Below are 121,896 nucleotides of genomic sequence, written 5' to 3'. Positions count from 1 at the left end.
AATTAAGATAATTGTTAACTTTTCATTGTATACATGTTATTTAAAAAAAAAAGGTTAATATCAGTATATTAAAAAGCAGATCCAAAGAGTGTTGTATTTGACCTCTGGAGTGGCACAAGGAAACATGGATGCGTTTAGGAGAGAGAATTGCAGTAACAGGCTGTTTTGCTACATAAATCTGTGTTAAACTTGAATATGTGCAGTGTACTTCAGAAAGATCCATCAGTAGTTTGTCTTTGCCATAACTGGAGTTGGATGGTTGTCTTTGAAGTAGAAGTTTGCTCTGCACGAATTCATCCCAGTCACCTTTTAGGAGAGAGTAGTTGTTGCTCTAATTTTCTGCCAAGATTTGACAGTAGCATTTATCTTGGAGAAATAGGGAACAGACCCTTTCTCCTTTTGTGAAGAAAACCAGCAAATGTTGAAGAATTGTGCTTTTGAGAAAAGCTTTGGCCGAGTCATAGAGATAGATGGTGGCCTCGGGTGTGGTGGCAGCTGTGTGACCGCAGCAGCACAGTCCCTGCGGAGCGCAATGCAAAGGGCAGCCCGTGTGCGTGGCCACCTCGTGCATCGCCAGGGGTGCGATGTGCCGCAGTGCTTGCCCTGCCAGTCATGGGGAGTCTTACGCACAGATTTTTAGCATCACCAACTCCCCCTACAATGTGTTGACTCTTTCCTTCCTCGCAGCTCCGCCGTCTCATTACAGGACGTGCCAATTCAAGCCCTAATGTACTGAGTTACTCTGTCCTGCCATCTCCAGCTCCTGTTCCTGGACTTTGTGCTGCCCGTCATCCTTCCACTGGTGTGGTTCAAGTATGCTTTACTGCAGCAACTAGTTTATCCCTGTCAAATATCAGTGCACAGGCCTTTTAAGCTTAAGGGTGTTGGAGATACAGATATCAAAATAATTGTGAGGTGGGATTTAAGAGATGCTCAGCACTTCTGACTCATTTTGCTTTTAGGTTGTATTGGTGAATGTTGAGCACTGTGGAAAAACGCTATACTGAGAGACATGAAAATGGATTTAGGTGGGCAATTTTAATGTTAAAAATACCTTCAGGATTTGGCATGAATGCCTTCCATAGTGGGTGTCTGGTTCCCTGGGTACTTCTCAGAAGTAGAGCACCTTTTAATCAGGAAAGATCTCGAAATGCTTAATTAGTACTACATAAATCATCTGTCTGACCCTTTCACACGGAAGCTGCTGTCATAACAGGACTGCAGCACAACACAGGAAAGAACAACTGGAATTGATGGTGCTGATGAGAAAATGGATTTTAAAAGCCCTAGCCAGCGATCAGATAGAGTAAGTATGATTTTTTTTCACCATTCTTCTTAGGCTTGCATGTTTAAATTTTACTAGGACTGCTGCAAAGCATGTTCTCCTGTAAACTAAAATGTAAACTACAGGTAGTTCTTGCAATCATGGATAGTCTCCTCCATGTACTTAAAGTAAGAAAAAAACATTCTGCAAAGTTGTGTTAGATGAAATATGTGCCAGAAAGTGAGCTGATCCTACTGCAAACCTCGGTCTGGTCCTGAAGAGCTGGCAAGAGCAGATGTTCCACCTACATTGTCTTTTCAATTTTTAGGCTGAAAGAAATCATTTATGTCAAAAATTGCCAGACAACTCTGAACATAGTATTCTTTGCATCTTTCTGTAGGATGTGAGAGTTATCCCACAAGCAGGTAATCATGATACACAGAGAGAGCATTTGCCTGACAGGGGAATCACCTAGAGCACTTTTGCTTTACTGTCGCATCATAGATCCTTCAGTTGTATCTGATGCTGTTGGGAGTGGATGTAGGACTCTGGAAGTTCTTTCTGTGACGTTTGCCACTGCTGTGTCTGAACACAATAAATGGAGCTTCACAGTCCTGCTTGAGTAAGATCAGCCTCTTACCTGTTACTGCAGATTAGCAAAAGGAGAGAAGCTGTGATATACCTAAGGCCTTAGGAGTTGTGTGGGTAAAAACAGGATTGGACACAAGCCTGTGTTTTAGCAGAATGGCCACACTTTGTCTGAACTGATGTTTGTTTGGAGTTTTGGGTGGCTGAGTACCAAGGTAGGGGACCATTAGCCTTGACTTTCAGTGTCAGCATGCTTCAGCCTGCCCTGGCTTGAAGCCATTTAGAGACATTCCTGGTGCACTCTGCGTAATTTCAGCCTGATGGAAATGGCTGTAAGGCAGTCCCACCTCTGCTGATCTTCAGGATTCCCCTGTCTGCAGCTTCTTGTGGCTGGTTTGAAAGTGACTTATGTTTCCCATTAAAGGGTAACAGCATCAATTGAGGTAATTAAGTAGGGTGGCATGGAGCTAGCGGCGTGCAGGAAGTTTTCTGACTGAAAACAGTGCAGCTCAAAGGTTCTCCCTGCAAAGTTGCCTGCTTGCTGTCCTCATTTGTCTGGAAAAGGATCCAGTAATTCTGCTTCCGATTTCCTTTACTCATTCTAAATGCCTGTTTACTTGCATATGTAGGAAGTTCTGTTGCTCCAGACAAGCATGACAGCTGTGCAGTAACTGTGGACTGAGATCAGGGCAACTTCGTCATGGTTTCATTAGGTCTATCAACTTCAATCAGTGCTCAGTACCAGACCGTATGCAGGGGAGGAGACAACAGTTAAGCTGGGCAAGGAGGGAACCCAGTGTCTACCGAGAGAGAATACATGTTTTGACTATTTCTACAGTCATAAGAAAAAGAAAATATCAGTTCAATTTCTAAGTCACATCTGTTGGATTTTTCACCTAAATTTTAATTGGTGGGGGACTGGAAAAAGGTAAAAAGCTGGACCATTTGACCAGCAAAGGTGTGAAGAACTTGGGATATACAGTCTCACATGAGGTTATCCATGTGTGACTATGAGATGTGGTTACTGTTGCACCCTGTGCTTTTACAGATGAAGCTTAGCTCGTTTGCCCCCCACCCCCATTCTGTACACCAGTGGGAATCCATAAAACTAAAAGCCAAAGCTTGGGACTGACTAAAAAGTGCCTCTTAGAGATATCCACCTGCCCAGTGTGAACATCTCATGCTCATAGAGTAGATAAGCACATAGTCCTTTGGAAAGACAGCTGAGGTTTTCAGGCCAAAGGCGCTGTCTTCCCTTCTGTGTGTCCGTGTAGCCAAACACTCAAGAAAAACACCATTTCTCACCTGGCTGTTGGAAAACTTAGAGGTCCTTCTTCTGTGAAACTTTTCTTTGGAAGGGAGGGCCAGGTCTCAGCTGTGCGCTGGGTGCAGTTAGTGCTGGATGCCTTCAGCCGAAGACTGATGGGAACAATAGCCCCTTTGCCACCCTTCATGCAAACAGGCAGGGCAAAAGGTTTGAAGCAGAAAGGACCGTAAAATGAGATCCAGGAATCCAGCAAGGCCGCAGCAAAGGAGCAGATCGCTAACTCGGAGCATGTGTCTTTGCCCCATGAGTAAGTTACGAACTGAAAAGCAAGAGAAAGTGGAAGATCCTTTCACAAATAATAAACACTTGTTTGTCTCAGATTAAATGCAACACCTTTACATGTGGGCTCCAGCTGGCCGTAAATAGATGCACCTTGCATGGCTGTTACCTTCCATGCCAATGAGAAGATTATTGTACGTCCATCTGCTTAAAGGTTAATAATCTGCTTTTAAAAAGAGGAAGAAAAAAGGCAAATCTGTTTAGTTTACAGGAAGAAAAAATTGTTTTTCATTAAAACTGCCCGAACTTTGCCCTGCCTCAGAGTCATATTCTCCAGCAGAGAAGTAACACGTTAACCTAGGTGCTGTAGCCGCACCTCCTAGAGAAATTTTTCCATGTGTTTTAAACAACTCCTGTAATGCCAGTAGGAAAGTGCAGCTTCAAGAAAAGAATGTATGATTCTAATCTGGGTCCTGCCCCTCTCTAGAGTTTATAGAGAAATGTTTTCGCTCTTTGGCAATGTTCAGGCCAGGAGCAATTTCTGACGTAAACCTGTACAAGTAGGATGTTACTGAAACTGGCTTATAGGCTCTCAACAGCCTGAGCTTTGCCAACATCTGGAGAATCTGGCTTTGAGTGCTTGGGGAGGGAAGGAATTTTTCTCCTACAAGTGAGGGGAATGGATAAGCTTGCAACAGCACCTGCATTATCCATTTCTTTGTGAGATGGAAAACAGCCATGCTCCATCTGAACTGAGCTGATGCTCCCAGCCAACTGATGGAAAGGCCAGAGGGGCTCTGCAGGTCTCGATGGGTTGTTGACAGCTGCTGGACACCTTCTCAGCTCTGCCTAAACACAAAAGCCACTTTCTGGTTCACCCAGCGTCTGTTACTGGTGCCGGTGGTTCTGTGGAGTCTGAGGGAAAGGCGGTCTCAGCTGAGTTATTGATGGGGTGGAAGCAGCAGAAAGGGCCCTCCCAGAAGACAGTTTTCCCCACATTGGGATGGGGCAAGAGATGTGCTCTGGGAACGTGTGGGGCTGAGACAAGCCCTTGCCTCTGTGCACGGAGAAGCAAAGCCCTGAGGCCTTGGTCTGCCCTGCAGCCCAGGAGGGTGCGTGAGGCTTGAAGGCCTCTGCCAGAGCAGAGCTGGGAGGGGAGGGAGCGTGACTGGACCAGCAGAACATGGGAGAAGGAGCGCTTTCAAGGGGAAGGTCCCCCCCATGGCCAGCCCTGGGTGTCTTCTCTTCGGACTTCAGGAGACCTCGTGCCACAATGCCTGGAGCATGGCTGTGCTGTGTAAAAGCGGTGGTGCTGTAGCATGGGGAACCAGCTGGCTGAGGCTCCCCAGCTCCTCAGCGTCTTGTTGCCAACTCACTTCTCCCTGTGTCAGCCATAATGGATTGTCTGCTGCCATGCTATGGACTGCTTGGGAAGGGCTGAGAAGCCCACAGGAGCCCTGCAAGGCTGCTATGCTGCCAGAAACAGCATCTCCTGAGCCCTAAGACCATCCTCCTCTTCCCTGTGGCCCGGCGAGCAGTGGTGCTCTCCGAGGCAGAGAGGCCCAGTTAGCCCGGAGCTGGCTGGCAGGACGTTCCCGTGCCCGGCTGCTGGCTGTGAACCATCTCTTTGTAGGGGGAGAGGCAGTGGGCCTGTGAGCTGCCACCTGTTGTTAATCTACCCCCGGCTAATCCATCCTGCGCTGTGTCAGCAGTTCAAAAGGGCACTGTTAGTATTTTTTGCCAACTTCAATTAACCTGAGATTTTGGAGGCCCCTCTGATCACATTTCATCTGTCATGAGTCAGGAACAAACCAGCCAGATTGCAGTTGAGAGGAGAGAAGAGAAAGAGTTTATTGCAAACCAACAACAACAGTGGTTGTGCCTCCTCGGCTGGGAAGCAGGGTCCTTCCCAGCGATGCTGCTCCTGTCGAAAACCGCAAACATAAAAACCGGTGCCCAGAAATGCCAGTCCCTACCACCTCCCCCCCCAAAAAACCAAACCAAAACAAAAAAGCTGCAAGTGCAATAACTTACTTTAAAACAAACAAAAAAGATAAAAAGAACCAAGCTGCAAGACTCTTTGCTCTTTTTTTAATATTCCACTGTAATGAACTGGTAATACATGGCTGCATAGGCAATAACATTGCATGGCACAAACCTCACATGGCAACATTTTAAATGATTTTTTTGTTCTTTTTTTCCTGAACCTTTAAAAAACTTTTTTTTTAATATGTTCTACCCCAGGCCATTAAGCTAAAGAAAAAAAAGTTTGCGTTTATACAAGGTTACAATATTTTACAACAAAAAACAACATAATATTGATTGAGGTTTGTTTTCTGTCTTTCTCCCAGTCTCTTTCAAACACTGCACACCTAAACCGATATATTATACATTGAAAACTGTCCTTCAAAATCAGTAGTATAAAAGTCCTAGCTCTACCTACCTACCTAGCTATGTGGGGGGACTGGGGAACCGTGTTACCAGCAAAGAGTTGGGGGGTGCAAGGCTGCTCTGTTGCCTGCTCCCAGCTCCCTTCAGGAAGCTGCAAAGGGCTGAATGACTTTCCATCCTATTCCGCCCCCTTCCTATTTGGGTTTAATTTCTCCTTTTTGCTTTTTGCTGTGTCAGTCAGAGCAGCAAAATAAACACAGGGCTCTGCCTCTGCTTGATTATTTTTTAAACCTTTTCCAGGAAACCACCTTTTTGTCTTTGTTTGGAGAGTGTTTTACAGCATGCTGCCTGGCCTGGGTGTACTCCGCGAAACCTGGAAATGTACCTCCCTGCCCTGAAACACCCCCTCTGACAGTGAAACCTACGCAGGCAGCACGGCGGGACCCCCGGCCTGCGTGGGCTCTGCACCCCCGCGGCTGGTGGGGCAGGTGAAGCCACACGTGCTGCAGCTCTGCGACCTCACGTGTGACGCGCTGTCCCTACACATGCCTTCCCCTACACCCTGCCCACGCTCACAGCTCCGGCCAGGTGTGCTCTGGCAGGGATGCGCGCTCTGGCAGGGATGCGCGCTCTGGCAGGGATGCGCGCTCTGGCAGGGAGTCATGCTTGCTCACATGCTGCCATGAGCTCTAGATGAGAGGGACGCTGGTTCTCCTTCACCTTGCTGTCTTGTTTGTCTTTCTCTGGGCTCCACCGAGGTAGGTGCTATGGCCGTGAGACCTGAACTGAGCAGCATGTTCATGAGGAGGCAGCTGGAGCCTGGCTGGCAAACCTGTGAGGAGCGCGGGGGTGGCAGTGCTGGTGGTGGGTAACATCCCAGAGGGGTAACCTGGCCCCCATCTTGCTTCTCTCCATGAGCTTCTTCAGGCACAGCAACCCTTAGAGTCTGGACACCTCAGAGCCCAGCAAACCCCAAGGCTTGTTCACCACTGCTTTGCAGTAGCTACCAAAGCACTAACTACTGCTTGTAGGCAAGAAGTGCCTCCGAGTACTCAGCAGCGAGTGGCACCCAACCACCCACAAGCCAGCGCCAGGAACCTGTGCTGCTCTCACCATTTGCCTCCTCCTAGTCTCAAAGCTCTGGGACATCTCTGTGGTGTTTCTAACCATGGGCAACGTAAGGCAGCCCTCTCATAGGGTACCTGCTTCACAGCCAGGGCCGGGACTGCTCGGGAGGAGTGTTTTGCTACCTTTGTAAGGCCGGAGAGGGCAGCCGAGAGAGCCCAGCTGGTTGGGTGCTGCACCCACAGAATATGCCACTGTGGGCATGTGAGAGCATGGCAGGTGTCTGGGCAGCCGGGCCTGGTGACATATTTTGGCAGTAGCTGGGGATGAAGCTTGCAGCTTCGAACGCAAGTCCAAGCCAGGGAATCATAACTCAATGTATGGACAGGGGTAACGTACTAAATAAAAAATAAATAGAGAAGAAAGTCATAAATAGAGTTGAAAGGTATTAATAATAATAATAATTAAAAAAGGCATCATTGTGGTAACTTGAGATTGCAAAGAACAGCACTGACCCTGTGACCCTTAAGAAATGCAGTAGCCGCAGGTTGGCTAGATTAAGATACGTATATATATAAAAGTATATATATATATTTACACAGTTTTTCTTGTTAATTTAACAGCTAGTTTTAAAAACTTTTAAATTAATTAAAAAATATGTGTAAATATAGATGCACGTGTCTTAAAAACTGCCTGAATGGCTGCCTTCAGAGGCTTTTGAGGGGAATGCCTTGTGGCATCACCCGCAGGTCGGGGTGCGAGGGGCTGTGCTGGTGTGGCAGCAGCGCCTGGCGAAGCGAGGCAGAGCCCGGCAATGGGAGGCAGAGCCTGGCAATGGGAGACAGAGCCCGGCAAAGCGAGGCAGAGCCCGGCAAAGCGAGGCAGAGCCCGGCAATGGGAGGCAGAGCCCGGCAAAGCGAGGCAGAGCCCGGCAAAGCGAGGCAGAGCCCGGCAAAGCGAGGCAGAGCCCGGCAATGGGAGGCAGAGCCCGGCAATGGGAGGCAGAGCCTGGCAATGGGAGGCAGAGCCCGGCAATGGGAGGCAGAGCCCGGCAATGGGAGGCAGAGCCCGGCAACGGGAGGCAGAGCCCGGCAACGGGAGGCAGAGCCCGGTGAGCAGCGGGAAGGAAGCCCAGCAGCAGGGAACCCCGAGGAACAACATCCTCCCTCACCTTGTGATGCTTTCAGGCAGACTCAGGGCCGGGCATGCACGGTGGTGTTTAAAATAGGTTGAGTGAGTCCAACATGTGCTTTGCACATGGATTTTAGGGTGAGGGAAAGCGGACGCCAAGCCTCTGTGAATGCTGAGTCTGCTGCCAGGAGCCTCTCCTCTCTCTCTAACAAGACAAGGGATACAGCACTTAATCCTCTGGGCTGTTAAACAGCTCAGGTGAAATCCTGGCCCCATGGAGGTCCATGAGGAAAAGCTACCCTTTAACTTCAGTAGGGAATGCAGCTAACCTCTTGAATGGCTACGGCCCTCCTGCCTTTGATACCTGCAGGCCACACGGGACCCATCCCCACGTGCCTGCCCCCTCCCCAGCTCTGCCTGGTGCTATAATAATTTGCCATGTCAGTAACGTTACTGGGCTGTTTGGACAGTGGCCCTTCACAGGATTGCCTGCTGACCGTGGGACATCATGCTCCGCAGTGTACCTGGGAAGATGTTCTCGGCAACATGTTCAGCTGCCTGAACAAAATCTGCTGGAGAAACTGCCTCCTGCCACTGGTGCCTGGGTGGCCCAAGACCCTCAGTGGTTTCTGGGTGCCCGGTGCGGGTGATGGACACCTCTAACTGGCCAGCGTGATCCTATCTGGGTCAGTGATCAGCATCACTTTCAGCACCTAAGCAATCATGCCCGATTGCTCGGCTGAATGATTAGGCTGGGACTTAAGTCCTGGCTGCTTATGATGGGAGAGGCCCTGGTCATAGCCACGTTGTGGTTAAAAAATGTGTGCTAGTTCCCTGTGGCTACCAAGGAAGGCATCTCTTCACATTTCTGAGGACAGAAAGCAGACAGTACTACTGGTCTTTTCTTATTCCAGTAAATATATATTACATTTGATCTAGCAATGGTGTATCATCTATGTCAGGAGTGTCAGGGTATAGGAGTAGTTACATTTATACAGTCCTAAAATTACATTTGGCCCTTTGAAGGCAACTGTGAGGCTGATGTGGACCCCAGTGAAAATGAGTTTGACACTCCTGATCTATGTAGTGTATGGCAGTCTAGGCACTATAGAAATACTTGTATACCGTGTTAGCCTGAAACCTGACATTTGGTTATAGCTTATTTGGAGCCTTTTCAAAGACCATTAAAAATTCCTCGGCCTTGAGCTACAAGATCCCCTAACACTGAGCATGAGGAGGGAGGGCAGGGTGACATACAAATTTTTCTGGGAGTAAAATCCTGTAGTTCCCTTGTGAAACTCAGAGGTGGCTGTCCCTGCTCAAGTGGAACCTGACGTGTGGTTGATAGTGCTCAGATGACCTTTGGTTTCTCCCTGGTGATAATTCAGTAGGGTGAAAGGATGTTCCAAAGCTTAGAAAACATTTAGCCTTGTGAAGGAGTTCTTACTAAGCAGCACTGTGCAGGTAAGAGCACTGGAAGGGAAAACCGGAGGACGCATATTAGTTCAGACAAACCAGGCAAGTTCTAGTGTCTCCTGCTTCCTCTGCAAGGTGAAGAGGATCTGAGGTGGCTGAAGATGAGGAAGCATCAGCTCATCCAGCCGTGGGTCCCTTCTCAGCCTGCTCCCTGCACTGTCCCCTGCACAGAGATGCCCCCAGCAGCTGCATGCAGTGGGGCTCTGGTCAAGGGCTGCAGGGAGGGCCTGTCATTGCACATATCTGACTCCGGGAGGTGTATGAGCAGTTCGATGGCCTCACGTAACCACGGCTGTGTGTGCTACCACTTGACCTGTTTCTCAGAGCGGTCCCTTTGGGGACCTGTGGATTCACACAGCAGCTGTAGTCCCCTCCCATAGCTGCTGTCTCTACACTGAGGATAGTAGTTCCTGACACAGTGAAAGCCAGAGGAAACATTTTGCTGCCTCACTTTGCACATGAGCCTCAATATTGACCATGACCATGGCAAAGCAAATGTCGGGTGCTCCTGGGGCAGCCAGCCATGCTGAGAAGCTATCATGTGCTGGGGTGCACCTCCAGCCTGGTGACCAAAGAGCTGGCAAAGACTCCCAGCGTTGTGTCACCGTGACATGTTGGGAAGAGAGGCATCCCCTTCACAGGCCTCTATGGCTCTGTGCTTCGTCTCAGGCTGCAAGATGGAGGCAAAGCAGGGTAAAAGGAGATGGGATAATGTTGCCTTCTTTCTATCCACAGGTATCTTCCCAGCCCTGTTCCCTGTTCAGCTGTGGGAAGTTGTGGCTCCTGACAGGAGGACAGGAGCAGCCTGAGAAGTGCCTCTTTGCTGGTGCCAGAGTCCCCATCCAGTCCCCTGCCCGGGGCAGAACAGATCTGAGCAACACTGTCGACAAAATAGGAGGGGAAGTTTTGTGTGTGTGTGTGTGTATGGGGTGTGATGGGATGGGGAAAGCTACTGAAATGCCAGTGGGCTCTTGCTCTTTGGAAAGGCAAATCTGGTGTCAGAGAAAGGAGCAGGGAGAAAAAATGCCCAGGTTACTAGGGAGGTGGCGGTAAGAGGGGACACATCCCAACCCAGATCTCACTGGAAGAGGTGCTGCTCCACAGCCTCCCTCTCCCCACCTGAATCCCAGGAAGCCAGGAGCTGCCATTTTCATGCTGGAAACACTTCACTTACATTAGCATATGTATTTTATATACCTAGGGTAGCTAAAAGTGCTGCATTCAAATCCTCAAGGAGGCAACTGCTGTCTGGAGTCCAAGCGGATGGATTTATTCGGCTGTCCCCGTGTGCTCTCTTCATGTCTTGCGGGCGCTGGGCTGCAGCCCTGTCATGTTGCCCAAGAGATTGCGGCGCTGTGCTCCTTTGCTTTCATCCTCAGGGCAGCGATGCTGGAGGTCTTGCGGTCCGGCTCGCTGTTCAGCTCGTAGCCATTGAGGCCAGGGCTCATCCCAGCCGTGCCGAAGAGGCCGCCCATGTGAGTCTGTCCCACGTGGCCGCCGGGGCCGGAGACGCCGAGGAACTCGGAAACGCCACCGGCTGCGTGGGGGTGACCATGGGGGGACATGCAGGAGGGCACTGTCTCGCAGGGGACGACGCAGGCAGGCACAGGGGAGGCAGCACCATTGTTGCCGATCCAGGAGGGGTTCTGGATCTGGGGATGGGAAAAGAAGTGTCAGGGCTGCCCTGTGTGGGATGCAGCCAGAGGCAGGCTGGAGCGAAGGGAGCGTGTCTGGCCCCAGCCCCTGCCAGCACCCGCAGGGCAGCCCTGCAAGCCAGGGGCAGCTGGTGCCCCGTGGGGTGCGGTACCCTGGTCCCCGCCAGCAGCAGCATCAGCAGCCCCCCCGAGCCAGCGGGTTCCCTTCAAAATCTGTATGCCAGCCCTAGTAGGGGAAGGAGTGCTGGAGACTGACAGGGGAGCAGGGCTGTGACCCTGCTCTGTCTTCTTGTTTCTCTATTTGTTCATTCCCCTTCTCTCAGCTTTGCTTTTTTTTTTTTTTTCCCTCTGTTGGCACTTTCTGGAGCTCTCAGCACTGGAAACCTGGTGTCATCCACAGTGTTTCTGTGGGACTACCCATTAGAGAAGGATCAGGCAGAAAGAGATGCTGTGAGACCACCAATCCATCCTCCTGCTCCAGCTCCTGGTGGCTTTGGCCAGGCAAGAGACTTCTTGCGGCGGGGCAATGTTCCTGTTGGAGCTGAGCTGCCCACAGCTCCCAGCACGGACAGGTTCCCTGCCCCTCTCCCCAGCGGTGCTCGTTGCCCGTTGAGGAGTAAGGAAGCATCGCCCTCCCTGCTGCAGAGCAGAGCCCTGCAGGGCCACCTCATGCTGGGCTCTGGGCTCCTGCAGTGTCAATCATTAAATGATATTGCAGAAGAAGAGAGGGGGGCTCAGTATTTGGCAACAGAGGTAGGTGTGCTGCAGCGGGGGGATAGGCATGCAGGATGAAAGCAGGGAGAGCAAAGGCTTTTCATCCCACCAGCCTGCTGCACCACTCACTCTTGAGCCTCTCTGATCTCTTAGCTCCTGCAAATGCTTTTCATTTTTTTTATCTCTGGGGCTGGGAGAGAAAGGCCGTATGGAGGGAGGGAGCAGGATAAGTTACAAAAGGCAAGAGAAGGGAGTGCTGAAAAGGCTGCTGAGAGTGCCCTCTGCTTGAAAAGCTGCTTTGGCATCTCTCAGCTGTTTCATAAGGGCTTCTTGTTCATTTCGGGGGGGGATGCCAAGCAGGAGGTCAAACACTCTTGGCTTGGCTGCGGGGGAGCTTTGGTGCGGCCCTGGCTGGGGAGGTAGTTGACAGCCAGGGCACTGTGTGGGGAGGACTCCCAGCAGAGCTGTGAGGACAAGTCAGGTTCAGAGCATCATGCCTTCAAAACTGCACCCTCGAGCAAATTCTGGGTGGCAGGAAGAGGAATCAGCAGGATAGAGAGAGAGCTTTGTGGCAGCACAGCCTAGCCCTTGAGCTAATGAACACCCATCCACCCTGGCAGCATCTGAAGGCAGTGTTGTGAAAATGGGGCTGGCCCACTGCTTAGGAGGCTACTGTGGTGACAGGTTTCCCAGGGCAGGAGGTTAAGGAGGCAGGGAGCTGCATCACCTGCCTCCAGGGCCAAGACAGCAACAATCTTGACAGTCCTCAGGAGCAGCCCCAGATACCCTACCAGGGCTGCTCCCATCCTTCCTTTGGAGCACAAACCCGTGAGACCATTGGGAAGCATCCGCAGATGTCACTGAGTGCACTGTGGGTACCACAGCCCATCACTGGGAGATGGCTGTGGGATATAGCCAGGAGAAAAATGCTTTTGTCCAGCTGCCTAAAGAAGGGGCATGGAAGCCTAGGCATGGCAACAGGAAGGCTTCCTGGGAACTGCTGTTTTTAGGGCCTCAAATAGCCTTCAGGAACTTTTCCAAATCAATGGGAAGTTAGTGGGCAGCAGCACACGCGATGGGAGAAGGACACTGTAATAGAATGTGCTGAGCAGGGTGACCTGTGCCCAAAGGGTGGCTGCACTATGTCCCACAGGGCTGGGCTTGGTGCCTGCTTTAGAGATGGCTGCACTGGGCCAGGGCATGAGGGACCTGGGCAGGACATCCAGCTAAATAATTCCTGGTCCTTCAGGATTTGGTAATATAATGCCAGCTCCAGCACTCTCACAGTCCTGCCTGAAGGCAGGTGGATGAACCTGAGAAGCGAAGCATCAGATTGAGGGGACTGGGAGCAGAGGTGGTGTCTCCAGCAGGCATAGGGACAGACGGACCAGAGTGGGGGATTGCACTCACCTGGGCGTAGTTCTCAGCACGGGTGAGCAGGGGCAGCTCGTAGGCGGTGGAGAAGTGGGTCCGGACCTGCTGCATCTGGCCAAAACGCTCCCGCTTGCGCCATTTTGCTCGCCGGTTCTGAAACCACACCTGGGGGAGAGGGTGACAGGGGCTGTGAAAAGGGGAGGCGGTGGTGGCTGGGAGCCCGCCAGCCCGCTGCAGTCAGGGTTTTGCCGGGCGGGTGGCTGTGCGTGGCTCCCTGCGCAAGCCCCTGTGGGAGCAGCAGTCCCGCCCCACATCCTCAGCATGGCCAGGGCCAGCTTGCACTCCCAGACTGGGAGCACCCTGGGCAAAAGGTGATGCCCAGCTTCTGGTGTCCTGCCTGTCCAGGGACAGTCACCGCTCTTGCCTTCTGTGGCCTGGTTTGCCCTGGGATAACCGATCTTGCTCACATCCCTAAATCAGTGTTACCCAGGTACTGCCCACAGCTCTCCAGTCTCAGCTGAAAAGTGCAAATACACCCGAGTGTGCTGCTGCCAGACCGAAACCAGCGGTGCTGGGGCTTTCCCCAGGCCCGATCCTGGCCGTGATGGTGTCATTGGCTGAGAGCTTGCACTTCTTACTCAACTCTCAGTCTTATTTTTCTTAACTGTTAAAAAAAATAAAATGTGTAACACCCCTTCCTTTCTTAGCTGCAGGAAAGGGCAAGTGCCCTTTACAGAGTTACGTGTCCTTTGCTTTACTGAGTTTTCTTTGCAGGGTTTGCAGATCTCTGCATCACAGTGCTGCTCAGATGCCTTCAAGGCAGAGGAAAGACCGAAACACTGTTTCTGCCCTTATTTTTACTGGCTTGACATCAGTGTGGATTATTGCACTGTTGTCAGCACCATTGCTCCTGATTTGCATCAGCATAAGAGAGATCAGAGCCTGGCCCAGTGTCTTCAAAGCCTCATGAAACTAGTGAGTCAGGGAAACACATCAATCAAGAGCCGCTTTGAAGGCACTGAGAGATGCAGGCGATCACCAGGGGCTGGGTTGTGCAGGTCACGCCAGTGCATGAAAGCAGCAGTCCAAGAGCCGCTCGGTTCTGCTTCAAGTTTTGCACGGTGACTTGCGGAGGGGGAGGCCCTGCTAGGGAGCAGCTTGGCCCTGCCTGCGCCCAGCCGCGGGGCCCCTCCGCTGCTTCCCAGGCAGCTGAGGAAAGCAGACACCGGTTTCGGTTTCACCAGCTCACGTATTCAGCGAGCTGGGCTTTTTGGCACAGGGGAGGGCAGCAGGCTGGCTTTTTGGGGGGGCAGGAGAGTGGTGGCATTTGCAGCCTGTGTCAGCGCACCTAGAAGCTGCCACAGAGACAAACCTGAGGGTCTGTAGCTTTTGGTCTGAGCTGACCTTCTTACTTGTGCAGGAAGACTTGTTTCAAGCTCTCCTGCCTCAGTTTCCCCCTCCCCACTGCACAGGCAGCCTCATGCTGGTGTCTCGCAGCTCTCCACCATGGCCAGCCCCATGGTACAAGCAGGCAGCTGAGCGTCTGGCCAGGCGCTGGGGTCTGCGTGGTGTGAGGAGCGGATGGCGCAGCTCCTGGGCAATTCCTCCCCGTGTGAGCTGTGGATGGTGTAGGGTACAGTACCCTGCACCACTGTCACGGCAGTGACACTGGCATCAGCCATCCACAAGCCAGCCAGACTAACCATACCCAAAGTAGCAGCCTGATATTAACACCCCCACCCCGAATCAAAAACTCTATGAGGATTTTCAGCGGGTGCAGAAAGCACCAGCAGAAAGGTCCTAATGTTATCCCAGCTGAGCACATACTGCACATGAAGAGCATCCTACTGGAGCAGGTTTGATGCCCGAGGCATCTGTCTGCTTTTTTTTCTACCTCTTCTTGGCACAGCCGCTCCAGCCCAGCTGCAGGCCAGTCCTAGGGCTGGCCCAGATCATGCTGCTTTGATCTGCAGATTCAAAGTTAGCGGTGGTGACCCAGTTCCTTCTTGGCGGAGGAGGCCCCGCTGTGCACAGAGGGGTAGAGAGCAGGTAGGGAGCAGAGCACTGGCTGTGCACAAGGCTGAGACAAACATATGCCAGGCATATGCGGCCATTCCCTTGCCTGGCCAAGGCACTGGCTGGCCAGGCCAGCCCCACACCTGTGCTGTCATGTGGGGGAGCCTTCCTGCGCATCCCTCCCAGGGCACTCACCCGGGAGCGGGGTGGCCGAGCACAGGCTCCCATGGCACTGCCCGGCTCTGCGGTGTGACCTCTGAAACCGCCAGTGCGCGGTTTGTGCGCTCGGCTTCCCTCGGCCTGCTGGAGCTGCCGGCAGGTTTGCTGAGACCAGCTGAGGTGGAGCAGGATCTCCAGCATGGGCTTTTCCTCTGCTGCTCCTCATTTACACATTGAACTGGTGCTGGCAGAGCAAAAAGGTGTAAGCTGGCAGTTCCCAAATGGCAATCCCCACTGGTGGGCTGGGAAGCTGTGGGAAACCATCGCATTAGGTTGAAGAGTGTCTTCACTCCAAGTGCTGGTACTGGGGGCACTGGAGATGGTCCAAGGGCTGGCAGGGAGCCACTGCTCCAAAACACTTGCAACAAGGTTTGGACCACTTTTTAAAGTTCTCCTTTCTCCGCTGGTCCAAGTGCCTTTAGGCTGCTTAGTATCTTGCAATGGGGCTTCTCCAGGCCTCCACAGTGCTCCAGGGAAAACAGGGCAGGCAGGGCAATGTATAGATGAAAATGTCAGGAAAAAGCAACTAAACCTAAGTATTTCCTGGCTTCCTCAATCTTAGAACACACCTGCTTTTAAACAGCAAATCTAAAATCAAACCAAAGTCCGTTTTCCTTTCATTATCTGTCACCTTTAGTCAAGAGAAACTGCTACGGGATGGGAATGTGGCAGGGGAGGTTGCAGCAGTCAGTGCAGAGTGTCCTCTGGGGTCAGGACAGGGTACTTCATGCAAGGATAAGCAGTCATCATGGGCTGCATCCCAGTGTTACCGATCAGAGTGGGAGTGTAGGGTAATGTCATATATCTGACTCCTGCAGACAATGCTTTGATAAGCCCTGATGTACCAAATCAGCCCTATAAAAATCTACAGAACAGAAAATGTTTCACGTCTTCATAAACGTTCAGCCATATGCTGGTACCTAAATCCATATGCATACACAGCTGATGTGCTGCAAGGGATGGAGAGGCTGAGAACGACCTGAGATTAAGAAAGCAGGAGGCTCCTTGTCACTGTCTTGCTGTCACCACCCTGGCACCCAGCTGGTGCTGCCCCTGCCACCAAGCTCCACATGCTCTGCACAGGGCATGGGTGGCTGGGCTGAGCCAGGACCTCACCCAAGCCCCTCTGGCTATGGCTGGATGGCTGAGGACTGCATCGTGGCATTTGTCCTTCCTCCAACTTAAAGAAAAAGGCATTTTCCTCTCTCTCCTACCTGCCCCAGTGCAGCGATGAGGATGAGGCTGGCCTCTGCACATGTGACAGTGTGACAGTGTGCTGGTAGCAGCCACAGGGTCGGGACCAGCCTGGCACCCCATGCCCTGTGCTCAAGCACCCCTCTCTGCATCACTGCCCGGCAGCAGGCGGGAGCTGCCCACCACATTCAAGCCTCACATGCTCATGCTCTCCCCTGGCAGCATCTGTTCTGCCTGTCCATGTCCCCTTGGCCCCGCTGCCCTCCTGCTTCTGCTCAGCCCCTGTCTGTGTATCTGTCTCCAGGACCCTCTTCTTCAGGCCAGGCCATCTCCTCTCTTTCCAGAGATGGCCACCAGCCCTTTGCTTTCCAGCCTGCATGAACAGAGCCAGAATTCATCCTTGAGCACTGAAACTGGACACCATTTTATCAGTGGCCTGGAATGGGAAATTGGAGCCTGGGATGAGAGAATTGAATAACTTGAGCTTGTTTTCATTTCATGTTTAATTTCCTGCAGGCTTAGCTCAGTCTTTCCGCTCCTTCCACCAGCCTCCCAGGGTTTTATGGGGGAAAAGGGATCAAGATATATTACTTCTTGCTTTGCTTGCTTTTTTTATCTTCTTTTTTTTCTAAGGCGGTGATTTTGCTACAGCAGAGTTTGACATTTCCCTGTCACTTTCAAGCCCCCGCTGCATCAGAGGGTCACCACCAAAAACATTTCATTAACAGTCCCAGCAATCGTAAGGCTGGCTCTGAGGGAGGCTGGCTGAGGGGTTATATTCCGTGGCTGCAAAGCCTCTTTCCAGCACCATCTCTTTGCTCTGCCACAAGGCGGGCCAGGAGACAGAGATACAGCCCAAGAGAGAAGAGCAGCTGGGGCTGGGCTAGCATGGGCTTGGGGATATGCATGTGTGTGTCTGCATGCAAGGGGAAGGAGCCATGTGTGAATATACATGTGTCTACCATGTTTCTCTAGTGCCACTGCCTCAGACATCTGCTGCAGCCCTGGACGGGCTAGAAGAACCTCAGGCAGTTGCTTGTACAGAGCAGGAGCTCCTTCTGGGGCTCTGCAGCCCAGACATGGAAGAGGAGGAGAAAGGAATGGGATGTGCATGCTGTGTAGGACCTACATGAAAACAGTGCCCACTGTGCATCCTTGTAGGTTTGTTTCTGAGCCCTAGAAGCCTCCTCCTGGTGGGGTGGCTCTGCCTCTGCGCAGGGCTTACGCACGGCTCCCACTTTGAAAAACAGGGACATGCAGTAGCTTAATAGCACATGGCAGCAAGGGGCCAGGTTGTCAGGGGCAGGCAGGGAAAATGTTGCATTGCATTGCAGGGGGAATTAGCTTTGACAGTGTTGGACACCAGCACTGACAGCTGGAAACCAAGGCATCGAGGAGAGGGGCTAGGCTGCGGGATGCCACCACTCCGCAGACAGCGTGGCCCACCCCAAGACCGCTGCTGGCATGAGCTCTTCTCCAGGCACCGAGACCTCCAGCAGCTATTTCACTAATGAAGCATGAGCTTGGGAAAGGGATGGAAAAAACTGAGCTGCCGCTTGCCTGTCTGGGCTCCACATCTGCTTCTGCCTGCAGTGTGGTGGCTGGTTGTGCTCCCAGGGAGCCAAACCTGGCCAGAGGGGATGACCTCCAGCCAAAAGCTGGCTTAGCCATGGGAAGGAGCATCACACCTCAAACCTGTGGGGCGCCTCGCCTTCCAGCTGCTTGGCTTTGCTTAGTTCAGCCTTGCAGGCAGCTGAAGCTGGTCTCCATGAAGTTATCCCAGGACATTTGCTATTCCTTAGAAGACCATACCTTCCTGGGAGAGGGACTGTTGAAGTCCCCTCAAAGCCCATGGGACTGCAGTAGGTGTGTGCCCAGACACCCCACAGCAGCCAAAGCCCCTGCCAGCTTGGTGGAGGGCATCTGAGTACATAGCAGCTTTCAGGAGGAAAGAAGTAAGGGTCTCATGGCTTATTTGTGATTTCCACCCTCTGCCTTGGCCCTGGTTGAGCCCTTGGTCCTTGCAGTCGGTGTTTGCTTCACCATCGGTCTCCTGGGCTGCTGTCCTGTGCCCCCTCTTTGGCTATAAGCTGATGTCTCTCAGTGCTGCAGTGCTAGCAGGAGGCGGCCCCAGCAGATCAGAGCTGCCCAGAGGGGTAGGAGGCCAAATCCAAGCCTAAACAAGATATAATACAACCCACAGCTGGAGACAAGTGCTAGGGTGATTCACTAAGGCCCCAGCCCCAAAAGCCTCCCTTGTGGGAAGCACAGCCCTGTCACATCAGAAGAAGAGCCCTATGCCACCCCAGGCTATGTCCCCATGTCCCCTGGGAACTCCCACTGCCATGACAAGGCTGAGCAGCTTGCTAGCCAGCAGCCCCAGTACCCTGGTAACCCACCGAAATACTTGGGACCTGGGGTACTCCTGAGCCAGCCCAGCCAGCACCCACAGCGCTCAGCACAAGCCTGCAGGTTCTGGCTCTCCAGTGACAGAGTCTGCATTCCTACCGATGGCAAAACAGCCCTTCATCACAAGGCGGTGGCTGAGTGACACCCCGCAGCCCAAGGGACAGGGTCCTTCCCAGCGAGGCTGGGGGAAATGAGTGAAGTGCAAGTGCTCACCCCTTGCACCCCAGGGTAAGCGCTCAAGTGGTCAGGCCACTTAGACAAGTCCTTCAGCTGCTCCATTACATGAGCCCTGTCATCGCCATCCCAAGTGAGAGGTGCGAGCTCGCAGTCACAAGAAGAGAGAGGCTATTCTCTCTGCCCATGGCAGTGGGCTGCTGGGGCGCTCATCTCAGGGCAGGGTGAAATGCCCCCTTCCTCTGCCAGATTTCCTCTTGACTGCCTGGGGAGGTACTTCTGCCCTCAACCACAGTGTTATCCAGTGGTAAAGTGGGGAAAAACCCTTGAGTTGGTGGGTCATATGTAATGAATTTGTGGATTGCATCTGCCTTGCCTGCCCCGGCTCTGCTCGCCAGCTCTGCAGCTGGCTGGGTCTTGTTAGCTGCACACCCTGGCTCAGAGGCGGGCAGCAGGAGCTCGCCACTCTCCAGCACCTCATTCTCATTCCTGAGCACAAGGAATTTCATGCACTGTGTGGGTCGGTAACCGGATGCTGTGCCTGGCCTCCCAGGAGACCCCATCAGCACTTGTGGTGTGTCCCTGGGAAATCAAAGGCTGCGTCCAGCGGCAGAAGTAAAGAGCTGATGTTTGTAGTGCTGCCTTCTTCTGCCCATCCCGCGGTGCTGAGCATGCTACGTGCAGGACCAACGGGAATCACGCTGCTTTCTACTGAAATGCAGCCGTGTCTGGCCTGAAAAGAAACAGCTGTGGGGAAGAAGAGCACAGCAGACCTGCAAACCAATTTAGGCAAGCAGACAAGAAAAAATCCAACAGCTAGTTAAAACTGGAAGTAAATGTACAGAGAAAAATGAGCTTATGCAGGGATGCTGGCCTGACTGCTTCAACTGTTTGCAGCAACTGCTTGTAAAGGTTAGAGCAGAGGGAAAGCTGGGCTGCTGGGACCTGGAAGTCTTCCTGGTACAAGAGGATCATCAAATGCCTCCACACACCAGCAATTCTCAATGTTAATGCAGGTTCTGGGGTGGTGAGCTGATAAATGCCTGCAGTAAAAGTCACAGGATTAGCATGAGAGCCTAAGCCTCAGCGGGACCTGTGATGGCCATCAAGGTGTGAGCTGCAGATATCTGCTCCAAGTGATGGTGCTCCTTTTTGCAAATGCTTCTGAGCTCTGCCAGGCCTTCAGTTTAACCCTGACTCAGAGGAAAGAGCAGCATTCAGAGAATCATTCACTCCTTGAACTTGAAGTTTGGCTTTGCTGGACCCCCAGGTTAGTTCAGGGGAGCTAGTTCATGGGAGCTGGCACCTGTGTGGGTGGAGGCAGTGTGGCTGTTTGACTCTCCTGCTCCTCTCAAGATGGTGGGAGCACCTTTTTCCTCCAGGTCACCAGTGTTCATGCAGTCTCAGCACCTGCTTAGCCAAGCACCCAGCAAGACCTGCCTCTCCTGTATTATCTCATGCTCTCTGGTACTGAATGTCCTGGTCACCTCTGCATCCTCATCTTGCCAGAAAGGGCCCATACTATGGGAAAGGTTGCTCCCACTCAGAATAATGAACCTGTCCCCTGCTGAGCCTCCTGAAGTAGTTTTTGTAATAACTTTGTCTAGGGTGACAGTGAGGCTTCCCTGCCTGCTGCCCTGCTAGCTAAGGGACAGGAGGCCTCTCTGTGAACACTGCAGCTCAGGACACCAGCCCAAATAAAGGAGTTGACACTAGTGTCAGACATGGACATACCTCCCCATTCTGTCCTGTCCCTCAGCGTGCTGGAGAGGTGAGCCAGCCTGCGGCACGGGCTCTGGGTCAAGCTCAGGTGCCCTCAGGTGCTGGTGGGGCTGCAAGTGACCTCAGGCACAGCAAGGGACAACAAATTTGCCCATGTTTGGCCCGTGTTTTCATTCCCCAGAGAGCAGAGGCTTGTTGCAGCTCGCCCACCACTCGCCCAGCCCCAGGCCATCCCCTGTTACCTGTACGCGAGCCTCAGTGAGGTCTGTCCTCATGGCTAGCTGCTCCCTGGCGTATACATCTGGGTAGTGGGTCTTCTGGAAGACCTTCTCCAACTCCTCCAGCTGGTAACTTGTGAAGGTGGTGCGGTTCCTCCGCTTTTTGCCCTTGTTGCTGTCTGAGTCGGCCTTGTCCATGGGGCTGGGGAGGTCTGTGCTGGCCCTGTCCTGGGGCACTTTGACCCCGGCTTCCTTCACGCTGAGGTAGCTGCTGTCCATTCCCGAAGGGTCAGAGCTTGACTGCAAGTCAGCTTCTCCCAAACTGCTCTCCTTACCTGTTCAGGTGGGAGGGCAGGGAGGAGAGAGGAGGGCAGGTTTGAGCAGGGTGGGGAGGGGGAGAGAGAAGGAAACAGATGTGAATCTTTTGACCAATTAATTGGTTCAACCAATTAAAGCTAGCCATGGCAGTTGGGCAGCAGCCCCTAAATGCAGGCACAGAGGCTGACACCACCCTGGGCAGAGGAGGGAGGAGAGGGCTACCCTGGCTGGGTACAGGAAAGCTGCTGGCCTTGGCCTCAGTGGGTGCTGGAGCTCAGCTTGGGGTGGCATGGGTGCCTGGCCAGTCTGTATGCAAGGGAGGAGGTGGCTTTTATGCCAGGGGGGCTGATTGCAGTCCATGGATGCCAACACAGCTGGGGAGGGGGAGGTTGGGATGAGCTCTACCAGCTCCTCCTGGTCTCCTTCCACGAGCCCAGCACACACACATGCACTCACCTCAGCAAGACCATCCTTTCCCCTCCCACCGCCCACAGTGGGACTGAACCCCATGGAGCACTACATCCCTCAGTCCTGGCCACAGGAGAGGTCCCTGAGGATGGAGGGACCCAAACCCAGGACTCAGAACGGTCCCCAGTCATCAGCCCGTCTGTGCTGAATAACACATGGTAGAAAACTAGAGGCACACAGCAGCCACGCATGGCTCACGGTGGGAATCTGTTTTCTGGTCGTGCATCCCCAGGCAGAGGTGGTGTGTCAGCAGAGGTGTTGCTGACTGACACCCCACAGTCGGCCCCGCAGCCTTCTGTGAAGACTTGCACTGCTTCCAGCAGAGGCTACGAATGGTCCTTAGTGCCACAGAAAAGGCTGGTGTGAGACACCTGTGCCCCAGCCTGTGTGCAGAGCACAGAGAAATGAGAGGAGTCTCACAGAAACATAGAATGTCCTGAGTTGGAAGGGACCCACAAGGATCATGGAGTCCAACTCCTGTCCCTGCACAGGACAACCCCACAGTCCACACCACGTGTCTGAGGGCATTGTCCAGTCTCTTCCTGAACACTGTCAGGCTCGGGGCCACGGCTGCCTCTCTGGGGAGCCTGTTCCAGTGCTCCGCCACCCTCTGGGTGAAGAACCTTTTCCTAATGTCCAGCCTGAACCTCCCCTGGCACATGTTCCTGACGTTCCCTCGGGTTCTGTCGTTGGTCACTGAAGAGAAGAGTTCGGTGCCTGCCCCTGCTCCTGCCCTTGTGAGGAAGCTGCAGACCGCAATGGGGTCTCCCCTTAGTCTCCTCTTCTTCAGGCTGAACAAACCAAGTGACTTTAGCCTTGACAGCTTGCCCTCCAAACACTTCACCAACTTTGTAGCCCTCTTATGAACACTCTCTAGTAACTTAATATCTTTTTTATCCTGTGGCACCCTGAACTGTGCACAGTGCTCCAGGTGAGGCCGCACCTCCCCCTCTACTCTGCCCTGGTGAGACCTCATCTGGAATATTGTGTCCAGTTCTGGGCCCCTCAGTTCCAGAAGGACAGGGAACTGCTGGAGAGAGTCCAGCGCAGGGCCACAAAGATGATTAAGGGAGTGGAGCATCTCCCTTATGAGGAAAGGCTGAGGGAGCTGGGTCTCTTTAGCTTGGAGAAGAGGAGACTGAGGGGTGACCTCATCAATGTTTATAAATATATAAAGGGTGGGTGGCACGAGGATGGAGCCAGGCTCTTCTCGGTGACAACCAATGACAGGACAAGGGGCAGTGGTTACAAACTGGAACACACGAGATTCCACTTAAATATGAGAAGAAACTTCTTCTCAATGAGGGTGACGGAACACTGGAACAGGCTGCCCAGGGAGGTTGTGGAGTCTCCTTCTCTGGAGACATTCAAAACCCACCTGGACACCTTCCTGTGTAACCTCACCTAGGTGTTCCTGCCATGGCAGGAGGATTGGACTAGATGATCTTTTGAGGTCCCTCCCAATCCCTAACGTTCTGTGATTCTGTGAATGCAGAGTAAAGTGGGAGAGTCTGACAGCAGCCTAGGAGGCTCTTTCTGCCTGAATGCCCTGAGCAATTAATAATTAATGAGGCCATGAAATACAAGAGCAGTACAGTGAATCAGGAGGTAGACAATTCAACCACTGCAGTGAGCTGATTCCTTTCTAAGGCTTAGCAGCTATGAGTGAAACCAGGCGTATGTGCCCTTAGATATGGGCAAAGGATGCTGTGATGGGGTGTCCTTTCCTGACCACCTCCTGCTTCCAGCAACAGTGGTGTTCCCTTCGTTAGCAAGACCACTGCCATGCCAGCAGGATCCTGCTGGGGACTCAGTGGCATGTAGCACCTGTGATAAGTGGCTGTAGCTCTCCTTTGCCTGCTGCTACTGCTCTGCACAGTGGGCTGTCCCAAGGCCAGAAAAAGAGGGATTTGTGTGAGTGCCTGACCCACCTGACATCTGCTGCATAGCCCAGTGTCACACCTGCACACATTTCTGGCTGGGATCTTTGGACAAGAAAACATGGTAGCCCTACTGCAGGGTTTAACCTTGAGCTGCTACACTTGGCTCCTAAAGGTCCGGAAAAGAAAGGGTGGAGCCATACTTCCTACCTGTGCTCTCATTACCAAATCACGATCATGCCAACTGGCTAATATTTTCATTTAAATTTCACATTAGGCTGTTTTTAGATGTTCTCGGTCCTGGATCAGTCTTTCTGGGAAACAGCTCCACCATCTATGTCTCCAGCATGAGATTTCCCTCAGCAGTGTTATATCCAGGTTCATTAATGTCAGCTCAGGCATCTTAGCCTGTGCCTTTGGAAATCACCATTTTTTCCAGCATTCATCCCTCATTACAACATCCTGCCACCTAATTAACTCTATATTCACAGTTTAGCTCTTCTGTGAACAACCCTATCACATTTTCACAGCAAAAAGCCCTCAAGCGGGCTTGTGAGAAAGTATACATATCCTTGCTCTTTTCTCAGTCTCGCAGCTGAAGACTGTGCTGAGGCGACTGGGATGAAAACAGGAGGATGAAATGTCACTGTCACTCTCGGGCACAAGGGCAAGGAAGGCCCAGGCTTACGCTTGGGAGGATCCCTATGAAAGGGATTTTAGAAAAAATTACCCAGTTAGTACAGAGGATTTGAGGGCAGGACTGGGAAGAAGGCACTAGATACACAGGAGCCATCTGCCATTGCCACCCTACTGTATTTTCAGATTTATTGCCTTCTTTAATATTGTTCCCTCGGGCTTTTGAGGACCTCCATGGAAAGCTCAGCAAAGCCTAATGGTGTAGGTCTCAGCTCTCTTTGCTTTGATCCTTAGGAATCTTTTGTCAAGATCTGTACTCCCTGGGTGCGGGGGCCACTGTCCGGGCCGGTGGCTGCTGTCCTGCCCGCTCTTTGCACCTGCACTCTCCGATGGGCTGAGCTGCTCTGACGCTCCTCAGCAGGTGGACAGGCCTGTCCAAAATGAGCTTGGACAATGCCCTGCCTCACAGCTGGGGTAAATCGTATGCTATGGCTATAATATTTATTATTTTCAAAACTAATAATACAACAGCTGCAGAAAGTCTGCAGCAACTAACTACCACCTATGGGAGTCAGTAGAAATAGAGTAATAAATAAAGAGAAATATTCCAGGAATTTTTCTTCCTTTCTATTTATTATTTATGATGTCAGGAAGCTCAGTACATTTTCCCCTGTGCCTTTGTGCTTGCTGCCTCCCTAACTCCCAGGTCCCCTGTGACTCGGGCAGAAGCAAATACAAGACCTGACGCCTCTCCTTGGGAACTCCTCTGCTGTTTCTTGTCTGCTTAAGCGGCTCAGCTAGCTGGGGAAGGGTCTGCACAAACGCGCACACATACACATGCAGAGAAAAGTTGTGGGTCTGATGTAATTTCGTTGACTGCATAGCTCAAACTGCAGCTGGGAGCTGGGCCCAGGGCTTTCAGCAGTGATAGTTATCTCCACCACAGGCTATCAGCCCTGAGGACCAAGCAACCGTCCCCGCTGCACACACGGCGGGTGTCCCCATGGCTGCCTGCCACTAGCCCAGAGCCCTCCTTGCCAGCTCAGCCACGCCGCTCTCGTGCTCCCACGCTGCAGCAGACACAGATTCCTTTACCTCCCGCCCCTGTGGCACGGGGGGGATGAGCTGTGTCCGTGAGAGGGGCAGCAGGAGTGGGATGGAGGGCAGGAGGCAGGGAGCACGGACCGCAGCGTGGAGAGGGAAGTGCATCCACCCTTGGCTGAGCGTCCGGAGGAGAAACTGTCATTCCCTAGGAACAGGCTCCCTGACCTCAAAACAGTCATGCTAACTGCTGAAGTGAAACAAATTGCATACATCTGCATATGGATATGCCCAGACTTCCTGTAACTGGAGAAGGCCTCAAAGTTTCAATGCGAAGTTTGGGGTGTCTGTTTCTAATCAAACCTAGAGAGACCTTGAGTTACATATTGTGAAGATCTCCATGACAAGGAGGTAATGTGAGTATCACTGCACTCTTACAAGCCCAACAGAACCACTTGGTGCCTCTTTCACCACTTACAACTCCGTCCTTGCCCTCATAGCAGTAGAAGGAGGGTATTTTCTGGTTTCTCATGCTGATAGCCTGCTCTCCCAGTGCCCTGGCTGCCTGCTAGGCCAATGGCACCTCTGAGACAGTCCCAGAGTCGCCCTGTATCAGTTGCCAATGGGCAGGGACAGGCTAGGACAGCTGGGCACGTGGGCCCAACCATCACACTGCTCTTTTTCAGGCAGGAGAGATGCCTGTATCCCCAGTTCACCTGGAGGGGAAACACCTTTCTCATCTCATCCTATCTGTCCTGGGAACTCCTCGCAGGAAGAAAGGGGTGCAGGACACAAGACCATGCTGCACGCATGGCCACATGGTGAGCCCCCGAGATGTCCAGGCAGCACACTGCTCTGCCTTGCTACAGGGAACAGGCATTTTCACCACACCATCACATTTGGATTCACAGCTCGTATACGTTTTGTTCCTGAAGTGTGCTATTTTGGGAGAGTGTGAAGTAAAATCTTCTCTGTCCACAATCTTAACTAGGAAATTTAATTCAGTGCAATGTCAGCTCAGTGCATCCACATGGCAAGGGAGAGGGGGATGTTTCCAACACCCAACTTCGGGCTCAGCTTGAAATTATAGCTTTCCTTTGCACAGCACATACATGACAACCCACAACTCCTTTGTGATAGACTCTTTCACATGATCTGTTTCCCTGAAAATAAGACCAGCCCAAAAATAAGCCCTAGCCTGATTTTTCAGGATTTTTGAGGATGTTCAAAATATAAGCCCTACTCCAACAACAAGCCCCAGTTATAGTTCATTAAAAAAGTCCATTCAAATAGTGTCCAGGCAGCTATACGTGTAAAAAAGTAATAAAATTTGGAGCAAAAATTAATGTAAGATCCTGTCTTATTTTCAGGGAAACAAGGTAGATCCTGTGATTGCAGCCCACGGCCTGAGGGACTGGAAGACAGCTACAGAGCCAGCAAAACCCAGGGTCGCAGCCAACATAGGGCTGCTACCCCCAGGCTCCAGGCAAAAACCCTGCAGTGTCTGGGCATTGCTGATGCGCAGCGTCTCGTCTGAGCCGTTGTGGTCTCAGTGAGGTCCCCCACACTATCCCAATCCCAGGGGCTCTGAGAGTAGCCCAGGACCCGCGGACACCCACTGGCACACAGCAGCTCACAGAGATGCCCGCTGGCAGACAACCCACGTCCAAAGTGCATTTCACAGGCCATGTGTGGCTGCACCAGGCAGCCTCTCTGCTCCCACACCAAGTGTCATAGGGGCTTTCTGCCCGCCCCCCCAGGTGTGGGCACAGGGGCTTTCTCCCTTGCCCATCTGCAGATCCCCATGGCCACCTGTGCTGGCCATTTCATGGTGCCTCTCCCTGCCTGCACAGCCGTGGTCTGACTTCTACTTTGCATAGCAACATTTTTTTTTTTTTTAAGCCAAAACCTCTAATGTAGATGTTTAAGAAAACTTTTTAAATGCAGTTCTGGCTCTTAATGTCGTTGTCTCAACTCTTTCTTAAATACCAGTCCTGAAATTTTGCCTAGATAAGGTTTGGGCAGTGTATTCTACACTTGTTACCAGGGAAGATTTGCACCACAGCCCAGCCAGCACATCTTCAGGACTTGGCCGGCTGTAGTAACCTTATGAAGTCCTTGTGATCTTGCCTTAACACATGCTGAAGCCATTTTACTTGTTCCCAAGTTGTCTGTTGAGCCTTCTGCCTCCTGTCTGTCATTGCAGCCTAGAAGTCAGCACAGGGCTATCACACAAAAAATATCCACATTTTGGGTTATATAGGATAAAATAGAGAGTCTGTATTTTTTGACACACAAAGGCCTGAATCTTTAGGTTTATTCCTGTTCAGGGAGTGAGCTCTCTTGCTGTCTGCAGACATAAAGAAGAGTTTAAAGACGGAGAGAAGATCCAGAATTTTGTGATTGAGTCTGGCATCACTGACTTTATTAGCAATGATCAGATACTTAATCATACCTTCACTCTTGGGCCCAACTGAAGTGTAAAATTGGGCAACATTCAACTCAGTTGCAGGTGGTAGAAGTCTACACAAAACACAAGCCGTTGGCATCATTCTGGAAGCTGCAGTTACCCTTGCTGCTAATAAGAAACTGGTTGGAGCATCTCCATTTCAACTCCAGATAAGGATAAACACGTGTCCTTTTGTCCAGCCTGCCAGCAGTTCCCTTGAGTTTGCATAAAACAGCCAGTTCCTGTATGAAAGCACATCTGTCCTTTTATCCAGCCAGGGTGCCCATTTGGTTCATCCTGCAGAACCTGAAGGAAAGCTGGAATATGCTCCAGGCATCTCCTCTGTTCACGGCATGGCACACACTGACTTCCAGGCGTGCTGAGACCACTGCGTGAATGTGCTCACCTGCACGGACACTGTCTGTCTCTGCTGAGCCTGACCAAAGCTGCTGGTGCTGCTGCTCTGCTGACTGCAGCCTCCTGAGGCTCTGCAGCGAAGGAGGGACATAGTGAAATCCACAGGCTAAAAAAAGCTGTGAAATACCTGGCCACCTTGGGAAGCCAATTACAGACAAAACAAATTCCTACAGAAAAGCCTATTCATAGAAGGATGAAAGGGGGAGAGGAGTGTTTATCTCTACTGTGCTCCTCCTGACCACACCTAAGGTCCCTCTCTTCAAGAAGAGTCTTATTTTTCTGAGCAGAGCACATAGCAGGAGCAAAACTAAGGCCTGGAGCAGAAAAATCTCAAAACCTCCTTCTGTTCCTGAAAGGCAGCCTGGGGACAAAGCCAAAGGTGCCACACAGCTCTGGCGGGTCCACAGGCTTTTGGTGGCCCTGCAGGCAGTGTGTAACGTAAGTCACCAGCTCTGTCTCCACTCGGCATGCCTCAGAGATGCTTCCCTGGGAGTTGAAACCACCTCAGCCCTGGTTGCACTTAGACCTTCTTGTGCCTGGTTGGTTATATTCCCCTCTAGTAAATCACCATGTGGATTTAGGAACAGACAGTTTGATAAACATTAACTCCAGTGCTCCTGAGAAGCTAATGTCACAGCAAGCCTTGGGAATGTGTGTGTATCCACATGTGTGTTATTTGTTTATGGAAGTCGCTGTTCCTCTTGCTTTTTTTCTGCACTAGCTTTTTTTTCTCCATGCAAACATCTGCTTTTGAGGGCACTTATTGCTTTGTTGTCTGATTAGCCGAATTCACACATCCTGTGGGTACTTGAGGAGAGCTCAGCACCATCTGTATAACTGCAACATGCGCTGCTTGCTCCTCTTTCATGTTATTTAAAGGACGCTAACAAAACTGACTTTCATATAAACAAATCAATTCTGAAAACTATGCATAGAAGCTGTGGCTAGAGCAAAAAGGCATAGTTTATGCCTCAAGTCCTTCTTCATGTGGCATGTTCATTTGAACAGCAGGAAAGAGCTGACTAGCAAATGTTGAAGGCACACAATACTTCTAGCAACCTTCTGTGATTACAACTCACTTTCTGGCTCCCAGAATGTGATATAGGAAAAAAGAAAGAGCAAGAAAATGTACTGCCGTTGCCTCCACAGGGACAAAATGCTCTGTTGGCTTCCTCACTACTAAACATGAAAGGAGATTGTTGTTTATGTCAAATATTCTGAGGCTGGGGATCTTGGCTCTCTCTGAGGAACCCATGAATTTCTTAGTGACCTGGCTCTCTTCTCTCTGACACCTGAAGGTCTTTGGTGCCTTGGGGAAGTGCTCTGCTGTGCCAGGATCAGCCACAAGATGGCTTTTTAAGTGACAGTGGAGGGATGTGACAGTCGCCTCTGTGCAGCTCAGTGACAGACAGACCCTCAGTAGATCCCACAGAGGCAGCCTCAGGCTTAGGGCTGAGGGTGGTCAGCTACAGGTTTTCACCACGCCAGGTTCTGTGCAAAGTCCTGCTTGAAAGTACAACAGTCAAGATTGACCAGTTACTGCATTTTAAAATGTCTCTTATTTCCTGCTGTAGGCATGTCACAAACAGCTGGGAAATAATTCGGAGTTTCTGCTCTGTCCTACTTGTGTCTCCACTTAAAACAATGCAAGTGAACCAAAAGCTACCTAGTACCTCTGAACTGATACATCACCAGTGTTTGTCTGCCAAGGAAGACGGATGAGGCAGGCAAAGATTGGAAAGGGCTTTCCGTTTCCCTTTAGCTCTGAATTTGATACCTTTTGGGTAAGTAGTCTACTCCTTCCAAGGCAATCTTGCATTTCCTTGCCATGGCCATAGTCACCTGAGTGTCTTGGCTTTTCTCAAGTCCCTCAGAGCCAGATGTGAGCACCCAACTGCTATGAAAGCCTGGCTCAATACTAAATAGGACAAAATATGGGAGCTCATAAAGAAAATAATCAGCATCACTAATATAGGACAAAGTATTTAATGGGATTATCTCAGTCATAGACTCATACCTGCACACAGACCAGGAGCTGTTTATTGAAAGCTAAGTCCAAAAGAGTCCACAGACCCTTGGGTAAATGAAAGGCAGAATACGTGGCTGTTTACTGAAGACTTTCATTCTCCACAGAGAAGCACTACAGGCATCATGGGGTTTTACTTGCACTGACCAAACGCAGGGCCTTTGTCCTGCTCCCATCTGAGCTCAGTGTCACTAACTGACCCTCAGCATCTGTGGCAGCATCTGCCCCATCGGCCTGTCTGCCTTATTTTAGGATCATCCAGTTCTCTCAGGATTGTGTTTCTTCTAGAAAATCTAGATATAGCACGGTTTTTCCCTCTCTGATTGGAAATTATGTCCAGCAGAGTTACATGAGGATAGTGTTTAAGGTAGCCAAGATTCAATCACCCCCAGCTCTGAGGCCTTATAAAGCCAGGCCTTGTACCTGCAGCAAGGAAAGGTAAGTGCTGGGGAGCTCTAGGACTGATGGCAGGCAGTGCCAGTGAAAACACTGAGGGTTGTTCAGATGCAAGTGACAGATAAGGGTGATGCAGAGCTTAGGGCTAAGCTCTCACTCTGAAACGAAGAGCATAAGCCTCCCCATCGGATGCAGATTTATGTATTCATCTTAACCTCACCCATGCCCTTTGGCCACCACAAAGATCTGAAAAGATCCCTTGCCTGAGCGCTGCAAGATAAAAGAGGGCTCTTCATTGCAAGTTGTCATCTCCTCCAGAGCTTTGCCCTGCAACCAGTCTCTTCCCCACAACATGCCCCAGACATTTCCCCTGCAATTCGGGTCCAAGGCCGGGCGCTGGGTGAGCAGGGCACCCGCTCTGTTGGGGCGAGAGGAAGGGAGGCACAAGGCATTAGTGCAACCTTCCACAGCCTTAATATGTGTTGCCTTCCATGTTAACCCCCCACCAGACGTCACATATGACAGCAGATATAAATCAGCCACTGAGTTAGAGGAGAACGGGGGATGCTCCTTCCAGCTGGTGGGCAGGACAGAGAAGCAAAACCACCTGAAGGGAGGTGAGCCTTGCTCTAATGTCTGGCTATGGCACAGTTTCCCTGCTGCCAGCTTGGAGAGTGATTCATGCCATCCTATGTGTCTGTGCCTGCCTGGACAGTGTTTATGCTGTCGGTTGGTCAGTCTCTCCGTCAGTCTGTCTCTCTCTGCATTCTTCTGTCTGTCTGCTTTGCAAAAGCGACCTCTCCACTGCAGAGGCAGCAATGCATTGCTGAAGTTCAGCTGCCTCCCAGAGGTGACTTCCAGTTGCCTGTTTTGTGCTGCTGGTAACAGGGCTGGAGCTGCAACCTGAAATAACTGGCAGGGCAGAGGGGCAGGAGGAGGGAGATTCGAGCCATTTTGTCACGAGCTGAGCAAGAGCTCAGTATGGAGTCCTGTTTCAAATTAGTGACAGACGAACTTCAAAAGGCTTGCAGGCACCGGCTGGGGAGGCGTTTGAGCAGGCTCTGCCTAGCTGAAGCAGCCAGCCTGCAGCCCTAATCCAGCAAAGCACTGCAGCATATGTGTGTCCCTGGACTACCCTTATGCTTAATATGAGGTGTTTTGTACTTCAGACGGGCGATCAGACAAGCCCCAATAAATCTGCCCAGTGCAGCTCCTGTGCTGCTTCTTGTGCTTCCTGATTTGGGCCCCCAGGTGACCCCACAGAGAAAAGCTGGGGACTCCAAGTCTGGATGAGATGCTGCAGCAGCCCCATTGATAAGCAAGTACAGAGCATCTCAGGGCAACTTGAGTGCTACCATTTGTGACAGGAATTTGGAAAGCAGTAGGGGAAAGGAAAGCTGAAGTAAAACCAGAAAACAACGAAAGTTGGCTGAACCTCACTGAACCACAGAAAAGGTTGATTTTAAACCTTGGGTCAAAGTTTGGGCCAGGTTCTTTCAGAAATTATTTCTACTGTTCTTCAGTTTTATACAGCTGGTTAATAAAGATAGGCTCAGGTGAGGGAAGAAAATCATTCAGCCATCCCGAAACCTGCTCGTTCTTAGAAGCACAGCTTAAACTTATTTCCATTCTGACTGCACATTGCAAAGCTCAAGGCCAGACAGGCCTGCGAATTGCTAGTGTTCCTACAAGCACGAGGCTTTTAGAAGTATTCCAGAAAGAAATCAGGTTTCTGGCTACCAAGCCCATCAATTCACAGTCACTGGGGCTGGGTGACAGGCTGGCATCAGCTTTCACTGGCAGAGAGAAAGACGGCAGCAAAATCACAAACTGAAGCAAGAAGTAGCACAACCAAACTGGGAATTTACCAACCAAGAATGAAGACAAAATAACTGACAGCAAACCTGACAATGGCAGGTTGTTTCTCCCAACATCTACACCCCTTTTCACTCCATTGCTCAGGTCACCTGCTGCAAAAAATCTCTGTGTTGTGGGGTCAGGTGCTGAGGATGGTGCTGCAGTCCGGTGGGGTTTTCCTGCTGAGGAGACACTGGTGGCCAGGGAGGGATGAAAGCCTGGAGTCTCAGTAGGGTCTGATGGCACTGGCCACTGCAACTAGCCAGGGGCTGTTGCCCTTGGTCCCCAAGAGCCCCCATGCAGTACAGGGGGGACATGGTGGCCTCGATATCTCACTGACCAGCAGAGCTGTTTCGAAGTATTGAGGTGCATTAGCTGCACGGCCTGGCCATGAACCAGTGTGTCTACACTGTAGCTGGGAAGAAAGGGCAAAGAAAGAAAAATCCATCTAAGACTGACCTGTCTGGAAACTCCAGCTGGCCCTTAGACAGTCTAAACAAATATTTTTTTTAATTACTCAGAATGCCTCAGTCTTATATGCATCCCCAAAGAGTGTCATAAAACATCTACAGAAAGGACTCAGTTAACCTCTGCTGCCCTGCATCAGAGGAGCATGTTTCAGCTCCAGTTAAACTGAAGGTTAATAAACTCTTGGCCTCCCTATGAGCCCTCCAGCCTCTGCAGCAGTCCGTCCTCCCTTGCCCTCGCCTGGTTCTGGGTCTATGTCCACTGCTAGCGTTTGCCATGAAGAGCAGCTGCCAAAGTGGGGAACCATCAGCACTGCTCCAGCCTCCGATAGGAGCCCACCATCAGTCACGGGTTCTACACTGTCATGCCCTGCTTTTCTTTCTGTTGGGACCGTGTGGAAGAGGGAAAGGATGTTCAAAACTATGCCCAATTTCTCCTCGGCCCTGAAATCTAACACCGAGCCTAGTGCACTTTTATCTCTGGAGGGTTAGCTCCACATCCTTCATATCACAGCAGAGAGAAGGTGCACGTTCCCTGTGGGAGCCAGGGTAATCTCTGTCTTTCGAATTATATCAACCACTGATGCAAGCTGCTGTGCTCAGGAAAATACTGGCAACCCCTACTTGCTTCATGGTTTAAGGGCAATGCTTTCTTCATCTAAAAAAATACATATGTGCAGTTCAATAATCTCCTTTTAATGAAGTTTTGCCAGCTTGTCAAGGAGTGAAAATGATACTACATGACTTGGCCAATTACTCTCATGCAACATTTGTGCAAGAGCTCAAGCACATGGTTCACAAAGGAAAGGGATGAAAATGATTTACAGAAGCAGCAAGGCAAAGGTTTATTGATAATAAGGCACTAAGAGGAAATGGGATGAATGTGCCTAATATTCCTCTAGTAAATGAGTAATGAATAGTATACACAGGCAGCAACTTACGTTTTTCATTTTGAGTTGTAAATAGCAAGATGCAGGGCAAATGACAGTTATTAAGAAAAAAAAAATCCATTAGGTAGTACTGAACAAAAAAAACATCCACAGAAGTGTGCTCTTGCTTGTGAAAGGTGAATCATGAATTGCTCAAAGGGTAAACTGCGCTTGTCAAGTAATTCAGAGCGCTACACACTCCGAAGCCTGAGAAGGGGGATTTCATTTCACTTGAGGGCTACTTCACCTTGTGAGACATTTAATTGTCACCAGGGGAAAAAAGGAAAGAAGTACGTTTGCATGAGTCAAGAGAATTTGACTGGCTTTCTTCTCCACCCCTTTGGTTCACTTCTCGCGCAGGCTGCCCATGGCCGGTGAGCCGCACTCCCGCAGTGCCCGCCCTGCGGGGGCTCTCCAGCCTCTCCGCCCTGACCACTGCCCAGCTGCAGCACTGAGTCCCTTTACAAAGCCACTCTAGGACCAAATTTTTCTGGGGACAGACTGGACCAGAGAGGACATTTGCCCCACATGCTGTCGCAGCTGCGGATTGTGCCAGGAGCAGTGTGGCTCCACAGGTGCTGACAGACTACAGCTGCCTCTGCTAGCTGGAGTGGCCCCTGGCTGCTCTGCACCACAATTACACTTGATGCAGGCACCAAATACGTCTATGGGACATAGGAGGATGAGCAGGGAGAGCACCATGCAAATGGCTTTTGTGCCTTCTCTCTTATTTATTTTCTAAAATATTTCTTGCTTCATGGGTCTTCGGGTCATATATATTGCATCTCTACCACCAGTGAAGAGTTCTCCATTTTCTTCTCATCATCCAGAGTGTGAAGGCAATCCTCACTTACTGCATCTCATCCACACCCTGCCCAGCAGTGTCCTCTGGGTTTCCTGCAGCATTCACCAAGCCATGGTGGAGGGTCACAGAGATGCCTGAGCCACAAGGAGCCCAGTGAGACAAGGCACTCCTGTTGCTCGTGTTTTATGGATGGCAAACCAAGACGGAAAGCCAACAAGCACAGAACAACTGCTCTGAGACGCTTAAGCCTGAGTTTTAAAAAGTACTCAGCAAGGTCTAATATTTTGGTGCCTTTGAGACAAAGGTCCTGTTGGCCTGAGTACGCTTCTCAGTTGCCCTAATTCCTTTGTGTCTTTACCATCCTGTCATAAGCTCCTGTTCATTCCAACACATGGCACTCTCCCCAGTCTTCAGACCATTCTGCCACTTCCAGATTTCTTATCCAAGCCTTCTGCTGCTTCCCCAGATATAGCTTTTCGTGTATCTGTAGTTACATCAAATAATGTGCTCCCATACTTTGCCTGTGTCCAAGGAAGCCTGGACCATCTACTGGAGTAAATGGCCACTACAAGAAGAGAGAGTTGAGCCTGGCTGGAAACATGCCCAGAACATGGGAAAACTGCAGTGTATTTAGGTGTGAAAATCAAAGCTGTCACTACTGAATGAGTGAGAACCACAGCTCCTTAAGCCTTGTTCTTGGACAATTTTTCAGAAGAAAGGCATGAAGCACATTTCCTACCCAAAGCCCAGCTCCACTGCAAGTCTGAAGGTTCTTGCTCCACAGCACACTACACCAGAACTTTTGAAAAAAAGATATTGTCATTTTTTCCTGACAAGAAGAAAACAAAAATGGTTAGTTTTAGCTACGTTCTTGGAAATAGCCCAGTTGATTCTGATGAACTTTAAAAAAAATAGTATTATAAACAGCCAGAGGCAAACAACTGCTGTGGGAGCATTTAGGCCAAATTTTTAAGTTTTGATTAAGTTAGAAGCAACTGGAGGCAGAATTTTGATCGGGAGTGTCAGACAGTAGACACAAACAACAGTGACTCTGTTAACACACTTCCTAACAGACAACAAAAAAATCATGAATCTCAAAAAGAGTTAAGCTCGTGGAGCACCACTAATTCTCAGCAGAACTGGATGATTACATGAAAGATGATGACCATGAAAATCAGCCTAAATTAAAAACTGTATCTACATCAGCTGAGCTCATGCCCACTTCTGTGTTTGTTTCCAGTTAACATTCCAGGATGGGATCATATTGACATGAGTGGCTGCAAATGTCAAGTAAACGTTAGCAAATACTTACAGAAATCATCTTTAGGAACTTGTGAAAAGGATTATTTGCCCCAGAAACCTACTTCTGCCAGTGATGCTCGGTCCAACCAGGTAACAGAAAAGACTCTTATCTTATGTGTCCACCATGTACCAACCTTCCACTCGCCAGCACAGATCACCTTTCTGCTGCCTACTTCTTGCACTGATTGACATACACACACAGTCTGCTAAACAAAGATTACTCACAAACATCATCCATCCAATCCCTGGAACCCAGACAAACCTCAAAAAAATCATACCTTGCTCACAGACAATATGCAAACGTAACACAAGGGGCATTCGTTCCTCCTGCCCCCTGTCTCCCAAAATGCTCATTAAGGCAGCCCTTGTTTGGGGAGGTTTCTGATCTACACATGAGCATCAACGTGCTGCCACAGGCCCCAGCTCAGAATGACTCTGCCTAAAGAAGACGCCATCCCCACACCAGTGCCACAACCAGAGCTTTGGTGTTTCAAAATAGCATTTTCTGTCAAAGGCAGGAAGCAATGGGAGGCCTTACCAGTATGAGGAAAGAGTGCCTTCAGGCAAGATGGCCGAGAGAGGAGAATAAAATACAGAACCATAAAACATGGGCTGTAACCAATTCATGTCAAAAGCACAGGTCTGAAAGATATGTATTGTTTCAGAGTTTCCTAGATGAGTGTAAGCAAGTTACCTTTTCACCCCACGCTGTCTTCCTCCACTCTCTAGAAATCAGCCTATCTGCAAGGGTCTGGAAAGAATGAAATTCAGGGAGAACAGATTCACGCTTCGGTTTCCAATGTCTGAGAACCCCTGGCACTAGTGAGGCCACTAGGCCTCCCAGGAGCTGGCCTCCGCTTCCCAAAGCCTCCCAGCTCTTGGGCTCAGAGCGCTTGCAAGAAAAGCTGCCGGGAGCTGCAGCGAGTTGCTTTCTCCTTCCTTCTGATCTCGGACTGGGCTTCCCCCTGTGCTGTCTTCTCAGATATACTATCTCACCGTACATTTGAGTCATGATTTTGCAGACTTCACGAGAGGCAAACATGCCTGTACAGGAATGTGTGATTTCTGCTGCAATTCATTTTTATAAACAGTCAGACATAAATAATGGGGCTCCAAACTACAAAACTCCCTCAGTGAACACAGTTACGAGGCTGTAGCTTCCAACAAACCATGGGTTTAGAGCCAGGGTTTTAGCACTAGAGGAAACTGTGGAAACTCTCCATCCTGAAGAAGGGGTCAAAGAACCACTATACTGTGCCTGTTGGTACTGAGAGGCTTGCCTGAAATTAAGGACTCTCTGAGTATTTGCAGCTCATGTCCCCTGTTTTCCAGACCAAAGATGCAGCTTCCCAAATCAGCTTAAATCACACTGTTCTTCCCCATTGACACCTCCTACAGCTGATGAAGCTGAGGCTTATAAGCAGGCATAGCACAACTGCTATACAGTCCAATATGTTTCAAACTGCAGTACCTACTGGACTAAATAACCCTCCCCTGTAAGTAACCCTTTTGTAAAATAACTCCCAGCCAAGAGAGATGAGGGATGTGTTTGTGTAGCTTTATCAAGAACATGATTTGACATAAATGGAGAAGAAAATCTATGTGCTCCATCTCCTGTCAGTAGATGGGCTGTGATGTTCAGATGCCACAGTAAGAGGCTCTACAGATCATCACCAGCTGGGGGTGGTTAGGAAGCCAAAGTGTTGTCTCTTTATTTAATGGGCCTTGTCCCCAGGAGAAAGCTCTGCCAGCGGGGGGCTGTAGAACAGAGCTGCCTGCCTGAGGAAGGGGTGGTCTGTCCTGATGTCTCTTTGTACAGGACAGGGTGAGGGGCGGGCAGGGACAGCCCTGCTGTGCTCACCCATGGTGCTATGCTGCTCTTGCTGCTGCGCCACGGGGTCCCCTGCTTACCCCTGTCCCCCCACTCTGGGCATACCAAGCCTGCTCTGGGGTGTGCTTCCAGGCACCTTCAGTGTTTTGGTGCCTTCGCCTGGTGGTTCCAGTGGCTTGCCCATGCTCACACCGTCACAACAGTACTTCTGGCACGGGGCTGAGTAAGAGGGAACCACTCCATTCACCACAGCCTATCACCCCTGCAAAACTACCCCCTGCTCGGACTCCTGCCAGCGCAGCCCAGACCCATGGACCCACTTCACCTCAGAGTGTGGAGAGGAAGTGTCAGAGCAACAAATTTAACTATTTACATATTTGTTTTGTGTTTTCATAGAGCCGGCTCAGACCGACTGCTTACACTGGGATGCTGCTGCTGCCCTGAGGGGGAGTTCCCACCATAGCTTTTGTTTTAATGAAACCCGTGGGCTAAACCAGGCCATTCCATGTTTTTGCCTGCTAGGGAAATAGTTTCTGTCAGACTCAACATCCCCATTAGCATTCTTGGCTTTTGGGGCCCACTCAGTTCCCCTCACAACTCCTGCTGGGCCAGGACCCACTAGCCCCTTACATGTTAATGCGCATATGTAGTCACTGCTATGCACCATGGTTTATCTGCTTTGGGCTCCTAATCTGTCCATCTCCATGGGATGTGGAATCAGTCAGGTTTCCACACGTGAGACTTCATCAGAGAACGTGCATGTTGCCTGAGGCAATACTCACATTTGTTTTTCTCTAGAAAAACCTGAGCCATTCCACTTTAAGAGTTTTGCAGAGTCCAGATAGGCCAGGCTGGTGCCACCAAATGGCTCAAATTTAGGAACTTCTTGTGAGTGTGCTATGTTTCCCAGATAATGTCTGAAGAGGAGACCTGGGGTCATGCTGCACTTTCCCTTTCTATTTCTCTGAAAGTCATTAAAATCAACAGAATAGACGAAGGGCTGGATTCGTCCTGGTTCTTTTGTTGCTCTCTTGTAAATTGTCCAACTGCTGATTCAGTTGCCCAGTCAGGTTTCTGGTGCTGTGCAAGACACACTAAGGTCTCTTAAATGCTGACATGGGGCAAGTGGGTACCAAGACATTGAGGGGCAGCACTGGGAGACCAGGCAGTGAAAATGGGGGCATCTAGGCCAGGCGTCATGCATCTGGCTCAGTGTCTCCTCTCAGCACCAGCCAAGCTTCCCTGCTCAACCATCTGTAGGATGCTGGGTACCTCCTATTGCATTTACTAGCATTTGACAAACCTACTAAAGTACTTTGGCATCAAAGCCTCTCTGCCTTTTTGCATGCTCTTTGTGTCTAGGTCCCCAAATATGGTGAAAAATTCATCCCTTAGAAGCTTGGTTGCAATTACAGCCTCTTGGTTCCTTTTTGGGTAAACTTCAGGTCATTTTCTAAAGAAATCCATAGCTACCAACAAATATTGTCTGGCAGATTCCATCTCAGGCAAAGGCCCAACAACATCAACAGCAACGAATCGCAGTAAGGTCCTCAAGAGACACTGCTCAGTAGGGTTTCTCCCCATCTTTGGGGACCTACTTTTGAACTACAACCCATGCAGGAAATGCATCGCATTCCCTGTAGTAATTTTCCATCATCTGTCTGCATTTTCCTCAAAACCAACTCTCTCTTGGCTTGACTAAGAATTTTGCAACCTCTAGATGTCCAATGGTTTTGACATCATAATGAAACCTCAGAACCTCCTTTTTGAGCGTTTCGAGTAGGATGAGCTCTCATGAATACTCATCACCTAATGTTTTATTTCCCTGTCTCCTATACAACATTTAATCTTCAAATTCCAAGCTTTCCCACTATGACCAGAGACCTTTTGCCTTGCTACTCTGAAGAAAGTCTATACTCCAAAGAAGACAGCGCTGCTAAAGGAGTTTTTTTTTTCAATCACACCTTGTTCTGATACCAGGAGGCTTTTTGAGGGACACTTTTAGCTCCCTGAGCTCTGCTTTTGCAAACCTGCGTCTACTGGATGCAGTAGGAGTGTTTTCATTCCTGCAGACTGTGAAAGAAAGGAGAAAAAAAAAGATGCAGTCTCAGTCTTTTCTTGATGTCCTGCTGAGGGAGGTGCCTGCCCCCTCCCCAAAAAAAGCATTTGAACAAGGCATTGGCAAAAGTAGCCTCTGGTGACTATGGTCTCATGCCAGTGCTGTCCCCACCCCACAGACACCCCCAGCTATGTTCAACAGAAACTGTTTCGACTCTGAAAATGCCCAGCCATTCTGCTCCAGCCACCGAGGTAGCTTTCTCTTCTCACAAGGAGCGTGGAGCTTTTGTCATCCTGGCAAGTCTGCAGCTGAGCCTCCCGCAGCAGAACCAGTGTCCCACAAGGCCAGGCAGGCTGCCAGCGCCGTGCTCCCTCCCCTCGCATGGGAGAAGTGCTGCCCCATGGCCCCTGGCTGAGCGTTCTGCCCAGGGTGCATGGTACATCTCTTTTCAACAGTTCACCTTGCTCTGGGTTCAATTTCAGATCAGCAGCCTTGAGCTTATGACAGCCTGTTTGTAAAACATTATCAGTTCCTGTTAAAGGGTTTACCATACACCAGATGTCCCCAGCTACAATGCGGGGACTGGGTGGCTGGCCATGCAATTCCTGCTTTGTTGGTCTCTCAGGCTAAGGCTGCCTTACACAGGTGATGGGAGATCCATGCTCCGCTCCGCTATGAACTTGTGCTAACACAAAAGCCATTTTCACCTCCAGATATCCACTGTGGAAACCAAAATGAACCCAGTAAGGCACATGACAGATATTATTCATTAATGGCAAGGTGTAAGCACCATTTGATTAACATATTGCACAGCAAAGCTCTTGCTGGCCATTTTTTTCTAACCAGAACAAAAGATGAGGTCTAAGAACTGGCTACGAGCTCAAAGAGACAGCTCAGGGGCCTGCTCGTGGAGGCAGGCACCACTGACAGATTGCCCAAACCTCTTTATTTCATATGAGCCATGTCTTTAAAGGAAAACACAACAGGTTGAAAGCCCTGGTGCTTACTGACCAGGTCCCAAACACGGTGAGGTACATTCTGAGAGTTAGTTCATCTCACACCTTGGCTATGCTGAGCATTTTCTGGATTCCAGTGGTCCAGTCTCCCACAGGCATTTGTCCCCAGGAAGGACACTTCCCCCAGTCCCTGCTTTCCCTCGTACCTGTGGGGTGTCTCCATATTGGATTGTTCCATCATCTCCCTCTCTGTCTAGTTTCCGTTAGCAGCTGCAGTACCTGAATGAGCATCTGCAATGCCTATAAACTACACAAGTGATAACCACTCTCTTGCTGCTTGGCTTCCCCCATAGCCCTCCCTCTGAAGTGGACCGCTGCCAAATGTAGGCAAATAGGTTGTTCAACCAAGAACTCCAATTTTTGCCACTAAGGCCAAGGAAAAGGGGATTTCCACTACAACCAGCCACAAAAGTACCCTTCTCAAAGGCAAACTAATTAAAGGATACAAGGGAAGAGCAGGGTTCTCTGAACACCAACTTATTATAATATGCAGCCCTGAGTACCACAAAGCCTTGCTACAGCCTCAATTCTAACTTAAAACCAGCATCACTCAGCTTAGGATGTGCAGCTTCAGGTCCCCCTGAGCCGAGATTGGGCCTTTCAGTAGATTTTTACGACTCTCTGTCCTGACTAGCCATATAGTCGTTAAAACCCTCTCTGTGGATGTTTCCCCTCCTCATCAGAGCTGCACTTAACTGAGCTGCTGCACTCGTGTTTGGTGTTGTAGCCAATCCCTCGTTGCTTTCTATGCTGCCTAAGTCCCTTTTTCAAATAGTTTGAAGTGGTATGAACTGGATGGAAATATCTTCTCTCTAGCACAGGACCTTATACCTCTATAAAGCAACCAGCTTCCCTCTCTTCCAGTAGCAGCTTTCCAACTTCTGTTCAAGGGCTGAAATGCAATATTTAAACTCTACCATAAATCCCACACCTTCATGGAGCATTTCTGGCCTCCTGCACAGTCTGCCTAAGTGTCTAGCAATTGGTCCATCAGCTATTTATCTTGGAAGTCCTCGCTGCCGTCTGGAGACATGTGGAACACAAGATGTCTGCAGGTTCTCTGCCAATTTAGGTGAGTCTCTTCTTCCTCTTGCCTTCTAGCATTTGGCTGTGTCCTGTCTAGCTCAGATGGATATCTGGCTCCAATCTGCTTACAAAGGTTCAGACCAAATCTTGATAAGCCAGGTTGTGTCTACAACACAGTACTTCTCAGCTCTCAGGTATGGGTCTTTGCCACAGCTGTGCTCCTGACTCCACTCCAGGATGAGGTCTGGGCATGCTCCATCCTGGGGAAAGCTGGAAAAGAACCATATGGTGCTCCAGAGGGTCTCACAGCCTCCTGAACCAGAGACCAGCACTGTGGTCCAGGCCACAGAGTGTACCCTTGCCTCAGCATTTGGCCTCAGGCTCTTTTCTGTGAACAAGCGCTGCAGAGCCAGGCTCCATACGGCTCATCTTTCCAGCTGGCCGTGTGGTGGGAATGGACATGCGTTAGCCTCCCATAGCATCCTTTCTCACGTGGCATCACTGGGACTGGAAAACCTGATGCTGTGGGGCTCCCTGTGCTTCCAGAGCACACACACTGGAAATGGCCAGTCCTACGGGTGACCCAAGCCCTGCCTGGCAGACCCAACAGCCTGAGACCAACTCCATGCTCAGCAGGCTGGTACCCTGGTGAGCCCCTGGCTCCCTTTTTGAAATGGGTTTCTGTTCTTTCAGAAACCTTGCTGTGGCTCAGGCTACTATTAAGTTTCAGGCTGAACAAAATTTTCCCATTTCCCCTGTTTTGTAAAATGTCTTCTGGCTTGTGTCATGTGTGCTCCCCAGCACCTCACAGAGTCAGGGTCTTGCAGCTGAGCTTTTAGATCTCTCTGGGCACTGTCCCAGCACGGAGTCATTCTCTGATTGTTTTTGCCCCTTTACTGGAAAATTCCTGATATTGCCCTCACTCCCTGTGCACAGTTTACAACTTTGGTTTGTTTTGGTTTGATTTCATTCTAGCGTGAATTCCTTTCACTTTGCACTGCTCCTGAATAGGTTAGATGTCTTCAAGCACCTTTGTTATCTGATCCCTCTTGCATCAAAAGAATGAACACAGTTTCCCATTTCCCTCTTTGGAAACTGCATCCTACCCGGGGACACCAGCATCACTGCTCCTGACTGAAGCAGTCAGCCAAAATCCTAAGTCCTGAGGAAGCAGCTTCCACTACAGGGAGGAACTGATGAGACCTGAGGTATTTCTTTTATGCAGCAGCATTTGCTCACAAAGATAGGAGTTATTTCAAGACAAGTTTCTTTTATTTCCCCCAGACAGAAGCCCATCCAAAATTTTTGTTCTGTCTCTTCCTTGGGTTCCTCATTTCCCATTGAAGGCAGTTCTCTGATGGTCCTTGACTTTCTTTTGACTCCTCTCCTTTAGTTTCATAGCATTTTCAGACTTTTACTGAATAAAGGCAGTTGCCATCTTCATCAGCCTCACAGCATTTTCACCCAGCCTTAATACACAGCATGTCTATCAGTGACTAAACCAGTTTACCTTCAGGCTCCATCACCAGCTAAAAACTCATGTGCCTTACAACTAATGAACACAGTTCCTGCTAATAAAGAATATATTTAGAAACAATACTGATTCAACCATCTGTTTCCAGCAAGCAGATTAACTGCAACAGGATAAACCCTTAAACGGCATCTTTACCAAAAAAAAAAAAAAAAAAAAAATCAGACGTAAACAGGCTGCTGAGTTAGGCGATGCGATGGTCTTTGGCCAGTGCAGATAAGGAGAGACCATAGCTCATGACATAACAGCTTGTCATGGCTAAATCCTGCCAAGACCTGAAGACAGCAGCTACTAAATGTTGAATCACAGCTATTCTCAACGGGGAGATAAAGAAATTGATGTAGGCCATAAAATCAGTTGCAGACTATCCTCTATAATAGTGCTGGGTCTGCCACTGCTCATCACCCTTCTAAGATATCTCCTTTTCCTCCTCCCCTGCCTCCTCTCATTCACCTCTCTTCCTTCCTCTCCCCATCCCTCTCCCCTATTCCTCACTGACCTGTCTCTCTTTGATCGAGAAACGGCCCTAGAAATATCATGGTGATCACAATTGCTCTTTCACATCATGTCTACTTACATAACAGTCAAAATATGAAGATGATGTGCAAGTATGAATGAAAATACAGCCAGGCAGAATCACCAATATGTGTAATAGCATTGATTCATCTAAACTTACACAGAAAATAAAGTGCAGGTCATTTGTGTAATATATGTAAGTAGCTTTCCTCCTTTACTTATGAACTTTCATTTACAAGTTGAGGCAGCTGAGAGACATGTAACTATAGTAAATTACTGTAACGCTTTATTCATATGGAATGTTCTCATCCGTCTCTTTAGTAAATTATTCTCAAGTCACAGGAGTCCTATATTAGCTGCATTACTGCTCAGGCTTCTCCTAATCCAGAATTATTTCTCTTTTCCTCTTGAAAATATATCTACATGAAGATATTAAGACATTTGCTTTACAAGCTGATTAACAATTGAGATGGGATTTTTTTTCCCCCAAATGTCTAGGAGGAATACCTCAGAAACATATGACTTTTGAGACAGAGATCTCTCAGCATTTTCTGAAAAGCAATGACCAATATAGGTTGGACAATATAGGCTGCCCACGCTGATGAGTTGCTTTTTAAAGATCAGACCATTAATGTGGATCGGCAGGTTAAGCCTATTTAATGCACTGAGAGACCTGAGCATATGATAACACACCAGTTGTTACAGCTTCTTGCACCGAATAAGGACCTGGCCATCAGGAAACCTATGTTCAGTCCCCTCCAAAATCAAAGACAGGAGCTCTACCCTGTGACCTACCCAGCTCTGGCCGTGGGCTGCTTTCTCCAGCCGCCCGAGACCATCCTTCTGCAGGAGTCACGGCCCTGGGAAGGTCACACTGATGCCACTGAGTGGCGACAGCTCCACCTTGCACAAACCACTGGCAGGTTTTGAGTCGCAGTTATTCCGACTGCAAAATGGGAAGAAAAGTCTCTTACTACCACAGGATGCGTCACACTTTTTACCTGAGCATTACTGCAGCTACCCAAACGCCCGGAACAGGATAATAAAGTGGCTTAAGGACACCCAGGAGCGGCAGTGGCTAAAGAGCTGGTAACTAGGGCGATCGAATGGATAGTGTTGTGGCTGGAGATGTCCTTTAGCAGCAGACCCTGGCTCCGAGCCTCCCAGACACCACCTCCCTCTTACAAGGGAAACTCATCATGGCTTTGAACGCAGGGCTTGGAAAAGAAATATATCTTCAAGATCTGAGGGATTGAAGTCTGCACATTAGCTCCCCTTAAACCCTGAGAGCATTTAACTTGGGAGGTTAGAAACCACAGCCAAAGAAATCTCTTTTGATTCACAACTTGTTTTGAGCAGTCACCCATAAAGCAAGCCAGTGAATCACTCCAGCCAGTTAGTCATGCAACCACACTGAATGTACACTCAAAAGGCAGCACAAAATAAACAGCCTGCAGCTCCAGATAACACACACATAGCTCATTTGCGCTATCTGGCATCAGCATATATTGTTAATAGGACTCCTACACCAAACCCTTAGGAAAAGACGCACTCAGTAAGCATCTCCAAATCTCTCGCCCCATCAGTATTTTTCTCGTCTGCTTCGCACTGTGTTGCTTTCAAAACAATTAAGACTAGTAAAAGTTTTAAGACTCTCTCTTTCCGCACCCTAGTAACGTCCTGCCGCGGGTACAAGCGTGCGCTGCAGAAGTGTAGGGCTAAAGCGGAGTTTACCCCAGTCAGCAGCGGACAAATCGAAAATAGACAGCTCTAGTGCGAAAAGAAATTTTCTTGCAAGGAGGGAGAGGCAGGAAGAGAGGGGAGGGAGGCTCCCAGTCCTTTGACACATGAGCGTTATAAACAGCTCGGGTCAGGAATCTTATAAAAGTCTCCAGCCAGATCTACCGTCCAAGTCAAGAGAAGCGCAAAACATCTTTGGAAGAAGCCGCGAATAAATCTTCCTGAGCAGCCGGGGTAAGGAGCGTGAGCCCTACCTTCGCGTCCTGCTCCCTGAGGAAATCCCGCAGGTTTCCGCGGAGGAGATCCCGCACCTCCGAGTGTCTGTTCAAACAGAGGCTTAACCAAACTCCTGGCGAGAGCTCCCTCCCCTCCCTGGGAGGGTGCCGGAGCCCTTGAATGGCAGATCTGGTGGCCCTATTGTGAAAAAGAGAGGGCGATTGCCAGGGCGGCGTCAGCAGCACACCGGGAGCCGCCGGCCGAGCTTCGCCGGGCAGCCGGCCCTGGAGCACCCGGGAAGGGGCCGGCCCCGCCGCCCCGCTTCCCTCCAGCTCGCCTCCCCGCCCCCGCTGGCTCCGCTCGCTGCCGCTTCGCCCCGATGCCCGGCAGAGACCCGTCCTCCTTTTCCCCCTCCCGCATCCTTCTCCCCTTTATACGTTCCTGTTGCCCCCCGCGGGGATCAGGGCAGCAGCATCTCCCCACTCCCTGCCCCCCCGCACCTCTCCCCACCGGGGTGCGGGGGGAGCCCACGCACACTCCGCCTGCCTCCCCGCCGGCGCTTTCATCCGCGGGGAAGGAGCCCAGGCAGAAGCCGAGAGCCCGGATCAAAGCTGAGGAGGGAGCAAAGCGTGGGGCAGGACCTGAGCGTCCGCCGCAGCCCGGGATCTTCCCCCAAAGCACTCTGCACCCGGCGGCCGGGCGAGGGGCAGCGGCCGCCTCCCCGGGCCGGTGGCGGAGCGTCTCCCGCGGAGATTCGCAGAGGGGCGGGCGGAGGCCTGGGGAGGCCGTGACATTCCAAGACCCCGGTGGGGAGGCACGGCATCGCCCGATGTGGAAGAGCCCTGCAAGAGTATCGGGGAGAGCACACGGCCTCAGGTGCCCCCTCCCGCCCCGGACTCGAGGCTGCGGCTGGAGCCAGGGGGAGTGGGGGGATGTCGCCGGTCCTCCCCGGCGCACGGCGAGCTTCGCAAAGCCCTTGAACATCGGCGGGGGCTCGGCGCGGCGCGGCGGGGAGCCCCGAGCGCTTGGCAGCCACCGGTCTCTCACGGGAGGCGGAGGGGGGACCGCCAGCGAGCTCGTTCCTGCCGTGCCTGCAGTTTACATTTCATTAGGGGGAGGAGGAGGAGGAGAAGTGCATTAAAAGTGTCAATTTAAAAAACCACGCAGCGAGTCTCTGATTCCTACGGCAGTTGCTTTCTGCACTTCTATTAATAACACACTTTAGGCGGCACTTTTTATTTGCTCACTAAATAAAAGAAACGATCGTTATTTGCATAACTCGGCAGTTAAAGAATTTCCTCTGTTAGAGAAAGCCCATTTCCTTTCTCCTGTCTCCTTTGAGCAAACATCCCCATCACATTCGCCTTATTCCCTAAAGGATTTTTTTTTCCAGTCCGTATTTCTAGACAGCAATATACGTATATATTTGTGTGTGTATATAGGTATATGCACACATATGTTTCAAGACATGTAACTTACTTCAGCTCCACGCAGTAGAAATAGCAAGTCAGATTACTACAGCACATAAATCATTCGAAAGTTTTTTCCCCTCCTAAGCCAAGATATATAACCTGTTCTGAGGGCTTTTATTTAAGATTCCGCCTTTAATTGCCGGTGCCGGTCTGCGGGATAATGCGTACTCCCCATTTGAGGGCAGGGAAAGCGGGGGAAGCCGTGCGAGGCCGCCGGCCCGTCGGGAGCGCAGGCAGGGGTGTGAGCGGCGGGGGAGAGGGGAGCCCCGCCGGACACCGTCCCAGGGCCATGCCGGCAGCCGCCGCTCCGAGGGGACCGCGGCGAGCCCGGCCAGGAGCCAGGGCCGCTCAGTGCCATCGGCCCTGCCAGCAGCCACTCTGGAAGCTCTTCAGCGACTGCCGCCCATGTCGTCCGTGTATTTACGGCCGCAGCTCTCCCTGGCCTATATTTATCCGTACAATGCAATGGAAGGGCTTAGATCTAGAAATAGAAACCGAGAGCAATAGATGGCAGGCACGGGCTTTTTATAACTCGAAACGACTTGTTTATTAAAGAATTAAAATAAAATAAAACAAATAGGGGGAGACACCGGCTCCCGCCGCCTCCGGGGTGCCTGCTGTGCACGCCGTGCCTCCTCCCGGCCCGGCCCCCCACACTGGCCGGCCGCTCCGTGCTGGGCTCCTCCGGGTGCTCTACAAGCGAGGAGGAGGAAAGTGGAGGCGAGAGCCGGGTGCGAGGAGGGCGTCTCCTGGGCAGTGCGGAGACCGGCCCGGGGGATGGGCCCGCAGCCCCTCCGGGCGCATCTCCGGGCGCGGGAGGAAGCCGGCCGCCTGGGCACTGCCCGTTTTTTCGGCCTCTGGTTTTCTTTTCCGTCTTTTTTTTTTTTTTTTTTTTGGAGTTGGGGGGAGGTGGTGTTGTTTTTTAAATTGAGCCCCAGCATCCCCCTCAGCCCCAGCAATCAGGAGCCTGGGGAACCACCAGCGCTCGCCGCCGCGCTCCTTCCCCGTCCGCACAACGCGCACGGCAGCACCAGCACCGGAGCGGCCGCGGGGGCTCGGCGGGCGGCGGAAAGCAGGGGGGCAGCCGCCTGCACTCTGGCTTCCCGGGCTAAAGCCTGCGCATTAGCTCCCGCGCTTGTGCCCGCTGCGAAAGAGAGCGGCTCTCTCTTCCCTCGCCCTCATCCGAGCCGAGGGTATTTACCCAGGCCCGGTGATTTCCCGATTCCGGCACCTTTTGGCGAGCGTGGGCGTTCCTGGGGCATAAGGCCTGTGCCCAAGGTTTTAGCCGCTTGGGAGAAGGCAGAGAGGCGCCTACGGCTGCTGCAGTCGGTCTGCGAAACCCCGATCTAGCTATCATTAGCGAGTCCCTTCAATCGTTAACCACAATTATGATTACTATTAATTATCCTCGCGAACCCATGTGTCTCTTACTACAGCCCATCGTCCCAAGCCACATCACACGGGTCTCGAAACGAGCGCGGGTCTGGGCCGGGTCGGGCCACCTGCCGCGGGGCTCCCACGGAAGTCAAGCCCAGAGCTCTGCTTAAACGTAAATCAGGGGGGACCCCAGCCGCTTTAAGCAGGGTGAGAAATTCGTGTGGCTCTACCGGGGGTTGCAATGTGTCATCTCACGCTAAGCCGGTGCACTGGGCTCTGCCACCTACAAAAACAAGAGATCCGGTTAGCACGGAGGGGGTGGCAGTGCAGGGCGACGGGATGGCACCAAGGGCTGCCCTGTGCTCCCGCTTCGTCCCGCGGCTGGCGGGAGCGGGTCCCTCCCAGCCGGGGCCGCCCGTCGTCGCGGGGCTCCCGGGCCCCACCGTGCCCTTTTTCCCCGTAGGCCTCCGCGGATGCGGATAGAGCCTTGGCGCCGGCGTGGGGTTGTCCGCCCACGGGGCTGGGGAAGAGAGGGAGCGGGGAAGAGGAGAAAACCCCAGCGTAGGCCGCGGCCAGAACAAACGCGAAAGTGGTCCCCGGCCACAGCCCTGCGCGCCGCACCGCAGCCCCGCGGGGCCAGAGGCGGGAGAAGGGCCGCGCCTGCCCGGAGCGGGCAGGAGCCGTGCGGCCGCGGCAAGAACAGAGCGCGGCCCGAGGGGGAGGCACGGGCCCGATCCCGGCCTGGCCCGGCGGAGAGGGAGCAGCGCGGCCGGGCGCAAGGTGGCCGGGCTCTGCCTGCGCTTCCCGGGCACGGCTGCCTGGCGAGGACTTCACCGGTGCTGGGGGGAGCAGGGCCCACGGACCTGGATCCGCGAAGGGGTGCGGGGTCCCCTTGGCTGTACGCAGCAGGTGATGGACGGCTCCTGAGCGCAGCCTAGCACGCCGAGGTTTGGGAGACGGGCAGGGGGAAGGCGCCTCTGCCTCCTTTTAAGTCTAGAAACGGGGAAAAGGAAGGTGTGGGGGGAGAAAGAGAAAGCGAAAAGGGCAAAGAGTACCCAAAACTACGGCGGGAGCCTGGTTTGCAGGAGGTGGGATCGCCGGCCCGACCTGGCCTTCTCCCGGCTCCCCGCAGTCATATCCCGTCTTAGGGACACCTCGGAGACCCCGACCCCACCTTGTCCTTGTCCCTGCCCGGCGGGGTTATGGTGGATCGGTGCACCGAAGATGGGGACACGGCCACCGCCCTTCAGCGGCGAGGCGCTGAATCCAGATCGGGGCAACCTCTTTGTGCCCAACACTAGGAAGGAGAGGAAGAGATTTCATTCCCACTTAACTTCTCCGGGGGAAACAAAAAAATTTGCTTCTTGTTGTTGCGGGGGGTTTTGTTTGTTTTGGTTTTTTTTTCCTGTCTTTTGGTTGGTTGTTTGTTTCCTAACCACCTCGATACAGCGCAAACCTCCCGAAGAAACCTTTTAAACCCACGCTCGGACGCGACATGAGAAGCGACCCTGTTCAAGGCTGTCCTGCCGAGTGCCAGCCAAGGGAATATCTTAATTGACGCTAATGACCCGCGGAGAGGATGTGAGCGGGTTATCTGCAGCCCGGCAGAAATCAATTAGGGGAGTGGCAATTAGAGGAGAAAGTGAGAGACAAGAAAGTGGGAGAGACCGTTACAGAAGATTTCGGTGAAAATTTCCAGAAATTCTCCCTTTGGAAGACGGTCCCCGCAGAGAGTATTTCGCGCAGCCCAGCGGTCTGCTCTTTTCTTTCTGTTTCTGTCCCCGTTTACGGCGGATTTCCCTGCACTGCCAAAGAGCTAGTGTTTTCCGGGAGCGCATCGAATCCGCTCAGAAATGACGATTAAAATCACGGCAAAGTAGGACAAGGGGGAAAAGCGGCTTCCCTCGAACACTGTGGGCTCCAGACCAGGCTGGGAATAGAGCTGCTTGGGGCGGGCGGCTGCCCCCGTCGCAGCGGGATGGGGCTGCCCGCGGGCGAGCTGCGCTCCGCCGCCGCGGCTGGCAGCGCTGCTCGGCGCGCCGGAGCCGGACAAGGTCTCCTTGACCCCGGGAGGACTTGTCCTGCCGGGCAGCAGTCCCCCCTCCCGCCCCCGGGAGGCCCTTTCCAGCCCCGGGCGTCTCTCTCTGGTTTCGCCTCCGGTGCTTCCACCGCCGCACGCCAAGGACTCACCGTAACAGGAGACCTGCAGAGCTCCGTTGTGGCCGCTGCTCTCCTGCAGCTTGAGGTTGCTCTCCGGGGGGGTTTTGCAGGGACCTCGCTGCATGTAGAGGTGCGGCGGCTGCTGCTGCTGCGGAGGGTATTTGTTAAAGGCGGCCGGAGCCCCGGCGGAGCCGGGTGCCTGCACGCTGCCATCCAGGGGCTGACATTCCTGCTGGCTGTAGCGGCTCCGGCACTTAGTGCTGCTGTCACCAAAGCCTTGTCCTTTGCTGGCCAGGAAAGTAGGGCTGAACTTGTCACTTGCTTGAAATGCCCTAAAAGGCGAGGAGCCTTCTGTGCCCTGGGAGGCTGCGTTGTAGTAGGAATCCATGGCAGCCGGATCACAATAAGAAACACAAGTATCAGCATTCATTCCTAAAATTAAAAGGCCCGAGTGTCCTTAATGCTCTTGGAGGGGCACCAGGAACCTCTTTTTCTCTCTCCCTCTCATACACACACACAGCTGGGCCGGGGAGCTCTAAGAGGATTCAGATGGTCTTGAAAGCTGACCAGATCTCCAAACCCCCTTAAGATCTCGCACAGTAAAAGGGGTCTTTTTCTTTCACTCCCTCCCTCTCTCTCTCTCTCTCTCTCTCTCACACACACACACACACACACACACACAGACACTTGCCCTCCGTCTCTCCCTCCAAACTATCTACACACTAAAGAGGCTCTTCTCTGCACTTCCCCCCCACACATAGGAGAGGGGGGAAAAAAAAAAAAAGAGAGAGAGAGACCTCTCCCCCAATTAATATGTAGATGATGACAGTGGAGGGGAGGGGGCCCAGGAAGGGGGGTGTGTGTACGTGCATGGGGTGTGTGGAAGCAGAGGGGGGTGGAGGTCATATCTTTTGCGTTAAAAATAAAAAAAAGCCAAAAGTTCTTATGATTAAAAAATAGAAAATCAAACAGATGACATGAACGCCACGAAGGGATGGATGTGGTATCCGCGCAGGCGGAAGCACCGGGAACGATTCAATGGTTGTGACATGACACGCTCGGTTGGTCCCGGCCCTCTCCGCTCCTCACTGCCCCCAGCTGCGGGGACCGCCGCCTCCGCGGCCCCCTCCTCTGTATTAAAGGCAATACAGATTTTCCCCGCAGCTATATGCCTTTAAGCCTTCCTCCCCGTTAACCCCTTCAGGGCCGGCGCTGCTGTGAGCCGCTCGCCTCCCCGGGCACGGCGGTGCCGCTCTCGCCCCGCACATCGCCGGGCGAGCTCTCCGCCGCGTCTCGGGGCACGTTTATGATCGTCATTATTTATTTACCTCTAAAAACGTGCTCTCTCCAGGTGTAAAACGACTGGATCAAAAGCGGAAAGGTAGCAGGGAGGGATTTTAACAGGGTCGCCAAGCACACAAAATTGGCCCCGGCTTCTGGGACTGCCAGAGGTGAACTTGCAAAGGGACAGAAGCTGGCAGGAGCCCTTTTTGGTTTGAAGGGTCAATTGCAACCCCAAAAGGGCTTAAAAATAAATCAATACTCACCTTCCGTCGTCCTCCCCTCCCGCCGTTCAACCTGATTCCCCTCCTCCCCCGGTTAACTCCTGCTACCCCTTACACTTATTCTTACCCTGCCTTCCTCCCATCCCCACATCTGGTTTCTATTGCTCGCTTACCTTGAAGTTTTCAGTAATAAAGATATTACGCAAACTACAACCACAGTCCTTCAGTCAAAAAAAAAAAAAAGGAAAAGAAAGAAAAAGAAAAGAAGAAAGGAAAGGAAAGGAAAGGAAAGGAAAGGAAAGGAAAGGAAAGGAGGAAGAAAATAAGGCCCTTAACCCCTTCGGGAGCTCGGGTCGCGGTGGAGCTGGCTGCAGACGGGGAGCGAGGACACCGGCGGCCGCTCTGGTCTCCAAGTGGGCTCCCTCCGGGGCCTGGCCCCTGTGTCCTCCCTTCTCTGCCCTGCTTCTTCCCCGCCGTGCAAAGAGAGGGGAGACTCGTGGCTTTCATCTGTGTATGTGTATCTGGGTGCGCGGGGAGAGCGGGATGCGGCTTAGCGGGGAGCAGGGCGGCAGGACCGTGCGGCGCCCGGGTCGACTGTTCGGGGGGGCCGTGGCTGCCGCCGCTCCCAGGGCCTTGCTCCAGGCGCAAAACCAGCACCGCCGTTTTCATTAGCTTCGATCTGACAAGAACAACCCCCTAACTCCTCGACCCCCAGATGCAGAGGGGATTTCTAGCGAGGTCGTCGTTAAAAACAGCAGAGACGGATTCATTTACTAGATTTTTAAACCATTTTCCGAATCTCCCTCAGAGCAGCGCTGGACTCGCTCAGCTTCCTGGTCCAAGAAAGCTTTCAGCGGATTTGCTTTCCTTATTCTCTTTATTACCTTGCTTAATTCTTTCCTCGTCGTTTTTCTCTCCCCTCCCAAACTCCCTCACCCCACCACAGGCCCCTTTCTCTCCATTCTCCACGATTTAACAAAAAGCAAGCCAACTCAATACATAACAGTATTTCTAAAAAACACTTCGGGGCGACCAGGGGAGTCGGGGCGCTGCTGGTACCCGGGATCCTGCATCCCCGGCTTCGCCGCAGCGGATTAACAGCTGTGCTCACGAAGGAGAATATTTGTGTATGCGAGAGTGTTAAATACGGGTTTTCTAGCCAGTTACGTCCCGAGCAATTATTTTGGCGAACGAAGAAGCAGCCTGAACGAAATGCTGTGAAGGCAGTCCTCGATGCTGCGGCGCTCTACTCGGCCTGGGAATTTCTGTTCGGCAAAGTTAAATACAGCAACCACAACAAAAGCTAACGGAAGACATTCTTGGGTCGGTCAGGAGATGATTTTTTTCAGTCTGTTTGGTTTTGTTTTGTTTAGAGAAGCGCTGCACTCCGGTTTGGCCGAGCCGAAGGAGCGCTGCCCGGGGTCTGCCTCGGTCGGAGCGCTCCGCCAGCCCCTCCTTACATTAAACTGTAACGAAAAGTCCATTAGTTCCCAAGCAGGACTAATCTGCAGCCCCGCGGAAAGGACCGCAATAAAACCCTCTCTCTAATGGCTAATTTGTGTCCCTGGGAGCGGGAGGTTAATTCGGGAATCGTTACCGGGGGAAAGGGTGCTTGCAAATACCTGGTGATCTGGCGGGGGAGAGGAGGAATAATCAGGAATCGCTTTTCTTGACAGTTTTCGTTTGGCTGGGTTGGGTTTTGCGTGTCGTCCTCTCAGCAAGTTTGACGGGGGATTCCCACAGCCCCTGATAGCTGGGAGCGGAGCCTTATGTACATAAAAGCAAACAGGGAGCCTGCAGCCGCTTTCCCCGTTAAATGAGGCGCTGGGGCTGCGTGCCGCGGCGCTGCCGGGGGGCCGTGTCCGTCCGACTGGTCCGGCAGTGGGGCTCTGCCCTCCCGCTCCCGCCGCACCTCCCCGGGGCGGCTGTCGGAGCGACGGGAGCTTCCCCGCCGGAGGGAGTGAGGAGCGGCACAGTAGGGGCAGAAAAGGGACACGCACCACTTGAAACCCGATGTCACCCGATGTTTTTCCTCCGAGTGACCGCAAATCTGCCCTGTCTCTGCCCCAAATGAGTCCGAAAGGGAAGGGCGAAAGAGCGGCCGAGAGGTCTGCGCTCCGCAGCAACCGGTTGCCAATTTCGTCTATGTGCTTTATATTCAGGTACAGTCACTGCTGGTTTTGAAAGGACACCCTCCCGAGGCTCCCTTCCCACACCAGGCTGTGGGGCTGGCGAGCCCAGGTGAGAGCTAACTGGTCCCGCGTTCGGGGGCGGCAGCACCCACCGAGCAAGTCACTGCTGGGGGAATTGCCTGGGCCTCCATCGGGCGATTCAGGTGTCCCCTCCCGGCGACACGCGCGGGAGAAAGGAGCAACCCAGGGCAGCCCTGCGTGGCTTGTTTTCGAGAAGCCGTTTCCTTTCCACTGGGGCAGGACCGGGCATCGCTCCCGGGTGAGGACCCGGTGCGACAGGCAGGCGATAGTGGGCGGATTCTACATGTCGATCTCTGCAAGAGAAAAAAATTATTCCCGTGCGATTTAAACACTCAGACTTGTGCCATGTCCAGGGAAAAGGCAGGCAGCCCGCTGGTCCCTGCGGCCCGGGCGCGACGAGCCCCGCTCTCGCAGGGGGTCGGGGGGAGGAGGTAGAAGTGCGCTTTCCCCGCCACCGCCGGGAGAAACCCGCCGTGTCTCCATTAAGCCTACACGGTCCTCTCGGGACTTCGGTCGCTGGGGGCCGGCCCGGAGTTGGTGCTGGAGGTTGCAAGTGGCGCGGCGGCGGGGTGGATGGACCGAGTTACGGCGGGGCTCCGGGGTGCCGGGCCCAGCACCCCAGGTCCTCCTCCCTCCGGGCGGTGGGAGAATAAATGCCGCGGTTCACGGAGTGGGCTCATTTTGCTGGGGAGTGGGCTGGAGAGAGACGGGAAACTTTCACACCGTTCCCTACCGTCTCTTTGGCAGAGCTCTTTTCTTGGGAACTGCCTCCAGTTTGTTTCCTCATTGGATTGGTTTGTGTTGTCACTTCAGAGCCGCGGGTTCCCTTCGTACCGGACCAAGATCTGAAGGTGACCTATGTCACCATCACTGCTTACGGGGAGAGAGGGGAAAAAGGTATTCGTGCTAATCTCCCCACATTTTTTCTCTCCTTTTTTTTTTTTTTTTTTTTTTTTTTTTTTTTTTGTCCCCAGCGGGACGGTGTTTGCATTTCGGGACGGGAGCTTGTACGTGCCGCCTTGCGCTCTGGTTCCCGCCGGGCACCGGGCTGGGGCATGAGCTGCCCCTAGGCGGGGGCTCTGATCTCTTGCCCTTGGCGCCTTGCCTCGGGGATAAACGTATATATACCTGCCCACGGCTTCTCCCGGCCCCGTTCTGCAGCCCGGCCCGCCCTGCCGCTTTGGGGACGGTTTGCTCCTTGTGGATCCATAGGTGTGCAGAGCCATGTGTGTCTATCTGTATGTTTTCACCAAAACTCGGCACCTGCTTGGTCCCTCGGGCGTCGGGTGCGGGACAAGCCGGCTCCGGGCTGCTCCTCCCCTTTCGAGAAGGAGCGGGCGAGGTGAGGGTCCCTGGGCACGGTCCCTGCGGGGCACCGGGGGCGGCGGCCGGAGGGGAACGGATCTGCCACGGCCTGCTCCGCTCGCACGGGCCCGGGCCGGCTCTCGCCTCCCGACGCCGGTCGGCTCAGCGGACCGCTCCGGGCCCGCACGGGCTCTGTTCGGGCCTTATAGACAAAGTGGGGTTTTTTAAAAATTAATTTTGATTTTAATGTTTGTTTTCTTTCCCAGGAAGTGGCGCGCTTGCCCTCGCTTCAAGCTGCAGGCGGAGGAAGCCGTTTATTCACCCGCTTTTGCACCCAGCCCCCGAGGCCGCTGCTGCTCGGGGAGGCAGCGGAGCCCGAGATCCCCGGAGCAGCCCGAACCTCTCGATCCCGTCCTCCCCCCACGGTCCCCAGAAAAAGCGAAAATCATTGCTTTTGGCATCGCGCTCACGGGGCCCCCGATGACGCCACTAAGTGAGAGCCAATGGGAAGGCGGAGCAGGGGCAGCCCAGGCGCCCCCCGCGCCCCGCTCCGCGCCCCGTCTCGGCGCGGCGCTCCCAGCCGCACGGGCCGGCCCAGGCGGGGGGACTCGGGCCGGCAGCTTCCTGCGGACCCCGGCCTGGGGTTAGGCGGTCGCGCTGGGCTGGGTGAAGCCCTGCCGCACACCTCGTCCCGCTTCCAAGTACCTCCGAACGTGATCTAGAGGAGCTGTCTATATTTAATATGCCGTGCCAGGACTGAAATTTTCAGTGGTTATCTGTAAATTTCTTCTTGCGGGGAAAAATCCACTTGCTATTAATTTTCTCGATACTTTCCGTTTGCCTGTGACCTTGCCAGACCTCGCTCTGAAGTCGGGGGCTATTTTTTGCTTTGATCAGAAGCCCCCGGCGCAGGGAACAAGGAGCGGCCCGCAGGCTCTCTGGAAAGCACGGCGGGCTAGCGGCCGGGGTTGCTCCGCCGCTCCTACCGGGGGCTCCGCGGGGGGTGCACGGTGGAGCCTGGGGGAGCCGAGGGACGCGGCTGACCGGGCGTCTCGGCGGCAGCGGGGCAGCCCTCTGGGAACTCTCCCGGCTGTCCCGGAGGATGTGCTGCGCAACCCGGGGGGAACCCACCGCCCCAAGGCCCAGCTCCGGGCTCTGCTCCCGGGGAAAGGACAAAAGCAGCCCCCGGCGTCGGTGACCTTTCGGGGCCGAGGACACGATGCGCCACGGGGGAGGCGTTTCCCCGTGGGGTGCTCCGTCCTGGGAATGTCCTCTTTGCCCTGCGCTCGAAACAAAGAGGCCTGGGAGGAGGGGGCTCCGAGCCGAAGGCATCCAGCGGCATTTGGTGCACCTGTCAGCGCGGCGAGAGCGGCTCCCCCTGACCTTTTCGAGCAGGGCAGAGCCGGGACAGCCCGCTGCGGCGGCGGCGGGGGGACGCGCTGGGGTAGGCGGGGAGGCCGAGAGAATGGGGGCTGTGAGGGAGCTAGCCCCAGCGCCCGTGCCTGGTGCTGAGAGCTGGCCCCGCCGCCCGGGCCCCGGGGACGCCTGTGCCCCAGCCCGCCGACCCACCTCCAGCATCCCTCCGTGAAAAGCAGCTGGTGCCTGCTGCCGAGAGCGGATGAAAAGCTCTCCCAGGGAAGCGTGGGTATTATTAATCACAAATGCGAGGCACTCAGGGCAAGGCGAGCCCTCGGGCCGCCGGGATGGAGAGGCCATCTCAACCCCGTCCCCATTACCACCCGGCCGCTGAATTTAGTTTGTTCCTCTCCTTGCCTTATGTTCTGAGAGACTTTTTCACCCCAGGTCGTTTGTGAAAAGTCCACCTTTCTCGTTGTAATCTCCAAGCAGCTCCCTAAAAACACCCCTAAACCAAACAAGAACAGATCTCCCCAAACAGGGGAACCACCGTTCCACTGCTAAGAATAATAACCGTTATGATTTTTTTTTTCTGATTATAATCGCGTCCCAATTACAAAAATCACAGCGACATATTAGGCGGTCAGTGCACCACGCACAAAATTATTTTCAGTGTGATTTGCGCCGAAAGCTACTGACCCACCATGGCTAAAGCGCTCGGGGCCACGGTTACAGCGTTCCTCGGAGCTCCTGGCCCCGGCGGGGAGCGCCAGCTCTGCGCTCCCGTGCGCGTCCCGGGGCCGCGGCAGTGGCTTTGCCCCCGTCCCGCTGCTCGGAGCACGGCTTTCCAGGGCAGTGACGCTGGACGAAACCCCCGCTTTCTTCAGCAGGTTCATTCGGCATTCGGGGAAGGGTACTGGAAAGGGAACTTTTTTTTTTTCCCTTTCTTTTTGGAGGGAGAGCTCAGGCAAGCCATGGAAAAGCCCTTTCCAGAAATGACCTGAAAAGGGAGCGGAGCGAGACAAGAACGATTTGCAGACAGCGTGCTCGGCTTCTTCGGACGGCTTTTTCTCTCGGGACGCTCCGCCCGGCCCTCGGGCTGCCCGGCTCCCCGACGGGCTTTCCAGCACTATCGGGTCTCGCAGCCGCTGCGGCGGGATCTCCGAGCAGATGCGATTCTTAGCAGGGGCTTAATGCCGCTCTTCGAGTCTCCGGGACCATAGCTGTGACCTTTTCTTTTCTGTTACTCGTTTGCTCGTTTATTTTTAAAAGCCTTCCAGGAACGCTGCTTTTCCTTATTTTAGTGGTGGTGGTTTTTTGTTTTTTTTTTTTTTTTTTTTTTTTTTTTTTTTTTTTTTTTGGTGAGCTCCCACAAAAAAATCTGATCAAGGCTGATTGAGTCAGTGCCATGCCTCATTAAGGGGGAATAGGTTCACAGGGTTCACAGATTCTCTCCACAGGATGGTCCGGGGTTGCTCCAAGAAGTTTTGCAAGTTGCGGTGGAGGCTGAAGGGCTGGGGATGCCACTTAATTATTGTAAAGCCTCACACTGAGAGAAGCCCCCTTGTTTTAAGGCAGGGAAGCTGAGTCTCAAACAAGTGATTGCCTGAACTCACACGAAGCCACAAAATCTGCTGTCTACTGGCAACTGGGAAAGAGCCCAGGAGCTCTGCAGGTCTCTGTCACTCTCACCAGTGAGCAGCTCAGCAGCACCAGCCATCCTCCCTGATGAGCAGCTCAGCCAGCCCCTGAGTTTCAGGCAGAAGTACTGTGTCTACTGAAAGACACAGGGACACAAGTGTCTGGGATTTTCCCAGGTCCCGATCATCTTCAACTTGCCATGGAGCCAGCAAAAGCTGCAGCAACTGAGACAGAAACCAGGCCACTGTGATTTAGACTACTGAGTCAGAAACCATGGTAATGGGCACCCGGTCTCCAAATTGCATGGCCAACAATCTTGCTCAGCCACAGCAAGAGACCTCTGCCCAGAAATCGTTCTCAGCTTTTAGGGGGGTCATCCACCCATGAAACATTCCCATCAGGACACTACTGCAGCCAGGACATGAGAGAAAGTCCCAAGAAAGTCCAGGGAGGGGAAGAGTCTGAACGATGTAGTTAGGGAACCCACTATAAAGGCAGGAGCAATGACTCAGTGTTATCTTTGATGGCTTAAAGTTCAGAAGGACAAAAAAGAGAGGGTAAACCCAACAGCAACAACAATAACAGCAGTGAAACAAATGCAGAGCCTCCACAGCCATTGCAGTCTGGGATGTAGACAGCCAGTGCCTGCGCTGATGCTGGGACAGGGCGCGAGGACAGTCAGACAGACCTTCCCCAAGTTAGAAATGACAGTCCGCTCAGCTGAGCCCCAGGGCCACCTGTGTCCTCCCTGCTGCTCAGATTTATAGAGTGTAACATTTTAATAAAAAACACACACACCTCTCCACTTTGGTGCATTAAGAGATTTCTAGCAAAACACAGTAATGTTGCTATAAATTTCCCTCCCAGCACCCTCACAAGTAATAACTCAAACCCCAGCATTTTGTATTTAATGTTTATTTTGATGGCTGCATTCCAGAAGGAAAAGGGAAAAAGAGGCAAAATCTACTCAACCACTCTCCCCATTGCTATTAGCCTGATGTTTTCAATAAAATTTAGTGCAAACTGGGAAACAAACACTTGGAAAAAGAAAGCAGGAAAACAAGCACACTTGGGCAAAATCTTCTAGACATCTGCCAAAGCCTGGGTTCAAATCCTGGCTTAAATTACAGATGTCCTGCCATGGGTTCTCATTATGTCTTCCTCCCTTGGCATATTTGAACAGCACTCCAGGGAGCTGTACCTGTGTTAAACAATGGTTAGTGGTGGGATGCTCTGAAGAACTGAGACATATGGAGGCTCAAGATTGAAATAGCTAAGTCTGGAAGTTGAAGACTGAGGCTTCTTGGCCATATAATGTAGGGCAGAATACTAGGGGTGCTGCCAACCGGGTCTGAAGTATGTGGCAGAGCTACTAAAAGCTTTCAGAGCACCTGCTTTTCTGCGAGGCCACCAGTCCTTCACTTGCACTTGCACTAAGCCCACACTTGCCACCCGAAAAGGCAAAAACCATGTGGACAAATGTTGGTACACCCGGAAAAGCCACAGGCATTTCCTAAGCAGTGTCCATGCTCCAAGAGATGACTTTCAGCTCCGGTAAGAGTAGCTTAAACCCTCATGCAGTGGCGAATATTTACCCAGATGCGATTTAAACTTCTGATTGCTTACCCAGAAGTAGCAATCCTTGAACTTGACTTGATTCAGATGTGGTTAACAAAAATGTGCTGAGAGCAGCAGTACCATGTAACCAAGTTGCTGGCTAATGAGAGATGTGTCCCAGGCTTGCAGTGAGCTAAGCCTAGAGAACGTGTGAAACTCATCTTTGTGCATCAGACCAGAAGAAGCCAATGGACTTAAGGAGTAATGAGATTTAAATGTTGTAGAAACTTTTGGGTTGCCCTTCCTGCAAGGCATGCTTTGCGTTGCATTCCCTGTCCAGTAGCCTTGGAACATACTGGTATGATTGTGTCTCTGCCTTTGTGTGTGTTAATCCAGTTAGGGCTAGATCTGGATTTTCCAGGTTTCCTCCTCTTCCCAGATCACTCTAGTCTCCAAGTAGATTCAGAGACTGACCATATTGCTCCTGTGATGTTTTCCTGAACCATCAGTGCCTGCATATCCTCACTTAGGCCAGAGTCCACTGGTCACTTAAAGCTCACCAGCTCAGCCAGTGCTGTCCTTTCTACCTGGTTTCTCTGGCCTCTGAATACCTGTCTATGGTATTCACTTCTCCCCACTTTTCAGGAGGGAAATCAGAAAGATTCACTGCGCTGGGTCAAGACCACTGAATTGTCACCAATCAGTTCTGCTACAGTGGCATAGGGGTGATTTCAATCCTTTCTTGAGGCCAGGCCGGTCTTGCCCTTGAGTTCATGTCCAACACTGTCTCTATAGACAAAATTAACTTCTGCTGTGATGCTTGGCTTATGAAATTAGGTTCATTGAGAAAGTGTTATCTAATAAATTAGGTATTATGGTCATGACTTCCAGAAGTGGAGGGATCTATCATTTCATATTAATTCTTATATTTTGACATAAATGATCATTTTTTGAATAAGTATTCACAGCACCTTGCTCAGAATAAGGCTTGCTTTTACTAAAAGGAACTTTGCTCTGTCCATGACTCCAAAATTTCCATGCCATCTAAGTGGACTTGTGCGTTGCATCTTGTCATATCAAACCATCAAAGGCAAAAACCCCTAAATCACAGATGGCCAAAACACATTACTCATGTCCATGGTGTCTTCCAGTGGGCCTTTTTTTTTTTTTTCCTCCGAAATCGTGAAACAAGCATCAAGACTTGGTCCTGAATACAGAGATAAGAGTAAAAGTGTCCCTAGCCATAAGGGTCAATGATGCTTTCTCATCTGTGTTTTTGAAGCTAATGTGATTATTTCCATTTGAATTAATCCTAGTCACACATGTTATACGAGGTATGTGTAAGGTGCATGTGAACTCATGCCTACTTTGCTGGAAACGATAGTCTCATGGTGATGGTGAACTGCCCACCAGCAAGCTCTCTGCTTGCAGGAATGGAAACAGCTCTTAGCTCCTTGCCAATGATTATCAAAACTGTATTTGCAACCAAAAGAGGGCTAGAAAACTTCAGAATTTTCCTTACTTCAAGTCATTTGCTCTATTGACTTCAGTGCCGATGAGCAGTTTCAATAGTGTTAACGCTAGTTTTACACCTAGAAGCTGGTCTTTTGATTTTTTTTTCCCACTCTTCTCTCCAATAGAAATTTAATTGAGTGGCCTACAATTCTGTGCGGTGAGGCTGTTAAACATGCCAGCGTAACGGTATTAATTGAACATGTCTTTGCTATTAACTGGACAGTATCTGTTAGGTGAATAGTATTCAGGACTTTTTGACTCATTTTAAGAAATGTATCAGTCTGTGACCTGTGGGTCTGAAATACGAACCTGCTGTTATAAGAGGAGTTAAGACGGATCTTTTTACCTGTTCTGTATTTTCCCATCTTCCTTCCCATCAGAATTTTCTACAGCAGGCTTACTGAACTGAATACCCAGGGTGTTTTTTTTTTACCTCATAGAAATTGGTGTGGCTCTGATGACATCATTGTGATTTACACAAGGCTTTTGACTCCTCGGTATTTGTCTCAATTCAGAAAAGGAGAATAATGATGCTTAAAATGGATAATGCTGTTCAGAAGAAGGGCTGCCTGGGTCTGGCTTGATTCCATTCTAACATTCAGAATCAGCAAGACTCCCGGCCACGCTGGACAAAAGCAGAGGGTTCAGGGATGTCTCCATCTGATTTCTTTTTTTTATACAACACGACACTGCAAAATGTTGGAAGAAGTATAGTAGCTCCTCTTCAAGACCTAGTCAGCACAAAGGAAATATATTCACTAAAAACCTTAAATTGACCCAGTGGACTGACAGCTAGTTCCAAGAAACTCAACATTTTATTCTGCTTTTTTTTTTTTACTAGGTTAATATTCTTTTTATAAGGACAATGGGAATAACAGTTCACTCTGGATGACTGGCGTGATTTACTTCAACTGCATCAGCACTCTTCCAGCTCATATTCGAGGCAGTTCTTGGGTGATATTTCTGTCAGGGCAATGGAGTTGTGTGGTGCCATCTAAAAAACCCAGAAAGTTGAAATATGATTTTTTTAGATTTCTTGAGGGACAAGAAGAGATTTGTTTTAAAAACCTTCGGTTGGCTTAAATCCATAAATTCATTTTACCTTGGGACAAGCAGCAAGGATGAGATCACTGAACTGTGCTGGTGATCAGAGACCTCACAGATACCACAGAAACAAGAGTCTGGTTGCTTCCATGGTTGAGGATGAAATGAAACTCTATCCGTAGCCTCGTGTCCAGCTCCCCCTCCGCAGGGACACAATTTCTGTGTTACCCTGGGTGCAAACCTGGTAGGCTGAGATGCTGCCCTGGCTTTGGCCACTGCCCAGCAAACCTGCTGCAAGAGGCAGTGGGGGTGATTTGGTGGTGTCTTCTTGGATGCTTGGCCCTGACCTCTGTTTCATACTTGCACATGACAGGCTGCGAGGTGCTCGCTTGGTTTGTTGAGGTTGCTAAGCTGACCCTTTCAGACCCTGTCCTCCTTTGAAATCCCTGAATAACTATGGCAGCAAAAGAAAAATGATGTGGTTTTGGCCGGGGCTGCAAGACTGTGTCCCTGTTCTTTGCGTTGCAAATATGTTCATGAAGAACTGAATTTATCTGGAAATTAAATTAATCCACTAGAGAAAAAAACCTCTGGTAAAGCTAAATGCAATGATGCTGCTATTTAGGTCTGCTGAGGATATGCCTCTTGCATTGTCTCCTTATAGAACCAGAAGTCTTTGTACTGTTTTTTAAAACTCTTGAGAGATTTCTCTGGTAAGAGTATGAAGGACCACATACAGCAGTGTGGCCTCCTTACAGCAGTGGCTGCTCATGGTATTAAACCAGTGATGTGCAAAGAGGTATCTGAGCTGAAGGGTGCAAGAACATTCAACAGTTCTGACAGTGTTCAAAAAACTCGTTTCTCCATTCCATCTTTCCAGCAAAAGTACACATGCACATATGTGCAACTAGAACAAGCACGTGAACTTTAAAATTTGCTTTTATATCTGCTAAAAAGAGAAATATATGTATTTTTTGGAGGTGTCCAAGAAACATACATCCAGGTCTGTGAGGGAAGTTGAGTTTGGGGACCTGTCTCCTTCCCTTAGTCGTACTGAAACCCCAGCATTTCAAACATTTAGGAGGATGTGTTTCCAAAAGGACATCTCCCTGGCCTCCTGAGACTGCTTTATGTTGGCTATACAATCTAGATAGTGACTTGTCCCAGTTTCCATGTGCCTGAGTCCAATCTGGCCTACTCTAAAGTCAATAAAAGTTTTGCTGTTCAGCTTCTTGGCAGCAGGATTTGGCTTTCTGTTTGTATTACTTTTTTATCTGCGATTTAGTTTTTCTGCCAAGGCCTTTAACCACTGATGTTAACAGATGATAGGGAAGGTGAGAAGAGAGGGAGAGACAATATTTTTTTACCTGAAATACTATATATTGAGCATTTAATCATCTTACCAGTTATGTACAAAATTTCCCATTCTATACGCAAATGCCTACCCTCCCAGGTTAGAATAACTCTGCAAAGTTACTCTGTACTTCACCTTTTCACAATAAAGATATTCGTACAACTTGAGTCCTTGGAGTACTGTACAAATAATTTGATAGCCAAGAGCAAGAATATGCCCATGAGTTGTTCTTCAAAAACTGGGTACAGAAGAGTCTAAGGTTAAAGTTAACTTTCTTTCCTCTCTCTCTGTGCCTCACATGGGCCATAAACTTATATCCTCTATTCTCCAGAAGCAGCAGGAGCAGTGGCTAGTAGCATAAACACGCAGATATTAAAATTTGAGCTCATTCAACCGTAATTGATGAAAAAGAAAACGAAGTGAAAACAAAAAGCTTAGTTACACAGCTAAGAAACAAATAATGTCTTTCCCAAACACATAAGGGTACCTTTTTCTCTCTGATTAGAAATCCTCAGGAGATTCAGGTTTCAAGTGGGGTTAAAAGCTTTATGATTTGTTTAGCTAACACATGTGAACCCAGAGTCTATTTTTGACTGGGAGTGTATCCTTGGTGCAGGGAGCATTTGCAAACAGATAGCGACACTGTCCCCTCTGTGCTGCTGCCCAGCTGGTACATGAACATCCTTTCTGCGCTGCGCTGGGAGGCGGCGGCTGGAAAAGCGGCTTGGGAAAGGCAATTGTGGGAGTGGGGTTTCTGCTCTGGCAGTCGCTGCAAGGGCCCCGTGCCCTGGCGGGGACAGCTGAGCTACCCCTCGCCCTGCACAGCAGAGAAAGGAACACCAAGTGCCTGTGGGTCACCCCTGGCTCCCAGTCCTTCCTCCCTCCCAAGCAGGAAATCCTCACGGCTGGTACTGGGCTGGAGCCTCAGTGCAGCCCAGCTCCCCAGACCTTTGACAGACAGATGCTCTTATAAAAAAGTCAAAGGACAAACCCAATTTTCTCTGGCAAAGTAATAGACTTACAGGCACAGGAATTTCTTGTGGGTTTGAGTCATTGCTGCAAAATATTACTGCAAAATTATCCTTGCTATGTCCCTTCTCCAGCACGTACGGTTAGACAGACCTGCTCCCAGTTGTCCAGACTGGGCTCTCAGTTACACAGAGGTAAATCTAGGGCAAATCCACAAGACTCCAGGAATAAACAATACAAAGTCTGGGACTGAAAGAGAAGATTCAGGGAGCTATAGACAGGGTGTCTGATATCGGTCATGGATTAAACAGTGCAACGGTTATGGTAAACAGCATGGACAAAAGTCTTTTGCCAATATATGGCTTCACAGGAATGGGTCTTGTAAGAGGAACTGCTTGTCTTTTTCAAACAGGAATACAGCCTGCTTGGTAAAGTCAACCTACATTAAATCTGCCTACTCATGTTTCTTGACAATGCCTGTCTTAATACTACCAGATTAAAAACTTGTAGTATGTGGAATTAAGATGGAACTTTTTAAAGTAAAAGCAAATTTGTTCATGGATTTTAATGGAAATACTATCGGTGTGACACCAGTAGTAATGCTGCATATTTCTGGGACCAGAGGTTGTACAACACCTGGTAAGGCTGTTACTCAAATGTGGCACCCAGTTCTGCCTCTTCTGGCTGCACAAGCACTGGAGAAAGTTGAAAAGATTTTTTGGCAAGGCAAGCAAATAAATATCATAGTGGGAGGCTGTGTAGAGCACAGTCCAGTCATCTTATCGGAGAAAAAAGTCGAGAAATCCCCAGCTGCGCCCACCTGCAAACAGAAATGTCTATACACATGGGGCTTTTCCATCCTGCAAGCAAAAATGCATCATAAGATGCAATGGCTGGATGCTGGAGTCAAACAAGTTCACCCTTGGAGCAAGGTACCATTTCATTGCCACCAGAGGCATTTCTGCCTGTCCTGAGGGCAGAGGGGCTTCCTGGTGCTTGGAGGCTTTAAGCTTGGGCAGCTGTCGGAAAGACATGCTTTAACTCAGCTTCTAGGAAAAAAACTATTGCCTGTGTAATACGGGAAGCAAACAAGATGATCACAGCAGTCCCCTCTGGTCTGGGAGCCTAGGAATAAAAGAGTGGAGGTGCTTGGCTTTTGCAGTGGCATGTGGTGATATGAAAGCTCCTTGGTCATTTAAGTATTTTGGGGTCTTTATTTTATAGGCAGGGATAATGTCTAAATACACGTTATTTTTTAACACCACCACCCCCTCTTGTGCTTTGTAGAGTCCCAAGCTACAGTTGCAGAGCTGTGGTCAGGATAAAAGCCGACAGACCAACCATAAATCAGCCAGAACCGAGTTCCTTAACCTTTCATATTAACCTCTTGCATTGACTTGAGTTAGGTGCTACGCTCTGCTGCTATAAATCATCCTGCAGTGAATTTATGAGCTTCAGCACAATAAAGGGGTTTTTCTTTATCCCCCCCTCACCCCTTTCTCTTAGTGCAGGAAAGGCCTAATGACTGGGATCTGTGAATATTGCTAACTCTCCTTCGCTACCAAAGGGATCTGGCAGGAAGATGTGGGGGTTGGGAGTGGGGGAAGAGTGACTCTTAATTTCACTTACTCGTGACACGATCAGGAAAGCCTGTTCTAAAAAACCCAAGAAACCATTAGCTGCCCCTTGGAATAGGGAAAAAAAAAAAAAAGAAAAAAAAAGGCTAGTAATGAAACCCATTTGGGGGTTAAAATAGCAATTTATTCACTTGGATGCCATCATCACCCTGCTTCCCCCCATCTCCAAAGCACTTGGTGCGTAAGGATGGTGGGTTGCTTTGCCTTGCTGAGTGCTCTGCTCGGGGCATGCCTGCACGCTCCCAGAGATAAACTGTGTGACTCATATCTGTGTGCTGGCACCTTCCAGCCTGTCTATCCGCAGTATTTCCATGGCGCTGGCAACTGCAGCATCTCACTGGAGACCTAAGATGTTCAGTGTCACTACCACTGAGTTTGCTCCTGCCTCTAGATCTGGTGTTGCAAGTCAGTTAATGCTGATGAACATCACATTGCAGGGATGCCCAAGACCTTGCAAAACCAGGCTCTCTGACTGCATGGCTGAAGGCAACAGATTGTGCCCGGTGAAACTTTTTGGGGCTTCTGCACCCTGACATTTTGATGTCAGATGCAGGAGCTGCTCTCCCATGCAGGAATACTGTTGGGTCTGAGAGGGGTGGAGGCATAGCTTTGTTGTTTCCAAACCAGCACCCCTGCGCCCCACATCATGAGGTGGTGGGTATCAGAGGAACCTCAGCTAACACAGACACAGCTACCTCAGGAGCAAAGCATTGGCATCAGCACAGCTCGCTGCCTTCCTGAAGTATCCACTTTTCTGCAGTCCTGTCAAAAATGAGCAGCATTCTGTCCTACCTGTGGGACACCGTGTTTCAGTGGCTCTTTCAAAGATAAAATGGCCACTTCAGGGAAACATAACTACTGAGCTTCAGGAAGCCTTCTCTTTTCCCCGGGATTGGTGATTTTGTTCCGTTACTTGCATTTATCAGTACAGCTGGTGTTCCCTAAAACCAGAATGACTTTACTGAGGTGCAGGGAGCCAGTGGTTTCTTCTGCCCAGGGATGGTGGGGAGCGGTGGCTGCTCCCCAGGGCCAAGGACAGTTCGGGGGATCAACATAGCACAGTCCCGAGGGCTCTGTTCCCAGCCTGGAAAAACCATGCAGCTGTCCCATGGCTAACTGAGCAAGCGAGGCAGCGTTAGGGAGCAAAGAAAACACCCTACAAGAAAAAAATTAAAATGAGCAGGTTTCATGGTTACCTGCAAGGTGAGGATCTTTTTTTTTTTTTTTTATAAGTGTGTGAAGAAATAGCTCCCATTCCCCCGTTACATGTTCGTCTGGGTTCGTATTTTCTTCCTAGAGTGCTCAGGAGTGTCTTATATCTAAAAGGCTCCCAGAGTGATCTGTGTGTGCCTGCCCTGGGTTCCTCTGTCCTGAGGCGCGAGGGAGGGGAAGGGGGTGCCCACCCGCCCCATTGGGCTGCTGATGGAGGACAGGCTGGGTGCTCCCCAGCTCCCCCCGACCCCTCAGCCTGGCAGCCTCTGCTCGGGGCTCCACGAACCCCGGCATGGGGACACCCCACCTCCCTGCCCTGCCAATGGGGGAAATGGCACCAACAAAAGAAAGGGAAAACAACAAAAGGCTGGACCCTGCCAGCCAGACCCTTCATGGGGATATTTCTAGTTCCCCGTTTGTTTACCTTACAGAAAAGTTAATTGGCTCCTTTTGATCTTACAGTGAAAACCACAAAGGAAATTTTGTTAGAGTAGGAGCAAACTGAAGCCTGTGAGTTCCTCTGCTAGCTCTAGATATTCATTAAAACAATTCTGTTTGAGTCTTAATTTAAAGAAAACATTAATTCCCCGCCCCCCCCCCCACTTATTATTAAGAGCTCACTACGTCCCTAGGCTAAAGCGCTCGCTCCACAAATAACCTTCCCGACAGCTGCCAACATGGTGCAGTTTATAATCTGCCTTTAGAATGTACGTGTATGTGTGTGTATACGGAAAGAGCTGTGTTAATAGTGGTGTCGTCTTTAAAAATTGCCAAATAGGCAATTCAAGATTATTAGAAAGCTTAACGGGCTAAAGGAAAATCATAATAAGTTTAGAGAATGCTGCTTTACTTTTCAAAATATGAGTTTTCCCAGTGTGCGGAAATTAAAACAATTTTTTAATGCCAAGTTTGAGGCAATTAAGCTGAAGATGTTAAAAGAAAATATTTCTTTTTTGAGGTTGATTTAATTAGCAGAACTATATTAGGAAAGCAAGTAATGCAATCTGTTTATGGACAGATGTATCTCTACATAATAAGACAATAAAAATAAATTAAAGAGCATCACAAGGCAAAAATAGCTGATGCTTTTTCTCAAGTCTCTTCTAGTAATTTCTTGGGGGCAGTAGGCAGCAGATCTTTGCTGCTTGCATTATTTTTGTTTCAAACAAAATGATTCCTTCCTCTTTTTTTATGAAATCTCTGTCTATTTTTGTGAAGATAGTCGAGGGCAAAAACAAGCCACGTAGCTGTTCTCCCCCCTGCATTTAAAACTATATTGTAGAGCAGCAAAATGTGTTTAGTGAAAATATGGCTTGTGGCAAATGATGACATAAAACAAACAAAGAAAATCTGACCCCATGCTCGGAGGAGGAAAAACTCCACGTTTAAACCAGATAAAAATCTGAAGGCACAAACTCACAGGAAGTTTGTGTGCTGAATGCACAAGCCCTGATGGTAAAACAGTACAGCTGGAAGGCAGGGAATTAATGGACTGGGTTCACGAAGTATTTTCTTCTCATTGTAAAACTTAGCTAAAAACGCTGCCCATTTATCTTTCTGTGTATATACTTCCACGGGGACAGAGCGACATGTATTTGTAGATCTTTGTCTGTACATATGCTACCATGCAAATATAAACCCTTGTTAGAGGAGAAATGCTCCAAAGACAAAAAATAAATTACTGCTTAGCAAAGCCATCACTTTGTGATTATCAGAGCAGAATAAAGCAGGGAGTCATTCTGGAACAGGAACGAACGCGCTGTGCATAATTACAACATCATGGTCAAGACAATTTGTTTTCGTTTAAAAAAGCTACATAATTATTAGCTAAAATGTGACAAGTAAGCACAGCATAAATACCTAACATATTAAAGAGAGTTTTATAACTTTCTTGTTACGTTTTTCAGTGGTAACTTTTGAATCAACAAATGGGACATATCAGCCATTCAAAAATAAATTGCAATATTTCTCTCCCTTAATATGGTTTGAAATAATTATAACAATAAAAGTTGAGCAAGTTTGATATTTTTTGTAGCAGAAACAGACTCTTTAGAAAACATCCTATAAGATGTTACAAGTCTTACAAAAGTTTTTATGCTGTGTTTGGCATTTCCAGTTGCCTTTTCCCAACCATGAATATTTCTCTTTTTCAGTCAATATGAAGATACTCACAAACTATTATGTCAAATAAATAAAGACAATTAAATATTTTTGACTGGCAAAATGGGAAGATATTGTTCCATTTTTTTAGCAAAGAAATTGTAGGAATGCATAAATGTGAATGCTGCCTAATAAGAAACAAAGCCTACTTGACTCTTGTTCTGCTTAAAATGAAAGGCAAATAAAACCAGTCAGAGCTCTTCAGATTTATCCTCTCCAAAATACTATTCTAAAAAGCATAATTTTTCCCATTTTCCCCAGCAGGACAAGTTTGTAGAATTATTAAGAAATACTTTTTTCTCTTTTTTTCTATTTTTTTTTCTTTTCAGTAAGAGCAGAAGAAAGAAGGAAAAATAAAAATTTCAGCAGGTTGGTGATTAAAATAAGATAGTTCTTAAGTGGGAAGGAGAGAAGGAATGAGAGAGTGTTGAAAAGCACAATCAGGCAGAAAATGCAAGTGTTTCTTTTGCCAAATCCAGCTCAGCGTTAAAGCAAATAAGTTACTCAGCAAAGAAAGAAAAGTTCAGACCCTACCTTTGTCAGCTGAAAAGTAATGGGGAACGTCTTCCAAAAGTTGGAATGACCTGCACTGGCTATACCGTACGCCTTACCTTAAAATCTATACATTTCTAACCAAAACAGCTTGGAGCAATTCACATAAAACAGACCCAAATGTTGCCCATTCCATGTAAAAGATCAGGTTTCTGTCTCAGCTCAGCCTGTGATATCAGACTTGGGCTTTTTTTTTTTTTTTTTAAAATATGTATTCTTATGTTTCCAATCCTCTGACACACTTTTTTCATCTCAATAAAGTTCTCTTTTTTTGGAAAGGGTGTTTGGGAAGGATTTCCAACTTGTCAGGTCTCTCTCTTTTCAGTACAATTAAGCTTTCACTTGATCATTTTGAAGGCCAGAATGATTTGCTGTGGTCACCGGCTCTTTATTATTAATATTGTTGCAGATACATAAAGTTTACTGCAAGCTGTAAATATGTCAGGTTTTGCCATGGAGTTTACTAATAAAGAACTCTTAGAGAGGGATTATTGATGGGAAAGATAATCTTTTCAATAAGGGTTTCTGCTTTTTTCGTTTCCCTGGGCAATCTCGGTGCGGGGGCACTCCCCGCCGGGACGTGCCGAATCTCGGCGTGCTTCGCTGCCGCCAGCACGGGGGACACGGGCAGGGACACGGCTCCTGCCTTCCTCCCGGCCCGGCACGGTTCTGTCTTTCAGCAGGATTTTAAATGCCCCATTAGTTTTATTAATACCTTTGGTGCTATGCTTTTTTAGACTGGTTTGTGACCGCAAGGAATTGATTGATTGTTAAGTGACACTTCCAAGTTATTTCTGTAGGTGTCACCTTGGGTTAGTGCAGCAGTATTAAACATAGCAAATACTTTTGTTTCTTTCAAATTCTGGCCACATAATTCATCTAATTAGTTCTTTTTGTAAACAAAAAGAAGAGGCAAATATATCTGAGCTTCTCTTCTGCCAGAATTTCTTTTTCTTCCTTTGAAACATCCTTTTATTAAATATGTATATATTTGGTCAAGTCACAATAAGTGTCCAATCAATCATTCTTAATTCACTTTGGTATTCATTGTAATAACAATAAACAATTTTGGGCTCATCTGGTGTTAATGTGGCTGTCATATGGTTGCCCAGAAAATTTCTATGCACATTTACTATTAATTAAATGTGTCATTATGAATTGTAACGGGAGAGGAGAGGAGAGGAGAGGAGAGGAGAGGAGAGGAGAGGAGAGGAGAGGAGACACATGTGGAGGCCTGTCTGGGCAGAAGTGCTTTCCTAGTTGGCTTTCGCAGTATGGGGAAGGAGGGGAAATGAACGGTGAAATAAGGCTGTATTGCTTCAGCAATTGCTTCAAATCCAAAGCTTAAATGTTACTGTCATCTTAATAGAATCTATCTAGCACAACAGCCTTTAGATTCTGCAAGTCTATGAAAAACTTCTTTATACTCACATAAAATAACATCAGAGACTATAAGGCAAGGACAGGAGTGCTTTTGTTTGACACACTTCCCCTGGTTGCATGCAGTTGATTTGTTGAGAGGTGGGGAAATTTTAAAACTCACAGGGCAGGTGGAAATCAGCCATCTTTTCCCAAGAATGAGGGACAGGCTACAAAATAAGCTGCTTTAGGGTAGAAAGGGCTTCAGGGTCCTAGATGGGTGCAGATATGGCCCTGTTCCTGGTGAGCGGGGGTGGTTGGGGAGGCAGCGGGAGCCCTGGTTCTCTGCCAGTGAGACAGGAGGGCAGAAGAGAGGACGGGGTATTGCAGAGGACTCTGGTGCACCTGCACCCTGCAGTGCCCATAGCTGCCTCTCTCTCAGCGATCTGTACCTTTTGTCTTTGCAGGGGACTCGGGGTGTTGGCAATGGTGCTGCTGTAATGGGGAGAGGCTGCAGCTGACGCTGGGTAGGTGGTGCAGATGAGTGGTGCTGCTGGGGGGTGGGTAGGGAGCCCCTGCAGGCTGGGGCCAGGTGGGGACCATGGGATGGCAGGCGGCTGCGGGGCTCTTAGCACCCCAGGACACACCTTGGCACTGGACGGGAGAGCCCCTGGGGCATTTCTGCTTATCTAAACAATTATGTGTGTAACTATGCACATGTTTATTGTCCCCCAAATTATGGCCAAACACGCTGAGAGCCCTTGTTCCTGTCTGTGGCTTCTCACCCTGATGCTGCCTGCGGCCAGGAGATACAGAGGGGGGGACACAGCCCCAGCTGGGTGTTGGGGGGCTTCGGCTGCAAGCGAGTGTCTGTTTGCCGCTCCCAGGCATCCCCGCCGGAGCGGAGGTGGCCGAGCAGCCGGCGCTGCAGGAGGAGCGGGGTCTGGGTGGCCGCAGGAGTGGGAGACGTGCAGGGTGAATCGGCAGGGGCAGGCGTGCAGGGGGGATGGCATGGCTGAGCTTGCCGTGATGGAGTGGGGAGCGGGGGGATTGGGAATGCAAGGCGGGAGGGAGCTTTCCAGGCAAAAATGCCAAACCTCAGCTGTCATCGAGGTAAAATAATGAACGGCTGAGATCTAGGCTTGGTAAAGCAAGAGCGTTCAGGAAAGCCTGTAACCTCATGCTTGCTTTTAAGCCCCACTGGTGTCAAATCAATGCTGTCCTGGGGAACGATAGATTTAAGCATGTACTTAAGAGTTTCCTGGATTTGTGGCCCAGTACGGAGGTGGCTGACCAGAGCGGTTGCAAGCTGTGGGCATGGGTTTTCTCCACATAGTCACAGCCACAGCGGAGCAGAGCTGAGCCTGCTCAGAGTCAGCTCTGAGTTTTGATGTATAATTGCATGCAATTCCCATCTAGGCTCAGGAAAGCTGAACAGGGGCCTTGTTTACTTTACCCTTCTTATTATTTCCCCTGAAGGCAAGCAGCCAGGGTTAGGTTTCAGCCTGGTGGCTGTTTGGCCCGATGACGCAAAGGAACACGGGCTCGTTTGCGCCGTCCCGCTCAGCCCCGTGATAGTCTCTGGGTACTACAGCCTGGCTCGTAATGTTAATGAAGTCCCTTAACATAAACACTGCTTTTCTAACACACTCCTCAGAGGACATGGAAAAATCCCTTGGCTTCAGCTCAGGAAAAGGCTGTGGCTAAGAGATACATAGTGGGTATGATTCACTGAAGAAAAAGACCTGATTATTTCCCACAAGTCTAGGTAGTTGTTTAAACACAATCTTTGTCTTGCCCCCTCTCTTCCCAGCTGCCTTGTGCCCATCCTTGCAGGCAGCAATGAATTAAACTGATGCAACAGGTTGGCTTCTTTGCATCGCCTGCTTGCTCCCGATGGGGTTGCCGGTTGCTTTGATGCTCTCCTGTCACAATGATCTCACGGAGGTATCAAGTCAGAAATGCCTTACACCAGAAGTGCATCCTGCCCTTCTAAACCAGCCACTGAAAATCTCTGTTGCCAGACATAAACTGTTTGACGGACAGAGATTGTCTGTTGTTGTCTCAGACAAAATGGCATGCATTGTTTTTAGTGGAGTGAACCCGGATTGTCTCTTCAGATGGTAAATTAAAGAGACAAGGGTATTCTGTAAGAATCGAAATTGTTTCAGCTGGATGGAAAAACTAAAAAAATATCAAATTAGGACTTTTTAAAAAAACTTTTTTTTCAATGATACGAATAATTTTAGAAGTATAAAACTGTAAAGCAGTTTAACAAAAAGACTCAAGTTAAAAAATGAAAGTGGGAGGAAAATAAATTAAATAGGTCCCAATTGCTTTGAGTTGGAGGAAGCATTTGGAGCTGGAGCAAAACAAAAGATGGACAGCTTCTCCATTGTTCCCTCAGAACTTAAAAATTTTTAGCTGGATGCCAAATCACTAATTTTAACTTAGCCCAAATTTCGCTTGGCATCTGAACTAAAAAAAAAATCCTCATGCGGTGCTAGTACTGAGCTAAATGATCTGTCCAGACCTAGTCAGACTTAGGATTCACTCCTCTAAACAAAACTTTTCTTGAGGTTTTACCACATTTGACTTCTTCTTCATGCTGGTGAACAACAACCTTTCCCTGGTCCAGCTATTGACATCTGTCAAAGCAGAAAATACCTCTTCTTATGCGCAGTGGCCACAGTGGGGCAAGGCTGAAGGTCCTTGTTCCATGGGTGGAAATGGGGCATGGGGGTGCGACTGGAGTGCCCTGGCATGCTGGAAAACATTAATATTTCCCAACAGAGAAGGCAAACATTCATCTATGAAAGTCCCATTATTTCCCCAGGCTTGTACATATCCATGTGGCCTTCCCAGAGACATGGGAGTAGATAGACTAGCATCTTCAGTGCAATGTGACAGTCTTTTACCGTCTTGCTCACTGCTCTGGATGTAGTTCACCTGACAAAATCAGGAACAGTCCAGGGCAAAATAAGGTTTGTTGTCTGGGGATGAAGAGCAGAATAAAAAATAGTGGGGGCTACTACCAGTTTGAGCCCTCAAGTCTGAGAACTGTGAAGTCCTTGCTTAACTGCACCCCTATCACCATCTCACCTACCTGTAATGACACTTGCTGCTGAGCCAGGAGCCTGACCAGAACTCGATGGCTGTGGCCAGTGCAGAGACCAGCGCTCCCAGCACTAACCCATCCCCTCCTGAGGAACGTGGCCCCTTGGGATAGGGGGATGCGGGGAAGGGGTGACCACTCTCCCTGTGGAGGTACTCGCTTCTCTCCATTGACTGGACAGGGAGTGTGCAGGGGGCTCCCAAGCTTTTGATCCCTTATGTCAGGTGAGGTGACTCCCTGCTGATGTGATTGAAGGGAAGGGACATGAAGACAGACCTGATCAAACAAGAGGAGGATGAAGTCTTGAATATGAAAAGACTTCTCAGCTGAGGCTAAATTGTCTGTCTGGTATTATGACCTGTAGAGGTTACAGTTTGTGTCCTATAAGTTCATGTGTCATTTCGAAACTGAACAGATTGTGCCTTCAGTGGGTATCTCCAGTATAGCAGTGACAGGGCTCTGTTTTTCATGACTGATGGGTTTCATGCCTCTCGGGAAGAAGAGTTGTGAAATTTATCTTCTCACCAGAATCCGCATGAAATTGCTGCATTTTCCCCTTTAGAAGGCCCCTGAAACTGATAGCCATTGCCCAAAGAGGCCATGAAATTCTTGAGCTTGCTGTAGCACATTGGTTTTTCCCCTCTGAGGGAACAAGCAATCAGAGGGAGCATGCAGCGCATTCCCGTGTGCTGTGCAGCCTGTCTCAGCAGTGCCGGCAGGCAGGGACCAAGGTGGTCCATCCCTGTAGCGGTCCATCCCCAGAGCGGTCCATCCCCAGAGCAGTCCATCCCCTCAGCGGGGCCATCCCGAGCCTTGTGCGGCGCTAAGAAGATCAGCGCTGCTTTGCCGAAGCAAGCGCTGCCACCACTTCTCTGCGGAGGGCACCTGCTCTCCACGTCGTGCTCCCTGGGGAGAAATGGGGACTCTCACTGGCAGAGCATCTCTGCTGCAGAAGCATTAGATCAATTCAAGATAGCCAAGTATACAAAATATTTTTAAATAACCTTATTTGTGAAAAAAATCTAATTAGATTTCCTTTTGAATTTTGTTTTATTTCAAAATAAGAATTTTTAAAATAACCTGATCAAGTACCTAAAGTAGCTTGTTAAAATTCAAATCCAAACCTAAGGGAAAATAACTATCATCAGGGTCTTGCTTTAACTTCTGATGTTCCAACAGACTCACTGATGGTTTAGATTGTTCCTTTCCTATGATACATTAAAGGGACACCAAGGAAATGCATTCTAATGCTAATTAATTATGATATTTTTGTGGTCGAGAAATTAGACTCTATGCTTTGGAACCTGGGACAATTTCTTTATCTGAAGACCTGAGGAGTATACCTGACATGTCACTTACCGCCTCTTCTTCTGACACACCCGTCGGTTTTGGAGCCAGGACAAGAGGGTGACACGACTACAGACTGCTCTGAGATGGCAATTCCTACATTCCTATGAAAACATTGAAAGTGCAAAGTTGTGATGTATTTTAACAAATATATACATTTTTTTCCTTTCAACACCCAACTTCTCTCATTAAAACCAAATAAAATAGACGTTTTTTGATGAGCTTGATCTGTGTGTTTCTGGTACATTTGGCAAAAGAATTATAAATTACCTATTTTTGAAATAATAAGATCAGGCAGATAGCTATTGGAGGAAGTTAATGAACAAAGATGCACTGTATCACTGCAAAGCTCTACAGATCTACAGTTGATCACCGTCTGTTCAAATCTCCTCCACTGAAGAAGGAATTAAAGGTGTCATGGGAAGCAGCCAGCTGTGCGGACACTGTGTGAGGCCACCTCTGCTTCTCCACGGTTGGCAGCACAGAGGTCTGCGACACGCTGCCAGGCTGCAGGAGCCACATCAGTATCTCCCGTGGGTGGTGCAGATCCAGGGCAACACTGTCATCTGCAGAGATGATGGCTCTGAGATGTCTGTGCTGAGCACAGGATGTGAGAGCAGAGGCACAGGGAAGGTGACCCAGGAAAAGCATGGGACTGAGGGTCCAGCAGAACTTGCCTGGAGGGGATATGTTGGCTGGAAAGCAAAGCTGATAAATGTGATAGAGACGGTGAATGGGAGCAGGAAGGCAGGCTGGGGGATGAAGTACAGAGCAGAAAGTGCGCAGTTTTGATTTCTGTGCCTTTTGTCTTTATGAAGATTTCTTAATAAATTCAAGGGACATTAATTATCTTTCTTGCACTGTTCCAAAGATCTGATCTTGCATTCCTTCTGCAGTGAAAGTCCTTGAGCTGACACTCGGTGCCTCCCAGAGGCAATGATAAGCATCAGAGTGAACTGGGATACTGGGATGCCAGCCTTCATTTTATCCCTGGGTCCCGAGGTGCTTCTACTTGTTTGCGTGGTTTCTGACTGTAGAAATTTTTGTGCTACATCTGATGAACTAGCTGGATGAAGAAACTGGGTGGTGTCCAATGCCTACTGCTTCATAAGAATCTGGGAAAAAATAATTTCTGGACAATTTTTGGGCTAACTTTTTAAAGAGATTTCTTTTTTCTCCAGACCTCAGGCAACTGAAATTTGGCCTGTCTTGAAGCACGCTGTCCTTTATTGTTAATTACCTTAGTGCCATCTGGATATTCTTATTATGAATATTAAATCTCCCCTTTAGAAAGGGGTAGATAATACCAGACATTGGAATGGGTAGAAAGTATCCACCGAATCACACTTATCTGCAGAGAAGACCTAGTAAGAAATGAAAATAGGCACCATAATAATTTAAAATAAGAACCGATTAATAATCTACAGGGTACTTGAAGTTCAAGCTTTGTATAGTTCCAAATGGGGGACATTGCTTAAGGTTGGTATTTCATAAATTCTCTCCCTTTGAGCTAGAAAGGCCACCTCTTTACCCTTTGGTAGGAGAACACAGATGTACTTTTTACAGCCTCAATTGACTAAAGAAAGCCACAAAGTCAGATTGTGGCACAAGGGATCACAAGCCAAACACACTGGAACATTTTGTTCTCAGAATACTGCATTGGTTTCCACGATCATGTTTTCTGCCCTGCAGTGGTGGCTGCAATGCATTCCCACACATGGGCAGAAGCCAGCACTTGAAAATGAGTAGCCTTGACTATTCCTCTACACTCTGACCATGGACATCTCTGACCTGCAGCAAAACTTCATGTTTAAGTTGTGGGCTCTGCACCCCCAGCACTGCCAGAGTAGTCACTAGTCCAGCTCTGCAGCTCCTAGTCTAATGCAGCTGCTTCCCTGGATGTCCCTAGGAAATAAACAGATACACTGCTATATTGAGGTATGCAGTATATTGCATAAACCTGTGCACAGACAGTTAGACTTAAACACCAGAACACAAGCCAGCTGAGCATGAGTAAAGTAGTGCTGAAACTCCCAAATTTGACAAATGGAAGCTCTTCGCACCAGCACCCAACCAATGCACCGTTGACATGGGATGACCTTCCCCTCTGTAGGTCTTTGGAGAAGATGCCAGGGAAAGCGGCAGAAGCTGCTGATATTTGAGAGTCATGCTTTTTTCCACACTTGGGCCTCACTCCCATGCCGATGTCTCTGCAGACCTTAGCCTAGCATCTTTGGGCAGACCTTCTATCATCTACTGGATTTTCAGCTGTTTGAGCTTCCTTATGATGTGGGTGATTGTTTTTCAGATAAGACATATAGTGTAGGATGGGTATATTATTACTGTGTCATTTTACCTCTGATCATTTCATTAAAAAGCTTTTACAGCTCCATCACAAGCTTTTAGGTCATGGGTTAAAGCAGGAGGATAATATGCCCTGGCTTGTGGGAGATAATTTGTTTACAGGGTAAGGGGAAAGGCAGGTGCACAATGGGGAGGCAGCAGCCAGATGAAGGGGAACGTCTGGAAGCAGCGCAACGCCGGCTTGTAGACTGTGTACAGAAGTAACTTTGTTGGTCTTGTAGGAGCTTTTACATGTTTAGAAGTGTCTTGTTACCATTTTGCTTTTAGAAAAAACTTCATTATTCTATGTCTGGAGGTGGGGGCAGTAGCAAAATTTTCAGTCCCAATTGCCTTCAGTAACCAATTTCTGTCCTGGATCTTGGAAAGTTTTGCACATTTTGAATCACATCTGTGTTTTCCTGAGGGATGAGAAGACACTTAAGTACAAATACTGCCCTGGTCTTGTGCTGATTTTCTGTGTCATGTGACATTGGCCATGTTGCTTGAGATACCCAAACCTAGATGAAGAGGACAGTTTTGTGACCCACCTGTCAGATGAATGGTGACTCTTGAGAGGACAGTGGAAAAGGTGTAGAAGGAAGGAAAGAAATGGAAGATAAGAGAGGTACAGGGGTATTGTTCCTACATCTGCTGTGGAATTCAGCCTCAAGTACCTATCCAAACCTACCACCTGATCTTTTCATACTTTATTTTTTTAATCTTTATAATTTAAAACCTAACCAGCCCCTCAACCCTGTCTTTTAAAATCTTGGATGTGGATGAATCACTTGCCTCTTTATTGGGCTGTGCCATAAATGTTCTGTTTCATAGTAGGCAATTGGCCATAAAAGACGAACTGTTACAAGACAGACAGCCGTGGGCTGTGTTCCAGGCAGTCCTCAAGCTACTTAGAGCTGTTTAATACACCGTAGCATGAACTATGAATTGAAATGTTTGTTCTGCCACTTAACCACCAGCTCCCCCTCAAGAGCTTTCAGCCCCTCCTAACCCAATGGCTTAGAAAACCAGATGATGGTCAATGCTCCTGTGTTCAGCAGAAATGGACACAGGGGATTATTTTCTCTTCTTACGAGATACCTATCTTCTTCTTCCTGCCCTCCACTAGTCTCCATCTACAGAATCTGAAAGCAGTAACTTTTTGTCCCAAAGGTCATAGGAAGACACACAGTCTCTGTGTGGCTGATCTTCTCCCCTTTTTTCCAAGGGCATTAGACCTTCCAAAAATGCAAGAAGTGCCTGTGAATGACAGCAGCTCATGCCAGAGGGGATAGTTTGTTTAATGGAAACGCTCACTTTGTATCTAAGTGGTTTTTACATTTTGTCTTTTTATCCCAGTGAATTTCAGCTTTCATGAAGAAATTTCACTGGCAGATTCCTTCCGGTTTACCCACCCTTAAGGTTATTGTGATATTCCCTCCCTTCCTTCCTTCCTTCCTTCCTTCCTTCCTTCCTTCCTTCCTTCCTTCCTTCCTTCCTTCCTTCCTTCCTTCCTCCCTCCCTCCCTCCCTTCCTCCCTTCCTCCCTCCCTTCCTTCCTCCCTTCCTCCCTCCCTTCCTTCCTCCCTCCCTTCCTCCCTTCCTCCCTTCCTCCCTCCCTTCCTTCCTCCCTTCCTCCCTTCCTCCCTTCCTTCCTTCCTTCCTTCCTCCCTTCCTTCCTTCCTTCCTCCCTTCCTCCCTTCCTCCCTTCCTCCCTTCCTTCCTCCCTTCCTCCCTTCCTCCCTCCCTTCCTCCCTCCCTTCCTCCCTCCCTTCCTCCCTTCCCTCCCTTCCTCCCTCCTTCTCTCCCTCCCTTCTTCCCTCCTTCCCTCCTTCCTTCCTCGTGCATTCACAAGAAGAACAGGACTGCAGCCTCACTGCTCCCACCTCCTCCTCCACCTCCCACCTTCCTGGGGCAAAACCTTTGTTCTACCTCCACAGTGGAGAAGAGGGGGTAGAAAAATCTTACGGCATAATTTAACAATGTTGAATTTTTGTGATAACTAATACACCATGTTCAGAGCTTTGACTTTGTATAAGCAGATTCATCCAGAAGAAAAGAGACGTTAGGAAAAAACAACCGTGAAAGATAAAGGAGCCACTTGAAAGTGATCTGGCCACACTGTGCCATGGCTGCATCCAAGCAAAGGAGAGCCTTTCTGGGTCTGGAGAAAGTTGGTAAAGTGTAGCACTGCGTTGCGTGAGGCGGATGCAGAACCACATGTGTTAATATCTGCTCATGACAGAGTGTTGACCTGAACAGCAAAATTCATATGTGGATCAGAATTATCACTAAGACACAGCACTTTAAGAGACCCCAGTTTGATTTAAGAGTGCTTCTGATGAAAGAACTCACATTTAAACTTTAGCTGCAAACTCAGAAGCTCTATTAAATATATCCAGGGTTATGTTTTGGTGACCATCCGCAAATTCGGCAAAAGTTAATCAAAAGGCTCCCAGAGCCTTTTTGTTGGAACTGGCTGAGTGAAACCTGGAGAACTGGAAAAAAATGACACAACTTAATCTTTGAATGTTGTGGTTCAGCCAAATCCCTTCACCGACTGAAATGGTGAAGCCTGGAAAGTTGCACACCTTGGTTACATAGGCAGTAAAGATGCCATCACTGCCCTGGGGAGCTTATGGTCTAGCCTGACATTCGGGGCCCGTCACCTGTCTGCATTTCAGAGCTCTTACTCATGGATAGATATGAAAGACAACATTAATTTACCACCCAGGGGTTGGGAAGACAGATCTGATAGTGCCTGTGGGGGGTGGTCCTCTATTACAGAAAGTATGATGTCAAATAAGGGAAACAAGCTAGTCGCATCAACACCTACCACAGATTTTCTATTTACTGGAACTCCAGAGAGGTGGGGGACATATTAGGATCAATTAATACTAGTGGGGCTATGATGAGGTATTGATCAGCCTGTTCAAAACTTAGTGGTGTCTGTAGAAGTGCTAAGGGAAATTAAAGAAGCTGCAAAGGAGGAAAGCACAATGATAAGAAGGAATTTTGTGCATCCCCATGCTTCTGGGACAAACATTTTAAGAGAGTGCCATGGAGACATTGCATTACCAGATCGCATACATGACTGTTTCTTGGTGCAGCAGGACCCAGGTGTTTAGTTGTGGGCAGTTCTCATGTCAGACCCAGCTCTTACAATGCATGAAGTGGACACACTTGCTCAAGTGGGAGTATCAGGAGAAGAGTTGGAAGTGAGGAGGATGGTGCAGAGGAGCCACTATCCACCCGGCAGTCTGAGATGAACTCAAACAGGTGTGCTGATCTGAGGGGTACTCTTATATAAGTCCCTAAACATAGCAAACATGACACCAGCCTTTAGGAAAGGTTCCAAGCAGATTTCATGAAGTTCCATAAAAATCAAAGGAAATTAATATGCACAAGAATAAGAATTATATAACGAGCCACGTGGCTTTTGTAGAGGGAAAGCAAGTTCTACAAATACAGCAGAGTACTTTAAAGAGTCATTAAGTACACAAAGGAAGGTGTAGCAGACCTAAACCACTCAAATTTCTAAAAGAGGATTTACAAAGACTAACTGATGAATATTGGGGCAATCTGGGGGCAATAGGGAAGCTCCTCTCATAGAGCAAGTTAAAGAGAAGAGCGAAAATGAATAGGCTTACATAGTCATCTTTCACAACAGAGGGAGGTTACCCACAGCATCCTTTGAGAATTCTTCTGGGACCATGGTTCAGGGTGCTCAGAAATGATCCTCCAGAAAAAGGCATGAACAGTAAGGTGATAAAATACAGATGATACAGTACTGATCTGGGTCGTTAAACCTAAAGCTAAATGGAAAGGGTTGCAACATGACTACAATAGACTAGCTATAAAACAGGAAATTAAATGTTGCAAAAGTAATATATATGGAAAAAGCCAGCCCTGACCAGACAGATCCAATGGTAGGCTTTAACTGGCCTATGACCACACTAGACAGTCAGATATGACAGCTACCTGAAAACAACAGTGTCAGTCAGAAAAAAAAGCGCAACTATAGTATGGATTGCCCTGTAGGGGATCTGCAGCCTACTGCTTCGAGGGAAACAGTCAGACAACTTGACTGGAGAGAGGGGATGGAGTGGGAGGAGATGCTGTGCAAAACAGGCAAATGTTGCCTTTTCAGAGGGCAACAGTCTTATTTAATGGATTCCAGGCTCCCAGCCTCTGCTGCATCTGATTCAGCAGAGCACATGCAGTAGGGCTGTAGAAATAGTTATTACTGGCTACCTGTCTCCCCTTATGGAGTGAGCAATACTATCCTTGCCTTCTATCAGGAGAACCAAGGAAAATGAAGTGACTTGATCAAGACCTTGGAGGAAGGAGGGAATGCAGTGGAATGGAAATGCTGCAGTCTACGTTTCCCAGTTTTGGGCCCAGACCACTGGATTTCTTTACCGCCATTGCTCTTCAGCTCTTTCTCTTCATGGCCAGAGACTGTGGGAGTTGCTTGGCAGGAAATTTAGCTCAGCTGCAAGATGCCAACTGGGAAGGACCCTTGGTATCATCAGTGATCTTCAGTCCTGCAAACTGCTGAGTACTTCAGAGGTATCTGGAGCTACAGATGTGCTTTCTGCTCTCTGTGCACAAGTCCTGTGAGCTGTGCCCTGGCTGTATAGCTGCCCTATATTGAATAATAATTGAAGGAGGATAAATTGGCAGTTTTAATATATATAGATAAATCCCACTGGTTTCCAGTGCTATGACATCTGCCTTTATCAGGTCAGAAGTGTCATCTTCTGGGACCTTCTTTCATCTGAGCTAAAGTCCTATCCATGTCTAGTGCTAGTAATGTGTAGAAGAGTTGTGCTCAGGGCAGACTCCGGGCTTAGGCAAAGCTGGCAGCTGCCTGCAACACACTTTGGCTGCCATATCCTTTGCCTGTGCCACAGGTTTGCAGAGCCAAAGACACTGTTGCTTTCATTTACCAAAGGAGCTGCCCTGAGTGTTCATTGTAGGAGTGTTGATCTCACTGCCAGTCATTTGTGCTGAACCCCCACCTCGCCCATTCCTGTGGCAGCAGAAGCAGCCAGCCCTGCCCTCCAAAACACATCCACCCCAGCTCTGCTCTTTTCACCAGCAGAAAAGCCAGATTTCGTTTCAGCGCCAGATCCATGAGGCAAGAGCATGCACTTCGGTCTATACCACCCCAAAGCCTCGAGCTCCTCTGTTACAGCTGGGAGGACCGCCGTTGCAAACTGGACAAGCTGCAGCATTGTGGAGCTCAGCACAGGTTACCACTGACACTCACCCTGCCCCCCAGGCTTCCTTTGCATCCCAGACAAGCCCCAGACTGTTGCAGCTGCACAGCCACCAGTATTTGAGCTCAGTGGTTTAACTCCATGTTGGAGAGTTACACCGGAGCTGCAGTCTCAGTAGCAGTGCAGCCTAGATGGGGGACACAGAGGTGCTCTGTTTCTCCGAAAATAAGACAGGGTCTTACATTAATTTTTGCTCCAAAACTTATTACTTTTTTACATGTATAGCTGCCTGGACACTATTTAAATTGACTTTTTAAATGAACTGTAACTAGGGCTTACTTTTTGAGTAGGGCTTACATTTCGAGCATCCTCAAAAATCCTGAAAAGTCATGCTACGTCTTATTTTCAGGGTAGGTCTTATTTTTGGGGAAACAGGGTAGCAGCTGATTCAAATGGAGGCACCCCTGGAGGATCCATATGGCCAGGAGCTCACGAGCCACCCTAGGCAGTGGCAATACCTCCTGTGTACTAGATCTCTGCCCAGCGAAGAGGTAGCTCACGTTACCACAGGTCATGTTAACTAAAGTGCTAAGCATACAAGACCTCCCACTTACATCATCAGGTTTCCCAAAATACATGCATTGTAGGGGAATGCTGTGAGCTGTCTGAGGTGTCTGGAAATCAGGTCACTTCTTGAATGGCTGTAATTGCACCTGTGGACAACTGAGCTGCTGCTGCTGTTGTTTTCTGAAAAACTGAGCCTACTGTGTCCAGCTCGCCTACCTGAAGTGAAGCAGAGCTGTGGGAAGAGGCACATCCCTCCCCAAACTTGTCTAGGCAACATGAGACAGGCATTTTTCTCATGATGTCATTGTCCTGGAAACTTTTGAAAGCACGTTGCAAAGGAGGAAGCCTTGTGGGTCTGAACTCTCCATGAGCCTCTCCAAATGGGCCAAGCTTTGATGAAACCCACTCATTATCAAAAGCAGGGAAAAACATGTTGGATGTTGTTTACCACTGAGATCACCCTGGTGGTTCTTCCAGCTGCCTGAGGATATTGGTGAAGAAAGAAGGAGGGAGAGATGGAAAGAGAGAAAATGCCTGTTTTGAAGTTTCCATCCTCAAGGTGACATGTTTTCTTTCAACTTATTTGCCCTAAAAAACTTCTTGAGAACATATCTACCCATGGTCTCTGCATCTTGGGTTCTGGGTGAGATCCATAGTCTGAAGTTGCTTCTGGGGAACTTTGTTTACCTTTGAATCTTTTTTATGACTTTGCTTTCCCTGTTTGTCTTGGCATTGGAGTGGATAACACTGACTATAAGAAAATGGATATAATTATTCCCATAAAATTACGGCCAACTCCAAGTTTCAACTTTCTTGACATTATGGTTCAGTCCCAGGAATCTGAGCTCTGTAGTGCTAGCAGTTGCTACATTCTCATGTTGAAACTCTGGAGGATTTCACAATCTATGGAGCCCATCACAACAGGGAATGGGAGTTTTTTTCCTCTTGTATACACTAGAAATTATGAGAAATGCAAGCAAAATCCTGCTAGAGGTCTCCAGTCATCACATAGTTAACATCTTTTGTTGTCTTCAAGTTGGTTCAAGAACAAGAACATGATGAGGCTTTTCCAATTCTTTCGTCAATGGTTATCTGAATCACAATGTGACTCAGAAAGGGCCAGGCCATGGCTCTGTATTCTAAGCAAATCCACTGACATCAGTGGATTTACTGAGCATATTCTATGTCTGAAATCATTATCTGTATCCAAACCTCCTTGAGGGTGGGAGCTTCCAGGCTGACCTGTATTCCACCAAAGTTTGAACTTTTTCCAGTAGGGACCTGAGGGGTGAGAACTTGAAGGAGAGTCAGTGGATGGAAAATCTGATGAGGGCTCAAAATGTGATCCTTGAAAAATTCTGTAAAAAGCAAAAGGTTTCATTTGGAGTGGTAAACAAAAGCTTATCTAATAGAGAGGCGATGAAAGACAACGGTTGACTTTATTTTTGATTCTGATTTCTCTTCTCTGGTCAGGATCAGAACCAGACAAGCTTGGTTCTAGGTATTCCTCATCGGACTGGAAAGAGTTGAGCACAAAACTTCCATTTCCCAGAATATGTCCCCACTACTTTACTAGGAGACGAAGTAAAAAGACTCAGGAGTGAAATTTTGAAACTTCTGGGGACATAGTGGGGGTGAATACACTTGCTTGCATTAAGGAAGGTGCTTGCCCAAGTGACTGAGTGGCTGTCAAATCCAGTTTCAATTGATGGGCTGACATCTGGCCAGCTGGGCTGCTGAAATGGATAGCACCAAACTGTTACCCTTTTGCTGGGCTCATGGGGATCTTACAACAGTTCTGATAAAAGGAATTTGGTGACAGGTGCATCGTACTGCTTTGGATGTTCATTTTGCATGTGCTCTACCACTAGAAAAGATCATTGAAGAACGTCTAGTTTGAAAATAAGCCAAGAAATGTTACAATCATAGAATCATACTATATTTCAAGTTGGAAGAGACTCATAAGGGCCAATGAGTCCAACTAGGACTACCTAACACTAAACCTAGGACTAAGAGCATCATCCAGGCACTCCTTGAACTTGTCAGGCAATAGCGATGTATCTATTTTTTTGATGGATGTGCTTATTACACTTTGGGATTCATCAATAATGCCACACAAACGACCTTTCTCCTGGGATCATAACAGCAGGTCCTCTTTCCACTGGGAGCTGTTTAGGGGATCTACGGACTTTTTCCACTCTTTCTCTTTCTGTACACTTATTTTTCATCTCTAGATTTTGGTACCTCTGAACTACTGCTTTTTAGAACTTTGTGTAGTTTATTTTACTTCAGTTTGCATGAGTTAGTACTCAATAATCAGTAGCACATCAAGATTTGCAGTTCTTTTGTGCTAAGCTCTGTACAGTCACACAGGAAAAACTCATCGTCTAAGTGGTAACATTCAGAAAAAGTACTCAATTTGTACTCATCAGGAAATCCTGTCATTAGGAAGAGAGAAGATTTTTTGACACGCTGAACCATGAACAGACAAAAGAATACAAAGAGAGATAAGAAAAAAACCCAAGAGTGACTTTATGCACCAAAAAACCTGTGAATTATTTTACTTTAGTTTCTTAAGACACGAAAGAGTCAAGTGGGAAACCTTTGTAGCTTTTCTGCTTTGCAATAGCTACAGTACATTTGCTTATAAGGCAGAATGTGCTTGATACACAATATGGTTCTTAAATGCATCACTACAACCTGAAAGGGATTTTTCCTTCGCTTGCCTTTTCTCTTTTTCCCTTTTCCTTTCTCTTTCTTCTCACCGCTTCTTTCCCCCCAGCCCCCCTCCCCTCTCTGCTTTTTACAAAAGGAGTTAACTTAATTTCAAGAGCTTGTGTGGTTTTCATTAGGATCGCAGTCTTTTGAAATGTCATCAGAGTGCCCAGCAGAAACAGAAATTTATATAAAAGGGGTTGACTCAGATCACCCTTTGCATCCTGCTATCTTGCTTCAGCTTGATTGCTTTTGGGTTGGAAAGTGGGGGAGCGATATTTTAGGAAAAGAAGAAAAGAAAGGAGAGAAAGGAAGGGGAATAAAAGGGATGTAAACAGTTTTATCCAGTGTTCATTCACTTTCTGAAACAGCATGTCTAGTATTTAGTGCTGTGAAGACTATATCACCACTTTGCTGATCTTTGAGGAAGAATATTCTGGGTGAGGACTCTCCAGGTAATGGATACAGCACGCAGGAACAGAAATGTGGTTATGCAGCTTAGGGCATGCAGCAAGGACATAATCTGACAGTGTGAATCCTGCTAGGATGAGACTTCTCTGAGCAAAGCCTTTCACTGATGCATCTCACCTGACTAGGATTTGCTTCCACAGTTTGCCTGGGAGTTAGGTACATAGTGTGATGAGTGTGACTGGTCTGGTGGGGGTTTTTATGTGCACGCACATCTCTTCAACTGTTGTCTGAGCTGTCGCAGAGCTGTTTCTGTTGGAAAAGAAGAGGCTTGTTCCTGGCCATGCCATTTTTCTCGCTTTACGCTGTCACCCAAACGGCAGGCACATCCCCCCTCTGGAGGTTCCTACCCAAGGGCTGCAAACTCCTCCTGAAACTTAGAGCATAGTGTCCCAGGCATGTGAATAGGGGTGGATGGGTTTCAAGCTTATTTCTTTTTCCTTTCCACCCTAGGAAACAGCAGAGGTCCTTCCCAAAAACTAGTGCAGGTGAGGTGCCATTCTGCTGATACTCTTTTAACAACACTTCTTTTCTTGCTTGGGTGTGTGACCCAGAGACCACTCAGAAACCCACCCTTGTCTTGGCTGCAAAAGCTGCTGAGAATTTGCTTCCAAAGAGCATCCCTTCACAAAAAAAAATCCAGCAGAAGATTCACCAGCCTCCCTAACAGAACTTGAAGAAAGATTTCTGAGCATGAAGACAGAATCGATTTGTTGCCTCCTCCATAAACTTTTAGGGCTTCATTTGCAGCTTTTTCCATGTCCCTGATCCATATTGCACACTCACTAGGCAGTGCTCAACCATCAGCTCAAAGACTGGTCCTGGACATGGAGTAAAATAATTTGATGCAATGTGGGCCCTGTATTGCTGGCTGGTCAATGCTGTCAGCTGGAAATGAAGGATGCTCAGGTCCTTCAAAACTGGGCATGAGCTGAATTCAAGCCACTTGTGGTGGAAGGTACTACTTAGCCTTCAGCCTGCCCCCATACACGTGAACACGTAACTTTGGCCTGGTGGCAGCTGGGAAATCTCTTTGCTCAAGGGTGAAGAAAAATAAGACTGATGGTTGGTGCTCAGAATTATAGAAGCAGCTTCGTGCCTTTCCCCACTCACTATATTACTGGAGTATCTTGGAAGTCTGTATCTAAGAAAAACCCTTATCTGGGTAAATATCAGCAGTTCTGCCCATGGAGGTCTTTCCAGTACCATCACCTAAGGCAGAGCAGCCAGAGCTAACAAGGGAGTATGAAAGCCGAAAAAGTTCTACCTACCAACAAAGAAGCTTAGTGCTACTGGCCACTGCTGCAGTACAAGTCTCTTTTTTGGACCATGTGTCCTTCCATTTATTTTTTTCTTTTTCTTTATTTACCTTCATGGTTTTGCCTGCCTTTGCCTTTTAAAATATGAAATTTTAATCTTGCAGAATTTGAGCAGATAGTTGGTTTGCTCATTCTTTCATTAAGTGCTGGCCAAAGGTTCCTCTCTGATGTCCCCAGAAGCCAAATTCCCATCCACAGAGCAAAACCAACAGGGTAAAATAATACCCACCTTCATATTGTGCCCTCACCTCTGGGCCCATTCTCCAGGACTTCTTCAGACTTGGTGGCTTGAGACTGATGGTTATGATGACAATCTCTGTGAAACTTAGTCCCCAGGTACTAAGACAGACCTAAAATCAGAAGACAATGTCCTGCTATTTCCATTTGCACCTCAGGACCTTGTTTTGATATATCATTGCTATTCTTAGCCCTAGAGCCATCTCACCCCAGTCACAGGGAGGAACTAGGAGACCATGTTTCTTCATAAGCAGGAGAAATTAGAAAGAAAGGCCTCCAGGAATGCACTCCCAAGAAAAGGACCTCTTAGAGGCAACTCTTGCCTCCACTGAAGTCACTGAGAAGATTTGATGGGCCCAAGCTTTCACACATGTGACCAAGGAAGATCAGTCTCCAACTGGGCAGGTGTGCTGGGGATGGGTTAGAGAAACACAGGGTTCATTTGTTTTTATTCCAAAAGCTGATGGTCACTAGCACGATTTTATCACTCTTGTGAATGGTGTTTGGGTAACAGGACCAGGAGCATGTGTTTGCACACGGAGAGGCAGAAGCTGGTTCTGCACAAATGAATGCTGAACATGGAGGTAGCATGGCCATGCTGGCCTGGAGTAACACCACAGAGATACTGCTCTGCTTCTTCAGAAGGTGTGCTCCGTTCTGGCCCAATGCCATGTTGTGCATGTGTGCACACCTCCAGGGACTGAGGCAGGTTGAAGGTCTCTGTGTCATGCTCTGTTGCACACAAAAGCCACAGCCTTGGATGCCATTTCTCTCAACTGGCTGCATTTCAGAGAGAAATTTGCACCCTTAATAAAAACTTGCCTCTCTGAACACCGGGTCTGGCCTCAGGAGCATACTCAAGCTGCCTGTTTTCGTGTTCCAGGGTTACAGATCCAGTCATTTCCACTGTGGAAAAAGTCATTTGAGATGGCGTGTTGTTCCTTCCAAACTGTGTTAGTCATGGGGAGCAGGCAGCATGCTACCCAGAGATCCCATGGCCTGCTAAGGCAGAGAAGGAACAAAGTAGTCCTTCTCTGCAGAACATACAAAGAAACATTTACTCAACATATGCCTCTAATGCAGCAAGAGTACTAAAAAGAGAGAGGTGAAGGGAGGACATAAAATATAGGGAACAGACCAAGAGAGAAGACAAAAAAGGGGAAATGAGATTCTTAAAACCAGCCTCTGTCTTCTGCCCAAAGCTTTTAGGCTTAAGGCCTCTCTGACAAGGTGTTCTCTTCTCGGGTGATCATGGTCCCTCAGCTCTTCAGGCCTCCAAATAACAACTGAGATGGCCTTTCCAATGAGAGGGCCTTCTTGTAATTGCAACTCAACCTGTGATGAGTTGTCACATACCTTTTCTTTGGGGTCTCCTGATGGACCCATGCTTTGTCAGTCCTCAGGCTGAGTGAAAAATAAGCACTTCAGGAAAGACGATTTAGGAATCTGAGAGAGAGGACAAGACACAGCTGCAGAAGAGTCTTTCTTTTAGTAGAGATTGGAGAAGCCCATGCTGACAATGAGGTGCTGTGATATAGAGACCTATGCCCTGCAGTATTTTTGTGTGGGTCTGTGCAAGATGCAGGAGAGAGGCTTTGGAAAGCCACGTAACACCAGGGGCTTGCATCTAGCCAGCAGAGGAGGATGGATGGGCAACAACAGGGCTAATAAGGTTGCTATCTAGCACAATAGAGCTTAAACAGAAGCATCATATGGCATTTATTATTCATTTGTCCATACTCATTCTTGCAAACCCCAGCAGGGCTAATAACCTCTCCACTGGCTCCAGGCATCTCCGGGCCACCACAAAGGGGACCGTGGTCAGTGCTGTGACACCATACAGGTTCACGCCTGTGAGGCCAGGAGCAAGCCCATTCAGCCAACAGCTGTGGCCTGGGGGGTTCGGGATGCACCGGTGGTTTTGATTATGTTTGAGCTTCCTCTTCTACAATTGACAACTGCCATAGTCTGGAAATGTTTCTTCCTAGGGTGCACTAGGCAAAAAAAAAAAGATAAATAAACTATTTTTGTGGTTTGTTTTAGTTGCTGCTGGCATCTTAGGGGTCCTGAAGCAGGGGGCACGGGACACAATAGGGAAGAGAACAAACCAGCTTTCAGGGATCGGCTGACCTTTCAGACCTCTTGAGCCTTCACAAAAACCTTGCCAGCTACAAAACAGCTGTGGAATCAGGAACTCCTTTTGACGTCATTGCTGAAAAGTCCTAATTAGATAATTTCCCAAACCATGTGGGTCTCAAGTGCCTCAGCTTCACCTTTAGCCCAGGACCAACTCACCCAATTTAATGGTTAAAGGTTCAGTTCTGTGTCAGGTCAAAGGCTTTCTTGAGAAGACACCTATTGTTTCAAAATGGATTTTGCCATCTTATACTATTTCAGGATATCTCCTTCCTTGTGTGTTTGCAGTGCCCCAGCATTCAGCCCAGATGCTTTAAAGAGAACGGCAGCAGTCCTGAACTGCCTCTCACCTTAATCATCCAAGCAACCTTCACCTCCTAGGCAGCTATGAATACAATCCAGCTCCCCAAAAGGCATTTGGAAATGCTGAGTGTATTTATCTGTATATGCCACTGCAAGGAAGCTGATAATAACAAATAATAAAAGTAATAAGCCTATCTCTTGGCACAAAGTCTAGTGCTGTGCTTTAGAAACGGTACCTGATTAACTATAAACTTCCGGATGCACTTAACACCTCTCTAGCAGCACAGTGAACCTCTCATGTACCCTGAAACAGAGCTACGGCTGAGATAGAAAATGCAGCTGTGTCCCTGGAGACACAGAAGTTTATGGCATAAGGAAAGGAAAGATACCAACATTAATGAAAGCACAAGGATCGTGCTTCTTGTGAAATAAACATGCAATAGCATAAAAAGAAAAGATGATTTTTGCTTCCTTCCACCTTATTTTTAATATTTCCATTTTTATCACCAGGTCAATTAGGTCCGATCTTATCAATTTAATTTTAATTAATTACTTCACTCTAATTTAAGATGAATTCAATGAAAATAATTAATTTTACTTTCCCTCCCAAAACAACACAGAATAAGACCCCTGTTTTTAATACATTGCCTTGTTTACAGCAGTGGTATGAGAGGTGTAGCGTATGCTGCTGTTGTGCTATATTAATTTAAACTCAATCCCAGTAAGCCACAAGACAAAGAGGAAAGGTAAAACTGTTGTGATCACAAAGAAAGCCCTGGGTCTTCGTGGGGCACAGGAGTAAAAAGGGAGCTATGTGATGGCACCATCACCATGTTTATTTGGGGATTTTCTTTTTAGTGAAAATGAGAAGGGCCTGCCAGACCTCTGTGCTTCAGGTTAAACATATTTCTGATGTTTATTCTTGTCTGCATTCCACTCATGTTTTCTGTACGCCCTAAAATATCATTTGAAGTTTATTACAGTCACTCTAAGAAAGGCCACGTGGTAGGTTTGGCCTGGTGCCCGATTTTTCTCGTTCCCCCAAACTGTGGTATTTTGCGGTTGACCTGCCTCCCATGAACCTTTGCTTCATGTTGCCTGAAGTTCTTGCAGATAGGAAATATCTTTTTTTTTTTTAGTATGACACTTATTCATCTTGTCCACGAATGGATAAATGGCATGAGACACAGTTATGTTGCTCTAAAATAACAACTCTCTGCTTAATGATTTTCCTCTTGATACTAATATAAAATCTGAGTCAGCATGTAAGTTTTAGCAGTTTTGAAATTTTAGCTATGGAATCAGAAAGGTTGTTTTTAAAGAGAAGCCTCTACAAGGATCCTTGGGTCATGCAGGCAGATCTCATTTTAAAGAGCATAAAAAGAAAGTCTCAAAATCAGTGGGTGGAGAGATACCTGACTTTGTTCCTCACGGCATGGTACTTCAGAATTGACTTGCTCTGCCACTCGGGGCTCTGCAAATGTGCCAAAGAGAAGGAAAGTCCCAGGCTCCAGCACATGAGCTGTGGACCTTCTTGGGCTTGCAAGACCCCCAGACTCAGCTCAGTACGGGCAAACCTGAGTTTTGCTGCTCAGGAGTGACAGCCTGAGTCTCTCCTGCTGCAGGAAAGGGGAGAGACAGAGTACCATGGAGAGACTTCACTGGCAGTTTCTACAGGTTCCTGGGAAGCAGCAGCCACTCCCCACGATCCAGCCCCTGCCCAGCATCTGCACTAGCCTGACCCAGCTGTGAAAGGCAGCTTCTCCCTTTGCCTGGACTTAGGGGCCACCCCTGCTCTGGTGGCTCAATTTATATCTCAAAGAGCTCTTAAAATACAGGCTTTTTTAAAAAAAAAACAAAACACACACACACAAAAAAAGAGGTAGCAGAGAAGATCAGGCACCGAGTCCTAAATGAGTGAGATGGTGGGCAGGATCAAAGAGGAGCTATTAGCTGCAGCTGTGCAGAAACCTCTGTGAGATGGATGCAACGCTGTTGCTGCATTATCTGGGGGGGTTTGTCTGCTTATTCAAAGACAGAGGAGGCTGCACTTCCCCAGGACCCCTTGAGGCAAGCAATTTTCAAGAAAGTCTGAGTAAGCACGTGGATTTTTGAAGCACTTAGAAAAACTGTCTGTAAAACAGTGAATCTCAGTCTTTAATTATGGTGGTGTTATTCCCTCATTATAGCTAGCGGGGTGTGCGTGGGAGGAAAACTCTTCAGTTGCATCTGTCTACCTTAACTTTAAAAGAGAGAAACACAGGAATAAATGGATGGAGCTGTAAGTATACAGAAATGCAAAAAACAGCATTTGTGTATGTGTATATATTAACACACATGCATACATATTCTGATTTGCTTTACTATCACTTTTATTTTTTCTCCTGAGAAGACGGTCTTCTCTTCCAGGCCCAACTGTAAATTTCCTAAGGCACTGACTTAATCGTCCCTCGATCTGTCCTCATCGCTGGGATCACTGGGATGGAGGCCTGGAAGCAAAGCATCCAGGACCTCACAGCCAAAGCAAAACAATGGCTCCTTTCCCCAGCCTCCTAATAAGTTCAAGAAGTTATGCGAAAACAAACAAAGCGGTGGCCTGGTCACATAGCTGAGCACTCCAGCTCCCGCGCCGCGCCGCTGGGGCTGGCAAGCCCTCGCCAGTCTGCAGGGTGCAACGGCTGTGGGGGCACACGTGGGGCGAGGTGGCGAATCCCACGCTCCCGTGGGCAGGCGTTCTGCCCGGTGGGCTTGCTCTGAGATACCCCAAGGACATCAGCCCCCGCATTGTCCCCGCTTGGTGCTGCTGCCGGGGTCCAGGCTGGGGGTGGCATCACTGCCCACCTGCCTGAGGACACAGGCAGTGTGGAGGAGCGGTGGCACAGCCTGCGTGCCCTGTACTGCTGGGCCACCGAGGTCTCCAGAAGTGCAGAAACATATCCTTGAGGAAGTCTGGTGTTTTCTAGGGACATAATGAACTTTCTGAAGTAATTATTTGCTTTATTTTTCCGTAAAGTTTGCCTGACTTACAGTGCTCTGAGGTTGTTTAGTCGTAAGGACTCAAATGAGTCGCTTGAACATGGCAAACCAGAAGAGCAGTATTATTGCACTGGATGGGTTTTGGAACATGCAGATGTTTTCTTACAGTTGTGTAAGCCATCACAACACAGTTAAGTTAGAGTTACTTCAGCTGGTGTTCCCATCAATATTATATGCCTTGGTTTGCTCTGTGTGTGGTTTGGAGAAGAACTTGTATCTGTGTGAAGAAAATCCTTTCAAGCAGGCTTTTTGTGGTGCTTCCAGACCCTAAAGATCACAAATATCCCAAGAAGAATTCGTTGCACTCTGCTGTGTCACCCGCGTGAGCAACACACCCGAGGAGTCGGGGGGACAGAGCCATTGGCTCAAAGTTGAACAGCTCTGAGGGGTTACAAATGCAGCTCCTAAGGCAAGCTGACACATCGAGGACGTAGCACTGCTGACAGCAGTAGGAGTTTTTCTCTTTTTAGCAGAATTACGATTGAAGGGTCTTTTTTGTTTTGGTTTGGTTTTAGCATTTGCTTTGAAAAAACCCCATACTTTTAAAGAAGCTGCGTTTCTCTGAAACAATACTGTTGATGTTCGAGGCTTGGCCTGGCTGCTCTGACCTGCTGATAAGTCAAAGCTTCATGCCTAGTGACTGCAAAGCAGATGCTGTGGCATGGTACAGGTTGTGAGCATGCTGAGCTGCCCTGGGAACATGTGGGTTTGGTGTCTGCATGGAAACAAAGGGCTCCTCAAAATTTCACATTATTTTGGAGTACTGAGCATGCTTTAACAAAACATGTCCTAATACAGCTGACCGGTCAGCCAGTGTTCAGATGAAGAATTTGCTGCCTGGCCTGGCTGCCAGCTGTGCCCTTCCCCAGGGTGGCTGTGCTGGCGGGACCTGTGGGGCTGGCACTGTCACCGGCACAGTCACTGGCACTGTCACCATCACCACCACCATGCAGGTCTCCTGCCCTTGCCTCGACCTGTACCGAGCATCCTCTTGCTCAGCCAGGTGTACCCTCATGCGGGGCTCTGCTCCTGCCTGCGTGAGAGCAGCTTTGCCTCAGCAAACACTGAATTGTGAGGCCGAGTTTATGTTAAAAAAAGTCATTTGTGCCTGAAGGAAGGAATCCCACACTGTTTTTTCACTTTCCTTCTGTGCTGCTCTTTTTTTCCTCTTGTCCCTCCTTAAGCGTCTCCCTGCCGCAGTGCAGGCAGCCCTTTACTTCCCAGTTTCCAGCTACGCAATGCACTTTATAAGTTTTTCTCAACTACTACATGAGGACTTCCAGATGAATTCTTGGAGTGAATGCTGCCTTCAAAAGCACCCATGAGATTAATTAATCTTTCCAGTAACCTCACTAGATGGGTCAACACTGCTGCTCCTGTTGTACAAAGGGCAAGAGGAAGTAGCTGGGGGTCTGAGCGGCTTGGCCAAAGCTGGGGAAGAAGTCATAAAGCTTGGTTACCAGGCCTGAGGTCTCACTTTCTCATTTGGTCCGGAAGATATGGCTTTCTCCAACCTAGTTTTCCTTCAGCATCTCTTCTGAAGTGCCTCCAGACTGGCCCAAGTGGTATCTGAAACAGGGAAGGACATTTTCCTGGGAGTCTTCATACTCAAGCCTTATTTCTTCTTGATACTTGCCTATCACACAACTTCAGCTTGCTGGGGACAATAGTGGCTTTGTTATTCATTAAAGGACCTAAATTAACTGAAAAAAATATTCAGGCTCTTCTTTAAGAAGCTTATAATTTAATAGGTGAAATGTCAGGGAAAATCAATGCAAGTCTGTTTCCTCTCTGCTTCATTATGCACTCCATTAAACAGCTTTTATGTTCTGTTTATAGGTTGGTTGTGTGTTTCTTCTCTTTTTTCTTCATCTTTTGTTTTTTATAAAAGAAACATTTTTTACATTTATGATGTAAAGCAAGCTGGGCTGAGAACCAGAACTGCAAGAAATGTGTTTGGCTTGAGCAAAGAATCTGCAAGACCACAAACGTCAAGATGTCCCTAGCAAGAGGCTCCATGGTGGGACACCACAGAGGGGAGACGGGTGGGGAAATCAAACATGTTCCAGGCAATTTGCTGATTGCAAATCTTCAGAGGTATAAAATGTCCCTAAATTGCTACGTCCCCCCTGCAGTGTTAAGAGAGGTCCGATCGCCCAACCTGGAAAGAGAAAACCACAAGCAACTTGTTAATGTTTCTGCCTCACCCCTACGGTGAGGAGCGAGAGAACGCCTTTTCCAGTTCGTAAACACCGCCTGGTTGACTGGAGGGATGTTCTCACCCGGATGTGGCAAATTTTATAGCTGTGTGAATAAGAAACAGAGCACGCAAAGGAAAGTATTACAGTTTAGGGGGTGATAAAACTTAATGCCACCCTGCTCCATTCCCCTCCCACCCTGTGCTTTCTCAAAATGTCCATTGGGAATCTTTGGCTTTGGTGAGGCTTAGTAGGTAGAGAGGACAGTAAAACAAAGTTTGGAGACCAGAAGAGATGTCATCCAGGACAATGCCTTTTTTTTCCTTGAGCAATGGAAGATAATGGCTCATGGCTGGATCATGAGGTTGAGAGTGAAGGTTTTCATTTTTTTTTCCCCCTTTAATTTACCACAGGATTGCTTGGCAAAGTGATTTTGTTGCTGGATGTCTCAGTTTTTCCAAATGTACTGTGGGGAAGAATCTTGCCCAGCTTGGACCAAGGCTATGAAGGTTAATTTACCATTATTTGTAAAGTGTTTTGCATCACCAAGGACAAAGCCCTGCAAAAGTGTCCCAGGGGAGAAATGACACTGATAACAATGCTGCGGTTATGCTGCTAAGCCATCTCCCACACTGCAGGGCCAGCTTCTGCATTCTGCTGTTGCCTTCATTTTCATACATTGCCAAGAGTATCTTAAAGCAGTGGCAAAGCCTCCAAAGCTTCCTACAATGGGAGGACAACTGAAGGAAAAACACTATTCAGGCAGCTCTAGTTGGGGGAACCAAAAGGTCAGGACTACCTGACAAACAGGTTCCTAAGCAGAAGAAAAGATTGCCACAGCAATTCTTGCAAGGAAAGTACATAATTAGGATAAGTTGGTCTCTAAGCTTAGAGAATTCATCAACAGGAGCAAAGTCTCCTGGTGTGATGTGCCTTAAGTAATGAGTCAACAAGGTACCAGGGAAAGATTCAGCAGAGGCATGACTAGAAAAAGAGGGTGAAAAGCAAAGGAAGCTACAGTGAGGGCTGGGAAGACCTCTGCTAATGTAGAGAGGGTTGGGAAGACTGCATTGCTGTCATGCCACACCATCAGGACCTTTTGTGCTACGACGAGTAGCACTACTGGGGAATGCGTGGTCTGTAGCCTTCCCCCCCCCAAATCTATGCTTGCTGATAGCCCTCTACTACTGGAGGGTAGAAATGTTTGGGGCCATCTTGCAAATTACATCTGAACCCAGCTCAGCCCAGGGAGCTCCAGATAGATCTCTAATTTAGACACCTCCAGGCAAGGAGAGAGGGCAATCTGTTGTTTCGTCAGACCCTGAGAAGAAAAAGCAAAGAACGGCAAGAAAGAATCACAAATTTAAAGTCCAGAAGTAGAAATACACAAAATAAGCCTCTTCTGCATGATTGAGTCACACCAAGTGTTTTTGGTAAGTTTTACTGAATTGATAACTCATTCAGAAAACCTTAAAAAAACCCAACTAACACTAGCAAGTCAGGCTAGAAAGAGCCATGGTTTTGAAATTGTCAGCAGTCAAACAACTACGTTTTTTTTCAAGGAGTGAATTTTGGATCATAAAGGAGCACTGAACATCCTTCTATAAGATAAGAAAGTAGAAAAAATATACAAAAAGCACATATTAGACTATATTTTATAAAGTATATAGTAATGGGGAGTTACACAGGTTTTCTAGGAACGGACACCAAAATATCGAGGCGAGTCTCATTAGTGTGATTTATCTGTTTGGCTTTCATCACATTTTCATTATTGACTTCCTGTTAGAGGAAAGATACGTATATGTTTATGAATGGAAAATACATTGGAAAACTGCTCAGGACTAATTAAGCAAATGTGACGGAAATAGATCATTTTCTGATTCCTGTCTCCTGGACCATACCCAGAGAAGTTTGTCTCTGCCAAGGAAGAGATGATTAAATTGGTGATCACATAAAATATTCATTAGGAATGCATGCCCTTGGTCAGCTAGGTACTTGGATGAAAATTCTTGTTCTTCAAGAACATTTACCAAAATGTTTAGTTCACTTTTTTTTGTTTCTTTGAGAAAGAGTACAAAATCAATAAGTTTTATTTTGTTGTAAATTGCATCTAGAACTTTGATTCAGATCAGAATATCATAGCTTTGTTTTGAAACCACTTTATTTGATTTGACTTTAATTTTTTTAAAACTAAAAGACCTTACAAATGAAAGAAAAGAATTGAGCTATATATTTTCATTTGAAAGATTCCTTTGTCCTTACCGACTCTTCCTCTTCCTCCCCCTTGAACAGGGAGATCAAGATTAGCTACACTTTCTGATATTAAGAAACAAAAAACCCCACCCCGAAACCCTTGAAGGGCAACCTTGCCCTGGCAACTAAGGGTGAAAAGCTCGTTTTCAATAATATTCATCCATTTTCCATAGTTCTATTCTATTTTAAAGTTGCAAAACCTGAGTCCATACTGCCTTGTTTCTGTGTTTTCTGAAATACCTACTAACAACTTCAGGCTGTAACACCTTCCCATGTGTGTTAGCCACAGCAACGCTGTGAAACTGTCCTTGCAGTTGGGGGCTCCTGAGCATGGGAAGCATCCTTCCTACTGGATAAGGTCCAAAAATCCAAAAGCCTGGTTACGTGATCTGACAGTCAAGGTACAGTCCAAATCTAAACAACTTCTCTAATGCCTGAAATGGCCTTGCTCATACACCCCAGAAATATGGGAACACTGGGAGGAAAGTTAATTGAATTTTCCCTCCTCGTTCCTTCATCCTCAAACCCCACTGCACTAAAAAAAAAAATCCCTTTTAAAAAATAACTATTTGAGCTGAAAATTAAGTTCACATGAAGTGAGTTAGGCATGAGAGCAAACTCCTGATTAAATTTACTTGAAAAAAAAAATACAGCTGAGGATGGGAGGCCAGACTCGTGTAGGGCAGTCTGGGGAGAGGATTGGCTCTGCAGCCAGTGGGTACTGAGCGCTGGGGTAGCCAGGCATCATGCTGCCATCACCCATAGCTCTCCCTGAATACTGGGGTGAGTCCTTATCTCCTCTTGCAGTATCTGAGCCTAAATGGAGGCCTGGCTTTCTGTGGGAAACAGGTTTCCCACTGCCACAGGCTGCCTGTGTTTGCTGGCGTGAGAACCGGCTTCCTGCCTTTTGATAACCAACACTAGCTGAGGCAAAATTTCTGCCCAGTGTGCATTTCTTAGTGCTTTGTCTCTATGATTGAAGCAATATTCTTTCCATTGCTTCTCCTGAGAGACTTCCCAGTGCTTGATACATCTGACTGTTGAAGTGTTGCCTTCAGCATCCCCTAATTATAGCTTGAAATTAAGCTATTTTTTTCCACCCTGGCTTCTGCTGGTCTGCCGCCGGGATGATGTTTTCTGGAGTAATTCACAGCAAATGAGTTTCAGAAGGGCAATTACTAGGTAGAGGAGGGTGGCAAACCCAGCTTCTGCTCTGAACAGACCCTTTCCAGCTTGGGATGTTCCCCTCAAAATGCAAGCAGTGCCTCTGCTACAGCTGTATGGGCATTGTACTCTTCTCCTGGATTATGAACAAGTTTGAGGACTGAAGCTCTGTGTCTGTCTTTGTCTTGGATGACAACCGTATCTTTGTGACAGCCCTGCAGCACCCACCCCTCCTGCTGCCCTTTTCCTCCCGCCCTACACACACTGCCCAGATGTAATCCCAGCCGCTATGCAGCCCTCCATCACAACCTCCTAAAATCGTTGCATCAGCTTTCCCTGCAGTGTTTGAGAAGGGGTACAAGACCTGTTTTTTTAAGTCTGAAGATGAGCACTCATGCTTGGGATGTGTGTCCCATAATGAGACCACATAGCTGTAGTCTGGTGTCCCCAGGGTGGCTGGTGTGTGCAGTTTTGCACAGGGACACTCAGGGACGGCATACCTGCCTGGGACCATCTCCCTAAGGTGCTGCTGGTGAGAACTAGGCAACAAAAAATTTTAAACTGGCCACACTGAGAGCATTTCCTGAAACCTAAATGTTCAGGGCTTTAAGAATGTGCTTGGCTGTTGCACAGCCAAATGGAAAGTAGGCCACATAAGTATTTTTTTTCTAAAACCCTTGTCTACCTTTTCCCTCTTGCTCTCCCTCTCAGAAACACAGAAAAGAGCCAAACATTTTCAGTAAGCCTGGTGGTGAACCGCCCGTCTACTGTGGATTTAAATCCTTGCTTAATCATGGGGCCTCGAGTCCATGTCTTTTGCTTTTCCAGTGAATATTTCTTCAACATCTAACAGATTTGGCAGGAGGGACTGCTGGCAGGCTGGAAGCAAGGGCAGTAGCTGTATCCTCAGGTGTATGGAGAGGGGTCACATTCCACTCTGTCCAAAGTAGACCAAAGAGGTACTGAGGTTTTGCCATGGTTGGGGCTATGGGGCTGTCCTCCCTTGAACTCCTCTCTGTCTTTTCCTGACTGGCACCAGAAACACGAACCCACATTTGAGAAATGTTCTTTGTAAATCAGTCACTTCTGATGAAAACCTATTTTGCCTCTCAAATTTCCAGCAAACCCTCCCATGACCACGTATGATACCACATCGCCAACCCTGGTGTCAGCTTCTCATTCTCACTGCAACCAGACAAAAAGATTTTGAGTAACAATCTGAATGGCCTAAAAAAGGAACAAAAATCTAATTTTAAAGGGATTACGGTGAACCTCTTGTAAACTGTGTTCAATAAGAAGAGGACTTAGAACAGGGCCTGTAATGGGTCTGAGTGACTGTGCTGGGGAAACAGGTCATTTCCTGATGGTTAACAGCTAATTTTTCTAACAACTGAAATGCAGGGATCATGCATATAGGTTTCTAATGGACACTCATGAAATGGCAAGAAGACTGATGAATACCAGGTGGCCAAACTTCACTTTCTTATTATCCAAAACTCCATTTGACTCAGCAGGCAACAGGATCTCTGACCACCTGAATCTGCATGGTAGTGTATGGGCAGTTTGTAGCCATATACACTTTATACCCACCCTCCTGGGAAATAAAAACCATTGATATATGGTGTCATTGCAATATCTCCATTAGAAACAGCACCATCAAAACTATTGGGTCATGGATCTCATTCCCTTAAGCATCCTGGAGTCGATGGAGACACCACTGTCTGTTAACTCCGTAATTGCTGGCCCACTGAGTGTCTTTGCTGTGACGGTCCCCACCTGGAACCAATGAGCTGGGGAACGCATGTTCCATGGGATCACCAGTGCTTGGAGGGGTGGCCTGCAAAACTCACCACTGTAGGACCAATAAGGCAAATAAAGAAATTAGTATGGCTCTTTGTAAAACTCTCTTATCCTTCTGTATGCTGTCAATAGCCATATTTTAGAGGAATAGCATTGCTTATGAGGTCTATGCACTGCTATCTGCTATGGCACATTTTATTATAATCAGCATTTCTCATAGCGAGATTAAGTTTGTTGTTGTTCTTGTTGTCTTCCTGACAAAATCTGGTTGTTTCTTGTAAAGAAAGACTTTTCCTACAACTTTGAAATGTCCCATCAGTACAAGTTTTCCTAATGCTTTGCATCAGGATTTTGGTTGAAAAGAGGTTGGTAGATTCAGCATAATATTTTTCACTCAAAATATATAATATAGACCCATTCTGATCCTTCTGCTTACTAGCTCTGGAAGTAGTGCCTAGCTCGGAAAGGATTTTGATTCTGGAGTTCAGAGTTCATTCAAGGCTGCAGAGGTCTGGTCATTCAGATTTACAATTTGCATCCATTTTTCACTTTTATGGACTATCTTTCTAGGATTTAAATTTTCCCTGTTTAGTGGCAGTTTGGGTTCAAGTCATGGAGGTGGATCTATGGAGACTTCTCTTGAAAAGCCTGTAAAATATGTCCTTCTCCTGGTACCAAATTGTACAGGTTTCTCCCTTCTGCCATATGGTTCCTCATGAATTTCTAGCTTTTAAATACACAATGATATGTAGCTTCTGAAAATCTCCCTGAGATATCTGCAGATTGAGAAAACTGGTGACACTGGCTAGATTTCTCTGAACTAGGTATATAAGGAGAAATGAATTTCTGATGGAAATTCTCTGTACCAAGCAGGTGACAAAGGTACAAGATACTGTACAGTTTTATTATACTATACTATATGATCAATGGGGACTCATGCTGGGATTCAAATCCACAGTGGTTAAGAGCTTGGCTTCCTGGGGACTGCGATGTTTCCAGATGAGCTGTGTTGCCCTAAGCAGCTGGAGAGCCACAGGCATTTTAGAGCTGTTCCCCAGAACTCTGAGTTACAAGAAGAAGTAACTGGGGAAAAGACAAGTTTCCCTTTTTAAGGGTGTGAAAAGACAAACATCTGGGGAGGCTGTGGGAAGACAAGGGGAGACAGGAAAACTGGCAAGGAGACAGAAGATCAATGAGATCCAGGGCAGTTGTAGGAATGGGAGACACATTCTGCTGGCCATGAATAGTAAGGCAGCAATCACTGCGGAGCCTGTGCTGACTAGGACTTGCTCCTCTGCTTCTGCCTCTCCCATATCCCTCCAGAGGAATTAATTCCTCATGTTATGTAGCTGCCTCTTGGTCCTTCCTGCTTTTTCTGATATTGTACAGATCATAGTCTAGTGGTTAACACTGAAGATCAGGAGCTGGGCTTCTTGGAGTCTGTTTGCAGCTCTGTGACTGATATATTGTGTGGCTATGGGCAAGTTACTTCATCTTTCTACACCTTGGGTCCCTCATCTTCAGAGGATAACAGTACCAACCAGCCTGCCAGTGGGATTATGGGGCTTAACTAAAGTGTCTTTGAAAAGCTATGTCTGACGTCTTGGATGAAGAGCAAATTGGTACTAATGCATATTGGTCCTTATGATGTAATGCAATTATTAAGAAAAGATGTTTGCAGGCTCTCAGAAGGGTTATGGAAGTCCCAAGTAAAATTATCTAAAGAAAGGTCACTCACAGGCATATCAAAGGCCAAGTTAAGCTTTTTTTTTTTTTCTGTTTGCCAGATCTTATGAAGGGAAGAACATCTGGACAATGGACTCCAAACCGAGCCAGGGCTCAAGCCAAATAATTTAGTGTAGAGTCTCCGGGAATGCAGTGGGCATTTTCTATCTTGTACAAAAAGAGCTCAACCAAGGAAGAGGTTTTGTGCTTTTGTGCAGGAAGACACAAATGTAGTCCAAGAACAGCTGTCAAGACCTCCACATGCCTGAACTAAGGATACATGTCCTAGTCCCTCTATGCCCCCAGTACTGGAAGTCTCTGTTTCCCAAAGCTGGGAGCTGGGGTTCACAGAAATAGAGCTGGACTTCGAGAGTCTAATAACAAAATTTTCTCCATATGCAAGTGATGAAAGTAGCCAAGAACAGCTGCCTCACACCAGCCCTGCAATAACAGCCTCAGTTCCTCTAAACTGTCAGCAATAAAACTATATTTTCTTTGAGCAACACCTTGGAGAATGGAGTGAAATGATTTTTCAAGGAAATAGAACCTATTTTACAGTATGTATTTATTGTACACACTACCTTCTACTAAGTAGTATGGAGTAATACTAATATCAGAGTGCTTTGCACTCTTACAGTGCTTTCCACTGGAGGATCCTCCACTCCTGCCCTCACTTTGCTATTGGGAGATCATGCTCATGGCTTGGCCAGGGTGCTTCTCATCCTTCCCTAATGCAAGTCAATCCAAGAGCACACACAGGTCATGCAGATCGCTTGTGATGACTGATGATTTACCATTCAAAGTCTAGGAGGAAAATTTTCTTTCCCCTCTTGCAGGGATGTGCCCAAACCTGCAGTCCCTGAGTGTCCCCAGGCCCTGGGAGAGCTGCCTCCACGAGTAGCAATCGCGAGTCTGGGCATATTTGTACCACTGTTCTTTTTCCAGAGGTGCATAACCTTAACACAAGGGATATGATAATGCAAAGAGCACATGCTGATGCTGATATCACATAGGGCACAGAGCATTCCCTGAGTGTATGATTATGCTTATGTGCTTTTTAAATGTTAACAAGATAAATGTAGTTTGAAAGTACAGTCAGAAGTGCAAAGAGGACATATAGACAGATCTTAGCAGGGAAATGATTTGAGGTTCTAGCACAGCAAGCTTGGATTTAATGAGGTATACGTTCTTTGCTGAGCAGAAGTAGCTGTCCCTCCACCTAGGAGGCTGGCTATACTGGTAGGTAAAGTAGTAGATCTCCGTACTAGTTGATTTTCCTGCACAGGTGTGTACTTTGTGAGCTGACAGGAATGTCAGGTACCCAGGTCCCCCTATGGACATATTTCTGATAATTAGAGGCCCATACTCCATGATATATATTGGCTTGAGAAACATATCAAGTCTTAATTTTGTATAGGGGATTTCAGATGAAGAAACCTAAAATAAAATTCTCTCTTTAACTGGTCTGTCAGGCATAGATAAAACCTGTGTCTATGGCTTACCTTGGCTTTAAGAAAGTTTTCAGATATCCTTCCATGTGAACAAAAAGTATGAGCAGGTTGAAGACAGCACACAACCAGTTAAAAAAGCCCAGGATCACGAGTGAACAACATGATGCAGTTGCACAAGAAAAGCCCCACCAAGCAGATTTTGCAATGTAGCGAAATGAATGTTTTATGCAAGGTAATTACTCTGTTGTACTCTGCTTTTTTGGCTGGAGTACTAGCAAAGTCTTGGTAAGGCTTATAGACATAAAGTCTCGCTCTGTTTCTGGATCTTCTTAAATGCTGGGCTGTGTTAACTTAGCTATAAATTAGGCTCCTGGCTCCGTCTGAATTGAGGTTCCTTGAAAGAAGTCATACAGTTTCTCTACTCACGAGTAGCTGAGAGACACTGATGTGCTGTAAGCAGATGGGCTACTTATATATGGCTTTTGATTTACATCCATTTGTTTTAGGTATTGCACTTCAGGATAGATGTAGTGAAGAGAGCCCAGAATAATAACAGTTAGAAGACACACCATTGGGAAGGAGAAAAGGAATTCCGCATGTGTCCTCCAGAAGAGAGAGAAAGGTGAAGGTGACGTGAAAGTCCTCTGATATGTAAAGCTTCTTCTGGGAAGGACAATGATCTTTTATATTCCCTGATACTCTGGGAAAAGGTAGAAATAATGTGTCCATTTTGCAGCTAATAAGTTGTTGAAAACTCGGTGAAGATATCTAAACACTTCCAGTTAAGCACTGGGAGAGGCTGGGGAGACTGGGGATCCCCTTCTTGAAGTGTTATAAGAAAAAGTTGAGTGGCGATTGGTCAGGAATAGGTCTGTTTAATCCTGGCTTAGATATGCTATGGGCTAGATGAATTCCTTGCTTTCAGCCCTGCATTTCCATGTTCTGCTTGACCTGCTGATCTAAGGAGCTGGAGAGCCCTAGAGGCTGGGTTGGCAGAAGAAGAGAGCCCCTCCAGGCTATATAGACTGCCCTCATTGATCTGTTGCCACTACAGTGTATTTTGCCTCTTCTCCTTGTCCCTTTTCCAGTATTCTTTTCTAAGCAACACAGTAAGTAGCCAGTGTCGGTCTGTTTCCCAGGCAGACTTCCAGAGCGTCTTTCAAAGTCAGCCTGATATATCAGCCCATATTGAATACGTGTGAGTGCACACATATAGCAACACACAGAGCTGGGAAACTGCTTACTAGTAATTTTGACTAACATTTTCTGTTATAGGGTCCTTCTTTCACTTGTTTATAACTTCGATGGCTTCAGCTGTTTGGGTTTAAATTTTACATACAGGGTGTTTGCCCCAAACTGAATTATTTACAGAAATTTCAGCCAAAATGCCATAGTGCTTCTGAGAAGAAGCCTGGAAAATACATTGTTTGCCTTGTTGCCTTTTTTTTTTTTTTTTTTTTTACAACCTTTTATTTGGAAAGCCCTAGAACCCCTGTGCTTTGGAAGTGCAATTGGACACTTGGCAGAAGAGGTGGCTTTTGTGTTGGGGATGGGCCTTGTCTGTCCCTGTGAAAAACTACCCGCATTTGGCCAAGTTATAAGACTTAGAAAAAACACGTAGAGAGGATTTGTTACTTCTGTTGGCTTAACTCCTGGCACAGCAATATGCAGAAGAAAATTGCCATCTTGATGGCAAACCCTGTAGATGTCCATGGTATGACCGCATTGGCATGCCTGTCCTAACATCTAGCTTTAAAACATAGGAAATTAGGCATCCCCTTTGTTAAGTGAACATGGCTTTCAAGTTGATCACTCAAAAGTCAGGAAATATCTGGATTAGGTCTTTCTGCACAATATTAATTCCACTCTTTCATCAAGAACATGCAGTGCATGTTCAAACCCTCTTCCCCGCAGGTCTGCTGTGCTCCACCAAACAGGGGAGGCTGCCAGCCCTTGGACTCCTGCTGCGTTTGTTGCAGGCGAAGGGAAGTGGGAGGTGGATGAAGCAGGTGAGCAATGGAAGGGCTGGGGCTGTACCTGACTGAGCTGAGCAGTGCTTTGAGGAGTGAGGGTTTTGCCCTTGCAGATGCTAAGCCATGCCGCCTACAGGCAACTTTTCACAGAGGGCTCCTAGTTGTAAGTTCTCATTTTCTGCGGCCTCGATGTGGGACCCTGTGGGCTCAGCTGGGACTGACGTTGGCAGGAGCTCTGCTCTGAACATCTGCAGTGCTGGTTAAGGACAAGCAAGAGGAAAAATCAAGACCTAGGCATCTCAACGACAGGATTCAAAATTCATGCCTACCACAGATCTTGTAGACATACTGTTGACCATATGGCTATGTCTATACTGTCAGAGGCCCCGAGGCTGTCTTCAAGACTAGATTCAATTTTGTAAGCTTGCAAGCGTGGCCAAGGGGTCAGGCAGTGCACACGCTGAAGCCAGATGTAGCCTGACAGACCATGCAGGCACTGCCTGAAGAAGCCATGCATCCCCAGAGGACACCACTGCTTTAGCTGCTCCATAAACTGCATCCATGACTGTATAGACAGGGCTTATGCTTTCAGTTCAACATTTGGAAAATGAAGAAAATACCAACTTGCCTCCTGGGGCTGTGGCAAAAATAGATGAATTAATCTTTACGAGGCACTTTGATACTATTGTCATGAGTGCTATAGAGAAGCCCATGAGAAAACAAAATGATGTTGTTTTCAGAGCAGGGTTTGAATAGTGCACAGTCAGTAAGGCTTGAGGTCACAAACTGAACAATGAAGAAAAAACAAAATCTTGAATAGCTGTTCCTGTAGTGAACAGCATCTGTCCCAAACACATAGTGAGGCAGCCATGCCATGGAAAAAAACTCCTTGTCCTCATGCCGTGAACAGTTGTGTCATGAATAATGCAAACACATGAGGGAGCCCTCCTAAAGGTGCACAGGTAACTGGAGTACGTAGTTTCCACCTACATGGTTTTGCAACCTTGATTTCACAGGTTTTCACACACACACAGCCTCCCCCAGTCACGTGCATGTATACATTCCACACGCATCAAAGGTCAACGGCAATGTGGTTACTAGGCAAATTTTCCCCATTAAAACGTTACCAAAGGCAGATGTTTAGGGGCCTACAGGATTTACAGATTTGCTCTCCAAAGAGCAAACTAGGGAAGACGACTCTTCTCCTGTTGGGTAGTATGCTGTGTTTTTGAAAGCCTCAGTGCCCACCCCAAATTAAAGCAGCATGTTGTTGGAATACTGGGCCTCCAATGAAGATGCCTTTCAACAACGCAAAACCACTAATGAGAAAACATAGACAGAGGGAGAGCCAGCCCCTGCTGGCTGTGTTTCTCAGCTTTGAGTAGCTTCCAGGGCCATCGGTGGCACTGGCCTAATGGAAGAACAGGTCAGAGGAAGATGAAGTCTTTGCTCTCAGCAGCTCTGGCGTTTGTCTATAGTTGGGACACAAAAGGAAAGAGAGCAAGTGAGAGAGAGAAACAGAGGGAGAGATCCTGCTTGGTCACATACCATACATGCAGATAGTGTATTTCATTTTTCCAGACTAGGGAGACCTCGTCTTCAAAGTGTTCCAGTAATTAACCTCACTTTCTTGGCTGGTGTTAATTTGTTCCAAGTATTTGGGCTTTAGATCTAACCATGGGAATCTCATTCCCTGCAGAAGTCTTGCCAACTATTACTAGACATTTTACCACACACATGCAGGCCAAAAAAAGCAAGGTTAATGACACTGTTTTTTTGTGAAGTGATGTGTATTTGTTATGAGTTCAACGTCTCCTAATAAAGGAGAGGAGGAGGAGAAGACAACGCAGCATCTTTTTGTGTCTGGCCATGGGAGGAGAGGGCAGAGAGGAACAGGGAGCTGCCTTTTGCTGTGTGGTACCCACAACGTAAATCCTCTGTGAGGCTTTAGGAGCCTAGGTGTGATGATCCACCATGTGAAACCAGAGAGGAATGGTGTTACCAAGATTTTTAGCTGTGAATAACTGAGTTCAATTATTCAGTACCAATGGGAGTTCTCTAAGCAAAAATTTAAATAGGAGGAATTATTCAAACCAGATGTTGATTTTCCAATACTTTCTTTTTCTCCCCATTTTGTGCTGTATGTGCTACCTGTTAAGGAAAGAGCGTGTACAGGAGGAAAAGCGCGTGTATAGGAGTGTGTGTATGGGCTCTCTCTGACAGCGTGACGAGCAACAAAGTCATACGTGACAACACCTACAGCAGAGGAAATAGGTTATGAAAATCCCTATGAATTTTCAAGTCCAGGTGCCTGCAGTTTTTGGACCCATTCCACACTGAAGAGGTTTAAAAAGGGCCAGCGAGGTAAGAAGGGCTGGAGAGGCAGTCATAATGCCGGAGTGTTGACATTTGGGATATTTTATCAGGTTAAGTCCTTAATTTTATGCAAAGTTTTTTTTTTCTGCTTGTTATTCATTTTCTAGCATATGAAATTAACAATAAAATGTAATAATACCTAGTACTAACATAAACCCTTTTATCCCTAGACCTCAAAGCAGTTCATAATGGTGAGTCAGTATTATTATCCACAGTTTAAGCCCATCTGCAAATAAGTTTCTTCAGGGTCTATCTCTAAATCTGATTTTGTAATCCTTTGCTTAGTGCATTTGAATTTATTTATTTTTAAGTGGGTAAGTGTAAGTTGCTCAGACAAGTTTCTTTGTAACTTCTCTAGGACTGAGGTCGTGGAGTCTCAAACAAAAACTAAAGCAGACATCTTTAGTGTTTGGGAAAGCTAGAAAGTAGTGAGCAAGTAGCAGGCAGCATTCACCTTTTTTCCTACAAGAAATCCAAGCTTTCTGACTAATAGGTTGGTGGAGGAGATGAAATGCTTGCTTCAGGAAAGAGTTCAAAATTTGGAAACTTGGTTCTACTCCAAATCTGAGCAACCCTCCCCAGGTTAAAGTCTCTATGAAAGAAAATTCAGCAGAAAAAGATGTTTGAGATTCGTTTAAATACTTACTATTGATTTTGGATTTCTAATTTTTAAACTGTTTTCTAATACAAACTATAGCATGAATTAGGAAAAAAACTCAGTAAAACCTTTTTTCAAAAAGGAAAGTGGGATTTTTAGGAGTTGGACTTGATGATCCTTGTGGTTCCCTTCCAACTCAGGACATTCTATGATTCTATGATTTTTCTGTTCCAAAATGTTAAAATATCTTGTGTTTTTTACTGGCATGGTTGAAATTCCTTCCCTTCCCCCAACAGCAATATCAGTTTTATCTTGATGGACAGGCATACTCACGCAGAGTGCAATTCCATCAGCTTTCTCTGACCAGCATAGGTTGCCAACTTTGCTCTTCTGTGGTTTATATTAAAAAAGGGGCTGAGGTTACTCCCCTATGATCCTGATTCTCTTCACCTTTAATTGCTCCCCAGAAGAACGTCAGACACGTGACTATTGTAAGTTAGCATAGCTCCATTGAAAACACGGTGTCACACCAGCTGAGGGTTTAGCTCAGCAACTGCAGTTAAAGTAGCGTATTTTTGTGTCCATAAAGGCTGAGACTGGTCCAGTCTCCATCTGGTCAAGCAAGGCCTAAGGAGAGGTCAGAAAGATTTTTTTCTTCTTGATAACCTTTTAAAATCAAGTGTGTTCTGAACTTTCCAGCTTATTTGGAGCCAATGGTGAATCCAAGATGAGCCAATGGTGGTGGAGGTTGTGGGCCAGCAGTCACACCAACCTGCAATGTGAGAGACTGGTGGACGCACCAGGTCTCAGCACAAGAGCAACCACAGGACCAGCCACTCCAGCTCTCGCACACAGCCTTGGTGTGCCTTGACCAGCCCCTGTGCTGTTGAGGAAGAGACACATTTGAGCAGGCACGGGATAACCTCTGCCTTCCCTCAGTGCTCTTCTACTTGTTGGTAGTAAATGCCGTGAAGTATATTGACGAATAGGAACCAGTCATGTCTACTTCTTCCACATATCTGACTGTGTTTTCAGATGTCCTCACCCACGTGTGTTTTGCCTGTGGAGTTTCCAGTCTCTCAGCTGATGCCTGGCCACAGAAACAATTGATTCAGTGTTGTCCCACTGGAAAGGCTAGGAGGAAAGGGGTAAACCTCTTGGATCACACATGTTCCCTGGAGAATTTCTTCATCAGCAGTATATCCACAGCATGATGTTCCCTAGTCCTTCTTCTTCACCTCTTCTTCCACCCCAAAATTTTCATTCCTTCACTTAGTGCCATATAACTGCTTCTTTGGATGAACTTGAACAATGAGGTAGAAATGCTAAATGTTTTTCCCCAGATCACAAGCTGGCTCTGAATGCCAGGCCGAACAAGCCCTCTCCTAAAGGGAAGAATATGAGGCTGTTGTCAGAGGATGTAGGGAGGCAACTAGGAAAGCTAAGGCCTCCTTAGAGTTAAACCTGGCGAGAGGGGTCAAGGACAACAGAAAGAGCTTCTTCAAATACATGGCAGATAAAACTAACACCACAGGCAATGTAGGCCCACTGATGAATGGGGTGGGTGCCCTGGTGACAGAAGATACAGAGAAGGCAGAATTACTGAATGCCTTCTTTGTCTCTGTCTACTCTGCCGGAGGCTGTCCTGAGGAGCCCCGTACCCCTGAGGCCCCAGAGGAAGGCAGGGCAATGGAGGAGTTTGCCTCAGTTGATGAGGACTGGGTTAGGGACCAGTTAAGCAATGTGGACATCCATAAATCCATGGGTCCAGATGGGATGCACCCGCGGGTGCTGAGGGAGCTGGCTGAAGTCATTGCTGGACCGCTCTCCATCATCTTTGCCAAGTCTTGGGAAACGGGAGAGGTGCCTGAGGACTGGAGGAAAGCAAATGTCACTCCGGTCTTCAAAAAGGGCAAGAAGGAGGACCCGGGCAACTACAGACCGGTCAGCCTCACCTCCATCCCTGGGAAAGTGATGGAACACCTTATCCTTGGTGCCATCTTAAGACATATCAAGGATAAGAGGGTCATCAGGGACAGTCAACATGGCTTCACCAAGGGGAAGTCGTGTTTGGCCAACCTCATAGCCTTTTATGAAGACGTAACAAGGTGGATTGACGATGGCAGAGCAGTGGATGTGGTCTACCTTGACTTCAGCAAAGCATTTGACACCGTCTCCCACAGCATCCTCACGGCAAAACTGAGGAAGTGTGGACTGGATGATCGGGTAGTGAGGTGGACTGCAAACTGGCTGAAGGAGAGAAGCCAGAGAGTCGTGGTCAATGGGGCAGAGTCTGGTTGGAGGCCTGTATCTAGTGGAGTGCCTCAAGGGTCAGTTCTGGGACCAATACTATTCAATATATTCATCAATGACTTGGATGAGGGAATTGAGTGTACTATCAGCAAGTTTGCTGATGACACCAAGCTGGGAGGAGTGGCTGACACGCCAGAGGGCAGTGCTGCCATCCAGCGAGATCTGGACAGGCTAGAGAGTTGGGCAGGGAAAAATTTAATGAAATAGAACAAGGGCAAGTGTAGAGTCTTGCATCTGGGCAGGAACAACCCCAGGTTCCAGTATAGGTTGGGGAACGACCTATTAGAGAGCAGTGTCGGGGAAAGGGACCTGGGGGTCCTGGTGGACAGCAGGATGACCATGAGCCAGCACTGTGCCCTTGTGGCCAAGAAGGCCAATGGCATCCTGGGGTGTATTAGAAGGGGGGTGGTTAGTAGGTCGAGAGAGGTTCTCCTTCCCCTCTACTCTGCCCTGGTGAGACCTCATCTGGAATATTGTGTCCAGTTCTGGGCCCCTCAGTTCAAGAAGGACAAGGAACTGCTGGAGAGGGTCCAGCGCAGGGCCACAAAGATGATGAAGGGAGTGGAGCATCTCCCTTATGAGGAAAGGCTGAGGGAGCTGGGTCTCTTTAGCTTGGAGAAGAGGAGACTGAGGGGTGACCTCATCAATGTTTATAAATATATAAAGGGTGGGTGTCACGAGGATGGAGCCAGGATCTTCTCGGTGACAACCAACAGTAAGACGAGGGGTAATGGGTTCAAGCTGGAACACAAGAGGTTCCACTGAAACTTGAGAAGAAACTTCTTCTCAGTGAGGGTGACGGAACACTGGAACAGGCTGCCCAGGGAAGTTGTGGATTCTCCTTCTCTGGAGACATTCAAAACCCGCCTGGACGCCTTCCTGTGTAACCTCACCTAGGTGTTCCTGCCATGGCAGGAGGATTGGACTAGATGATCTTTCGAGGTCCCTTCCAATCCCTAATATTCTGTGATTCTGTGATTCTGTAAAGCATTCACACTAGGTATTATCGTTTGAGTAATTCTGCTGTCTCTAAAAATACCCAGCCTCTTTTGAACCTTGGCATACGTGGACAGCCAACAGGGACACATGTTGACTGCAAAGATGTCCCTTTTGTACAAAACACTGCAAGCGAATGTCTCCTGTAAAGCACGTATCTCCAGACACCAGCACCTGGGAAAGGCACAGCCACAGAGCCTGGTGGGATGCTCGGGAGGGCAGCTGCTCACCCATGTGGTGTTGCACCCTGGCAGGAGTGGGCCAGGAGAGTACACTGGGGAGAAACAGAAATCCTGTGTGCAGACAGCAGAGGAATGGTTTGAATGAGACAGCCCAGGGCCATCCGATGGTGAGTGCAAGCCTCTGGAGCCTCGTACGGCTGAGCTGAGATGAGAGGAATTTTTCAACACCCAAAGCTGGATCAAACCCTCATTCCTGCCTCTAGTTTATAAAGCTTTTTAACTTCTGAAGGGGAGAAAAAGTGATCCCAGATGTACAGTCCTAATTACATACTTAGATGAAATTGGATTAAGGTGGCTGCTGCCTGTCCTTTTCCTCTGAAGATGGCTGGGCCTGGTGAGGGACTGTGGGTCGCTGATGCTGGGGCACAGACAAGGGGGATCAGACCCAGCACTGCACTCAGTAAAAGCTCCAGCAAAAGTTCTCCTCTGACTCAGGACCTGGGTTCTAATCGTTAGGGTCATTATCTTGACTGTGGAGTAGATTTGTACTATTTTTCTAAGATCTGCCCTTCTCTCCGAGGAAGCTACATGTGGGCATGGAGGCGGGGTCTGCTACAAATTGATCTTCCTAATGACACAGGCATCTTCCTAAAAAAAAAAAAAAAGATAATTACCCAGTAACAGTAAGCAGCGGCACAATATGCACCAGTACTTTTAATGTGCTTAGCATATGTCTAGTTATTTTCATTTCCACTAAATCAGTCCAATGTTGTATATCTCTATCCTGCCCATCTCACACCCATGTGCAACACATTTCAGTCAGCATACATGAAACGCCTGGGAACTGTGTTTTCTTGCTGTAAGCTGAATGGCAAGTCACTGTTGAGCTGCTCGGTGCAAGCCCACAGCTCCCCGGGGGACTGCGAGATTGCTGACAGCAGGAGGACGTCAAGCCAGCCACATGGATCTGATAGGGGTCTGACAAACACGCAGTATTGGGGTCCCCCTGCCCACTCACAGCCGGATGGCATTAGCAGGATACAAATCAGTCTGCTCTATGCTCCCTGTCTGAGCAGGATTTTCTCAGAATGAATATTTATGGTGTTTTCATATTTCAGATAAACCCCTCGAGCCTCATAATGCTGTTTGAATCCAAATGAGGCTGATGGCCGCGGCACAGTGCCCTACCACAAAAACTGACTCTTGCAAATCTGACCCAGTTCATGGAGGTTTAAAGCTAAACCAGCGCAGAGGCTTGAATCATCCTGTGATCACTGCCGGCCCAATGTATTCATGGGCCGCCTAAGGAAACACGGGTTTCAGGTAGGTGACCTCAAGGCTATGGTTGTGAGTTCCTTGAACACAGAAATAACTCCTCCTCTCACCTCCTAGTCACTTGTTCTGATATATATTTCTATATTATACATCAAAGAAAGGTGAGACAAGCTCAGAGAAGCTGTTAGTAGAAGTGGGTGTGTTGTAATGGCTTTTTAATGTAGCTTCAGTGTCTGTTTTGATGCTGTATGAAGCACACAACTGTCAAAAATGCTGTATTGGAGAAAATTGTTAAAATAGAGTTAAATACAGAGGGGTGAATAGATTTATTGAAACACAATTTAAAGTTCATAGGAACAGGGTTCAAGGTGGTTTGTTTGTTTGTTTGTTTGTTTTTGAGTGGAGGGAGATCTCGTCTTGCATTCTGCATAAGCTCCTAGAAGTTGTAACCTGGTAACAGCTTTGAGCGAGAAAATTCCAAGTGTCTTTGAAGGTTGCAGTGCCATCACACTCATCCCTGTGGCAGCTGTGGCTTCAAATAACTTCTCATGACAGGAACAATGATTCCCTTCTGGACAAATATTCTGTTTTACTGCAGCTATCCAGCTAGCATAATAGAGGACAAAAGATAGTCCTGAGAGCCTGAATACGTATTGCTGGTGGCAGTGGGATAACGATAGAAATTCAAGAGGCTCTGAGTTTCTAGAATTAAAGAGTGCTGGAAGGGGCCTTTGGAGATCATTTAGGACAGTGTTTCTCAGCTTTGGGTCAGGGGAACAACTGCTGATCTGAAAGGCGTGACAAGGCATTTCACAAAACGATTGGGGGAAATAAACCCTGCTCCCTCCTTATATTCTCTGGCATCTGAGAAAGCAAGCAAATGCAATGAGCAGCATTACAAATAGCTAAGCAAACTCTTAAAGGTCAGCGTAATTTGTATTTGGTTGGAAATGGGAACCACTGCGACTGATGAACTTTTTTTCTGCAAGTTTCATTGAGCTAAAAGCCACCAATCTAGCCCGGTCTCCTGCCAGAATGCAACCCCAGCTTGGCCAGTCATTTCCTTTTGACGTTGCCAAGTAACTGCTGTAGCTGCCCCCTGTAAACCCCCTCCAGGTTGAGCTGCCTGTGCACCAAAGAGCAAAGCCCTGCTCTGATACGACACAGCTGCATAACCTTGACTCAGACTGCTGAGGAAGAGCTGTGAGAAAGTCTGTAGAGAGATAAAAAAAGTAAAATTACTGGCAGAGGTAGCACTGTTGAGATGGGATCATACATAGCTCACGGATTCAATAGTGAAAGCACCACCATGAAACACAAAAAACCCCAAAGCAAAAAACCCAACAAACAAACAAAAATCCAGGGAGGCTTGTGAGGAATTGTAGGATCCCTGTGTGGAGAAGTCAAAGTTGTCAGTGCCAGTGGAGGCAGTGGAAGATGGCAACTGAGCAATGTGAGGGGGTAGTTCCCAGGAGCTGCAGAGGCCAACCCAGCCCCTCCTGGCTGGTCCCTGCCTGCTCAGCCAAGACTCTGCCTGCTATCTCAGGGTGGTGGGCACGCTGATGCTTACCCTAATGGATTATTAAATCCCAGCGATCCTCTCTGTGAGTCAATAAATGATTGTGTCACACTCCTAAGCTGCGTATATTCTGCTGCGCCTGGCTCCAAGGAGGGGTTACCACCAGGTGTCTCCGTTTGGTAAGTGGAGAAGAGGCAACGACCGGGGCGAGACAGGTCTGGAGGGCTGAGCTCTGTAGGGTGCTGAGGTTCAGTGTCAGCCCCAGCGCCCGGAACGTGAGCTGTGGGAACCGGGAGAGCAGTGCCAGCGCTCTGCTCTCCATATGGCTCCCAGCCTCTGTGCGCACAGCACAGGATAACTGTGAACACCCAGTGGATTTGTCAGAACTTCCCCACCTCAGAGGGGTGCATTGTGAAAATTAATCAGTTTGTGTTTGACTTTTTAACTTGGCACTCCCTCAATAACTTCTTCACACACAAACCCACAATAAACTAATTAGGCCTATTTCTCTGACAGGCTGTTAAAGAAGAAAGAGAAAAAGGATGTGTCTAAAAGGCTTGAAAGACAATATTGGATATATACGCCAAGTAGCAAAAGGCATCAGTAGCTCTTCAAATTCCTTCACTCTGAAGCTCTGATGAACAGAAATAGCAAATGAATGGCTTCCAGAATTGATGGGAAATAGTTCTTGTTGCTGTTTGGCTTGTGTTTCTCTTTAGGGGGTAGGGAGAGCTGGAAGCGGGGGGAGAGCTATGAAAGAATTAGTTTCAAAGAAATAAAGTATGTTAAACCTATTTCGAAATAACTTACTCGATTTGCAAAATAGGGTAATAGAGGCCATGCTCACAGCTCAATTTATGTATATAAATATACATACATGTATATTGTGAAGAACACAAAATAATTCCATCTGGAGAGTTGGGTATTGTCTTGCACAAAAGGCTTCTACTTGAGTCATTAATAGTATATTTTATTAAAGGAAAATTGGCTTCAAAAGTGGTTGGGAATTGTGGGAATAAAATTGGGATGAAAGTAATTATCTCTCTGCCCTGTCTCTTCCCTTGTGTTCATTTTTCTGTTCCAGACACAGACGGCAACAGCAGCTCCTCTGTCTTCTGTTCCTTCCATGTTTGATCTTCTGCCTGCGCTTTCTTCTGCTGGGTCCTGGAGCCCATAGGAATGAGGGTATTGTGTCCATATTGTATGTGATGACATGCGTTTGAACCAGGACCAAGGCAGCCTGGCAAGAAGAGCTTGAAATCCATCAGGACTGAACAGTAGGCCAGGTCCCTGCTGGTGAACAGCCTGGCCACTTCTTTAAAACCCTTTGGGGATAGAAGACATAGGAAGAAAACTTCAGCCTGCTGTGACACCTTCTTTATTCCTTCTGCCTAGAGGCTTGAGGAGGTCAGGGACGAAACAAGCATGAGCATGTCAGCCTGGTCAGTGGCTGCAGCATGTTAGTATAAAATAGGATACAGAGGGGCATGGGGAAGCAACCTGGGAAACCCCACATCAGGATGGGTGTGTTGAGTACCGGAGAATGGTGGATCACCCTGAATGCCTTTGCAAAGAAGTGGGAAGCAACAGGTGACAATGAAGGTCTTCCTGGGCTGCATCTGGGGGAGGCATTTTGTGGTCAGCTTTGGTAGTTCATTTTGGCTGCCCCAGCCCAGGAGACAGCCAATGCAAAGGGACTGAAAAGCCATTGCCAGAATTCAAGCAGAAAGTGAGTGTAGTTCTTGGGTGGTAAAATGTCTCTGTGCTTTAATAATTAACTTGGAAAGGCTACAAAATATTCTGCCTTTAACACAGCTAACTTTCTTTTGCTTTTAATCAATACAATGACTTATGGAGTGAAGTATCTTTCCAAAATGTCTACCCCATAGATTACTGTTCCTTGCTGAGAGGGCTGGTCATGAAGTCTTGACGCTGGTGCCTTTCATTTCACCCAAAAAAACATTGTGTGTCATAATTGAGGCAATAATTAATGCTTACTGGGAATGCTGGATACTGGTTTTAAACAATAAAACTGTAAACTAATGGAGTGTAATGTCACATGGGAAAGACTATTTGGCTCAGCAAAAAACAGGGAGGAGAAAAAGGGGGAGACAGACGGAGGAAGAGTTCAACAGAGACAGTGATTCTTATACAAGGCTCAAAACGAGACAAAAGTGGGAAAAATCACTCTTCCTCTTATTAAAATAAAGTAATCCATTCAGTTAATATTAGGTCAGGACAAAAGGTCAGGGATCTTCCCATTGTTAAACATTGCAGTTGGAGCACAGTATCATAGCTAGGGGGAATATACACCAAGTATGCCAAGAAAAACATAATCTACTCACAAAATTAAGTAATAAACAAATAAATAGAGTGTGTGTTAACTTAAATAGTAGTGTGCTCATCCTGTCTCTGCACTGATATTTTTATTCCTAGCACAGTCGTACCCAGAAAATCAAATGAGATCAAGACCCAGTTTCTCTGACTGCTGTACAGATGCACGGTCAGAAATAGCCCATGCCTGAAAAAATTGTGTCAGCTATAGTGTATGAAGAGACTCCATTATCTCCCTTCTACATATGGGTAAAGTGAGGCATAAAGGCATCAATAAATATTTAAGAATCAAATACCTCGGTACCCTACAGATCTGGTCTTGCATGATTTTGCCTCAGGTTAAGCAGGAAGCCCATGGCAAAGCTGAGAATTGAATCCAGATCCCTGGGATACTCAGCCAGTGCCTTTTCCAAAACACAGCTTTATATGTAAATGTGTTAGCCACTGGAAACTTTAAGTGAACTCTCATTATGTTAATTAATTTTTGCTTAATTAAACAAATCTTTTGCAAACATATGTGTGATGTTAGCGCCCTTTTCTGTGTAGAAAATAAGACAGACAGCTATATGCACAGAGAGACTGGCTGGTAATTAACTTTAGTAGCATATTCATCGATCAAAAATACAGCAGCCCAGTTTGCACAGCTAGAACTGCATTAAGTTTTGACCTTCTATGCATGGAACATCTGGATTATCTACTGCAGCCAGGGCAGCTCTATGAGGTCCCAATTATTGAGCAACATGAACTCCCTTCTCTACAACATAAAATGCAGCAGGCAACTACCTGCAACTGTGTGCCACTTGCGGCCAATGTAGCCTTTATGTATTGTCCACAAAGGAATTTTGCAATTGTCACCATGCCTGGCAGAATCAGCTGGTTGTTCCAGGGCCAGGGCTGTTAGCCAAACATGAAGCTCATGGCTAGACAGGGTCTGGAAACCCCCACGGTTGTAATCCTCCTCCAGACCATTTCTTTAATGGGGAAGCCATCGCAGGGGTCTATTCCAGGGTCGTCTTGTTGTGGAAGTGAGCGAGGGTCTGTTTTAGAGGGTGGTGGGAGAGACTAGGAACTTGAATTTGCTGTCTGTTCTCCATTTGATGTCCCACTCCTCTAGCTGCTTTCCCTGAAAGAAACTTGGATACTACTTGTTACAAATGATGAGACCTATGGAGATGGGGGTTGTGGTGAAGATCTGCTTACATTTTTTATGGGTTATACCTAATAAAAAAAAATGGATGGCAAGTGTAATCTGGCCTGAGTATCTACAACTCTGCCTTAGGATTGAGCTAAAGATCTAAGTATTCGCAGATATTATGGGCTAGAGCAAATTCCTCTATCCAGTCTCCTCTGTACTGATTCAGAGAGGGTAAATCAGCCCACAGGAAGCATGAAGCCCTGTCCCACGATGGCAAGACTGCTCCTGGTAGCTAATGGAGAAAGTCCGTGTTCGCTTTGGGAACCACTAACTTTACCACAGTGAAGGCTTGTTTTCACTGTGGTTTACAATCAACAAATGCAACTGAAGTTAACATGATCATACCAAGACTTGAATCATGAGCAAAACCACATCAGCATCGCATGATCTATGTAGCTTTGCACATAAACTTTGCTAGAGCTATGAAAAGACTGCATGGCTCTCAGCTCGTGTGTGGCTGTACAGTAACAAACACACAAAATCTCTAGAGCATAATTTTCCTAAGCAAAGTGTAGGAACGGTCTCCATGATGGAACATACGATTAGAGTACTTGTAGGTGCCAAATTGGTGTTGTTTATAAATGTGTAGGCTAGACCCCTTCACGTGTGGCAGTAACCGTATTCATCAGCTATGTGAAGGTAAAGCTGCAGATTGATGAGGTTTTTGCTTGTGTTAGGTACCAGAGAGGGGAGAAAAAAAAGCTCAAACTTCATAAAAAATTAATGTTGGATCCTGGAATGTTTTGCCTTAAAATAGATATTAGAGACTAATATCTTCATCAACAAATAACTATAAATGCAAGAAATTGAGAGAAGCTTCTTCCAAAATCTCCATCTGGCTGATTCCATCCTTCTCCCTTCCTTTCTGACCTTTCTCATACTATGCTAAATGAACCTTCCCATTTCTTGGTTTGGAAACATCTTCCCACACGTGTCGCTTTTTTTAAACTCCAAAATAAAAATGAAGAGCTATAGCACTCACTAAAACTTCAGTGTAACTCCTCTTCTCAACTGATTTAAAAGGAAAATATTCTGCTCAGATCTCCTTAAATGAACTGTCAACAAAGTATGCTCCGGGCAGCCAGAATTCAGAAAAGTCACTCAGTGTGCTGACTGGAGAGTAGAAAAACAAACCAAGGAGTCGTTCCCCCAAAACAAGAGGAGACGAGCCTCGTCCCACTGGAGCAGCTCTGAATGCTGAAGGTTTCCCTACGTGCCTGGCTGAGGAATCCAACCCCTCACCTCACTAGCTTCGCCCTCAGAAAGG

At 48.2% G+C, this 121,896-nt stretch overlaps 1 protein-coding gene across 2 annotated transcripts; it reads right to left on the bottom strand.

Moving 5' to 3' along the window:
- Window positions 1-9,465: 9,465 nt before the first annotated feature.
- On the bottom strand, window positions 9,466-51,521 carry ALX4 (ALX homeobox 4). 2 transcript variants are annotated; one of them, XM_065636083.1, is made up of 4 exons: window positions 51,122-51,521; window positions 21,181-21,491; window positions 13,241-13,369; window positions 9,466-11,113 (listed from the first exon to the last, which is right to left on the bottom strand). In XM_065636083.1, the coding sequence occupies exons 1-4, from the start codon at window positions 51,519-51,521 to the stop codon at window positions 10,790-10,792; spliced, it is 1,164 nt and encodes a 387-aa protein (XP_065492155.1). In that variant the 3' UTR covers window positions 9,466-10,789. The 2 variants fall into 2 exon arrangements, with proteins under 2 accessions (XP_065492155.1, XP_065492156.1); XM_065636084.1 differs by lacking the exon at window positions 51,122-51,521 and adding an exon at window positions 46,121-46,168.
- Between the last annotated feature and the right edge of the window lie 70,375 nt (window positions 51,522-121,896).

Source organism: Caloenas nicobarica, chromosome 5, assembly GCF_036013445.1.
Source record: "Caloenas nicobarica isolate bCalNic1 chromosome 5, bCalNic1.hap1, whole genome shotgun sequence".
Taxonomy (NCBI): Eukaryota; Metazoa; Chordata; class Aves; order Columbiformes; family Columbidae; genus Caloenas; species Caloenas nicobarica.
The sequence above is the reverse complement of the archived record's forward strand: the minus strand, read 5'-3'. Positions and strand labels throughout refer to the sequence as shown.

Bases quoted from the DNA above. Each gene is read 5' to 3' on its own strand.
- ALX4 (XM_065636083.1), bottom strand. From the start codon at position 51,521: ATGAATGCTGATACTTGTGTTTCTTATTGTGATCCGGCTGCCATGGAT. The intron at 21,492-51,121 runs GTGAGTCCTTGG...CCACCTGAACAG, and splicing joins TCTGCAGGTCTCCTGTTACG to GTAAGGAGAGCAGTTTGGGA. The intron at 11,114-13,240 runs GTGAGTGCAATC...TCCCATCCCCAG, and splicing joins GTGCTGAGAACTACGCCCAG to ATCCAGAACCCCTCCTGGAT.